The following is a 144,179-nucleotide window of genomic DNA, read 5'->3' as shown; positions in this document are numbered from 1 at the left end:
GCACAGGCGCCGGCGGGAGCCTTCTTGGCTCCGGGACTCCGCGGAGGGCAGGCTGCACGGGTGACCGTGTGGAATACAGAGTGCCAGCCGTTTCTGGGACGGGCGAGAGAGTCGCAGAGATTCTGGGGCGGCGCCATCTTCAGCTCCAGACAACCAGCCACCTTCCCGGCAAGAGCCACAGAGCTTCTGAGGCAGCGCCAACCTCAGCTCCAGACGGCTGGCCTCCTTCCAGACAAGAGCCACAGAGCTTCTGAGGCGGCGACATCTTCGACTCCAGACAACTGGCCACCTTCCTGGCCAAAGCAACACAGCTTCTGGGAAAGATCCTGTTTTGGGCCTTCACCTTCAGCCAGGAGGAGGTCCAAACACCAGATAACTGTACACCTTCCCTGAGAGAGGAGAGCTTGCCTACAGAGACTGCTCTGACCACTGAAACTCAGAGAAGAGAGCTTGTCTCCCACGCCTGCTGATAGAGGGTAACAAAATCAACAGAGGAACAATCTCTTAACAAAGACAACTATAACAACTAACTCCAGAGATTGCCAGATGGCGAAAGGTAAACGTAAGAATCCTACTAACAGAAGCCAGGACCACTCACCATCATCAGAACCCAGAACGCCCACTTCGCCCAATCCAGGACACCCTAACACACCTGAAAAGGTAGACCTGGATTTAAAAGCATATCTCATGATGATGGTAGAGGACATAAAGAAGGAATTCAATAACTCACTTAAAGAAATACAGGAGAACACTGCTAAAGAGTTACAAGTCCTTAAAGAAAAACAGGAAAACACTGCTAAAGAGTTACAAGTCCTTAAAGAAAAACAGGAAAACACAACCAAACAGGTAGAAGTCCTTATAGAAAAACAGGAAAACACATCCAAACAGGTGATGGAAATGAACAAAACCATACTAGACCTAAAAAGGGAAGTAGACACAATAAAGAAAACCCAAAGTGAGGCGACGCTGGAGATAGAAACCCTAGGAAAGAAATCTGGAACCATAGATGCCAGGATCAGCAAAAGAATACAAGAGATGGAAGAGAGAATCTCAGGTGCAGAAGACTCCATAGAGAACATCGGCACAACAATCAAAGAAAATGGAAAATGCAAAAAGATCCTAACTCAAAACATCCAGGAAATCCAGGACACAATGAGAAGACCAAACCTACGGATAATAGGAGTGGATGAGAATGAAGATTTTCAACTCAAAGGACCAGCAAACATCTTCAACAAAATTATTGAAGAAAACTTCCCAAATCTAAAGAAAGAGATGCCCATGAACATACAAGAAGCCTACAGAACTCCAAATAGACTGGACCAGAAAAGAAATTCCTCCCGACACATAATAATCAGAACACCAAATGCACTAAATAAAGATAGAATACTAAAAGCAGTAAGGGAAAAAGGTCAAGTAACATATAAAGGCAAGCCTATCAGAATTACACCAGATTTTTCACCAGAGACTATGAAAGCCAGAAGAGCCTGGACAGATGTTATACAGACACTAAGAGAACACAAATGCCAGCCCAGGCTACTATACCCAGCCAAACTCTCAATTACCATAGATGGAGAAACCAAAGTATTCCACGACAAAACTAAATTCACCCATTATCTCTCCACGAATCCAGCCCTTCAAAGGATAATAACAGAAAAAAACCAATACAAGGACGGGAACCACGCCCTAGAAAAAACAAGAAGATAATCCCTCAACAAACCTAAAAGAAGACAACCACAAAGGACGGGAACCACGCCCTAGAAAAAACAAGAAGATAATCCCTCAACAAACCTAAAAGAAGACAACCACAAGAACAGAATGCCAGCTTTAACAAAAAAAATAACAGGAAGCAACAATTACCTTTCCTTAATATCTCTTAATATCAATGGACTCATTTCCCCAATAAAAAGACATAGACTAACAGACTGGCTACACAAACAGGACCCAACATTCTGCTGCTTACAGGAAACCCATCTCAGGGAAAAAGACAGACACTACCTCAGAGTGAAAGGCTGGAAAACAATTTTCCAAGCAAATGGTCTGAAGAAACAGGCTGGAGTAGCCATTCTAATATCGGATAAAATCGACTTCCAACCCAAAGTTATCAAAAAAGACAAGGAGGGACACTTCATACTCATCAAAGGTAAAATCCTCCAAGAGGAACTCTCAATTCTGAATATCTACGCTCCAAATGCAAGGGCAGCCACATTCATTAAAGACACTTTAGTAAAGCTCAAAGCACACATTGCACCTCACACAATAATAGTGGGAGACCTCAACACACCACTTTCATCAATGGACAGATCGTGGAAACAGAAACTAAACAGGGACACAATGAAACTAACAGAAGTTATGAAACAAATGGACCTGACAGATATCTACAGAATATTTAATCCTAAAACAAAAGGATATACCTTCTTCTCAGCACCTCATGGGACCTTCTCCAAAATTGACCATATAATTGGTCACAAAATAAGCCTCAACAGATACAAAAATATTGAAATTGTCCCATGTATCCTATCAGACCACCATGGCCTAAGACTGATCTTCAATAACAACATTAAGAATGGAAAGCCAACATTCACGTGGAAACTGAACAACACTCTTCTCAATGATACCTTGGTCAAGGAAGGAATAAAGAAAGAAATTAAAGACTTTTTAGAGTTTAATGAAAATGAAGCCACAACGTACCCAAACCTTTGGGACACAATGAAAGCATTTCTAAGAGGGAAACTCATAGCTCTGAGTACCTCCAAGAAGAAACGGGAGAGAGCACATACTAGCCGCTTGACAACACATCTAAAAGCTCTAGAAAAAAAGGAAGCAAATTCACCCAAGAGGAGTAGAAGGCAGGAAATAATCAAACTCAGGGGTGAAATTAACCAAGTGGAAACAAGAAGAACTATTCAAAGAATTAACCAAACGAGGAGTTGGTTCTTTGAGAAAATCAACAAGATAGATAAACCCTTAGCTAGACTCACTAGAGGGCAAAGGGACAAAATCCTAATCAACAAAATCAGAAATGAAAAGGGAGACATAACAACAGATCCTGAAGAAATCCAAAACACCATCAGATCCTTCTACAAAAGCTTATACTCAACAAAACTGGAAAACCTGGACGAAATGGACAAATTTCTGGACAGATACCAGGTACCAAAGTTGAATCAGGATCAAGTTGACCTTCTAAACAGTCCCATATCCCCTAAAGAAATAGAAGCAGTTATTAATAGTCTCCCAGCCAAAAAAAGCCCAGGACCAGATGGGTTTAGTGCAGAGTTCTATCAGACCTTCAAAGAAGATCTAATTCCAGTTCTGCACAAACTATTTCACAAGATAGAAGTAGAAGGTACTCTACCCAACTCATTTTATGAAGCCACTATTACTCTGATACCTAAACCACAGAAAGATCCAACAAAGATAGAGAACTTCAGACCAATTTCTCTTATGAATATCGATGCAAAAATCCTTAATAAAATTCTCGCTAACCGAATCCAAGAACACATTAAAGAAATCATCCATCCTGACCAAGTAGGTTTTATTCCAGGGATGCAGGGATGGTTTAATATACGAAAATCCATCAATGTAATCCATTATATAAACAAACTCAAAGACAAAAACCACATGATCATCTCGTTAGATGCAGAAAAAGCATTTGACAAGATCCAACACCCATTCATGATAAAAGTTTTGGAAAGATCAGTGATTCAAGGCCCATACCTAAACATAATAAAAGCAATCTACAGCAAACCAGTAGCCAACATCAAAGTAAATGGAGAGAAGCTGGAAGCAATCCCACTAAAATCAGGGACTAGACAAGGCTGCCCACTTTCTCCCTACCTTTTCAACATAGTACTTGAAGTATTAGCCAGAGCAATTCGACAACAAAAGGAGATCAAGGGGATACAAATTGGAAAAGAGGAAGTCAAAATATCACTTTTTGCAGATGATATGATAGTATATATAAGTGACCCTAAAAATTCCACCAGAGAACTCCTAAACCTGATAAACAGCTTTGGTGAAGTAGCTGGATATAAAATTAACTCAAACAAGTCAATAGCCTTTCTCTATACAAAGAATAAACAGGCTGAGAAAGAAATTAGGGAAACAACACCCTTCTCAATAGTCACAAATAATATAAAATATCTCGGCGTGACTCTAACTAAGGAAGTAAAAGATCTGTATGATAAAAACTTCAAGTCTCTGAAGAAAGAAATTAAAGAAGATCTCAGAAGATGGAAAGATCTCCCATGCTCATGGATTGGCAGGATCAACATTGTAAAAATGGCTATCTTGCCAAAAGCAATCTACAGATTCAATGCAATCCCCATCAAAATTCCAACTCAATTCTTCAACGAATTAGAAGGAGCAATTTGCAAATTCATCTGGAATAACAAAAAACCTAGGATAGCAAAAACTCTTCTCAAGGATAAAAGAACTTCTGGTGGAATCACCATGCCTGACCTAAAGCTTTACTACAGGGCAATTGTGATAAAAACTGCATGGTACTGGTATAGAGACAGACAAGTAGACCAATGGAATAGAATTGAAGACCCAGAAATGAACCCACACACCTATGGTCACTTGATCTTCGACAAGGGAGCTAAAACCATCCAGTGGAAGAAAGACAGCATTTTCAACAATTGGTGCTGGCACAACTGGTTGTTATCATGTAGAAGAATGCGAATCGATCCATACTTATCTCCTTGTACTAAGGTCAAATCTAAGTGGATCAAGGAACTTCACATAAAACCAGAGACACTGAAACTTATAGAGGAGAAAGTGGGGAAAAGCCTTGAAGATATGGGTACAGGGGAAAAATTCCTTAACAGAACAGCAATGGCTTGCTCTGTAAGATCGAGAATTGACAAATGGGACCTAATGAAACTCCAAAGTTTCTGCAAGGCAAAAGACACCGTCAATAAGACAAAAAGACCACCAACAGATTGGGAAAGGATCTTTACCTATCCTAAATCAGATAGGGGACTAATATCCAACATATATAAAGAACTCAAGAAGGTGGACTTCAGAAAATCAAATAACCCCATTAAAAAATGGGGCTCAGAACTGAACAAAGAATTCTCACCTGAGGAATACCGAATGGCAGAGAAGCACCTGAAAAAATGCTCAACATCCTTAATCATCAGGGAAATGCAAATCAAAACAACCCTGAGATTCCACCTCACACCAGTCAGAATGGCTAAGATCAAAAATTCAGGTGACAGCAGATGCTGGCGTGGATGTGGAGAAAGAGGAACACTCCTCCATTGTTGGTGGGATTGCAGGCTTGTACAACCACTCTGGAAATCAGTCTGGCGGTTCCTCAGAAAACTGGATATAGTACTACCGGAGGATCCAGCAATACCTCTCCTGGGCATATATCCAGAAGATGCCCCAACTGGTAAGAAGGACACATGCTCCACTATGTTCATAGCAGCCTTATTTATAATAGCCAGAAGCTGGAAGGAACACAGATGCCCCTCAACAGAGGAATGGATACAGAAAATGTGGTACATCTACACAATGGAGTACTACTCAGCTATTAAAAAGAATGAATTTATGAAATTCCTAGCCAAATGGATGGACCTGGAGGGCATCATCCTGAGTGAGGTAACACATTCACAAAGGAACTCACACAATATGTACTCACTGATAAGTGGATATTAGCCCAAAACCTAAGATACCCAAGATATAAGATACAATTTCCTAAACACATGAAACTCAAGAAAAATGAAGACTGAAGTGTGAACACTATGCCCCTCCTTAGAAGTGGGAACAAAACACCCTTGGAAGGAGTTACAGAGACAAAGTTTGGAGCTGAGATAAAAGGATGGACCATGTAGACACTACCATATCCGGGGATCCATCCCATAATCAGCTTCCAAATGCTGACACCATTGCATACACTAGCAAGATTATGCTGAAAGGACCCTGATATAGCTGTCTCTTGTCAGAGTATGCCTGGGCCTAGCAAACATAGAAGTGGATGCTCACAGTCGGCTATTGGATGGATCACATGGCCCCCAATGAAGGAGCTAGAGAAAGTACCAAAGAAGCTAAAGGGATCTGCAACCCTATAGGTGGAACAACATTATGAACTAACCAGTACCCCGGAGCTCTTGACTCTAGCTGCATATGCATCAAAAGATGGCCTAGTCGGCCATCACTGGAAAGAGAGGCCCATTGGACACGCAAACTTTATATGCCCCAGTACAGGGGAACGCCAGGGCCATAAAAGGGGAGTGGGTGGGTAGGGGAGAGGGGGTGGGTGGCTATGGGGGACTTTTGGTATAGCATTGCAAATGTAAATGAGCGAAATACCTAATAAAAAATGGAAAAAAAAAAAAAGGAATAGACTTTCCCAGGGTTTTTCAGGTGAGTTCTGAAATTGAAAAAATTCAAGAACATGGATGATTGGGGAGGCTCTTGTCAAGCAATAAAAGGATGATATGAGGTTTTGAGGTTGGTGTGGAAAGGTTGAGAGAACTTGCCTTTGGTTCCCAGAAGGGGGTTTGGATGGTCAAGAAGACAAGCAGTCAGTAGTGGAAGCTGGGCACTGGCATTTTGGGGTATTGGTAGCAAGAAGGACCTTGACTAATGGAGGGCTTTGAAGAAAGATGTAAAGAAAACAGTGGAGGGGGGGCATTGAAGGCGAGATCGAAGCTTTGGCAGAGAGAGAGAGAGAGAGAGAGAGAGAGAGAATGGAGTATGTTCATTCGAGTGGTTTTTGGAGAGGATATGGATGGCTGGATGGCTTGGGGTTAGTTATATCTTGTACTTGAGAGTGTTGGATTTGCTTAGAATGTTTGATGTCTGAGCACGTCTAGACAGTTAATAAATTTAGGGGGTCAGTTGGTGGTGGATGTTTGGCAGTCATTTAGACAGAAGGAGTGTGAGGAGAGAAGTTAAATTTATTTTAATTGAGAATGGTTGGCAGTGGGGAATAGGTCATCTTGAGAGAACAAGAGGAATGTGAGGATGAAGACACCAAACAGGAGTTATGAGAATACCCTGTGTTGAAGGAGAGTTAAGCATGCCATTATTGGGGCTATGTAATAAGGTAGCCAGGAGAGTGGGATGAACCTCTCCCCCCAAGCACTTAGCCCTTTACAGTCCACGGTCATTTTCCAGGAGCCGGTCTGCCTTGTTTCCCTGGGCTACTGCAGCTTCCATAGGGCAAACATGCATCAGATTCATCCCCCAATAGTGTTGACTATTCATAGTTCATTTTGCACAATTTATTTCAGGATCAAGGTAGAGCAGGGCTGCATTCTTGCCTGTCATGCCTGCTACTAGAGCTGGCTCACCCAGAATTCTAATGTGATGCTATAAAAGTAGCTCCATTTCAAACCAAGTTTCAACTTGAGTTACTAAGTTACTGTGTCTTTTAAAAAGACAACCTCCAGGTTCAGCAGGACTTGACTCTTATCCTAAGGATTGCTAACCACAGGATGTCTAGACCATGACCCTAAGGTCAGCCCCTTCAACACGTGAGTCTTGAGAGGAGACATCTTAGAGTGGCTCATTTCCCAAAACTTGTTCCATCTTTCCCCTATTATGTAATCATTCTCCTAAAATATTAAGCAAGTGCTCATTCTGTCTCTGTAATCTTATTTACAGGCTGCTTGCTAAGAAAACAAAAACAAAAACATGACGATTGTTCTCTCAGTAGAAAAATCATCAGAGTTGAGACAATTGTTATTTGTGCCTCTAAAATCCCTGCCTTCCACTTTTGCAGTATAGCTCTCAGATTGGAAAAGGAGGAGGTTTGCCACAATGTTGCTATAAATAAAATAGCTTTGTTTCTTACCTTTTAAATTAAGAAAAGTTCCGGATTTTCCCTGAAGGTCTTGAATTCCGAGGCACAAACAGTCTCTGGGCCAGTACCACATCCTTTGCTGGGCAATATACCCCGATCCTGAACAAATAATCTTTTGTTTGTTTGTTTGTTTGTTTGTGTAAACAAATAATCTTTACCCCAAGCGAACCTTCTTGAAGGGAAACAACGTATATCATATGCTCCGAGGTCATCTGCATTATTTGCTTATTCATGTCTTCTCTGAACCGTTGGATAGGCTTTAACACTTTTCAGAACCTCATGATAGAGTATGACCTGAGAGTTGTAAGACGAGGTAAACCCTTTCCTCCCTCCCCAAGTCGTTTTCTATTGTCTATCAGGAAAATAGCAGCTAACTAAAAAAAGCCCTTGTCTACATGATAAATCACAGATTTTCCTTCCATTTTTGTAAAAACCAGACCTAAGGGTTATCTTCTATTCTCCCTTACCCCCTATTGTTCAGTTCTTCTCACAGATTGCAAGTTTTTAAGCTAGAAAGGACTAATTTGTCATAGATCTAATTTATATTCCCTTTCCATTGCATAAAAGGATCCTGTAGTGGGTTGGCCTGATGCTGTTTGTATTCTGATGTTAACACTACTTCCTCAAGAGGGGTTGCCCCAGACAAGCAGCCTGTCAAGTACTCAGGTGATGCCCTGTGAACCTTCTCCCCATCTTGACTAGTCAATAAAAGTCGAGAGCCTGTTTTTCAGCAGTGGAGGGAGGGAGTGGGATTGGAGGTAGAGAGGGAAGAGGAGGACAGCAGAGGGAGAGAGGGGATTGAAGAAGAGGAGGAGAAGCCACTATAGACTGGAGCCCTGTGGTCAGGAGAAACCTCAAGTAGCAAGGGGTCTTATAGCTAGGGAATAAGTGTAGTGCTAGATCTGCCCAGTCTAGACATAGAGCTTATAATTAGATATGGATTGTGTGTTTTTTATATGGGCTAACTAAAGTTGGAAATTCCAGCAACATGACCCAGCTACAAAACATCCATTTAAATTTCTCCTTTTCCCTTCATTGTTCCTGTCAAGTCAGAGTCTAATACAATGGATGGCATCCACGTGTCTTTACCCTGTTCCTTCACTATATATACAAACTCACTCTGAAAAGGCATCTGGGGCTGAGTAGCAATTCTTATCATTTACAACAAAGGCCACACAACTGGCATCACAGCCTTCCTATTATATCATACCAACCTTGGTACTTTAAGATTGCAATATATTCTGTATTCTATCAACAGTTTGGGGGCATTTTTGTACTTGCATCGCAGACACTGTTTATCAAAAGGGCATGTCACTCCATACCATATAGAGAAAGACAGATGTCTTAGGATTTTATTGCTGTGAAGAGATACCATGACCACGACAACTCTTAGAAAGGAAAACGTTTTATTGAAGCTGGCATACAGTTTAGAGATTTAGGCCACTTTTGTCATAGCAATGTGACCTCCCCAGCCTGTACAGGCCAAACAGACCTTGAGCATTTGTCAGGCAGGCTGAACAGACCTTGGCTAAGCAGACCTTGAATGTCTGAACTGTAGGCTTTATCTGCCTGAACAGAGACACCTGCCTTGGCTGCAGCTTTGAGCTTTGATGTACTGGAATTAATGAGTTGGCAAGAAATGGAAACCTATCAGCTTGACTGCTGTGCTGTTGATACCCATCATTACTGTTTTGGGCATGGGTTTTATGGTTTTTCCCTTTATATACGCTGTGCTGAATATTAAACTTTGAGCCTTGATCAGAACCTTGTCTTGAGTTCATCTTCTCTCATCCCTGTGCCCCTCATTTCCAGCCCTCCTTTCAGGTAAACCCTGCTCAACTGTAAGCCACTGGATGGCTTTATGGCAGGAGTCATAGTGTGCAGGTAGACATGGTGCTGGAGGAGCTGAGAGTTCTACATTTTGATCCACAGGCAGCAGGAAAAGACTGTCACACTGGGTGTGGCTTGAACGTCTGAGACCTCAAAGCCCACTTCCAGTTACCACTTACTCCATCAAGGCCACACTTAACTCCAACAAGGCCACACCTCCCAATAGTGCCACTCCCCATGGGCACCATAATGGATACCTTGAGATTTCCTCAAGGGTGCTTCATTCTCAGATGACTTGGCTTTGGTTGCATGTTCTACTCATTGCAGGAAGCATTCAGCTGCCACCATAGGGAAGAGAGACATCATCTGTCTTAGTTAAGTTTTCTATTGTTGTGATGAAATATCATGACCAAAGGAAACTTGGGAAAAAATGGTTTATTTTGCTCAGTTTCATATAACAACCCATCATCAAAAACAGTGAGGATAAGAACTCACACAGGAAAGGAACTGGAGTCAGGAGCTGATGCAGAGGACATAGGGCTTTGCTGCTTAGTGACTTGCACCTCATGGCTTGGTCAGCCTGCTTTCTTATAGAACCCAGGACCACAAGCTCAGGGATGACATCACCTACAATGAGCTAGGCCCTCCCTCATCAACCACTAATCACTAATCCCGGAAAAATGCCCTACAGGAATAATAAAAAGGCTCAGTGATTAAGAGCACTGTCTGCTCTTCTAGAAGTCCTCAGTTCAAATTTCAAGAAGCACATGGTGGCTCACAACCATCGATAAGGGTATCTGATGCCCTCTTCTGGAATGCGGGTATGCCTGCAGACAGAACACTCCTACATTAAATAAACAAACAAACAAACAAATAAGTAAACAAATAGTTTCTTTTAAAAACAGGAAAGGAAGGAAAAGAACAAGAAAATGTGCTACAGTCTTGCCTACAGCCTGATCTTGTGGAAGCATTTTCTCAATTGAACATCCTTGCTCCCTGATGACTTTAGCTTGTGTCAAGTTGACATAAAACTAGGCAGTACAGCTTCCTATACTACATAAGGAAAGGAAATCACAGATGTTATATCCTCACATGAATGTCTCAGAATACACTATAGGGGCCATGCAATCATTCTTCTTAACTCATCTTTGGTTCAATTAGGCCCCGTTTGGGTACTAGTTTTACTGTCTTAACTTTACCTGAAGAAATGTAAACATCTAGTCAACTCAAGGCATTGATGTAAGTCCAATGAAATGATGATACCAAGTATGGCTTAAGGAAACAGTGAGTTTATCATAGTTACTTACAAGAGCTTAAGTGAGGTGTTCTTAATAGAAGCATGGGTGATTCAAGGACAGCTGTCAATAGACCACTGAAAAGCCCAGCATGGAGCACAACTCATCCATGGCTTCATCCATGAGTTCCTTGCCTATTTTACAGGCGGCTTTCCAGCCAGAGGCTGCTTTGCCTAGTAACTGTAATTTACTGAGTTATCACCCTGTCTACAAGGAGTTTGAAAATCTTGTAACTTTGAGGGGCTTCCTGGACCTTGTAAGTTTCATGGCCTTTCTGAGGCTTTTATGTTTTGTTTACTTCCTCAGACTTATGAACCTTCTTCATCTTCTTGGGTGTCGGGCAACATTTCATTTTCAGGTAAGAGCTATATAACATTTACCTTAGGAAGAATCAAAGAAAGGCCCACTCCCAAGTCACATTTTACAAACAAAGCTCTAGGAATATTGGCATAGCTTTCAAGCCGACCTTTTTTTCCAGCTTCAGGAAAGATTTTCATCTGATAACTAGTTAGGATCCCTTTCTTTGAAGCTATATTTCCTCAAATCTCTTAGAATATCAACAGGATGATAAAAAGGTTCATGGTTTAAACTCGGCCATAGTGCTTATTGGTAGTTTGAATTTGGATTGATGGTCAATTTGAATCTCAATTTCGTCATCCACAAAGTATGACGTAAGGCTCTCAATTGTAGAATTGTTTTAATGAAAATCACATTTGTAAAATATTTGTCATCGTATATATTACAAAGTAAGAGTTCTGTAAATGTAACTTTTTTTGTTTACTTTAGAGAGAATAGGAAGTCTCTGGGATTATAAATTTGTAGACGCTAGATGTAGTAACCTTTTCAAAAATAGGGATTGGAAGGAGTTAAAAGGAGCTTTCTTAGCTTCTGGAAAATGTTCAGTGATTAACCAATTACAGTGGCTGGTAGCATAGGGGTATACAGACATAAAATGCATTAAATTGTACAGACATTAATTAGGTGTACAGACATTGTACACCTAAGATTTGTATATTTGTATGTATGTCACTCACATGTATGTACAGATAATACTTAAATAAAAAAAAGGTATCCAACTTGACCTGGAGATAGAGTTTTTCCTATATCATTTTTATTTATTAAAGAATCATCTCTAGCTTTGGATCTGGCATGCATGCCAATAGCTCACCACCTTGAGAAGTGCAGTTGTCTGTCTCTTGGATGTGGCCCTATTTCAGAGCCAGCCTGGAGCTGACAAGCATATTGTGAGGGTCATGCTTCATCACCATTGACAGCTGGAGATGCCACCGCATGCCTTTGGCAGAGAGGCTCAGGGAAAACCAGGCAGTGGACTGTGTGTGCTGCCTACCCTTAGGCTGCGAAGGCACAGCCCTGGAAACAGGAGGATTAAAAAGCCTCTCAATTTAAAGAGACAAGGGGGAGGGGAGTGTGGGCTGCACAGTTTATAAATAGACAGTGCTCCAGGCTGCCTGATGATGAAGTGGTTGTTTGGTAAATTTTTCTTTTTTAAGGATGCCATTATCAGAAACCGTTTCAAATACCAGTTTCATTTAGTGTTCTTGGTGGGCTTCCTCAAATCTTGGGTTGTATTTCTTGAGTTTTAAGGGCAGGCCTTTAATATTTAGAATCCCATTTCCATGGAGCACAGAGATGATGATGATGATAACGATGATGTGTCCTTTGCCAAGTGGATGAGCAGCTTTTGGGGTCACAGCTGGAGAGACAAAGATGAGCGAGGACTCCGGGACCACCAACAACTACAAGAAGCAAGCTACAGGAAGGCTTCGCTACCCTGCCCAGTGAGTTACCATTAAGTCAAGGGAAGCTGGAGTGGCAGGGACAAGGGGGTCTCTTAGAGAATATTTGAGGGGTTCTTTGGCTTAAATTAATATTTCCAAACCTTTATTCATTCTTATTTTTAAAAAAACTTACCTATTTGAGTTGCCCTTTAAGACTTATTGTTTTTAATGTTTTAAGTAAGGGCTACTTCATTTTCAGTAACCTAAGAGATCTTGAACTATGTAGTTCACAGTCCCCGATGAGTCAGAAAGCATCCCACTGAGTAATGGCGTTTTGGTCAAAGGAGAGGAATTTGTAGTTTTTCTGTGGAGGTGTTATGGGTCAATATGTGATGTCCAGTTGTCTCTTCGAAATAGTGAAATTAGCTCATGTATATGATGGCCTTTAAGGAGCTGGTGATTCCACATAGCAAAACACTGCCTTTGCTAAGTATGATACACCTTTGGTTGCCATTGTTTTTAATGATTAGAGAGGGAAGAGTCCTCAGTCCTTTCCAATTGCAGAGAGGCAGGGAGCACAATGCTGGAGGGACGCACCCAGGAAGGGGTGGGCAGCCTGGGCCAGGTAAGGACTCTTCTGTACATGGCCAACACAGTCCTGTGTTCAGCTGCAGTGCTGGAAGTCTCCACACATGTTATCCCCATGTATAGAGAAATACACATGTTATCACCATGTATAGAGAAATAATGATGACAGTTCTTTTTCAATGGCCACTTGGAGTCCTAAGCTAGTAGAGTCTAGCTTACCCAAACCCCTTCTTTGCAAACCCCAGAACCAATTAAGCTTGAGAGTAAACCTATTTAAGGCCAGTTCCAGGGTCTCAGAATCACAGTGATGGTAGGGTGTGTGAGGAGATTGCTTTGACTGTCATCGACCAATACCTTGTGTCTGAGACACAAACGCTTCGAAATAGGCTAGCTCCTTAGCACATGAGTGGACACTTTCTCACTTCCATTGCCTTAGGTGAAGAATGAAGTTGGAGGGGATGCTCTCAGTGAGACCCAGCTCCATCTTTCCATTTTTCCTCTTGTTAAAGAAATAAGCCTAATATGAACTAACCAGTACCCGGGAGCTCTTGTCTTTAGCTGCATATGTATCAAAAGATGGCCTAGTCGGCCATCACTGCAAAGAGAGGTCCATTGGACTTGCAAACTTTATATGCCCCAGTACAGGGGAACGCCAGGGCCAAAAAGGGGGAGTGGGTGGGTAGGGGATTGGGGGGGGTGGGTATGGGGGACCTTTGGGATAGCATTGAAAATGTAAACGAGGAAAATACCTAATTTAAAAAAATGTTGAAAAAAAAAAAAGAAATAAGCCTGCACAGTGAGCTCTCATTTATTTTCAACACAATGAAATGTTCCAGATCTAATGAGATTTTCAGAATCTGTGAATCGGGAATACAATTAGTTTGAAGCTTGCAAATATGGGAGCCAAGCAAAGATAATAAGAGAGAATTTGAGATTTACTGGTCATTGCAATGGCTTCCTAGTGTCACAGGGAATGTGACAATAAAGAAAGCAACCTGCATTACAAAATATAGTTTCCTGAATAAACTACAGTTTATTTATGCTTTTAAACACATACATAATCTACTCTGTTTAGAAAATTCATGTTGAGCTTGCAATATTTTTCTTCCCTTGAACTGTTGGAGAACTGCAGATCTATTGTAAATAGTGTTTCTCAATGATAGATATATAGTATATTTTCTGCTCATCTCTAATTTAACCATTTTCTTAGCTGAACATGGCTAGAGTCTCCAAGTAAACCATTTCATAATTAAAATATTACCATGCTTATATTTACTTTAAGAGACAAAATGTGGAATAAAATTTAAAATGTGAGTGATAGGAAAGAGGATTCAGAACAGAACACAAATCATAGAACACAGCTGACACAGCCATGGTCCTAGAGGACATAGTTGACAAGGTCATGGTCCTAGAGGACACAGTTGACAAGGCCATGGTCCTAGAGGACACAGTTGACAAGGCCATGGTCCTAGAGGACACAGTTGACATGGCCATGGTTCTAGAGGACACAGTTGACACAGCCATGGTTCTAGAAGACACAGTTAACATGGCCATGATTCTAGAGGACACAGTTGACACAGCCATGGTTCTAGAGGACACAGTTGACATGGCCATGGTCTAGAGGACACAAGGTCATGGTCATAGAAAACAAGTATTCTGATTCTCCCATTTAAGTAAATAATGTGTATGTTTGGGAGTCAAATCTATGTTTTATTATCAAAATGGGCTAAGAGTTTTCCTATTTTTGATCAATGTTGTTTTCTGTTTTATTTTAAAATTAGTTCTTGGAGAACTTCACACAGTGTGGTTTTTTATCATATTTTGCTTTTCTTCCCATTCCTCCTTCCAGATCTGTCCAAATTTCCTTTTCTATTCAACTTTGTGTCTCTTCATTCTCTCACCCTCCCATCAAGACCAAGATGTAGTTTAAGCTGCTTAGATATTCTGGATGTGTGACCTTGCACTGTAGCTTGGTCAGCCTGTCAGAGGGTATACTTTCAGATAAAATAACCTTTCCTTCTCTAGCAGCTAAGAATTGCCAATAGCTACTTGAGTAGGGGTGGAAAGTTATGCCTAATTCCTTATTTTATATTCTTTTGACACATTTTCAAATTCAAGTAGTAAATTCTCAAAATTTTAACCTTTGTTCATGATGATCCTAGGGTGGTTATGTGCTCACTCCTGTAGAGGTTCTCCTGTCATTGTTCACTAGAAGGGGAGATTGGAACTGGAGCTCAAAGGTTTATCTCAAAAAGCTAGAGAGAAAACTTACTGCTCTATTTCCATGATTGGCAGTGAATGGCTTCTCATACTTTACATTATATTCATATTCAGTTTTAATAGGTAAGCACTCTGTAATTCAAGGGGGTGAAGGGCTATAGTGAAGCTTTTACCATAATGCTTTTACTCTCCTTTCTGGGATGCTACGATGGGGGAGCTTCTATGCAGGGAAGAAGGTGATGGGTTTGGAAGGTGCTCTTCGTGGTGCCTTCTGCTTCCACTGGCAGTATGGCTCTGAACAAGGGCTTTAATATCTTTGTTTAAATTACCATAAATGGGACTGGTGGTAATGTATGTCCCTCATAAAGGTACATACATGTTACAACGACTGGTGGACATAACTACTCAATACGGCACCAGGTACCAAATAAATACTTAACTATTATTAGAGATAGTCAAACCTTGCTGAACAATGAAAGGAGAAGGAAGAAAATGCCCCACAGCACAGAGCAAACCTTAGATGCTTTAGTTTGCATTGCTATTGCCCACCTGCACCATGGCCCTGCTAGAAGTCCATTACATATCTGCACTCCTGTTTTTCTTTCCTCCTTAGACCAATTACTCTAGCCCAGCAGCAATCTCTCTTTTGTAGCAGTGTTCCTACCGAAGTGTGGGGCTTATCCTCAGGTACAGAGCAGTCTGTGTTCCGCATGGAGCCTCTTTCAGGAAAATCAGTCATCACACATTAACAGAAGTCTCCCTTATTCCCCCATCCAGGTCCCCAGCACTATGCAAATATAAATAGTTGACCTTATTGTTGCTTTGTGTAGTTATATTTATATCTTGTTCTTTCCCCTGCATTTTCAGTCCTGAGAATGCAGCTGAGAACAATCATAACATGACATCCAAGACAAATCACTGAGGCTTTTTTTTTCAATTTTTTGTTTTGGTAATTTGATCATGAGATTGTGAGCATGAACTTTGAAGATGATGTTATATTGCAATGTCAAAATTTATATAGCATTCAGCCAGAATACAGTGCTATGCCATGTTTGTACAATGCCTGTCTCTTAAGCGAATCCTGATAGAAGAGAAGAGTGCTGAGCCTATCTGATCTCTTCCTTTTCCACGTCACCAAGTACTGTGTCTGAACCACAGCAAACAGATTAACAAAGTTACCTCAGGGATTTAATCAACTTTAAAACTGATGTTTTCCCCTAAATGAATGTCTTATTTAATTTCCATTGATGTGAAAAGACACTATGACCACAGCAACTCTTATAAAAGAAAACATTTAATTGGGGCTGGCTTACAGTTTCAGAGGTTTAGTCCATTATAATCACTGTGGGATGCATGCAGAATGAAGGTAGGTGTGGTATTGGAGAAAGAGCTGAGAATTCTATGTACAAAGAATTTCATCACCTGTCAATAAAAAAGCTATGGCCAATGAGCTGAGGCAGACAATAGGAGGTAGGACATCCATAGAGAGAATTCTGGGAATTAGTCAGAGGCAGACAAGATTCTCTCTGGAATGCTGGGGAGGCAGATATAAACTAGCAGGTACCTGAACCCAGGTTAGAATAAAAGGAAAATAAGTTAAGAGCAAGTCAGAAAAGAAGCTGAAGTGTATGGCTTAGACATTTCTTAATAAACAGTCATTATTTCTGGTGACTAAGTGGCTGGGAAAAATCTTGACTTATTTTTTTACAGGCCTACATCTTGATCCTTAGGCAGCAAAAAGAGACTGTGTGGCAAGGGTGTAGTTTGAGCATGGGAGACCTCAAAACCAGGCCCCACAATGACACACTTCCTCTAATAAGACCATATCTATTTCAACAAGGCCACGCCTCCTAAGAGTGCCACTTTTTATGGATGAGGGTAAAGAGGGATTTGTAGCAGTGTTCCTACCCGAGTGTGGGGCTTATCCTCAGGTACAGAGCAGTCTGTGTTCCGCATGGAACCTCTTTCAGGAAAATCAGTCAGAGGGATTTGAGGGTAAAGAGGGTAAATATGGATTTGTGTAAGAGGTGTGAAAAGTCATCCTTTCTACACAGGACTTTCTGTTCTGTTCTGTTTTCTTGTCTTGTCTTGTCTTGTCTTGTCTTGTCTTGTTTTGTTTTGTTTTATGTTTGGTTGAGGAGCACTTTGAGATAGTTGATCAGGCAGGTAGAGTATGAACACATCTCTCTCACTTGCTGAATTTTATCTCAGCTTGGCATGATAGAGGGCATCTTCATGTCAGTAATTCTCTTCTTTTATTTTATTATTTTCGAGTTAGGCTCTCACTAGGGAACCCTGGCTGGCTTAGAATTCCCAAAGAGCCACAAGCCTGTGCCCAGTAAGTGTTGGGCTTAAAGGTGTGAGCCATCACACTCTGCCTTTCTCAGTGATTTTCACAGCCCTTAGGGAAGTGAAGAGGGATGGTGGTGGATGAGGCCACTGTAGGGAGGACTGACTCCCTCCATAGTATGGCCCTGGGCAGGAGAGGAGAGCTGGAACTCTCTTTAAGGAACACACAGGTCACTCAGCTGAGATGGTGCAAAATGAGAAGATGACGGACCTGAGTTCATTGTTGTTCTAACTATCCTGTTTGCTTTCAGAAAAGGAAAGTGAAGGAAGTGCAAGCAGACACAGGTGTGCACCCCCAGGAGTGTGCATTGGGGAACAGCACTAGGCACAAATGAAGGATTACACTGATGACGTGGACTAAAGAAGTGGTTGGTCTTGAGAGACACTTGAGAAGGGGAATCTGCTGAATGCACATCTGGGTATTGAGGCAACTGCTCAGTGTCATGGAACCAAGTGAATGTCCTGCCGTCCACTGAATGTGGGGACATTGAAAGACACTGGGAATGAATTATGACAGACCTGTTTAAGAGCAATAAGGTGACATAAGAAGGTGAAGATTTTGACTTCATTTCCAGTTCTAGATTTCAGCAGCAATTCAATTCAGAAAACAAAAACCATTAGTTAGATATAGTGAATTACTATGAAAGATAGCAACTGCCATTATTGTAAAGAAACAGATATAGAAATATATTCTAATGCAAGACTTCTGCATATTCACTGTTTCCCCAGAGCTTCACCTGTGAGGCCCCCTTCCACATCTGTATGCTGTCTCCCTATTAGCAGATTGGTATGCGTATTAGCGCATTGGTGTAATTATTAGTATGTTGGTGAACTCATCAGCTTATTGGGTTGCTTACTACTTTACTTTCTTTGTCCCTTAGTCTTCCTACGGAACACACTCATGAGTTTCACACCATGTTTAGTGTAGTAGAGCACTGGCCTGAATTGTGAATGTTACCAGTAAGTTTTATGCCATCTAGTCCTTTTTTTCTTGCCCATTAGTGTCTGTTTTCCTCTGTTTAAGGAACCTACCCATGTTTTATACATATAGGAAGATCTCTATCTCTCCGTCACTTCTAAAGATCTGCTGTGCTAGGCCTAATGTTTTTGGTTGGCAGGTTTGATTTTTCCTTAGTACCATAAAAATCCCCGTCCACTCTTTCCAGACATGTAACATTTCTGTTAAGAAATACGGTATGAGGCACACACGTTGCATGTTATTTGTTTCTTTACTTGTTCTGACTTTGTAGTCTTCTGTTTTATCCTCAACCTTTGAGAAAATTCACTTTTAACTCCTGTAGTGTGCTTGGGGGAACTGACTATAAGTTACAGCCCACGTGTTTGAGTTGAGTCTGACTGTGACTTCTGATCTAGTTATCTGATTTGGGGGATATGTTTGAGGAGTTTTCTTTTATAACCCTGATAAGCTTTCCCTCTGATACTCACAGGTTCCAGCACCAAGCCCCAGCAAGCTGAATATCTTCTTTTTTCATGGTACCCAGCAGATCCCACACTCTCCTTGTTACTTCTTCTTAACTTCTCTGCATTTTCAAGTTGCCTGTTTTCATTTATCCTTTCTTTCCTTGGCTCTATTCTGCTCTTGGCTCCTGTCATCAAATTTTAAGTTTTGCTTAGTGTATCAGCCACCTCAAAGATTTTAGTTTGATTTTAAAAAAAATATTTATTTATTTATTTTATATGAGTACACTGTAGCTGTCTTCGGACACACCAGAAGAGGGCATTAGACCCCATTACAGATGGTTGTGAGCCACCATGTGGTTGCTGGGAATTGAACTCAGGATCTCTGGAAGAGCAGTCAGTGCTCTTAACCACGGAGCCATCTCTCCAGCCCTTTAGCTTGATTTTTAAATATTGCCCTCATGTTTCTGTGAAATTTCTTTGTTAGATTATTCATTTCTCTGTGTTTCCTCAAAGTTGTTCCAAGGGTTTCCTGAAACAGCTGCTCTGAGGTTTCCACTAAGAGTTACGATGTAGTCTAATGTCATCGATTTCTGGCGCCATATTTTGAACGTTAGGTAAGACCATGGATCTCTGGCAGTGCCTGTTGATGCTCAATGCTGTCTGCACATTGAAGGGTTAAGTATTTGTGCTTGCTTAATTTTCCTACCTAGAGTGCCTTCTGCAATTTTATCATTAGATGGCACTGGTGAATTGTTTAAAACCCCTCAGTTGGTGTTTTATTATATTTCAACACTAGAGGGAGATCCAGGCTCAGTTTGTTCCAAACCCTAAATTGGAATGCTGCTTAACTGGAATGAAGCAGGACTTTAAAAAGGTGCTATGCGCGTATGTAGCAGATGTACAGCTTGGTCTCGAGCAGAATCTTACCTTGACTCCGTTGCTTGCCTGTGGGTCGGTCCTATTCCCCTAACTGGGCTGTCTTGTCTGGCCTCAGTGGGAAAGAATGTACCTAGTCCTCCAGTGACTTGAGCCTACAGTGGCTTGAGGTACCAGAGTGGGTTGGTACTCAGAGCAGACTTACCTTTTCTCAGGAGAGAAGGGGAGTGGGCATAGGGGAAGAAGCTGTGCGTGATGGTGGGGCAGGGACTAGGAAGGTGGGGTGCTGCAATTTGGATATAAAGTGAATAATCAAATAATTTGATGGGGAAAAGGGTGCTCTGTTCCCACGACCGCACCCTCGCCTTAGGTAGATCCAGAGAGTTTGTCCATAATCCTTGTGGGAATCTGCCCAGTTCCTGACTGTGGAAGAACCAACTTCAGGCTCTCATTCTACAGTTTGGCACATGCGTCCCTTTATATTCCTTTAGTGGAAAGTCTTCTCTCTGTGTTATGCTGTTTGGATTTTGGGAAGAACTGGGACAAGCAGTTGTGTGATGACCGAAAGTAATATGTTGGCTAACACCCTCAGCACGAGCTCAAAGCCTATTGAGACCGAGTAGCACCCATGCAAGATAAAGGGCCACACTTCTATATATTGCCAGGTGCTGAGCTAGGCACATGGATCCAGACTGTTGTAACTAGCTACAGATAGTAATGGCTGGGTGACATGTCTTTCTCCGGCACTGGGACTGTTGCAGAGTCTCAAATTGTTTAGGTCACTAGTCTGACACTGAGTTCTAGGGCCGTCCTGTCTTCGTGGCACTCATGCTCCTGGCAAATACACTCTTGTTCCCTGTTGTGCTGTCTAAAGTTGTGGGTGGTTTTGTTGATAGGGTCCCTTGGCTTTCCAGGCAAATGCTAAGCTGGTTAGCTTAGGGTCCTACGGCCACGAAGATCTGAAGTCTGTGTGCAGACACATAGATCTGTTCTGTGTGTGTACAGATCTCCATCAGATGCTGTGGGATACGTAGAGGCTTACTATATAAGGTTGGGTTTGGTGTGGGCATCACTGTGGCAAGCCCTGGTCTTGAACTACAAAGTCTTGAGGTTAACTTTTATGTCCTGTTCCACAATGTTCAATCTTCTTCCTCTGCTGCTCAACGTTAAGGGAGTGGTGGTGCTGTCTTGGCTGCCTGCCTAACGTGGTTTCAGAGGTTTAATCTGTGGGCACTGTCTAGGGCACAGAGGCTATGGATCTGTGACACTGGCTTTCACTGTAGTGGCCCTGATACCTGGCTTTGAGTCTAAGGCCTTGATTTAGTTCCTCCTTCTCCTACCTACAGGCTTCACACTGCTTAGAGCTGAGAGAGGACAGCTAGAGACACGTCTTGTCTTCTTCATTGTGCCCTTCCCGCTTACATTCTGACCCTAGGCACTAATGTACTCTTTCCTGGCTCCGTTAGATCCTGCAGTCTGGTGCATGATTTTACTCAGATTGATGCATCTATAGGGAAGAGATTAATAGTGGGTCCATCATTGTGCTCCATGTCTGCATTCTACATAATGTAACGTGTCTTCTGATGGGCTGGCATTGGTTTTAAAGACACAGAGAGGATGAAAAACAGCAGAAACAAAGGAAAGCGAATCAGATGAGTCCTTCCCAAGTTACTTTTCTTAAAAGGTGGGGTAAGGTGACAAAATGGTAGGACAATGATTTGTTGATTAATGAGAAGATACTTTAGGTCTTGAGAGTCTGTGGAATGCTATAGGAATTGAGTAGGCTCCTCAGAGGAGAGGTCAGGGTTAATGATATCAATCAGGATTATAGCTATAAATTGATATTTGGACATGCCTAGGGAGATAGTATAGAATATAAAGGGAAAGAAAAGGCAGGGTCTAACCTAGAACCTTGTGACCTCCCACACTCATGAGCCGAAGGGTTAGTGAGCAAAAATGTCCATGTTGCTGTGGCAGAAAGATCAAAGAATGCTAAAGATGTGCAGTGATGAAAGGGAGAAGAAGGAATGTTTCCCGAAGGCCCCATAGGAAGCTAACTTGGATAAGACCCAGTGACAGAGATAGACTAAAGAGTGTGCAGAATTTAGCAACACGTAGATAAATGTCCTTAGCACAAAGCCTACATTGAAATGTACTGGAGTGTGAGAGTGACGGAAAGAGCATCATGGTTTTTCCAGGAAGTCTGGCTTCTCTGACCTCTGACCTTTGTTTTTTACCAACTGTGACTCCAGCATTGATGTTATATTATGTGACCTCCATGTCTGGAAGCCCTCATGATAAAATTGTATATGTTCTCATTATTAGTTAGGCATTGAGAATATGCTAGTTTTTTAAAAAGTTTTTGTCTATGTTTACATTTCTTTTGATGTTAGTGATATATAAATACATATATACATATATATATAATTTAATTGTTCTTCATAATTCCTCCATTATTTTTCTTTACAATTCCGTAAATGTTCATCTTTACATTATTTCTGAAACATTTGTAGTCTCACTAAAATTTTAAAGGTTTTAGAAACTTATTCTGGCAATTTTGGTCAGGGCTTGGAGACCTTCACTGTCCTGTTGGTAGAACAGCGAGCAACGATGGTCGTCTGGAGATACTCTGCATGATATTCTAACAATTGATTCTGCTGCCACTTGGCAAGAGGAAGCTCTCTGACAAAGAAGATAACATTTTCCTAAAACAAATTATTCCTTTAGTTATTAGTTTATGTGTGTCCTGTCTCTGTGTTAGTCCACATTTCCTTTATGAGGTAAATTTTTAAAAAATCTGTATTCTTAGTTTCCTGCATTTCCCAGCATTACGTCATCTGACTGCCACCCTAGAAGACATTCTCATGAGGACCAGGGATCCCGAAGCCATCTTCCCACGCGGCATCACAGAAAATGCTCAGTGGATGGATCACTCCGGGAGCCAACAGAATCACAAAGAAGAGCCCATTCCAAAATGCAGGAATTTTCAGAGTCCTTTGAAAGACACCTGTGCCTTCAAACCAAGCCCTCTCATTCTGTGGTACGTGATAGACAGAACTGTTATTATTTACGCCATAACCTGAAGTCTTCTTTGGGTTTGAGGAGGGAAGTCTAACTTCTGCATTCATAGCACAAGTGACTGGAACATACCATTCAGCATTTTTATGATAACTTAATATTAAATGTCTATTTCCATATTAGCTCTAAATAGAGTAAACTGAAAAGTGTCAGTAAAAAATAAGAATTTTTAGAATACATATTCTTTTAAAGATCTTTCTGTTTCATAATCCACATAGTAGTTTTAAGATAATTACATTAAAGAGTGGCATTTGCCAATAATATGTAAAGCATATATATCAAACACTGGAATACAAACATGGAAACATGGAATTCCATGTAATCTATCTCAAGATTTCTTTTCATGCCTAACGCAATGTACAAGCTTATAAGCCAAGTTGTTACAATGTATTGTAACAACTATTTTTTCCTGAAAGATTTCCCTGAATATTTTTGGTAACTCATTGGTTGAATTCACAGATGTGGAGCTCAGGTCTAGGAAAGGCCTTCTGGTATCTTCTGCTTAAAGACAGAATTGTGATAACATGTGGACTCAATATTTTTATAAATCTGAGCAGGAAAAGAGCCAAAACCTGCATTTGTGGCCTATTCTTCACCAATGATGTTAGATTATATTTGATTCCTTTCTTCTCTCCTTTTTCTCACCCTCCCTTCCCTCTCCTCCTCTCTCCTCCTCCTCATCTTTCTGCTCCTCCTCCTTCTGTTTGTCCTACCATCTTCTCCTTTCTGTTTTGAGATAGGGTCTTACTGTGAAGGTCCAGCTATCCTGGAGCCTGTTGCTTAGCCCAGACTGGACTCAAACACTTGATTCTCCTCCCTCAGCCTCCAGAGTGTTGGAATTTCAGGCATATGCCAACATGCCTGGTTAAATTCTTCTATTTTGATTTTAAAACTCAATTGGGCTATTTTAATTGAGATATCACGCACACACCCTAAAATCCATTCAAGTAAAGGATATACTCAATGGTTATGACCTATCCATAAAGCTATGTTGTCATCAGCTGTTATTAGTCTCATTACACATTTATTTTGAAAGCATTTTTATTGTTTGAGAATTTCATACATGGATAGAATGTGATTTGATCAAATCTACCCCCCTATTTTCTCACTTCCAACTCCTTTTTTAGCCCCAACCACTTTTTGCTCTCAGTTTTCTGTGCTTTCTCTCCATCTTTTATGTTAAACCCACTGAGTCTACTTAGAGCTTCCTATGGTGTATGTGTGTGTGTGTGTGTCTCCATGTGGGGTGTTTGTGTGTGTGTATATCTCTGTATGGAGTATGTGTACATGTTCATGTGGAGGGGGGTGTATGTACATGTGTGTGTGTGTATGTGTGTGTGTGTGTGTGTGTGTGTGTGTGTGTGTGTATCTCTGTGTGGAGTGTATGTATGTGAGTGTCTCCATGTGAGGTGTGTGTATATACATGTGTGTGTATGTCTCTGCGTGGGGTGTGTATGTTTCTGTGTGGGGTGTGTATGTGTGTGTCTCCATGTGGGGTGTATGTGTGTACATGTGTGCGTATATCTCTGTAGGGGGTATGTATGTGTGTGTGTCTCTATGTGGGGGGTGCATGTGTACATGTGTGTGTGTGAGTGTGTATGTAGGACCATTTCCTGCTGGAACATTAACAACAGTCCCTTTTGCAACCACACCCCTGAAGAAAACTAATTCTTCCATCTCCAGCAACCATCACTCAACAATTGCTCCTCCCCGAGGGCTGGAGCTTTATGAATCCCTCCTTCATCCATTGGCTGGCTAGAAGTGAGGTCTTCACTGATGAGTGTTTTTCAGATAATCTCAGTAGGAGGAAAGCTAATCTGGGGAGGATCATCACTGTCATTTTTCTTTTTATTTGGATCTGACAAGTGTTAGAGACATTGGTGACTCCTAAATATGCATTTTGATTATGTGGATATAAGTCCTGGATCTAATGAAAAATATTCCTCAGAACATTTCTGGTTTGATTTTTAATTTTCTCTTAATTTTTATCTCAGCTTCATTATTTATCTTTCTTTCTGACCTTAATGAAGGAGCCAAGATGACAACCAGTTGAACCAGACACCTCCATAACTTTGCCCCAGTAGGGCTGAGGGAGTCATGTGACTGCCACTCAAAGCATGTGAGGCATGAGTCCCATAGACAATGATTTTTCATTTTCTACTTCAGATAAGGGGAAGAGGGATTCTTCTGTTTTTTACATAAATGCATAAATATACATAGATATGGCAGTTATCAATGTCATTGTTTTGCTCCAAAAGTTCCTCTAAAAGGCAGGCACCATTTGCGTGTCAAAATTAAAGAACTCTCCCCAACAGTCCCCTGCCATTTAGTTTTATTGGAGTTGTCAGTGCACCGCCAGCCAGTTTCCTCATTTCCCTTTAGGCTTATACACTGGTGCTTTGTCTCACTCCATATAGCTGGAGTGTCCAGAACGTAGAATCTATTTACTGCTGTATATTCTGATCCTAGAACAACAGTGTGTGTTCAATACATCAGTGAAGTACTGTAAACGGCCCCACCGCTCTCAGACCAGCCAATCTATTAGAGAATGATGATTTGGTTGGATGTCCTTCCAAAACACCAAATTGCTCATGTAGCTCTTACTTTACACTATAGCAAATGCTCCTTTTTATGTTTGAGACCTTTACTGAGATGTTAAATTGGGGTGATGTCAATTTATGTGCTAGAAAGTAAGACGTGGATGTATGCTACAAATTCAGAGCTTTCTTCCTTTCCAGTTGTTGGGACAAATGTGAGACCTGGTCAACATCTTGTGCATTTTACCCTTTTCTGATATTCTTCCAGGGACCCAAGGGGAAGAAGGAGAGAGATGAAAGACATTGCCTAGAGACTACCATGAGATCCTATAAGAGGGTGGAGGACAGGAGGAGCTCAGTGAAGGATGGAGACGGACCCATGGATCCTCTGATTGAAAGGGGGCCTGAGTAACACTTCATTTCAACATTGCCAATGACAGACGTCACTGGTTGTTCAGAGACCTAGAACTTCCTGCAGAATGACATCTGGAAAGGGTATTAGCAGATGTTGAGACAAAAGTGAGCAGTTAGAATGGCTGCTTTTCAACATGATTTGTGTTTTGCTCCAACTGCCCCTGGCATCTTGAGTGTACAATGTTTATGTCTTTCTGTGGTAAGAAGAAAAAGTATTTGAATAAAATAAAGGAATTCCTGATATTATAAAATTTGGTTTCTAATGAGTCACTTATATGTCATCACCTTTTCCTTATTAACCTCCCACATCATCCTAAACAAAAGTCCTTGTCTCTAACCTTACTTCCTTATTCCAGGTAATTAAGCTGTATAATAGCCATCACTTAATGAAAACTACCAATTAACATGACAAGTATTACCCTGAATGATTTAACACATTATCTAAAGCAATCCTTAACACACTGAAGGGAGGCCTTGTATTGGCTCTCTGAAACTCAGACCTAAAAGGACATAGCATTTATTAGCTCTCTTGCTGGTGTGGCAGAATTCCTGGCATAAGCAACTTCAGTTTTATAGTTTAGTAGGTGCCATTACTTCTTGGCAGACAGGGTATGATGGAACGGAGGAGTCCACACCATGGTGGCCAGGAAGCAGAATAAGACAGGAATAGAAAAAGCAGAATATGCCCTTCAAACATATTCTTTATTTTTTCTTTTAATTTATTTATTTATTCCCTTTACAACCCTATATCAGCCCTTCCTCTCTTCATTGTACCCCCACATGCAAGTCCTATCCCATTTCCCCCTCCCCTTCTATTTTGAGAAGGAGAAGCTCCGCTTTAAGTGTCATCACTCTCCCACACACCCACCCGTACATCAGTCTCTGTGAGACTAGACACATCCTTTCCCACTGGGGTCAGACAAGGTGCCCATATAGGAGTGCAGGATCCACACACAGGCAAGCAGGCAGGCAGACAGGCAGGCAGGCAGGCAGGCAGGCAGGCAGGCAGGCATGCAACAGGCTCAGGGACAGCCCCTGCTCCAGTTGTTTGGGGAACCCACATGATGACCATGCTGCTCATCTGCTACATATGTGCAGGAGGCCTAGGTTTAGCTTGTGATCACTTGTTGGTTGGTGATTCAGTCTCTAGGAACTCCCAAGGGTCGAGGTTAGTTGACTCTGTTGATCTTTCTGTGGAGTCCATGTCATGTTCGAGTCCCTCAATCTCTCTCCCAACCCTTCTGTAAGACTCCTCAAGCTCCATATAATGTTTGGATGTGAGTCTCTTCATCTCTCTCTACTGGCTGCTGGGTGGAACCTCTCAGAGGATAGTTATACTAGGTTCCTCTCTGCAAGAATAACTAAGTATCACTACTCGTTGATTGGTTCTTACTCATGAGATGGGTCTCAATTTGGGACAGTCATTGGTTGGTCATCCCCTCAGTCTCTGCTCTATCTCTGTCCCTGTAAGCAGGACACATTTTGGGTCAAAGACTTTGTGGGTGGGTTGCTGTCCTTGTCCTTCTACTAGGAGTCCTGGCTGGCTAGAGGAATTGGCCACTTCAGGATCCATATCACCCACTGCTAGGAATCTCAGTTAGAGTCACACCCTTAGACCCTTTGGTGGCTCTCCCAATCCTAGGTCTCTGGAACCTCCTAGAGATTGTCACCACCACCACCACCACCACCACCACCACCACCACCACCACCGCAGCTAATCTCCCTTTTCTCTCCCTAAGATTCTACCTTACAGCCATTAGAATACCTAAGATCAAAAACTCAAAGTACAGCACATGCTGGCAAGGTTGTAGAGCAAGAGAAACACTCTTCCACTGCTGGTGGGAGTAAAAACTTATACAACAACTCTGGAAATCAAGTTGGTGGTTTTTCAGAAGATTGGGAAAAGTTCTACTTCAAGATCCAGCTCTACCACTCCTGAGCATATACTCAAATGATGCTCCACCATCCAACAAGGACCGTTGCTCAACTATGTTCATATCAGCTTTATTTGTAATAGCCAAAAACTGGAAACAACCTAGATGTCTCTCAACTGAAAATTGGATAAAGAAAGTGTGGTATATCTACACAATGGAATACTACTCAGCCATTGAAAACAAGGACATCGAGAGTGTTGCAGGCAAATGGACAGAACTAGAAAATATCATCCTGAGTGAGGTAACTCAGACCCAAAAGGACAGGCATGGTGTGCATTTACTTATGGATATTAGCCATAAAGTACATAATAACCATGCTATAATCAACAGACCCAAAGAAGCCAAATAACAAGGAGGGCATAGAAGAGGATGTTTGAATCTTTTTCAGAAGGGGAAACAAAATAGATATCAGAGATGGATGGGAGGAGGGAACAAACGGGTTGGAGGCAGGGATGGGGAAGGGGTGGGGGCATCAAAGACATTCTTAATAACTTTTGTCACCTCTAAAAACATCAGCACCAGCTAGGGACAAAGCATCCAACATGAGATTGTGGGAGAGACTGCATCTTCAAATTCCAAGTCCACAATGCAAAAGAGTAGATTTACTAGGGGAATTGGCACGCATAGTTATGGAGGCACGAAAGTCTCATGATGGGCTGTCAGTATGCTAAAGAAGCTTTCAGCATGTCCAGGGTAAGCTCAAAACTCTTAGGACCAGGGATGCTCCTGATAAGTTCTCTCTGGGTCTGAAGGGCCTGACCTTGCCTAGAAGATACTTGACTTGTAATTGGGGAAGGGGCCACTCAAATACCTCATAGCCATACTAGACAACTGTCCTAGCATCCAGGAGTGTTTCAGGGGCTTTTATTTTGGTGGCAGAAATTTCACCCATGAGTGTCAGATGGTTCTGATCCACAGCTTTATTAAAGCACTTAAAGAACCTCAGACAGCTCCAATTACATCCAAGAGGAGCATGCTACTCACCCTGAGACACTGCACATGCACAAGTCCCCCCTTCCTTCCTTCCTTCCTTCCTTCCTTCCTTCCTTCCTTCCTTCCTTCCTTCTCTCTCTCTCTCCCTCTCTCTCTCTAAGTAAGAATCTTTCGACTTCAATTTTTCCCAAAAGAGAAATGAATATAATAGAAATGCAATTCAACTACCAGCAGTGTTTGTAACCAGAAAGGAATCTAAAAAAAACTCTATGTGATAATATAGAATTATATATATTCTCTTTTGTTACAAAATACAATTTCTGGGGCTGGAGAGATGGCTCAGCGGTTAAGAGCACTGGCTGCCCTTCCAGAGGCTCTGAGTTCAATTACCAGCAACCACATGGTGGCTCACAATCATCTGTGATGGGATCCAATGCCCTCTTCTGGTGTGTCTGAAGAGAGCGACGATGTACTCACATACAAAAAACAAATGAACAAACTTTTTTTAAAAAGCAATTTCCTTCTTTGCTCTCCTATATAGTTCTGAAGTCTGTATTTAAATCAGCAATTTTAACTCTTCATGCAAAGGTTTGGTCCAGCTTGTGCCCTGTTCTATATTATGAGTCAACTAACAACTGTACAAGGCTTGGAAATGATTTGCCGCAGGGCTGTACCAAGGTTGTAAGATACACTAGTCACTGATTTAAAACTTCCCATTAGTGAACTGAGGCCTGTTTGCCATTTTATCCTGCTCATGACCTTAGGAAATATATACAAAGTAATGTTTGCAAACTATAAGCTCAATGTAAAAAACATCAATCTGTTTTGACTAGGAAAAGGCAGCTGTCTGGGACAGAGGTGGGGATATACCTGTGATATCCACATTTACACTGGGGGGCATGATTCCCAAGGCTGGAGTGTGGACTCAGCATCTCAGAGGCTGGCTGCTGTGTAGTGACATGTGGTTGCTTTTCTCAACTAAGAAGCAGAGGAATGGCTCTCCAGCTCAGAGATTGACACCACACATTAGTCTTCCCCAGCAGGAGGACAAGTAACAGCTCCTTCTCCACCTCCAAGAACCTCCCCTGCTAAATGATCCCCTATCAACCTCCAACTCTGCCTTCATGTCCTGTGCTTCCAAGAGCCTCTTCTTACTGCAGCAAAGAAGGATAACGATTTCACTTATCATGACTTCTCCCCTGCTTTCATGTGCATGAAATCACACACACACACACACACACACACACACACACACACACACATTAGCTCAAATATTCTCTTGGGGAAAGGGTGTGTATAAAAAGGTCTAAAGGGAAGTGTAAATGTATCAAAGAGCCAAAGGGAGGAGGGATCAGGCCAGCAGCTACTCCAGCATAGCACTGGGCTATTCCTGCATCCATCTATTTATAGAGAATGTTCAACATGGGAGGAGAGTGATGGAAGGAGCACTGGGCTCCCTAGCAACACTCTGCTGCAAATCCTTCAGGAACCCATCTCTATCTTCTGTTCAATCACTATATCACTGCATTTGTTCCGGAACCCGGTCAGGATCTCTTTCCTAAACCTCTTCTGCTGCTTGGCCAGGAGAGACTGGTAGTACTCAGCATCAGTGCATGTTGCAATGCTTTGCAGCCAGGATGGGGGACACCTCTTTGAAGAGAGTATCTTTGCATTGACACTGTTTGAAAGCATCATCAATATAATCTGAAGCCCAATTTGCAAGCTTAAGTTATGATGACATCTTTCACACTATTTCTTGTGACGTTTAAGAAAAATACTTCTGGAGCTTGGGCCAGCATAACACTGAGGTCCCCAAGAGCATATGGAGACAGGTCCACAATAGGCTCTCGACTTAAGGCAGACAAAAGCATGACTTTGATATGTAAAAAGGCACCACCAGCAAACTGCTACTGTTTAGCAGCAGTTTTCAAACCTTTATCATTATCCAGGTTTTGCTCTGTAGCAATCTGACTATGCTAAGGCAGCACAATTGAACTACACACAGCTTGGTTCATATCCTAAGCTTGCCAGAGGCAATTTTACAGATCCTCCAAAAAGGGAACCTTCAAAAGCATCCTTCCATGTAAATGTCAAGCAGATCTGATTTTCAGAATATGGAAGCTTGGGTTCAATAGAACAAATCCAATCAAAATACTTGAGCAGTATCTCCAGTGTGCCCTGTGCTTCTTCGTTTGGAGGCCAAGCACAAGTTTAGATAAAGTATTCTTTTGATGTTTATGTTTCGGCCGTCCTTGATTTTAATCTCAGACAAAACAGGCTGAGCTGGTAACACTACTTCCAGATGGACAGCAGCCAGAGCTGGTAACACCACGGGAGCAACACTTTCATGACTTTTATCCAAATTGATCAAAAGCATCCTCAGCTAAATGGCAACGCAGGGATGGAAAGCAGCTCTACCCTCTCTCTGAAAGGGAATTGACCTTCCATTTCTTTCTTTCTTTTTTTTTTTTTTTTTTTTGTTCTGCCTTGACCCTCAGCCAAGTGGGCAGCACTACATATAGAGAGCAGATTCTTAGTTTTTGGCCTAATGGCTCAAATACCAATCTCTTCCAGAAACAGGCTCACACCAAATCAATGCTTATCGAGCTGTCTTCCTCTGCCATAATCACAAAACAATGCTTCCCTTTACTCTATTGTTGAGGAAACAGAAGTCTAGAAAGTTATGTGGTTTGTTGGCGTGGAGGTAGAGTTACGGCCAGAGCCCATTCACAATATGGGAGAGGGGGAGGGGGAGGGGGAGGGGGAGCTGGAGCGACTGGGAGTGGGGGAGGGGCAGGGGAAGAAGAAGAAGAAGAAGAAGAAGAAGAAGAAGAAGAAGAAGAAGAAGAAGAAGAAGAAGAAGAAGAAGAAGAAGAAGAAGAAGAAGAAGACTAATTTACTTCTATTTTCCTCCCTGGGGTGTGTGTATCTAGGGGATTCCTCAACTTTCTAATAATTTCTCATTTATTTCTTGTCTTTGACATAAATCTTCAGATTTAGGGGCAGCTTGACTCTCTATTTTGTAAAGGAAATTTCTCAACTCATTACTGATACTGTGGTTGATGACTTATACAACTTAGTGACATTATATAGAAAACTCACAGGAGAAGGCAAAACAGGACAGAAAAAAGTGTTTTAAAAGCAAAGTATTAATCATACTGATTGGCACCTTTTAATTTTTTATACAGCTATACTTTCATCCTTTCAGTATCTTCATAACGTCTGCTAAACATGCTATTGTACATTTTGGTGTGTGCATGTGCACACACAAATATCTGCAAAATGAGAGATAATATCAAGCTATCATATGGTGAGTGTTACCACTAAGGGACATGATGGGGCATCACTTATCAGCTTTGAATTGTAGTCACAGGAAAAACCACTGTTTTCTGCTCTGGCTTTAGCCACTTTTCAGTCATGCCAATCAAGTATCAGGTTCATCTGTTTTGGTCCCTAGAGAAAGATCTGGGGAAGAATGGTCTTCCACTGAGAAACAGAGGCCTCCATGAACTACCTTGGCTCAATAGGTAGTCAGTTGTCACCTCCTACTCTAGCCAAGATATCTGGGAAGTTTGCCTATTTCTAGGTTCGAGGGTGATGGCACAAGGGAAGTGGTTAGGGATTTTCTATGTGTCATTAAATTGGAAGAAAAGTATTTACAACCTGTTTTCAAACTCATGTTATATATGTATGTATAGGTGAGAGAGTTCCTGAAAGTGGAATCTCCAGGAAGTTTTGTTTTGTTGGCTGTAGTTGAATAATGTCTTGCAACAAAAAGAAAACACAGGCTAAGAAAGAATAAGGACTTCAGGTATGATGGAGAAGTAGAAGCCACGTCAGAATGGGTAGATGATTACAGTTTGGTAGTTAAAAGAAAGAGGAATATTTTCTATAACTCCAGTCCCAGAATCATGGGAATTCCCATGGGACTATTTCTACCATGGAACACATGAACTTTCTCTACTATAGCAGTGGACTTGCTGCTGTGATTGCAAGCTGCAAATTGGGCTAAAAGATTCCTACTAGGAAGTTGACAAGATAGGCACTGGTAAGGATTTGGTAGAGGGGAGTGCCAGCCAGTGTTACCCAATCCATCATCAGTGTTCACTCAGAAGAGGTGAAGTTGTAGAAACTAAACACAAACTCTGAACAGTGCTTTGGGCACAGCCCAGCCACCAGTAGTCCCTAACCCTGCAAAAATGCAGCAAACAGATGCTTGGAATTTGCTTCAGTCCTCTATATACTTAGAAAAACAATTTTTAAAAGCCTTTACATGATGGGGGTTGGGAGTGGCCATCGTATGAGAAAAACTGATTATTTAAAACCAACATGAAATATGGTCCAGACCAGGACCAAGGGGCAAAGTGGCAGATCAGCCAAGGAATGGAAATCAATACTCAGGCCCTTAATCTCATTTCTTATATTCCCACCAAGCTCTCCTACTTGCCTACTGCTATTATCTGTCAGAAATCCATTATCTTCTATGTACTCCCAGCTCTCAACCCTGCTGCCCACAGATATTTTTTGTCTATATAGTTCAGGCCATTGTATCCCTGCCTCTCCTTTTTCTTTTTACTTTTTCTTCCTTTCTTTTCTTTCCCCCATATTCATTCTTTTTACTGTTACAGCTCTCAAAACCCAGAGACTGGTCTGGTTTATGATATCAGGCTATATATCCTTACCTCTCCATTTTAGTCCACTACTCACCAAAACTTCCACATATCTACCCATTTTCCCCTTTGCCTTGATTATTTCCAGACCAGCTTGTCTTGTTTCTCCTGGCTACTTGGTACCTAACATACTAATACTTATTAATAGTCTCATTCTGCTTATCTATTTTCTTTTCCTTTAGACTCACACTAAGATAATAGTAAACACAATAGCATAGGTATCCTTTCACTCCCTAATAAGTAACAAAGGTCTGTTTTGTAACCACTTGTTATTTTTATTATTAGAGTGAATTATCTACTTTATAGTGATTATTACTGCAGATAGTACTCAACACACAATAGTAAATTAGAGATATATCTCAGAGGTTGAAACACTTGTTCTTCTAGTTAGCCTCAGCAGTCAACTTGCCACAGCCCAGAGTTATATGAGAAAGTCTCAGTTGGGAGATTGCCTAGATCAGATTGGCTTATGGGTTTGTTTGTGGGATTTTCTTGGTTGTTAAGCAAAGGTCCCTACGTTGTACAAAAACCTAGTTAAACAGAAGCTTGGAAGTAAACCATGCAAGCATCACTAACAGAATATATGAGGTGGAAGAGAGAATCAAAAAAGATTTCCAAGCAAAAGGACCCAAAAACAAGCTCAAGTAGCCATTCTAATATCTAGTAAAATAGACTTTCAACCAAAATTAATCAAAAGAAACAAGGAAGAACACTTCAAACTCATCAGAAGGAAAAAAAAACTACCAATATGATATCTTAATTCTGAACATCTATGCCCTAAACACAAGGGTACACACATTTGTAAAAGAAACACTGCTAAAACTTAAATCACACATTGAACCCCACAATTAACAGTAGGAGACTTCAATACCCCACTGTCACCAATTGACAGGTCACCCAGACAAAAACTAAACAAAGAGATAACAAAACTAAAAAACACAATAAATCAAATGTACCCAATAGATGTCTACAGAATATTTTATGCAAACATAAAAGAATATACCTCCTTTCAGCACCTCATGAACTCTTCTCCAAAACTGATCATTTAGTAGGTCACAAAACAAGCCTCAACAGACAGAAGAAAGCTGAAACAATGTCTTGTATCTTATCATAGCTCCGTGGATTAAAGCTGGACTACAACAAGAACAGAAACACTGGAAAGCCTACCAACTCATGGAAATTGAACAACTCACTCTACTAAATGATCTCTGGGCCAGGGAAGAAATAAAGAAAGATATTAAAGACTTTGTAGAATTCAATGAAAATAAAGGCACAACATACCCAAATTTATAGAACACAATGAAAGCAGTCTTAAGAGGTAAGTTCATAGGACTAAGTAACTCCATACAGAAACCAGAAAGTTCTCATACCAGCAATTTAATGTACTCCTGAAAGCAAATAAAAAGAAGGGAGGAATAGGAGGAGAAGCAGGGGGAGGGGGAGGAGGAGGAGAAGAACGAGGAGGAGGAGGAGGAGGAGGAGAAGAAGGAGGAGGAGGAGGAAGAGGAGGAGAAGAAAGCACTCCAAAGATGGGAAGAAGAGGCAGGAAATAATCAAAATCAGGGCTGAAATCAATCAACTAGAAACAAATAAAACAATACAAAAAAAAAATCAACAAAACTAAGATCTGGTTCATTGGAAAATCAACAATATAGACAATTCCTTAGCCAAACTAAGCAAAAGGCAGAGAGAAAGTACCCAAATAAACAAAATCAGAAACTAAATGGAAGATATAACAACAGACACTGAAGAAATTCGAAGAATCATTAGATCTTATTTCAGAAATCTGTACTCCACACAATTGGGAATCTTTACAAAATTTTTAATCAGATACCGCTTTCCAAAGTTAAATTAAGATCAGAAAAACTACTTAGAAAGCCCTATAACTCCTAAAGAAATAGAAGCAGTCCTTGAAAGTCTTCCAACCAAAAAAAGCTCAGGGCCAGATGGGTTAAGTGCAGAATTCTACCAGACTTTCAAAGAAGAGCTAATACCAATACCACTCAAACGATTCCACAAAATAGAAACAGAGGGAACAATGACAAACTCATTCTATGAGGCCATAGTCAGCCTGAAACCTAAACCACACAAAGACTTAACAAACAAAGAGAACTTCAGACTGATTTATCTTATGCACATTAATGCAAAAATACTCAATAAACCACTCACAAACCAAACACATCCAGGAACACATCAAAAAAACATCATGATCAGGTAGGCTTCATTTCAGAGACACAGGGATGGTTCAATATACAAAAATTCATCCACATAATCCACCATGTAAACAAACTGAAAAAATAATCACAGGATTAGATGCTGAAAAAAACCATTGACAAAATTCAAGACCCCTTTATGTTAAAAGTCTTAGAGAGATGAGGGATAGACGGCACATACCTGAACATAATCAAAGCAATTCACAGCAAGCCCTGAGCCAACATCAAGATGAATGGAGAGAAACTTAAAGCAATTCTGCTAAAATCAAGGACAAGACAAGGCTTTCCACTCTCTGCCTATCTATTCAATATAGTATTTTACGTTCTAGCCAGAGCAATAAGGCAACTAAAGAAGATCAAAGGGATACAAATTGAAAAAGATGTCAAAGAGTCACAATTTGCAGATAATATGATAAGCAACCCCTAAAATTCTACCAGAGAACTCCTGTAGCTGAAAAACAGCTTCAGCAAAGTGACTGGATACAAAAATTACTCAAAGAAATTAGTAGTCCTCCTTTATACAAATGATAAACTGGCCAAGAAAGAAATTAGGGGAACAAAACCCTTTACAATAACCATGAATAATACAAAATTTCTTGGCATAACTCTAACCAAGGATGTGAAAGACCTGTATGACAAGAACTCAAGTCCTTGTAGAAAGAAATTAAAGAAGATATCAGAAGATGGAAAAATTTCTCATTCTCATGGATAGGTAGGATTAACATAGTAAAAATGGCCATCTTACCAAAAGCAATCTACAGATTCAATGCAATCCCAAACTTCCAACACAATTTTTTATAGACCTAGAAAGAGCAATTCTCAACTTCATATGGAAGAACAAAAAAACCCAGGATAGTCGAAATATTTCTGAACCAGAAAAGAACTTCAGGCAGAATCACCATCCCTGACCTCAAGTTGTACTACAAAGCAATAATGATAAAAGCTGCATGGTACTGGTACGGAAACAGACATATTGATCAATGGAATCAAAGACCCAGAAATAAACTCACAGACCTATGGACACTTGATTTCTGATTTAAAAAAAAAAAAAGAGGGGCTGGAGAGATGGCTCAGCGGTTAAGAGCACTGACTGCTCTTCTGAAGGTCCTGAGTTCAAATCCCAGCAACCACATGATGGCTCACAACCATCCGTAATGAGATCTGGCATTTCTGGAGTGTCTGAAGACAGCTACAGTGTACTTACATATAATAAATAAATAAATCTTAAAAAAAAAAAAAAAGAGTCAAAAACCATACAGTGGAAAAAAAGAAAGTATCTTCAGGAAATGGTCCTGGTCAAACTGGATGTCTACATGTAGAAAAATAAAAATGGATCCATATTATCACCCTGCAGAAAACTCAAATCCAAGTGGTTGAAGGACCTCAACATAAAACCAGATACACTAAGTCTCATAGAAGAGGAAGTAGGAAATACATGTGAACATAGTGGTACAGGAGACAAATTCTTGAACAGAACACCAATGGCTTAGGCTCTAAGATCTACAATTGAAAATTGGGACCTCATAAAACTGCAAAGCTTCTGTAAGGCAAAGGATACTGTCAATAAGACAAAATGGCAGCCTGCAAATTGGGAAAGAATCTTCACCAACCCTACATCTGACAGAGGGCTAATATCTAAAATGTATAGAGAACTCAAGAAGGTAAGCACCAACAACCAAATAACCCAATTAAAAAATGGGACACAGAGCTAAACAGAGAATTCTCAACAAAGGAATCTCCAATAGCCTAGAAGCACTTAAAGAAATGTTGAAATTCTTTAGTCATTGCTGCAGACCCTCTGGGTTCCTTTGTCTTCATGGAACGGGTCTCTGGGGCAGATGGCAAGGCATGGTGAGTGACAGACAGACCAACATGCGAGATTATGTAGAATCTGAATGTATTTTGTCAGGTCGAGCATCAAACTTTTTATACCGAAGAAATAACAAGAAACCAGGCAAAATACAATCCACCAAGTTACAGTGACGCAATACAAAAGGAATGTATACATCAAAAGAAGGTGGGGACCAGGCTGCTGCCGCAAAGAAGGGAGCCAGGTGTAAACTCGTCTATTGTTAAACCCACCACCAGGGGTTCTGCACTAGCAGACCTTTTCATGAATACTGCAATACCCCAACCCCCATATTTCCTGGGTCTACAGAAGAATTTACCAACATGCTTCTAATGTGAAGCTTGCTATACCTAGCTGTAGAGAAGATCTCTGTCTCAGTGGAATTTCCTAGCTCTATTATGGTATTCCCTTGTTTGAGTGAGATTTGCTACTGTCCTTGGTAAATATTTTGCCGACCAGCTCTGAACTACTGGCTCCATCTTTTGTAATGCTTAATTAGTTACTGAATAGGTAACTTCCTTTCTGCATTCCTGCTGGATTTCAAGCTTGTAGGCTTCTGGGACCTTGGAACACTGGGGAGACTTAACTATAACAGAATTTAATCTTAAAAGGCATTTATAATAAAATATTAAAAGAGTTCTCGTAGTTCCATACACCAGACTAACACGGGAATAGGGTATGTGTATATGGGTAAATGAGAACGCCAAAGCTCCAGGAGGTGAGTTTCCATGAAACTCTTTTCCTCATAAGTGCTTACAGACTTTTCAGCCTGTCAAGCAGACTTGACCGGAGGGCATGGCAACTCATCAGGGAAATGCAAATCAAAACAATTCTGAGAGTCTATCTTACACCCATTAGAATGGTAAGGATCAAAAATTCAAGTGATAGCATATGCTGGCAAGGATGTAGAACAGGGGAACACCCCTCCATTGCTGGTGGAAGTGCAAACTTGTGCAATCACTTTGGGAATCAATTTGGCAATTTCTTAGAAAACTAGGAATAGTTCTACCTCAAGGCCTAGCTATACCACCCATGCTCAATTGACCCAAGAGATGCTCTATCATCCCACAAGGACCTTTGCTCAACTATGTACATAGTAGTTTTATTTAACTTAAAACTTATCCAGAAACTGGAAACAACTCAGATGTCCCTCAACTGAAGAATGGATAAAGAAAATTTGGTACATCTGCACAATGGAATACTACTCTGCTGGAAAAACAAAGACATTATGAATTTTTCAGGGTGGAATTTGAGAATATCATCCCGAGTTAGGTCATCCAGTCCCAAAAGGACATGCACAGTATTCACGTATAAATGGATACTTACCATAAAATGCAGGATGCCCATGCTACACTCCACAGACCCAAGGAGGATGGACAGGAAGAAGGGAATAAGCAATGATGCTTGAGTCTCACCTGGAAGGGGGAATGGAATGACCATTGAAGACAGATGGAGGAATGGAGCTGAATAGGAGAAGGGATTGGGAGGGTAGTAGGGAGTTTGGGGTTGGCTATGAGGAGGGGGAGGGGCATGGCCTAATGGCCATGAGAATGAATGGAAATCTGCAACTAAGGGAGAGTGGTAGGTGGCATCTCCAGGAAGGGGAACTTAATAAAGTGTTTTCTTTTTACAGTAAAGAACAAAACCCCAAATTCACTTAAAAGCTAAGAATTTTGATGGATTACATTGATAGTAAGTAAAGACATAGTTAGAAGAAGAAAGCTACCAGGGAGAGCCGCTATGGTTTGATAATGGTATTTGCCCCACTGATGCTCAGACATTGCAAGCCAGGGCCCTGAGCATAGTGCTGTAGTACTAGAACAAAAGTGGAGGCCCTGACAGGAGGTCTGAGTCCTGAGGGAAGCCATCCTCATATTGAGGGAATGATGTATCCTCCTTGGGATTTCTGAGCTTGGGAAAGAGTGGGTTGCTTTAAGAGTTATACCAACTCCTGAATTGATCTCTGGATTTCGGTTTGGTTTTATCCCTATAGCCATGGGTAGAATGTACGTTGTTTCTTCATCTTGGCTGTTAGGAATAACGCATCATGGGAGCTCACTTATTTATCCATTGGGAATATGTGGGTGGGTTTGTTGGACCCAACACTAGCTTTACTCTTAAATTCTTGAGTTTAAATTCCCAAATCCCGAACTGTTCTGCATAAGGCTGGAACAAATTATGATAATTTCAATTAAGACTTTAATTGAAAACTTTGTGTTTCTCATTTACTTTTGTATTTCTAGTGTTTGGAAATCCAGCAGCAAGTGAACAAATTTTAGTTATTGAGGCAATGAATAGACAGAAGAATTTGGCGACTTCTTGTTCTTAAACTTTCTTTTCAGGGTCTTTTTTTTGTATTAAGTGTGTATTAAAACCTTTTAAAAATTCCTTTGAGGGGCTGAAGAGATGGCTTAAAGAGCATGAGTACATTCTGCTCTTGCTAAGGTTTCAAATTTGGCTCCAAGTAACCACTCAGGGTGCTCACAACTGACTGTAACCCTAGCTCCAGAGGACCCAACATTCTCTTCTGGTCTGTACAAGTATATAAATACAAGTGCACATACCCAAACATACACACTCTTTCACAAAAATAAAAATAAATCAAACCTTAAAAAAATTCATATGGATTTTATCCCCAAGGAAATATCTGCTAAATATAATGTCTTCATTTTGTTTAATGTAACATTAAATGAGAAAAGAGGTGATATTGGACAAATTTCAGTTGCCTACCCTAAAAATGTGAAATGAGTTAAGCTTGAAATTTCAAATCATTCTAACAATTGCATCCATACATACCACAAAGTTGATATTGTTATCTATCTCAAATATTTCAGTAACCTTTAGTGATTTTTCTTTTCACTAGTTTTATTTGTTTTCTACTGTTCTAGTTTCATTCTATTGGGATAATAAACTCTGCCGGCCCCTCTGAAAGTAACCTAGAGGAGGAAATGGTTTATTTCAAATTTATAAGGTTATAGGTCTTTACAGAGTAGTCAGGGAAGAAACTCAAAGATAAACTTGAAACCGAAACTGTTGGTATCAGGAAATAGCTTTATGGTTGCAGGTCATCTCTGAATCCAGCTATGATGGTGACTGAGAGCCATATGATGGCAACAATATGAAACAGCTGGCAGGCATGAAACGAAATGGCCACAGCTATGCCAGGGGAGCAGGCTTCAACAGCACTAGGGGCTGAACTGTGGTAGCAGGGATTTTGTGTATGACAAGCAGGTACTCCATCATGAACTATATTTCTAACATAATCATTAGCCTTTTCTCATTGTGTGATCCTCCACCGCCATCTTCACTAAGTTAATTGATGCAAAAAAGCAAAATGGAAGACCATCTCTCGTTCAGGTTTGAAAACTGTGGTGTTGCAGGATATTTGATCACACTGTGAGCCTCAAGACTGTAAACTAGAAAGACCTTGTTATGTTGTGCCTCAGCCCTAGCACACACCTTTTAATCAAGAGCTTTCTGTTTACTGCAAACAATTACTTGTGTGGGTCAATCCTAGCACATACCTTTAATCCAAGAGCTAAATATAGTCAACCCTAGGTCAAGAGCCCAAGCAAGAAACTAACTGACAGAGAGTGAACATAAGTAAACATAAAGGGGTGGGGGTGGGGTGTCTTTGAGTTGAAGGGATTTAAGACAGCATTTAGAAGGTGTAGGACTTTTTTCCTTCTGGGATGGTAGTAGAGTAGGGAGGTCAGCTGGGTGCTTTCTCTGTCTCTCTGAGCTAGGATGCTTTTTCACTACAGGGTCTGGCTCTTGAGTCTTCATTCAGTAAAATCGAATAGCTTGAATTTTTGTCTTTAAAACAACCCGGTGGTAGATTCTATATAAATTATAGAATTAAATAAAAGCACTCCCTATAGCTTCAAATCCTCAGTTTTACTGGCTACCAAACCTTAATAAAGATGGCAACTTTTTTCAAACTCTTTACTTCCTTCTCAGGCTACTTCTCTTTGAATGCAAAGTCTATTTCCCATCACAGGACATACTCATTGCTGTGGTATAAACTGACTCCAAGTGTTTTGGTGGAGGAATAGATATAAGCAAGTGAAATCTAAATGGTTATTGTGTCTGTTTGCTTAAGGCTTTCCAGTTGGGATGGACACTGACTAACCCATAATTAAAACGGTAATAAAGATCTTGAGCTGATCATGAATCCTTTTAATATGTTAAAAGAGCCAAATGTTGCTCCAGGAATCTCTCGTCATCTCTGAAATGTCTCTATTAACTATGGTCACCTATTGGGTATTCATTGCTCACTCTGTTCTTATGAACAGTGGCTTTTCTTTGTATCCTTTGATTTGTAACTAGAAAAAGAAGTCACGGTTTCCAGAGAAGTACAGAAGCAAATGGAAAAGATGTAAAGGAGAGAATATGAGTAAAATATCATTAAGCCCAATAGATTTGATATTAACTATTTGAGGCAGAAACTCCTTCTACTGGACTATTAGAATACCAGAGATATCCCAGCTTGGTAGAATTTTAATAATTGACATTGGCACTATTCTGCCTCCTGTCACTGCCCATCCTCCAAATAAAACAAAGACTTTTCCTAGTTCTGACTTGTCATTCACTATTTTCACCCCACTCAGGTTTTTAGGAGAAAAGTTCTGTTCCCACTCCTGCTACATCCACTCCAGTAGTGACATGCATTACAGGTTTAGAAACCTGGAAGCAGTCCCGAGGCAGAGTTTCAAGGAAACTTAGCCTCCTGGAACCTTGGCATTCCTATAGCCCATATACTCAAAACCTGTCCCCATGTTAGTCTGGTATATGGATCCGTGTGCTCTCTTTCAGTATTGTTTTATTATAAGTGCCTTTAAGGATTGATTTTGACATATAGCTAAGCCTTTGCCAATGTTCCAATGGTTCCTATAAAGTCCTAGAAGCCAACCCTGAGCTTGGAATTCAGTAAGAATGTTACCTATTCAGTAACATTCAAATTCACTTCTAGTAGAGACAGTGAAACTAATTAGGCATTACAGTTTATTTGTATAGCGCTAGAAAAGCTTGGGGCTAGTCTACATAGTAATTACTTAGGATAATAGCCGAGTCACACCCAAACACAGGAATACACAATGGCCTAGGAAATAGGTGGATTGTAGTATGAAAGAGTTAGTAGAAGGGAATTCCCCTGGAGCAGGTTTTTTCACTAGGCCCAGAGGAATAGTATAATCAAGTATTTACCCTGGTGGCAGGTTTAACAATAGACTAGCATTGTATCAGAGCATTCACCTGGCTCCTGTGTTTAGCTGATTTTAATTAAGGGTTTTTCCTATTCTCAGCGGTAAACATGGCCTTGCTCCCGCCATCTTTTTATGTATGCATCTTCTTTTTTTGTGTCGATGTAACTTGGCGGATGTGTTCACCTGGCTTTCTTGGTTTTTTCTTCTGTATTAAAAGCCTGGTGTTTGCTTAGAAAAAATTACATTCGGATTCAGCACTCCCTTGTGTCTGTGTGGGTTTGTCACCCTTTTCTCGCCAACTCTTTGCCCATCTGTCTGAAACTCTGATTTCCCATGGATTGAGAGAGGCCAACTGAGCCCAGTGCATGGCACACTCCTGAATGATGTCATTGTAGTTACTTGAGATATGGTGTATTCCTAGCTAAGATGACTGTTCCAACCTCCCCTTATCCTAAGTAACTTCCTATGAAACTTTCATCAATTTCTCTTTAAAGCGTTAGCCATGAGGGATAAGTCTACTATAGTCATAGATCAGTGCCTAGCCCAGTCATCATCAGAAAGGCTTCCTCTGGTAGTTGATGGGAACAGATCCAGAGACCTACAGCCAAACACTAGGCAGAGAGAGATCAAATTGGAAACTTCCAACATGTCCCTCCTGTTGGAGCTTATAGAACCCCAAGGAAGAGGTAGAGGAAGAATCATAGTATCTAGAGGAACACCAGGAAAACACAGCCCACAGAACCAACTTGGCAGAGCTCATAGGAGCTCAGCGGGGAGAATGAAGTGGCAGCCATGGAGCCTGCATGGGTCTGGGCTAGGTCCTTTACTTCTATGTTATGGTTGTGATCTTGGTGTTTTTGTGGAACTCCTGACAGTGGGAATTCCACAGGTGTTTTTCCTCTTTTGCCTGCTCTTGGAACCCTTTTCTTTCTACTGGGTTGCCTTGCTGTGCCCTGATATGAGGATTTGTACCTAGTAGTATTGTTTCTTCTTATACTGTGTTTTGTTTATATCCCTAAGAGGCCTGCTTTTTCTCTGAGGGGAAACCGAGGAGGAGTGGATCAAAGGGACAGGGGATGTGGGGGTCAGGGGAGTGGAAAGAAGGGAAACCGTGGTAAAGATGTATTGTGTGAGAGAACAAATAAAAAACTGTTAGCCATTGTTTAAAAAATAAGTATGAGGTCATTTGTAACAAAATAAGGAAAGAAGAGGTTATTTGAAACAAAGTTTTAAATTTTAATAAAAATGATTCTTGGAGCTTAATGTAGAAAAATGATACACTAAAATAACCAAATACTCTAATCTTCCTTGGAAATAAATTTTGTAACAAGAGCAATATAAAGGTTATTATTCTTTGATTCGGTAAATTTCCTTCCAAGAATCCAAAATTAAGTAATAATTGCAGGGCTGAGGATGTGGTTCAATGATAGAGTGCTTGACTAGTGAGAGCGAGAGCCTTAGATTTGAGCCCTTAACACTGCCACAAAAAAGAAAAAAAAAAGATGAGGGCGAGGGAAAGAGAGAGGGAAAGAGATGGGGAAATGAGACCAGGGGGAGGTGTGTGGCAGTGGACATGGGGGAATAAAGGGAGTGGGAGAAAACTCACGTCCTGTCAGAGTTCCAGTGCTCTGGGTGGACAGACTTGGGAGGACTGCCTCATGCTTTCCAAGCGGCCTCGGGTGGGTGTCTGGCTGTGGGAAGCTACAGACCCAGCCCATGGTGGGTGGACAAGGGGCAGTCTGAGGTCTCTGGGCCTCATGGAAGCCAGAGATAACAGGTTCTTAGTCTTGGGCATCCCAGACGCCACTGGACACCACAGAAGAGCTGAGAACAAAATGAGGTCCCCGGGGGCAGCTTAGTCATCCTCAGGGCCAAAAGGAGGAGAGGGCACAGAGAGAGGGGGATCTGGGTGGTTCCCACACTGGTGAAAGTCCTTGGTCCAGACCTTGGCTGGAGCGCAGGGAGGCCTTCTGGCGGGAGGTTAGATGTGGCTCTTTAGGGGAAAACCTATCCCATCGTTTAAGCACGGAAGGCCTCGATGAGCAGAGATTGTCTGTGGTTTTAGAACTTTATTGTAGAAAGGCAGGGAGAAAGAGAGAAGGTAGAAAGAAAGAGAGAGGCTGGCCATGGCCGTGTGGAAAGAGGGGGAAGGGAGAGTGAGAAGGAGGGCTAGAGATGAAAGTAAGAAAGGTGAGAACATAAAGAAAGAGAGGAGGTCCCAAGCAGCCCCTTTTAGAGTGGGCTGGGCTATCTTGTAGTTGCAGGGTAGCTGTGGGGATGAGCCTACCTGGCTATTGTCAGGTAACTGTGGGGGTGGAGTCTAGCCAGAATGCCAGGAGCTTGGGACATTGTCTGCGTGACTAATAGTCACAGAATTATGGAGTTGGGGGCTCTGTGGTGTCAGGCACCTGTCTCTGGGACATGGTTCCCTAGTCCATCCCTTGTAGTTTCCTACTGTGTCTCCGGAACAAGCCTCATTCAACCAAAACAGCCTGCCTCTCACAGCCCCACAGGGAGGGAGAGAAGGAAGGGAGGAGGGGGAGGAAGGGTCTCATAAATAGATTTATCATCTTCAAGTAGGGTTACTTTATTTTCTTCTCTTCCTATTTGTATCCATTTATTTTTCTTGTCTTATTATTCTAGGTAAGAAGAAATCAAGTACTATGTTGGATAGGAGTATAAGGAGTAGGCATCCTTGATTTATTTCTAACCTTAATGAGGATACTTCAAGTTTTTCTCCAGTAAGTATTAAGTTGACTATAAGCTTGTCATTTGTAGCCTTTATTATGTTGAAGTATGCTCCCTCCATCCCTAGTCTGCCATGACTATGATCATGAAGTGATACTGAATTTTGCTAAAGGTCTAGGTCCTTTTTTGTGGTTTTTAGGAAGCAGTTTTGAGTACCTCAAGAAATTATATTGTAGTAACCTGTGACATTTCTGTCTTTTTATCCCTTCATACCTACTTCTCTCTCTTCTCTCCCTCTCTATCTCTCCTTCTTTTTCTCCTCTTTTTCTCCTTTTCCTTCAGTTCCTTCCTTATCCAATGCTGAATTAACAATCTGGTCTAAAAATCATTAGTTAACACTCCCTTTCTGTTCCTCTCTCCTCTTTCCTCTTCTTTCTCTTGCATTCTTTTTCCTTCTTAAAGGCTAAAAATAAGAGTAATAAGATTAAGGATAGCTTATATATAGTGACATCAGTAGCTCAAGCATCAGTATTTGTGATCATTTCCAGGATCCCAAACCCTCCAGGATATGCAATGAGTATCAGGGGGTGAATGGACATTTATTTAGTGGCTTCCTAACTCTAGAAAGCCCTAGTCTAGAAAGAAAATCTTTCCTGTTTTTCACTGGAATGAGACATTATCTTTGTTATTAACTGAAAGGTTGTTTTCACCAAGAGACATTTTTCTAGGTTGCACAAACGTTCTTGAGAATATGTTGGAAAAAGAGTTGTCAGTGCCACTGTTATTGGGACATCTATGGAGAAAATTGTCTCCTAACAACATCCATCCCTTGCTTCTACACCATCTTTACTAAGAACACATTTTCATGAATGTCTTCTGTCACCACCAGCCAATCTGATTAATACAATCAATGGAGGCAGGGATAAAAATCTACCTCACTTGTTTGATACAAGTACACATATGGAGATGGGTCTTGGATTTTCTATGTCAACAGCACTGTAAGTATCTGCATCCCTGTCATACAGATCCAAGACTCTCTTCCTGCAGAGGCCCCTGTATCAAATCAGGTGGATACTTGTAATAAGCCATTAGACTCTACCTTGTAAAGCCAGTGGTGCTGCCTTCTTCTCTCTCTTCCCTCCCCCCCCCTTTTTTCACAATTTCTCTTGGTACCCAACATTTATGCAGATTCCACAAGGTGGGTTAGTGATTATACAGACTACTGTGCATGCTAATGCCTGCAAGCTAAAGTTAACCTGAATGACTTGAAGCTGACATCACTAATGACTTAATTTAAAGCATGTGATAAAACGTAAACCATTTTTTCTAATTGAGTAATTACTGTTGTCATTAAAACTGCCAACAGGATGCACACAAGTAAGGTACCACTCAATTCTCTGTTAAGTTCCTCCAAGGAACTAAGGGAAGCTCCCTACTCTAAATTTTGATTTTTCTGTTTATTTAGTGCATGTGTTTACACATGCCAAGCTGTGTGTATGAAGGTCAGGGGACAACTTATGGGAGTCAGTTCCCTTGTTTCGCCTTGTGAGTTCTGGAGATCAAGCTCATGTCATCAGGCTTGGCAGCAAGAGCCTGGTCCTCAGGCTGTCTCTCCAGCCCTTAACTTCTTTTCTAGAGAGATCACCTCAGCAGTCAAAATGACTTGGTTATGTTTGTTAAAACATGTATAGACCTCTTATAACCCCCTTTAAGATGGAGATCACTATGTTTTAGGATGAGAAAGAAACTAGTGCCTGGCTTCATTCAAGATATGCAGCCTTGGGGATATGCAGGGTGTTACTAAAAATTCCATTTCATTGCTGGGGTCCTTGGAGGATCTTGTCTCAGTGGAGAATGAGTCAGGGCACATTTCCTAGTGTTTTCCATTGTGGCCTGTTGGCTCACTAATTGGTAAGTGTTAGGGCTCCAGTTAATTTACAATGACTGTGGCCAATTTTTTTTTTAATGAAGAATGATTTTTAGTGTAGCTGATCCACATTGCCCTACTTGTCCATGTAACTAGCTGAACATCATAATTTATACCAAAGTGTGATAGGCAAGGTAAAGAAGACATCCAAAGGCATTAAGATATGCTTTGTATGAGGAGTATATGCCATCCCCTGCTGCTTGTTGTTTTAAATACACTTGGCTAAATTTCAGTGGATACCGATGAGATGACAGATCATATGATACGTACGTACAGCAATTTGAGAGAGCAGTATCAAGATGTTTCCCTTGGAAGCTTCAGGACAATTCTGAGAGAAAAAACGTTTTCATTGATGTCCCTTCTTCTGTATGTCTCACAGTCTAAGGTATGGCTCATGCTCATGACATTTTCTGGTTTACCTTGACCACTGCCAAGCCAATGTGTCCATGGCCTCATCCCTTTTCCTTTTATTCCTTATTCACATCAAGCTTCTTTGTCAAGACGGTCAAGTACAAGAAGGATGTGTACCTTGTAATAAAGCCTATAGATAGCCCAAAGTACGCATCCTCCTGTGGTCAGACTCAGTGAGCTGAGCACCCAGCCAAGTGTTCCCTGTCCTTATTATCTAGGTCCACGTCAGTTTAGCAAGTCCGACTAGATACTATAGGGGGAACCATCCAGTTAGCCTGGTGCTCTCATGAAAGGAATAACGAACATCATGCTCCGTGATGGTCAGGGAAGAGTTCCAAACTTCCGATTTTTGTTTGCTTTTGTTTGTTGGTTGGTTGGTTGGTTTTAAAGAATCCTCAACTTCTTTCTTCTAGGAGGTCATCTAGGAGCAGTAAAAAGATGATTTCATTTTGGAGAGGGCTTCATCAAGGGACCAAACTGGTGTACAGAGAAATGTGGCCTAGGAGGAGATGAGGTGCAGACTCAGAAACTTTTTTTTTTTAATAAGTTAGCTGTTTTCACAGGTAGTTGGTAGAAACAAAAGAGATATCGTGGATCCAACTCCAGTTTCCTCCAGCTGCACTATGCTGAGCCTTGCTGCAGTCTAGCACAGCCAAGTGACACAATGCTTCCATTACCATAAACATCCCTTAGGATGCCTTTTTATAGCTACGCCCACTTCTTTTCCAGCCTTCACCTTCCTTAAACCTGAACAACCACTCACTTGCTCTCTGTTTCACAAGTTTGTCATTGGAATGCATTACTTAAGCACAATCATGAAGCAAGTGCAAAATGATCTTGACCTTCGCATTAAGTTTGGAGAGCTTTTTTGTACATGCCGATCAAAGTTTAAAAGTTCTCCCTTATTCCCGTTTCTCTGGAATATTTATGGTGCTGAGTTTTGCTAAGACCTGTCTCCACACATTTGATATTTTATGACTTTATTTTTCTCCTATTGATAACATGGACTATACTGATTGATTTTTTTTTTTTTTGAGTGCTGAACAAGACTTACATTTTGGGAAAACTCTGTGTGTGTGTGTGTGTGTGTGTGTGTGTGTGTGTGTAATTCCTTTTATAAATTGCTGCATTGCATTTGCTATCCTTTTGTTAAAGAGTTTTGACCTCCTTATCTTGTCAGGGACTGATAATGGAGATCCAATGGAAGGATTCTCATGGAGCTTTCTTGATAGGAATGTGAATGTGAGTGGGCTACAGTTTTTACTGGTGTTTGGTTTCAGCAAAGTGGTTATAAATGAAGTCTTAAAGCATTCTTTTTTAAATCTAGACTTCCCTTCCCCTTATCCTTGGCTATTGAAGGAACAAACTGTAAGTTTACTATAGTTCCCTCCACTCGTATGTTTCTTTTTCTTTTTCCTTTTTCCCCTGAGTGTTCTACTCTGTACTAGTAACAACAAGAGTGTATTTTTTTAGTGTTCACATGTATTTATTATTAGACATATTAGACTACTATATAACTGTCTTTTCATGAAGAAAACAATACAGTTAAGCCCAATAGATGTGAATTTCTAAATGCGACAATAAAGACCTTATTCAAATGTTATTTCCTCTTGTGGGCCTCACTGTATGTCATTACTTTGACATATATTCATATGCACATTTTAAGTAACACTGTACAATTTGTTATAGCTGGAAGAAAACTGTGCTTGTGTGTGTCTGTAATTCCTTTTATAAATTGCTGCATTGCATTTATAAATGCACAGAAGAAAATTGTTTTAACACAGATGCTACAGAAAAGAGAGTTAATCCTGAATGACTGAGTGTTCTACTGGGTGCTAGTAACAACAGGAGTGGTTTTTTTTTTTTGTTTGTTTTTTTGTTTTTTTTTTTTTTTTGTTTTTTTTTAGTGTTCATGTGCATTTATTTATTAGACATATTAGACTACATTATAATTGTCTTTTTACACAGAAAACAAGACAATTTCACTCCATAGATGAGAACTTCTTTCTTTCTTCCTTCTTCTTCTTCTTCTTCTTCTTCTTCTTCTTCTTCTTCTTCTTCTTCTTCTTCTTCTTCTTCTTCTTCTTCTTCCTTCTTCTTCTTCTTCTTCTTTTTTTTTTTTTTTTTTTTTTTTTTTTTTTTTTATTTTCGAAACAGGGTTTCTCTGTGTAGCTTTGGTTGTCCTGGAACTCACTCTATAGACCAGGCTGGTCTCGAACTCTTTTTTTTTTTTTTAAATCCCGTATATCCTCCCCACATCCTGCTCCCCAAGCCTTCTACTCCCACTTCCTAGCCCTGACATTACCCTGTACTGGGGCATATAATCTTCGCAAGACCAAGGGCCTCTCCTCCCATTGATGGCCAACTAGGTCATCCTTTGCTACATATGCAACTAGAGACACAAGGTCTTGGGGGTACTGGTTAGTTCATGTTGTTGTTCCTCCTATAGGGTTGCAGAGCCCTTTAGCTCCTTGGGTACTTTCTCTAGCTCCTCCATTAGGGGTCCTGTGTTCCATTCAATAGATGACTGTGAGCATCCACTTCTGTATTTGCCAGGCACTGGCATAGCCTCACAAGACATAGCTATATCAGGGTCCTGTCAGCAAAATCTTTCTGGCATATGCAATAGTGTCTGGATTTGGTGGTTGTATATGGGATGGATCCCAGGGTGGGGCAGTCTCTGGATGGTCCTTCCTTCTGTCTCAGCTTCAAACTTTGTCTCTGTAACTCCTTCCATGGGTATTTTGTTCCCCATTCTAAGAAGAAACAACGTATTCATACTTTGGTCTTCCTTCTTCTTAAGTTTCAAGTGTTTTGCAAATTGTATGTTGGGTATTCTGAGTTTCTGGGCTAATGACCAACTATATGGTCTATTTTGGAAAGGGTACAATGAGGTGCTGAGAAGAAGGTATATCCTTTTGTTTTAGGATAAAATGTTCTGTAGATATCTGTTAAATCCATTTGTTTCATAACTTCTGGTAGTTTCAATGTGTCTCTGTTTAGTTTCTGTTTCCAGGATCTGTCCATTGATGAGAGTGGGGTGTTAAAGTCTCCTACAATTATTGTGTGAGGTACAATGTGTGCATTGAGCTTTACTATAATTTCTTTAATGAATGTGGCTGCCCTTGCATTTGGAGCATAGATATTCAGAATTGAGAGTTCATCTTGGAAGATTTTACCTTTGATGAGTATGAAATGCCCCTCCTTGTCTTTTTTGGTAACTTTGGGTTGGAAGTTGATTTTATTCAACATTAGAATGGCTATTCCATCTTGTCTTTTGGGACCATTTGCTTGGAAAATTGTTTTCCAGACTTTTACTCTGAGGTAGATCTAGAAATGGAAGTAGAAACAATAAAGAAAAACCAAAGTGAGACAACTCTGGAGATAGAAACCCTAGGAAAGAAATCAGGAACCATAGATGAGAGCATCAGCAACAGAATACAAGAGATGGAAAAGGGAATCTCAGGTGAAGAAGATTCCATAGAAAACATGGACACCACAATCAAAGAAAATGCAAAATGCAAAAAGATCCTAACTCAAAACATCCAGGAAATCCAGGACACAATGAGCAGACCAAACCTAAGGATAATAGGTATAGATGAGAATGAAGACATTCAACTTAACGAACCAGTAAATACCTTCAACAAAATTATAGATGAAAACTTCCCTAACCTAAAGAAAGAGATACCTATGAACATACAGGAAGCCTACAGAACTCCAAGTAGACTGGAACAGAAAAGAAATTCCTCCTGACACGTAATAATCAGAACAAAAAAATGCTCTAAATAAAGATAGAATATTAAAAGCAGTAAGGGAAAAAGATCAAGTAACATATAAAGGCAGGCCTATTAGAATTATACCCAACCAGAGACTATGAAAGCCAGAAGATACTCGACAGATGTTATACAGACCCTAAGAGAACACAAATGCCAGTCCAGGCTACTATACCCAGCAAAACTCTCAATTACCATAGATGGAGAAACCGAAGTGTTCCCCAACAAAACCAAATTTACACAATATTTATCCACGAATCCAGCCCTTCAAAGGATAATAAAGGGAAAACTCCAACACAAGGAGGGAAATTATGCCCTAGAAAAAGCAAGAAAGTAATCCTTCAACAAACCTAAAAGAAGATGGCTGCAAGAACAGAATCCTAACAACAAAATCCTAACAACAAAAATAACAGGAAGCAACAATTACTTTTCCTTAATATTTCTTACAATCAATGGACTCAATTCCCCAATAAAAGACATAGACTAACAGACTGGATACATAAACAGGACCCAATATTTTGCTGCATACAGGAAACCCACCTCAGGGACAAAGACAGACACTTGTATGTTTCTATACCTGTTTGCATTTTAGTTACTTACTCTGCAGTCAGCTTTTCCTTTACCATGACAAAATAAACAACTTAAAGTAGGAAAAGTTTTTTTGGCTTAAAGTTCCAGAGCTTTCAGCCTTAGTCACTTTTGGGCCTATGATGAGGCAGACTATCATGGCTGAAACACATGGTAGAGGAAGTCTGCTCGTGGCTAGTCAGCAAAGAGAAACAGGAAAAGGCTGGGGCCAAATACATCCTTTAAGACCATGCTCTGCCACAGTCAAACATTGGATGGAGCTTGGAGACTCTTATGGAAGAATAGGAGGAAAGATTGTGGCCCCTAGGGGAATAGAAACTCCACAGGAAGACCAACAGAGTCAACTAACCTGAACCCTTGGGGGCTCTAGAGTCTGAACAATCAACCAAAGAACATACATGGGCTGGACCTAGGCTTTCCTGTTCATATGTAATAGATGTGCAGCTTGTTATTCATCTGGGTCCCAAACAACTGGAATGGGAGCTATACCAAAAGCTGTTGCCTGTATGTGGAATATGTTGTAGCTGGGCTGCCTTGTCTGGCCTCAGAGGGAGAGGAAGCACCTAGGCTTGCAGAGACTTGAAATGCTAGGGTTGGGGGACACTGTATGTGTGTGTGTGTGGGGGGGGGGTTCCACCTGCTCAGAGTAGAAGGGGAGCAAGGATGGGGGAAGGATTGTGAGAGGAGATGACTGGGAGTGGGGGGCAGTAAGCCGGATGTAAAGTGAATAAGTTAAAATATTTTTAAAAAGAAAAAAAAAAGAAAGAAAGAAAGATAACGCTTCACAGTGGTCTAACTTCTTCCTATCATGTCTTGACGTTAATGGTTCCACTTTCTCAGGCTTTAATACATGTCCTCTGTGGACATTCTAGGTGCAGACTGACATCTTCAGCGTCAGTGGATTAGAAGCCAAGCCTATGGCCTCACCATAATGTGGTTCCCTGAATGCTGGGATTTCTAGTGGGTCTACCTTCTGTCAGCCTTCCAGAGTCTCTTCCTTCTGGCTTCTGTAGATGTCCAAGGGGGCCAATTATGTATAGCCATGAGAAACTTGAATCTACATTCCTGCAAACGGAAGCAATCTTTTTTTCTTTTGTGAGGAGCCTGTCCTAGTAGTCAACAAACATGATGTCTGTTGACGGTAATGTATGAAAAGCTAGCTAATCCTTCCTTGATGACCAGCCCATTGTGAAGCAGCTTCCCATGACAGAATGTGCACCACTGAGCACAGATGATTCTGAAAGCTCACCACAGGACACGAATGACTTCATACACAATCAAACATGTTTGGTGCAATTCTACAGTCCTCAGACATCAAAATGAGAGTTCGCGATGTCTTCCCAACCATTACTCCTTTCAGCTGTAAAAGATCCTCAAGCATTTCCTCCCCACCGCCCTTTTCTTTTAAGCTTTTTTTTTTTTTTTTTTTTTTTTTTGCACTCACCCAGGGCTTCTTCACAGAAACGACCACATTTCTGAATAGCTCACGTCTTACTAAAAGGTTCATTATTCCTGAACCTTTATCCCAAAATAGCGCTCTCGGACACCCACTTTTCTTTTGCCAGAGAAGGTGTGGATAGAAAATCTTTGAGGCGGGACTGGACCGCCCATTTGAAGGCGTGGGTACGGTACTTCTCCAACCCCTTCTATTTGGAAATGCCTGCCCCCTTAAGCTACTCATCCTGATTCTTGTCCCAAACGATAACGACCCCCCTGCTTAAACAAACTAGTCCCTTAGAAGGCCTGCCCTCACGGACCAAGGGCAGGGGCAAGCTCTGAGTTCTAGCGACCCTTCCAACTACCCCACCCCAGACCCCACTGCCACGCAGTGCCACATCAGCGACTGCACAGCGCGCCCAGCTAAGTTCCTTTCTAGGATGCGAGTGGCCCAGTGGGTGGAGGCAGATTGAGCCCGCAGGAGTGGCGGGCTGCTCCACCAATCGGCAATCAGAGAGGAGGCTTTGCCTCCAACTGCAACCCCAGTCAGTGCCCCGCCGGGGAAACCAGATGAAGCACATCTGGACAGCTGTGCTGAGAAAGTTTGTGGGCCTCTTCCAGGCCTGCCACCCGCAAGGCACGTCCCCCACGTAGCCTCCTGCTAGCCACTTACTACTTAATTTTTTTTTCCCCAAGAAGCAATAAGCAACCCACGCTTGAATCTTTTTCTCTCCCTCCCCCCCACCCCCCATGTGAGGCGAGGCCACATCACATTCAACACAGTTTAGTTTTCATGGGGCTTTGAGATCAAAAGAACAGAAACAGCAACCAAAGCTCAGCTGCCTTCTGATCCTAACTGACAAAGTGGGGAGAGTAAGGTGTGCGCAAACAGGACAAGTTGGGTAAGTTGTGGAGACTTGGGGACATCTTCCTCCTTGTCCTGCTGAGCTCTCTAGCCTGTGCCTTTGCTCTTCTTGCCAGACTTCTGTTTGTTAAGGGGAGAAAAACATCTCATGCTGGGAAAGACTGTAAGGATATCGGGCTTCTTTCTTTTCTGTTTTTGGGGAAATGTTTGGTTTGCATTTTAAAATTGATGAGGGTTGGAGAGTTGGTGCTCATATAAGATTTCTTGGGAACAAAATTTTGACTGGTGTTTTGTTGTAAACCTTTCTTCATCCTAAAGTTATTCTTCTCGACTTCTTCTCCTTTCTTTTCCTCCCTTCTCCTTCTCCTTCTTCCTCCTCCTTCTCTTCTTCCTCTTCTTCTCCTTCTCTTCCTTCTTCTAACTCTTCTTCATTCTCTTGCTCTTCTTCTTCCTCCTCCCCCTCCTGTCCTCCACTATTTTGATGGATGACTGAGAAAACTCTCTGGTGTATTTAGAATTAACACAACGTTTGACAAATTATTTAAAACTTGAATCTTATAAAGGACTTACTGGATCCTTCACTTAAGTTTGTAGTTGAAAGTGCCAATATCATATCTCAAAGAGGGAGATCTAAATTCCTCTTAGGTTACTAACAAAATAATTAAATAAGTGATAGACCTCTCTGTGTGTCTGCAATCCTATAATTACATACTTAACCTGTTGTTCCATCAAAAATAATATCCACGGTGTTTATTATACGTGCGCGCTTACAGATAGTTCTACTTTATACGTCATGATTTAGCAATGAGGTGGTGGAAAATGCTGACCTGCTGGTGGCTCAAGGCCCATTCCTTCTGAAACATCTATGGTTCCCTCTGCCTGAGTAATGTTCCGAAGTTCAGAGTTCTGTTGCATGCTGGTTACTGTTTGGGGAAGATTTGACTCAAGTAGATCTTTAGCTTCTGGCTCTTAAAGCACCATTTGGGAATTTAGAGCAGAAATGATTACTTTTAGAGCATGTTTTTGTCCACAAAGGTAGAACAGTTTCAGAGGATTTAGAAATGCTGGGTTAGAAGGGTATTATTGCAAAGAGGCAATGAGAGTTAGCTCGTCTTGACCCATTCACAGTTTCACAGTAGATCTTGGGTAAAGCGCTGTTCCCCAATTTTCTCCTTTATAATGTGTTAATAATAAGCAATCATACATACTGATGAGGTCTAGAGTGTTGAGTTAAAGCATGCCAGTTATTAGGCTAGCCTGGCATTCATTCCTTATTGCCTTCCTCCCCGGCTTCTGTGCATTTCTTCAATAGCATTCCGACTTCCCTCCTAGAAACCAGGATTTATTCAGTTCCGCAAACTTGCTAGCCAAGGCATGATGCAAGGTTGTCAAAGAAAAGGCTTCATGAATGGATAGCAAAGAAGAACTGGTTGGGGCCTTAGATGTAGAAGGTTCTGGAGTGTATACGATAGAAAAGGCCATCTGAATGTAGGCTGGTTTCATGGAAACAGTGCCATTTCTTTCTTTTCTTTTTTTTTTTTTCAGTTTATGTACTCTGTTTTATTAGATATTTTCTTTATTTACATTTCAAATGCTATCCTGAAACTTCCTTATACCCTCCCCCACACCACCTTGCTCCCCTACCCACCCACTCCCATTTCTTGGCCCTGGCGTTCCCCTGTACTGGGAGGGAGGGTTGCTAGTTTGTTTTAGGGGTGGTGGTGGGAAGGGGTCGTAGGGCTGAGACAGCATCTAGGAGCAAGGCAAAATATGGCAAAGGTTCAAGTGCTGGAAAGTGTGGAGCTATCCTTGGAGCATTGAGAACATCTATGAGAAGTGTGTGTGTGTGTGTGTGTGTGTGTGTGTGTGTGTGTGTGTGTGATGGAGGTAAGCTTTCTGCTGAAAGTGCAAGCACCCTGAGAGGGGTGGGGTTGCCAGTGAAGGAGAGATTGTGAAGCAGATTGATATGGGCATGGTAAGTTGACCTGACACCAGTGCCAAGTAGTGGCTTTGGGAAATGATTCATTTCTGGGGTCTCCACAGCTTGTCCAACACGCTCTCCTCCTGCAGCCCGGGTGGGCTAGGCTAGATGCTCAGCAGGACCTGGCAATGTGAACATCTGCAGTGATGTCTTCTAGCTCTGATCTAGTGGCCTGGTACCCTGGGCCATTATTTTTCATTAACAAAGGCCACTTTGAAATCTTTTACAGGGGTGTGATTGTTTAGAACCTTGTCTTGTTCTCGTAATAGACCTGACATATGCAGGAAGACCTTTAACACTCTGTTAGTAAAAATCATCTATCCCTATGACATATATGTAAGTAAAGGGTCACATTTGAGTTCTTGTGCATTCTCTCAATGACATTGTGGCAGAGAGCTGGGTACTGGTGTGGCAGCTGACCACCTGCCTGACCTCAGGCAAGATGCTGAGCCATTATGACCCTGTGTTAAAAATTTGTGGAATGATTTTCAGGGTCTTTTACCCTTAGATGGTCATATATTCATTCATCTCCTACTAGTTTGGGAACAGTCTGTTATCCACAGATGGCTATTTTACACATCTAGCTATTATTTTTGATAATTTAACAGTTAGCAAGTGTTCTGAGTATTCAACTCGTGGCATCTTCTCAGAAGGAAACCTTCTGAGAATTTCTACCCCACAGAGCCTTGCTTTTATTATCGAGGAGACAGAGCCACAGGTAGATTAAAATGCTTGCCCGCAATTCATAGTGAACAAGTGGTAGGCATAGACTTGGTCTAACATCAGATCCTCAAGCTTTAACCATTAGGCTACACAGTCTTATGAGAAACTGGCTCTTCTTCCTCCTTCCCCTTCCTCTCCTCCTTCCTCCCCACTTTGTTCGCTTTCTTATTCTCTGTTTCCTCTTCCTTTCTTAGTAGGGTTTTGCTGTGCAACTTATGCTAGCTTCATATGTGTAGCCCTCTTGTCTTACCTTCCTGAGTCCTCAAATCCAATGCCCACCATGCCAAGCTTCATTGTTCTAGTGTGTGGTGGTAAGAAAGAACTAGCCCATGGAAAGAGGATCACTGGAGCCAGGGCTGCATTGGTAAAATTTGTCTGAAGAGGACAGGATAGAAACAGGAATCATCATATTTGCCTATGACATAAGTCTCATTGTAGGCAAACATCTGTCTTTTTATCTTGTTTGAACATAACTCACTGTAGTATCTGGATTTAAAATACACACTCAAAAAATGTCACTTGGTGTCAATTGGTTGACTATCTGATTTGAAAAAGGACCTAGGAGACCACTGGTGTGTTACTGAATTTTTGGTGTGGAAGCACAATCCTCTTTTTTTTATCCTCTAGTGTACTTGGTTCTAGATCACCCCCAAACCTTCACAAGAGCAATTTGGAAGTAGCATGCCCCATCTGGGGAACAACATAAACTATTCATTTGTCAGAATCCCCCTGCCATGTCTATTTGTCAATTGGTGAGTTCGCAAATGGAGTGAGAGAAATACTGAGTTTGAATAAATATTAAAAGGCCTTTGAATCAGGTTATTGAGGCCATGGCCTCCTTTCTCCCTCTCTTCTGCTCCCAGATTTGCAACAAATATGTGCTTTCCCCTAAATGCTGTTGCCTCGAAGTACTGCATTATCAATTATCATTTGATGGCACAAATCAACAGAGCTAATCATTCATCAACTGAAACCCATTGTCCCCACTTCCCGAGCTCTGCTTTTACAGGTGTCCACAACCACACCCAGCAGGGCAGTAGCAGAGAGCCGAGCAGCCAACACACAGCCTCCTTTTCATAGTTGGGTCTTATTCTCTCAGACTTTCTCTACAAGTCTCTTTTTAGCTTAATTAAAGGTTATAAATGGTACTTCATCATACTATACTGACTTTTGCTTCAACAATGATCTCAACACTATATAATATACACACTTCGAACCTGAGAGTTGAGGCACACACATCTTCATGAGGATTATTAGCTTGTTGCAGATAAAAGACGGAGACACTCAGGTGACGACTGTTTTTCTAAGGTCACATTGGCATCCAGAGAAGCTTGTCTAATGGGGTTTGTTTTTATGGTTTCCTCTCACACACTTGGTCTGTGTAAAGTCTGCCCTTGGCTTTAGCAAGCCAGCTATGGACTTTGACACTTAGCCTGTCTCTGGAAAACCGTGGAAGACAATGAGTCCTTTCTCCCAAACCACCCATTACCACTTTGGATTAGCCTGTTTCCCTGAGGTGCCTTAGATGATCCTAATATGGAAAAAGGTTCAAAGGCAAATGACTTGTTCTTGCTGTCCTGAGCAGAGATGACCGTCCTCTATGCATTTTTTTTCCCAAGAGAAAACAATGTAAAGGTCACGAGTTAGAACAAGGTGGTCATTTCCATGACAAGAACAAGGTGACTTTATCTGCACCTTTCCCGATGACATCTGAAATTCCACAGGCTCTAGAAAATATTTACAATATTTCACACGATTCTCTCTAATAGAGAGAAAATGGGATTTTAGAAAAATGCCACATCTATGAAAAACGATCTCCCAAAAGGAAATTGTGCTACTTGATTAGGAAGAAAAATTAAAGGATTTGGATTTTAGTCTCTTTTGGTTGGCTACCATTGCCACCTCCAAAAGATCACAGAGTTCCTTGGACTGTTCTACAGAGTATTATGGTATTAATACAGCTTTCCTGATGAGTTCCCAACTGGGGCTCTTCCAAGTGGGCTGGTACCCTTTCTCTCAGCACTTAGAAGTAGGCCAATAGGCCCTGTTGGAGGAAAGTTCCACCCAAGCTCCTAGCTAAATAAATAAATGAACAAAATTAAATCAGACCTCTTCTGGGATGCTTACAGAGGGTGCTTTTTAGCCTGCCGCTTCCTTCCTGTGACCACTCACTGTTCCAGCCCTGATTTATGCTGTGCTCCTGTTAACTCCCTGCTGCAAAGCCAATGTTTCCTGAATGCTGTACTTACCTCTTGGGAGTAGTAACCCGTGTAAGTTCCTTGAGGACACAGTGAAAGCAGTGATAGGAGGAAAACTCACAGCTCTGAGTGCCTCCAAAAAGAAACTGAAGAGAGCTTACACTAGCAGCTTGACAGCACACCTGAAAGTTCTAGAACAAAGAGAAGCAAATAAATCCAAGAGAAGCAGACAACAGGAAAGAATCAAACCAAATAGAAACAAAAAGAACTATACAAAGAATCAACAAATCCAGGAGCTGGTTCTTTGAGAAAATCAGCAAGATAGATAAACCCTTAGCCAGACTAACCAGAGGGCACAGAGACAGTATCCAAATTAATAAAATCAGAAATGAAAAGGGAGACATAACAACAAAGTATATCTTAAAATAACTATTCTGCTTGTTGAATATCAACAGTTGAAAATATTAAAATCATGTTCTACAGAAAAAGAAGTTACCTTATTCATTCTTTTTGTTTTGTTTTGTTTTTTGTTTTGTTGTTTTTTGTTTTTGAGACAGGGTTTCTCTGTGCTGTCCTGGCTGTCCTGGAACTCACTCTGTAGACCAGGCTGGTCTTGAACTCAGAAATCCACCTGCCTCTGCCTCCCAAGTGCTGGGATTACAGGCGTGCACCACCACTGCCCGGCCACCCTTATTCATTCTTGATGACCTGAAAGTATAATGACTCCACTTCTGATTTGAATCAACAATCAGTTGCCAAACTAACACTGTTCTTTTGGCATAAGGACTGTCTATCTTTGATCCAAAGTATATCATAAAATATATTTTCTGTAATGAGCATCTGTAGAGGATTTTTAATCTATCAACACGGCTATTCTGATCTCATCTGAAGACCTTCTAGGTCTCTGTGATCTGGACGGAATGCAGACACGCCCTTAGTACACACCTTTAATCCTTCTGGCTGGCTGGAACCCTTTTGTGCACACCTTTAATCCCAAACATGAAGTCTAATTGAGGGATAGACAAAATGAGAGTTAGAGAGGGATTGGGTGGAATGAGTCAGAGACAGGATACACCCAACTCTCAGGAGGAAAGCTGTTTAAGAGCAATGCAAGGAAAGTAAATTTGATTAAATTCAGTAGAAATATCAAAATCCAAAGTTCATGATATGAAAGATTTTACAATTTCAGATAAACATTTTTTTACAAAAGATATTAGTACCTTAAATATCCCTGAAACAATAAACTAAAATATCATAATAATGAGATTATGGGCAGAACATTTTCTAATTTGTAAATCCAAAATCTGAAACGTCTTTCTCTGAATCAGAATATCACTATATAGCCTAGGTTGGTCTCTAACTTATGGTCTTCCCAGCCTCGGTCTCTTACCTCCTGGGATTATAGATATGTGCCACGATGCCTGGCTGAAAATAGGAAAATTTTGAAGTATTTATATGATGAACAAAAAATTTCAGATGCATTTTGGATTTCTGGTTTTCTGATTAAGGATGCCATAAAATCTATACAAGTGTTGCTAAATCTGACAACCTGGAAAGTAGAAAGCCTTCGGCTTCCAGACGTTTAGACAAGAGATCCCCAACTCTTCCGTACTTCAAAAGACATTTCTCATACACAGTAGATCTTACATCTTCATTTTTAGCAAAAACAGACTAAAATGTTGCATGCCACTTTGATCTTGTGTGTGTGTGTGTGTGTGTGTATTCCCTTATTCCATTCTCATTCCTTTTTCTTAATGTGTCATTTTAAGTTAAAGACTCATCTTTCTTCAGCACTATAAGTTTTTTCTCTCATTTTTGATTTTTTTCTCTATTCACAAACTAGGCATAACACCAATGATTGTAGAAACATTAAAAGCAGATAAGAAGCTAAAAATAGAGATGTTATAGTACCTAGTACACTCAGGCTTTTTTTTTTCTGTGTACTTTAATATAATAAACAATAAAGATTTAAATGTTGAAAGCAGTAATGGAGAGGGGGGAAAAAAGGGAACATTGAAAATGATCACACCCAGACTGGAAAGATGGCTCAGTGGTTAAGGGCACTGACTGCTCTTCTAGAGGTCCTGACCTCAATTCCCAGCAACCACATGGTAGCTCACAACCATCTGTAATGGGATCGGATGCCCTCTTCTGGTGTGTCTGAAGACAGCTACCATGTACTCATATACATAAAACTTAATCTTTAAAAAACAAAAAAAGAAAAGAAAGAAAGAAAGAGAGAGAGAGAGAGAGAGAGAGAGAGAGAGAGAGAGAGAAAGAAAGAAAGAAAGAAAGAAAGAAAGAAAGAAAGAAAGAAAGAAAGAATGAAAAATGATCAGATCCACATCTATAGTAGCTGAGCCTTGGAGATATGGCCCAGAGGAAGTCAGGGTGATGGAAAGGAAGATGCTGAGGAAGGATGAAGGAATTAGGGTTAGAGGCATGGAGGTATCATCCCTTTAAGCGGGTACCATGGAAGATAGACTCCCCCAGTCTCTTCATCCTGGTGTTTAGTTCTGGACTCACTTTTGGTATTCTCTGCATATGGCGTAGACTGCTCAAAAAGCAGGGTGATGGTTTCCTCTTTCTGCTTCCATGAATTGAATCGATACCAAACTCGCCTGCAGCGCGTGAGGGGTGCTTCCTACATGTGTAATGTTTTTTGTTGGGCTGGTTGGTCCCTATTTCTACCAGTCACTATGAGAAAAACAATGAAGTGGTGTACCGTGCTGGGGTTTGTCTACGCTGTTTGCTTCAGAACTGGACAGTTGTGGGACCATGCATGCTATGACGTGTTTACTTCACAGAAAGACACATGTGCTATGACTGTGTTTGTCAACCTTAGATGGTAGAGGCTGTGTCTTCACTTTGAAAATGACATAGCCTACACATAGAGAATAAGGTTTCTAACTTCATACAGTGGTTAATTCAGAATTTAAATCCAAGATTTCTTCTTTCCAATCTCGGAACTCAACAGAATGCCATGTATACTATTATTCTTAAAAAGTAAATACACTTATTTTTTTGTCAGTTTCCAGGGTGTAGTAACTTCAGATCTAGTGTGGGCAACTGGAGACAGGAATCCATGGGTAAATCTATCTCCTTATTATCACTGCCCAGATCTCTCTCAGCATTCTTTATGATCCCAGGGCAGTAACACAATTGTCTCTTGGGACCTTTTGGTTAAACACCCATCACCCTTTGCCTGAAGCACTACAGTGGATCTCAAAGTATTTGTAAAAGACCTTTTAACATTTGTTCTTCAGATACTTACAGCCTATTCTTATTTGATTAAAGACATTTACATAGATTTTTTTCCTTCAATTTCAAATTATCAAAATATATTTAATTTATTTCTATATGTTTCCTTTTAGTTTCATTATTCCATGAAGATGGAAACCTACTCTTTCTAGACTAGACTGGTCTACAGAACAGTTTTTTTTTTTTTTTTTTAGACTTCCTGGAATTTTTTTTCTCTATAGACTTAAACATTATACTTTTAAAATTATTATTACTAGGTATTTATTTCATTTACATTTCCAATGCTATTCCAAAAGTCCCCCACATCCTCTCACACCCACTCCCCCAACCACCCACTCTCACCTCTTGGCCCTGGCGTTCTCCTGTACTGAGGCATATAAGGTCTGCACAACCAATGGGCCTCTCTTTCCACTGATGGCTGGCCAGGCCATCTTCTGATACATATGCAGCTAGAGACACGAGCTGGGGGGGGGGGGTACTGGGTAGTTCCTATTGTTGTTCCACCTATAGGGTTGCAGATCCCCCCCCAGCTCCCTGGGGACTTCCTCCAGCTACTCCATTGGGGGCCCTGTGACCCATCCAATAGCTGACTGTGAGCATCCACTTCTGTGTTTGCTAGGCCCCAGCATAGTCTCACAAGACACAGCTATATCAGGGTCCTTTCAGCAAAATCTTGCTAGTGTATGCAATGGTGTCAGCGTTTGGAGGCTGATTATGGGATGGATCTCCGGGTACGCAGTCTCTAGATGGTCCATCCTTTTGTCTCAGCTCCAAACTCTGTCTCTGTAGCTCCTTCCATGGGTGCCTTGCTCCCAATTACAAGAAGGGGCAAAGTATCCACACATTGGTCTTTGTTCTTCCGGAGCTTCATGTGTTTCGCAAATTGTATCTTATATCTTGGGTATTCTAAGTATCTGGGCTAATATCCACTTATCAGTGAGTACATATCATGTGAGTTCTTTTGTGATTGAGTTACCTCACTCAGGATGATGCCCTCCAGGTCCAACCATTTGGCTAGGAATTTCATAAATTCATTCTTTTTAATAGCTGAGTAGTATTCCATTGTGTAAATATACCACATTTTCTGTATCTTTTCCTCTGTTGAGGGGCATCTGGGTTCTTTCCAGCTTCTGGCTATTATAAATAAGGCTGCTATGAACATAGTGGAGCATGTGTCCTTTTTACCAGTTGGGGCATCTTCTGGATATATGCCCAGGAGAGGTATTGCTGGATCCTCCGGTAGGACTATGTCCAATTTTTTGAGGGACCACCAGACTGATTTCCAGAGAGGTTGTACAAGCTTGCAATCCCACCAACAATGGAGGAGTGTTCATCTTTCTCCACATCCTCGTCAACATCTGCTGTCACCTAAATTTTTTATCTTAGCCATTCTGACTGGTGTGAGGTGGAATCTCAGGGTTGTTTTGATTTGCATTTCCCTGATGATTAAGGATGCTGAACATTTTTTCAGGTGCTTCTCAGCCATTCAGTATTCCTCAGGTGAGAATTCTTTGTTTAGCTCTGAGCCCCATATTTTAATGGGGTTATTTGATCTTCTGGAGTCCACCTTCTTGAGTTCTTTATATATATCGGATATTAGTCCCCTATCAGATTTAGGAAAGGTAAAGATCCTTTCCCAATCTGTTGGTGGCCTTTTTGTCTTATTGACCATGTCTTTTGTCTTACAGAAGCTTTGCAATTTTATGAGGTCCCATTTTTCGATTCTCAATCTTACAGCACAAGCCATTGCTGTTCTATTCAGTTATTTTTTCCCCTGTGCCCATATCTTCAAGGCTTTTCCCCACTTTCTCCTCTATAAGTTTCAGTGTCTCTGGTTTTATGTGGAGTTCCTTAACCCACTTAGATTTGACCTTAGTACAAGGAGATAGGAATGGATCAATTTGCATTCTTCTACATGATAACCGCCAGTTGTGCCAGCACCATTTGTTGAAAATGCTGTCTTTTTTCCACTGGATGGTTTTAGCTCCCTTGTCAAAGATCAAGTGACCATAGGTGTGTGGGTTCATTTCTGGGTCTTCAATTCTATTCCATTGGTCTACTTGTCTGTCGCTATACCAGTACCATGCAGTTTTTATCACAATTGCTCAGTGGACAGCTTTAGGTCAGGCATAGTGATTCCACCAGAGGTTCTTTTATCCTTGAGAAGAGTTTTTGCTATCCTAGGTTTTTTGTTATTCCACATGAATTTGCAGATTACCTTGTCTAATTTGTTGAAGAATTGAGTTGGAATTTTGATGTGGATTGCATTGAATCTGTAGATTGCTTTTGGCAAGATAGCCAGTTTTACTATATTGATCCTGCCTATCCATGAGCATGGGAGATCTTTTCATCTTCTGAGATCTTCTTTAATTTCTTTCTTCAAAGACTTGAAGTTCTTATCATACAGATCTTTCACTTCCTTAGTTAGAGTCATGCCAAGGTATTTTATATTATTTGTGGCTATTGAAAAGGGTGTTGTTTCCCTAATTTCTTTCTTAGCCTGTTTATCCTTTGTGTAGAGAAAGGCCATTGACTTGTTTGAGTTAATTTTATAGACAGCAAAGCCCTCTACAGAACAGTTTAAAAGACATTTTCACTACTGGCTTCTTTAAAAGACTGCAAGGCATCCAGACAGTTTGTGCAAACAAATAAGTAGTGCAAACAAAAAAAAAAGTCACTCATTCTTCCTTTTAGCCAACCCTACCCCTAAAGGCTTTTTTTCATTTCATTTCAAATAAAGCCAGATCCTTACCCTTTATTAGGAAGCCTTAAGCCACTTCATATAGCTTTGCTTTTATACCTACCATCTTTCTTTTTTTTTTGAAATTATAATTGTTAGCATTCTATCTGAACTCTACCCTGCAGTTACCTGGCAACAGCCAGGTATGCTCCTCCCCACAGTTACCTAGCAACAGCCAGGCAGGCCTTACCCACTATTAAAGGGGCTGCTTGCCCCCTCCTCCCTCTCTTACTCTTGCTTCCCTCTTGCTTCTCTCTTGCCCTCTTGGGCTCTTCCCTTCCCCCTTCCCTTCCCTCTTCCACATCCCAATAAGACATAGCTCCTATCTCTTTATCTTTTCCTAAACATATCAATGATGTAAATACACCATTTCCCCTTCCCTACAAATCCACACAAATCCCCACCCACCTCAGTACTCTTTCAAATTCATGGTGTTTATTTGCTTTAACTGTTGTTACCTGTGTGTTTCTAAAAACATAAATACAACCTGTTCGTTCTGTATAATGTTTCCTGTATGAATATAATTCCAGAGCAGACAATTAGGTTTGGACAATCAATTGGTGGGCTCTCCTGTGGGGAAAACTCAATCTCCCACTCTCAGCATTACTTACTTTCCTGTTTCCATGCAGTCTGAGGCCTCCCCTGTCTTTCTCCCAGTCCACATTAGCATGACTATGGTGCCATCCTAGTTAAGCTAATGTTTAGTCAGTCATACTGTAGAAACTTTATGGGTGTAGTTTTTTGACAATTCTAGAAGACACAATCTGACTGCAAACCCCCTTGTGCCTCTGGCTCTTATTTATCTTCGGGTACCTTCTTTTACAATGATACCTGTGCCTGAGGTGTCCGAGTTGTGTTGTAGATGTATCCATTGGGACTGGGCTCCACAACACTGCAGTTTGATTGGCTGAGGTTTTCTTCAGTGGTCTCCTTTTGTTGTCAACAGCCATTTTCTTGATGAGAGGCGAGGGAGTAAGACTAACATGTGTCTGTGGGTATAAGGCCAAATGTTTAGAATGTAGTTTGAGATTGTGCAGGTTTAATAAAGTAGTTGTTGTAGGTTCTCCTTCAAGGTCCATGGCTTCACTAGCCCTGGGTACTTAACTAGGTTATCAGTAACATTTCTAGCATGATTTCACTCTCATTGAGCAAGTCTTAAGTCCAATTAGAGAACTGTTGGCTACCACTAAGTTGTGCATACCAGTACTGTACCCTTAGGGTTATTGGACCTGGTGGATGTTGTGATTCATAGGCATAACTGGGTAGGGCTGCCTTGCTTGCTTCTCTCGTTTGAAAGCCTGCATGGTGCCTTCTGGCAGCATGAAGGCAAGTCCCCAGAGAGAAGGGTTTCAAGTCAGTTCCTGCTCAGGGGCGTTAATCCCTGTGTCTAAAGAATGTGGTTTCCACCCTCTTCCATGCCAACCTCTGCTCACTAGGTGTCCCCACTGCTAATAAAGAGTGTTCAGGCTTTGGGGAAAAGTGAGTCACAGTGACTGAGAATGTGATAAACACTTCCATTTGTTCTTTCATCTGTTTGATCAGTGGTTCTCAGTCACTGAGACAGCGATCCTCCTCCTTCTTAATGCTGAGACCCTTTAATAGAGTTCCTCATCTTGTGGTCACCCCCCAACCATAAAATTCCTTTATATTAGATCAAGCATGGGCAAACACTTTCATCGCTGCCTCTTGGGCAGTGAGGACCTTTCACTGACCTTTCAGAATGAGCAACATGTGAGGCTTAAAACCAAGTCCCAGAAAAGATCTGGGCAACTTAACTTTAGTAGCATTACCTGATGCTCCCCTGGCCACCTTAGTGTGAAGACGCTTCATGCCTCATAAGTGCTTTTGGGTTGTTTGTTTCCTTCTGAAAGAACAATACTTTGGAGAGCTCATTCCAAATGCCTCTGAGATTGGGGAACAAAATGAAGATAGTCCATTGTGGTTACCTTGCTCCCATTGGGGAAGATTATCCATTAGGAAGCTTGATTGCCATTGTCCAGTGCTTAGGTAAAGAACTGAGGTAAAGTCTTTACTCTCGCCAAACAGTTTCCTGTCTGGTGTGGCTTTGACCTTTGATGATTGCTGTCCAGAGAATATTCTGTATGGGAGCAGCTAGGACTCTCGCCTCATCTCACCACTGCACATGCCTGTGGCAACAATGCCAAGGTAGCAGCTACAGGCAGAATGATTCATTGAGCTATAGAGAGCCATGGCTTCTAGAAAACTGACCTGCCAGTAGTTTTGGTTTTGGCTTGTTTGTCTGTTGTCTACTCTGATGATTTCTGGACTCTTGGAAGATGATTCTTTTGTCTTTTGTTAATTAATTGTCACCCCAGTGACAAACCTTCTTATGCTTTAATTTTGAGAAATGTATATTTAATATTAACATTAAGTATATAAATATTAATCTATATTAATATTAATATTAAGTAGAATATATCAAGTTATTTTTGTCAAATTTTGGATGACTCTGAGGTAGGTGGTTCAAGGACCTTTTTTAAAGTTGGCTAAAGGAACATCTCTGCTCTGTGATATTTATAATTGTTGAAAAGTGGGCAGAATTTTAAAGCATTTTCCTTCTACAACAGATGAGTACCATAGCTAGATTTATCTTTGGTTTGATATCACTAGAAATATGTTAGTGCTTCCTATGATCCTGGTTATGAAGCACCGAAGAAAACTCATAGACCAGAAGTAAACGAGATGTGAATCCTCCCTGCTCCAGGACTTCACCAGAAGAGACTGTCTAAGGGAGAAGAGTCTCAGAGCAGGTAGAGTTCAGATTTCTTGAGCTGAACATTGGTGAGAGGACCTTAAGGGAGAATGAAGGTGACTAGATTTCAGAGTGTTTGAAGAGAGAGAGTTTTAGAGAGAAGGGGAGGCGCCTTAGATTCCTTAGGGGATCCCTGGGAAGGATCAGCATCACAGGTGAGCAGAGGCTTTTGCTGGAACTAATGATAGGCTAGGATTTAGGGTTGTTATGGTGTAGGTATAAACATATCTGGTACAAAGTCAAATTGTGGAAACTTAATTCCCAGGTTTGTATGCTAATGTGGTGGTGGGTCCTTTAAGGAAGTAATTGGGATTAGGTGAAGTCATGAGGGCAGGGCCTCTTAATGGCATTAATGGCTTCATAAGGAGAGGAAGAGATTGTACCATAAGGCATTGTTCTCTGGTCATTATGAGGAAGCATGATGTCTCTTACTTTCTTTCCTTGTGCTCCTGGCTTGTGAGGAATACATTGTTTTTCATTACATACTAGTTAGCCTTAATCATTTAGTGATAACAAAATCAAAGGGAAATGAAAAGAGAACTTGGCACTCATAGACCAGAGATGTTGCCTAACCCGGTCATACTAGAAAGCCCACAATCTATGAGTCCATGGGGTTGAGTCATTTGGAAAGTCTTCCTGGGTAGTGGGAAATTACTGGTACCAGTCTCAGTGCTGCTACTGTGTAGGCCATCAAATCATAATGTAACAACTTCCCAGGAATCCAACTGTTTCCAGTCACCCTTATCTCAGAGCTGAAAAATATTTATAAGAATTAAAAAAATCAATCTACTTCCAATTCAGATAATATCTGGCACCCACAATATCTGGCACCTCAAAAACAGTAGATCAGTTGTGTTTAAAACAAAAGGCCACTTTGCCTAGCTACCCTGGAGGAATATTTCCACAACTGCTTAAGTCCAACAATTGACTTCAGTGTCACATTTTGAATATAACAAGCCAGACACTGCCAGACAGTTGTCTGTATGGATATTTGCTTTGGCTCCTGAGCAGCAGTTCGTCTTTGATATCTATTATTGCTTAAGCAAAAATATTTAGCCTTATTTGATACCCCCCCCCATTGGATTACAGCAAGCGAAACTCAGTTATTATCCAACTACATGCTATTTACTGTGTAACAGACAGTGAAGGTTAGTAGGAGAGGTGGCACTGATCTTCTAAGGCAGATGAATAAGACTCAAAAGTCATAGGCGGGAGTACGGGCTGCAGTGGGAAGCACAATCTCAGTGGGGTTAAGGTTCAGAGTCTTTGAATCCCAGTGTGGTTGTTGGCAAGAGTGAAGAGGGCCACATCCCATTAGCACAGTGGCAGAGGAGGATGATCAAGGACGTTGTCAGTATCAGAGGTTAGGGTCTTGCCTGAACAGTGGCTCTTCAGTCCATAACAGAGCTCTGCAGGTTGAGCCTGGATATCTCTTCTCCCTTTGTAATTTTGACAGCTTTTGCCTTGAGTCCCATGGCTGTGTGTCTGATTCACTCCTTCCCAACCCCAAGGGTCAGCCTGACATTTTCTGCATATCTTTGTTAGACATTTCCCTGCCAGGACAAGTTTGACGTGAACTGGGCCCAGACGTTCTTTTCCACTCTGCCTGTACAGAAATGGGAATTTTTTCTTATAATTATTAGATTCTTGAGGACTAGAAAAATCTTCAACTTGAATATCAGAGTGGGGTGTCATTATCATTATGCAATCAACATTTGACTCTTGGAGAAATTCAGACTGGAAGAAAGGGTCAGTCAACCTTTGTGAAAATTGATGTCCCACCAATGTTCTTGGAACACTTGGGACGCTGCCAGTGGCAACTGCTATGGATAGTGTGATTGGATGGAGCTGAAGGAATGTGGGGAGAATGGAACTTAGTATTATCATCACAGGGTCAGAACAATTCACTTGATTCACTTACAGGATGTAATAATTCCTGCAGTATCCACAACCCTAGACATGGTGTGCTTAGAATTTTATTTTCTTCCAGTAATTATGCACTGGAGGAGGTTCTAGCTTGGCTTTATTGTTGTTTTGTTTGTTTGCTTTTGTTTTGTTTTTCTTTCCAAGAGAAAGGGACAGCAAGAGGACATTAAGAAGCTTGCAATTCTGTCTCAGGAGTTCCAGATTGTTCTCTGTATTTCTGGACATGTCTAAGAAGGTGGAGCCAAGGACGAGTCAGACTGTGGAAAATTTCACTGAAACTTGATATAATCTATGTGATGCTAATTATGAAAAGTGTGGCTGACCTTGCCTTTTATAATTATGCTTTGCAGGGGTTGACATGCAAAATAGGGTGTGGTGAGTGGATGAGACTGTTTTAGATAAACAGCTCCGTGCTAACTGGTTCTCAGAAGGGAGATGGTGTTGCTTGAGGAGTTAGCCTGACTGTGGTAAAAGAGTCAAGAGCATTTTACTTGACCACAGCCCCTGTTTGCTCCCTCCCTCCCTTCCTCCCTCTGTCCCTCTCTCCGTCCCTTCCTCCATCCATCCCTCCCTCTCTCCTTTCCTCGTTGTTCCCTTCCTTCCTTTCTTTTTCAATGTGCACATGAAGTTTTAATTATTTTCTTTCTTACTATATATATATATATTTAATATATATATTAAAGTCTAGGCATAATAAGGAGAAAAAGATTAAGACAATATTTATTAGGTTTGAGACTGAAATTCTAATAGAAGGTTGACAAGACAAATCCAATTAAGCCAAACTGTTCTTGCAATGTGATGACTCCTAATTATTATTTTTGGCCTTTACCTAGATGCCATCCACTTACCACATCCCACCTCACTTAGCCTTCCTTAGCCTACTTTCTGTGGGCTGTTTTCTACTTAATGGAATTTAGGTTCTTTCTTTCTCTGTCTTTTTAAAATAAAATATATAAGTAAAAGTCCAATAAAGTACAAAATGATCAAGCAGAGCATTATAGACAAAAAAATTCCAAAAAAACTCAAAAAACCAAAAAAAAAAAAACCCAACCAACCAACCAAACATCCAAAACAAAATAAAACAAAACAAATGAACCCTCAAAAAAGTGCCATTGAGTTTCTTTTGTGCCGACCATCTACTGCTGAGCATGTAACCTGCCCAAGTATAGCTTATATATCCTCTGATAATCCGCTGAAGAAAATTAAATTTTCCTTTGTGAGCTGCTGTCAATTGGAGATAACTTCTGGGTTAGGGATGGTGTCTCATGTCCACTTCCCCTCTCAGCACTGGAACTCCCTTGCAGGCCCTGTTTATGCTGCCACAGTCTCTGTGAGTTCGTATGTGCACCAATGTTTTGTCTGAACAGCATTGTTTTCTTGGTGTCTCCCATCCCTACAGAGTTTCTTAACCACCATATTCCCAGTCTTATGTTGTTAATCCATTGGTTTCTCTTTCCTATATTCTCATGCCATTTCCCAAACCTGCAACCGTCTGACAGTGACTTCCTGCAGTCCTATTCACATAGAAATTCCACGAAATGATGAAGAGTCTCTGCCTGATGGCCTTCCTCATTCATATGAATTGTGTATTGGATGTAAAGGAAAATGTGCACACCACTCTAAAGAGCCTTCCTTAGTTTCCTGAAATTAAGAGGACCCACCCACGCCTGCTAAACTTCTTTAGTGATGCAGATCTTGAAAAAGGGTGGAAGGAGGTCAAGTAAGGGGCAGTTTGATTTCGAGATGTCCTTGATTCATACATGGAATTTAGTCATTAAGGAGGCTGCCCATTGTAAGCCCACTGTAAACATGGAAATGCCGGCTCTTAGGCCAGAGTTCTTTATGACTATGTTTCAGTTCCTCAGTTTAATCATGAGACCTATTGATAGACTTGGCTAAGGAAGATAATTCATAAAGAATGTGGTAAGGCCTGGAAGGGTACATTTGCAAGGTATATCACTGGCTAAAAGTGATATGTATGTATACCACTAATCTTGTTTTATTGGCAGATCCCAATGCTAAAATGATCATCATCGCTGACTATGAGGAGTAGTTCCGGGATTTCTTAATCTTCATACATGCAGTTCAGGCAGAGGGTGCGGTCTGAGGTACTTATCCTCTTCCTTGGGTTGAATGAATCTGAGGCGGTTGGCTTGGTAGGCTGGTCCAGGTGAGAGAAGCAAACTGGGGGTGGGCAGCATCCTCACGGGAGCCTCATACTTTCATGTTGACCTGCTCAGCATCTAAGTGGGCTGGCTCAACAGTGTCCCAGAGTGGGAAGACAAACTTGGTGAGAGTGACAACAAATGGGCATAGTTACTATTCAGTTACAAGAGAGGCAGCCATTAACTGATGACTTTCTGATTGGACAAACACTCTGTCTTCTGGCAAACTGGAAGCTTCACAAACAGACTGACAACCAGATTTGTGTGCCGGATGACACTAATTACAGAGTGCTGTGGGCCAGGTTTCTGTCAGATGAGTCCTGGTGGAAACTGCTGACAATAAGTCAAACGTGCACAGAGAAGCTGTGAGTGGGAGGAGGAATGGGAATTAGAAGGGTTGCTGCAAGACGGATGCTATTGAAACAGACGTTTTTGGGGTGGTAAGTAGCATCTTCTAGGCTGTACCTACTGTACAGCACATCTTCAACACCCACAACCCTTGGGGACTTGAGCAAAAGTAAAAGTTACTAATTTTAAAGTTTTTTATTAGTTGCTTTTGCTATACACAAAAATGTGTATAAATGAATGTGTGTGTGAACATGTTTGTGGATGTGTGTGCATATGAATTATGTGCATAGAAGAATATGTATGTATTTATGAGTGGGGGAGGTATGTGTTTATGAGTGTGTGCATGTTTGACTATGACTATAAGCCGAGAAGCCCTATCTTCTTATCTTCTTCTTTTTTTAAGTCCAGAAACTTCTTAGCACTAACTTCAAAACAAAACCTTGATTTTAACTGTCCAATTCTTATCAGTCTTGCATCTGTCTGAGATGCTTGGCGCACTGAAACCAAGCCAGATAAGTATCTTAGAAGGTGGATGTGGACTGTTGCCGGCCCAGGTTTGTTTCTACACTTGGGGGTATCCAGGCACTGTTGTGTATAGGCCAGACTGGAAGGAATGAACTTAGCTGAGCGGGTGGGTTACATGTGCAAGGGTGTGGGAGAAACAGCCTTCTCCTATGACAGTTTTCTGTGAAACAGCTCTCCTTTATTGGGGGCTACAAAAGCTATATAAAACTTGGGGAGTGGGTAGGGGTCTTTGGAGTGAGTGCACATCATTGGCTGATGCTGAGAAGCTGGGAATGCTTCATTTGCATGAAGAGGAATTCTAGGTGCTTGCTGAACATGTCCTTATAGGAAGGGAAGAAGTTTAACCTGTAATCTGGCCACCAGCCACATGACTGCTACCTCAAGGGTGGCAGATGTGGAGGTCATAAGGCTACATGTGTTGGGACACGCAGCCCAGAGCAAGGAGGAAACAGCCCTACTCTTGCCAGTCTCAGGATGAAATTTTCAGAATTTGGACATAGCTCGACCTCACTCTTGCTCTGGACTGGCTCCCCTAGTCACACGGCTTTCCATCCCCACATTTCTCCCTTTTTGCTTTATAAAGGGGAGGTACAATTATAGTTATCAGCCTCTATGTTAGGGTCACTTTGGTATTGAACCAGATCTGATTGACAGTGATGTTTGCAATGCTTCTTATCTGTTCTTTTGGAAATTGGATGAGGCAGGGAATCCAGGAGGAGTAGGGCTCCAATTGCCAGTATGAGGTCAAGGAGGAGAAGAAGCCAGCTATCAAAGAGTTTGAGTACCATGGAGTATGAGTGTTTTGGCACATAGCATGAACCTTTGAGCCTTTGTATATTTTGTTCTACTAGTCAAGATTCATTGACATAGAAGCAACAGACTGACAGCCAACAGACTGACAGCCAACAGCTGGCTTACTATATCTCAAATATCCTTTCATTTGACAATGTACAGACTAAGAATGTTGATTGATATAAACATAGTCTGAAGTCTGAATGCAGATTTACTATGCATTTGAGACCTTGTGCAATAACTTAACCTCTGAACTTCAGTTCCTTTATGCGTAAAGTGGTGTGATATCAGATTCTCAGGGTGATAGATATCTTTGCAGGTAAAGTAAGCAAAGAGCCTGCTGTGCTGTCTGTCATGTGGTAGCGTCACAGTGAAATCAAGCTCCCTTGACTCTGCTAACATCCTTTCCTGCTCCATTCTCTAGCCTTAAGGCCATGGACTGTCAAATTTGACTCTTAAAATCACAAGCATTTCCCTAGTTGGCTTCTTATGTATTATAGAAGAATGAAGCAAAGCTTAAACTACCCAGTTCTAATGAACTTGTAGAAAGACCATATATCTTATGCTAGATGTTACCATTGCTATTAGTCAGTCAGAGAAGAGATTAAAGCTCTTTAATGTTGAATTTTATTTCATTTGATTTCTGTGATATTTAACCCTCTGGGACTGTAATGGAATTTAAAATTGAACTAAAAAGCCTTCCATCCACTGAAGTTTTCTATTCACATTTTCAATCCAATTATCATTTCATCCATCCATCTATCATCCATCCATCCATCCATCCATCCATCCATCCATCTTCATTATCCTTCACCCACCTATGTACCAAGGGTTTCCTATGGAAGTATTTAGTCCATCTAATTCTGAGAACTAGGAATCTGGAAGTGAAGAAGAATACAGATGAAATTCTTTATTCATAAATCAGGTTTTATAGGGCATTGCTTCTTATTAGGAAAAGGATGTGGAGTATAATAACATAATAACAGTAAATTATGCAGTATATTAAAAGACAATTACTGTAGAGAAAATAAAGTAAAAAATAGAGATGAAGTATTGAAGCAATTTTTAAAATATGCTGATGTGAAACGATTGCATTTGAACATATCTTTTGAGGGAAGAGCTTTTCAAGCAGGAGGGGTCCCATGTGCCAATGCCCTAAGGAGGCAATCCTGGCATACTTTAGGACAAGCAGGAAGGCAGTGTGGTTGGTGGGGAAGAGACTCAACTGTGGGGTGTTGAAGAAGTGGTGATCTGGCTTGCATGGGTCATGGGGTCAAGGGTGTCCTTGTGTGGACTTGGGCTTGACCTGCATGTCTACAGAACTGCACTCATGTTGAGAATAGTCTAACAATGGCAGAGGCAAAGTGGACACCAGCTGGGAGATTGTCTTAGTTGCTGTTCCACTGCTGGGAAGAGGCATAATGACCAGGGCCACTTATAAAAGGAAGCATTTAATGGAGGACTTGCTTCCAATTTCAGAAGGTGAGTCTGTGATCAAGATGGTGAGGAGAAAGGGGTCAGGGGTCAGGCGTCAGGCAGCAGGCAGCAGGCATGGTGCTGGAACACTGGCTGAGGTCTGACCCACAATCACATGGCAGAGAATGAGAAAGACTGGGTCTGTCAAGGGCTTTTTAAACCTTAAAGCCCACTCTGTAGAACACCTCCTTCAGTAAGGCCACCCACCATACCTTCTAATCCTTTCCAAAATTGTTCTACCAACTAGGGGCCTCGTAACAAAATATATGAGCCTCCTAGGGCCATTATCAATTGAAGTCACCTCAGAGGCAATTGTAATGATGCTTTCTGCACGAGAGTGGTAGCAGTGGAGATGATGAGGGCTGGACAGATCTGGGCATATTTGGAGATGGAGTGATTTTCCAGTGGATTGGATGTGGGAAGTGAGAGCCAATTCAGAGTCAAGGATGGCTACAAGTTTTGCTGTGAGCAGGCCCTCCCTAGTCAGGTGTGTTAGGAGTTATGTTCCGACCTCTCTTTTAGACAGTTCTTGGTTTAAGAGGCATGGTAGGCACTTGGGTGGAGAAACCAGGTGGGACGGAAGCTGAACATTCAGGGAGAAGACTGGCCCAAAGTTAGGCACTTGGGAGAAGTGAATACATGGCACAGTGTTTCAAGCAGGATGAGACCTCTCCCTCAGAACTGAGCAAAAATGGAAAAGAGCCTAAAATGATCCCTGGGACATTCCAGGTTCGAGAAGTTAGATGTTTATGAGACACAGAAAAGAAGATTCCAGATAGAGAAAAACAGATGAGATGTTGTCTTTCAGGGATGGGGTGGTGCTTGTCTCTGCCAAGTTCTACTAGAGACTCAAGTGAGGTGAGAAGGGATGTTCCATAGAATATGGACATAACGGGTTCTGTTGACCTTCTGAGAGAGCTAGCGTGATAGAGGAATGGCAAATGATACCAGAACGAAGTGGGGCAGGCTGAAGGCAGAGGCCATCAAACTGCTGGCAAACTTCCCCCTTCCCCCAATCCAGCAGGTCCTAATCTCTCAGAGTCCTCTCAATCACTTTTATTTTTATTAACCTTGTTTCTCTTTGTTAGCCCCCTTGGAATGAGCTGAGGTGGGATTCCCTTCTAGATGAGTTTGTCTCTAGCCTCTGCTGAGACCAGGGATTGCAACGACTTCTTTCTCTGTCCAATGAGAGAAAGATTGTCATAGGTCAGGTCCTACTGAACACAGCAGGGCACATCACCCTAGAATGCAAGGCAGAGATTCTGCTAGGAGCTAAGTTCCTTCTGCCATGTGCTCAGGCCCCTTAGTCAATGAGGATAAATGGGACCCACCTCCAAATATGCCTGGATCTGGACAGTCTAAGGTGGGATGTGGGGAGCTTTCAGCTTTTTTTCCAGCCTCACTTTGGCAAAGGTTTACATTCCTCTCAGTTGTGACCTCTTCTTGGCTGGACCTAGGATGGCGCAAATCAGCAGGGTGAATTCCCATACATGCCCTGCTGCCATCATATTGTGTCATCTGGCTGCCCACACAGGCTATAGGAAGAGAACAATGCCCGTCAGAGTAGCTCATCTGGGCGACCTGGCTCCTGCGTGGGGTCATCTGCTGCTACTTGACACCTCCAGGTTATGATTGCAAAGTTGTTTTTGTTTGTTTTTTGTTTTTTAAACTAGCACATATAAATAGAAGAGGTGTTAGTTTCTAAATTCTGGGGTTTTGTCTGTGTTTGATTGCGGAGTGTTGTCATAGCTCTCCCCTAAGCCTCTTCTGAGGTTGCTAATGTTCTACGGTGATCTGCTGGTGTCTTATTTTGGAGTCATTCTTATGGTTAAGATACAGAGTAACAGGATTGAAAAGTGAACCTTGATGACTGTGAGCCCAATGCCCCAGAGGATGTCAACCCTTCATTGACCCCTCCCTACTCTGCTCCCTCCCACCAGCATTCCTTGTCACCTCTTCTTTTGGAGGCCACTCCTCCTGGGCCTTTTGGCAGCTAAGAAAGGGAACTGGGAACCCATCAGGCAATTGTATTTGTAGTCCGTCAAGATGTTCGCATTGCAGAACTTTGTTTTTCTTGATTCCTTTGACTTTACCCTTCTGTGCCTTGCTGTTTTTAACGTGAGGCTATATTGCTCCACCTTCCATCTGAATTCTAGTGACCTGCCTGACATCCCTGAGCCCTTAATCTTGCCAGGCTCCTAGGCTTGCCACTGCCTGATGTCTTTTTTTTTATTAGGTATTTTCCTCATTTACATTTTCAATGCTATCCCAAAGGTCCCCCATACCCACCCCCCACAGTCCCCTACCCACCCACTTCCCCTTTTTGGCCCTGGCGTTCCCCTGTACTGGGGCATATAAAGTTTGCAAGTCCAATGGGCCTCTCTTTGCAGTGATGGCCAACTAGGCCATCTTTTGATACATATGCAGCTAAAGACAAGAGCTCCCGGGTACTGGTTAGTTCATATTGTTGTTCCACCTATAGGGTTGCAGTTCCCTTTAGCTCCTTGGGTAATTTCTCTAGCTCCTCCATTAGGGGCCATGTGACCCATCCAATAGCTGACTGTGATCATCCACTTCTGTGTTTGCTAGGCCCCAGCATAGTCTCACAAGAGAGAGCTATAACTAGGTCCTTTCAGCGAAATCTTGCTAGTGTATGCAATGGTGTCAGCATTTGGAAGCTGATTATGGGATGGATCCCTGCATATGGCAGTCACTAGATGGTCCATCCTTTCATCACAGCTCCAAATTTTGTCTCTGTAACTCCTTCTATGGGTGTTTTGTTCCCATTTCTAAGAAAGGGTAAAGTGTCCAAACTTTGGTCTTCGTTCTTCTTGAATTTCATGCGTTTGGCAAGTTGTATCTTATATCTTGGGTATCCTAAGTTTCTGGGCTATTATCCACTTATCAGTGAGTACATATTGTGCGAGTTCCTTTGTGATTGGGTTACTTCACTCAGGATGATACCCTCCAGGTCCATCCATTTGCCTAGGAATTTCATAAATTCATTTTTTTAATAGCTGAGTAGTATTCCATTGTGTAAATGTACCACATTTTCTGTATCCATTCCTCTGTTGAGGGGCATCTGGGTTCTTTCCAGCTTCTGGCTATTATAAACAAGGCTGCTATAAACATAGTGGAGCATGTGTTCTTTTTACCGGTTGGGACATCTTCTGGATATATGCCCAGGAGAGGTATTGCGGGATCCTCTGGTAGTACTATGTCCAATTTTCTGAGGAACTGCCAGACTGATTTCCAGAGTGGTTGTACAAGCTTGCAATCCCACCAACAATGGAGGAGTGTTCCCCTTTCTCCACATCCTTGCCAGCATCTGCTGTCACCTGAGTTTTTGATCTTAGCCATTCTGACTGATGTGAGGTGGAATCTCAGGGTTGTTTTGACTTGCATTTCCCTGATGATTAAGGATGTTGAACATTTTTTCAGGTGCTTCTCTGCCATTCGGTATTCCTCAGGTGAGAATTCTTTGTTCAGCTCTGAGCCCCATATTTTAATGGGGTTATTTGATTTTCTGGAGTCCACCTTCTTGAGTTCTTTATATATATTGGATATTAATCCCCTATCCGATTTGGGATAGGTAAAGATCCTTTCCCAATCTGTTGGTGGCCTTTTTGTCTTATTGACGGTGTCTTTTGCTTTGCAGAAGCTTTGCAATTTTATGAGGTCCCATTTATCGATTCTTGATCTTACAGCACAAGCCATTGCTGTTCTATTCAGGAATTTTTCCCCTGTACCCATATCTTCGAGGCTTTTCCCTACTTTCTCCTCTATAAGTTTCAGTGTCTCTGGTTTTGTGTGGAGTTCCTTAATCCACTTAGATTTGACCTTAGTACAAGGAGATAGAAATGGATCAATTCGCATTCTTCTACATGATAACAACCAGTTGTGCCAGCACCATTTGTTAAAAATGCTGATTTTTTTTCCACTGAATGTTTTTAGCTCCCTTGTCAAAGATCAAGTGACCATAGGTGTGTGGGTTCATCTCTGGGTCTTCAATTCTGTTCCATTGGTCTACTTGTCTGTCACTATACCAGTACCATGCAGTTTTTATAACAATTGCTCTGTAGTAAAGCTTTAGGCCAGGCATGGTGATTCCATCAGAGGTTCTTTTATCCTTGAGTAGAGTTTTTGCTATCCTAGGTTTTTTGTTATTCCAGATGAATTTGCAGATTGCTCTTTCTAATTCGTTGAAGAATTGAGTTGGAATTTTGATGGGGATTGCATTGAATCTGTAGATTGCTTTTGGCAAGATAGCCATTTGTACAATGTTGATCCTGCCAATCCATGAGCATGGGAGATCTTTCCATCTTCTGAGATCTTCTTTAATTTCTTTCTTTAGAGACTTGAAGTTCTTATCATATAGATCTTTCACTTCCTTAGTTAGAGTCACGCCACAAGGCTGTCCACTCTCGCCCTACCTATTCAACATTGTACTTGAAGTCCTAGCCAGAGCAATTAGACAACAAAAGGAGATCAAGGGGATACAAATTGGAAAGGAAGAAGTCCAAATATCACTTTTTGCAGATGATATGATAGTATATATAAGTGACCCTAAAAATTCCACCAGAGAACTCCTAAGCCTGATAAACAGCTTCAATGAAGTAGCTGGATATAAAATTAACTCAAACAAGTTAATGGCCTTTCTGTATACAAAGGATAAACAGGCTGAGAAAGAAATTAGGGAAACAACACCCTTCTCAATAGTCACAAATAATATAAAATACCTTGGCGTGACTGCCTGATGTCTTAACCATTGTATTCCATCAACTTGGTCCTTTAAAAATGAAATCCTTTGATTTACTTGCTCTAATTATTAACATATTGATTACAACCATTGTCTTAGGGTTTTACTGCTGTGGACAGACACCATGACCAAGGCAACTCTCATAAGGACAACATTTATTTGGGTCTGGTTTACAGGCTCAGAGGTTCAGTCCAGTATCATCAAAGTGGGAACATGGCAGCCTCCAGGCAGGCACAGTGCAGGAGGAGCTGAGAGTTCTACATCTTCAACCGTAGGCTGTGAGGCGAAAACTGTCTTCTAGGCACTAGAATGAGTGTCTTTGTTTCTTTGTTTTTGTTTTTGTTTTTGCTTTTGTTTTTGTTTTTGTTTTGTTCTGTTTTGTTTTGTTTTTGAGCTGCTTGCCCCCTCCTCGCTCTCTTGCTCTCTTGTTCTTCTTCTTTTTTTTTTTTAAAAGATATTTATTTATTTATTTATTATGAGTAAGTACACTGTAGCTGTCTTCAGACACACCAAAAGAGGGCATCAGATTCCATTATGGGTGGTTGTGAGCCACCATGTAGTTGTTGGGATTTGAAATCAGGACCTTCAGAAGAGCAGTCAGTGCTCTTACCCGCTGCTCACGCCCACAGTAACACACCTACTCCAATGAGGCCACACCTCCAAATAGTACTATTCTCTGGGCCAAGCATATTCAAACCATCACAAACATTAATTGCTTCCCTGATCTTCTGTGCATGTACATTTTGCACTGATCATGTCCATCGACCTTCCCACTCTTTCCTCTCTTCTCTTTGCCTCTTTCCTTGACACCTATGTCACCTTTTCTTTTTCTGACGTACTTCACTTAAGGAGGTGCTCTCCTTCATTTCCTGCAAATGGCCAGATTTCTTCCTCATACATATTGCATCTACGGTATTTTTATATATCTACTGAAAAACCCCAGAAGCAGATTCTGTGTCTTATCTGCTCTTCCCGGTGCTTGGCAAGCATGGGCACGCGTGTACCTCTTTTATATGCCAACTTTACTTCCTTCAATAAATGCATTCAGCAGGGGTAGAGATGGGTGATATAGAGTCAGCACAGATTTACACACCCAGCCACAGTTTATAAGGGTTCTCTTTATGTGCCCCAGAAGGCCTTTGTTATTTTCTTATTAGTTGGTTGATTGTAAGTAGTCATTGATTTTTTAAAAAAATAATTTCATGCTGAAACGTATTTTATATTGAAGATATTCTCTCCATACGTCCCACTTTCCCCTCCCCCCCACCCTGTCCCTTCTCATTAGTACTTCTTGTTGATAATGGTTGGCATGAGGTGGCATTTCATTATGGTTCTGATTTTCATTTCCGTGATGGCAAAAGATATTTAGCAGTTCTTCAATATGTTTGTTGGCCATTTGTACAGTTTTTGAAAGGAGTCTATTCAATCACTTGCCCATTTTTAATTGCATTATTTCTTGTTAAGTTTTTGAAGTAATCTGTATGTGCTGAGTGTTAATGTTCTTTCTGGTTAAGTTAGTAAAGTGCCGTCCCTCTGCAGGCTGCTCCTTCACCCTGGTGATGGAGTTCTTGCTTGTGCAGAGGTCTCTAAGTCTGGGGCAAACCCAATTGTCTGGCCTTTATTCCTTTGTCTTTGAAATCCCTGAAATAAAATCACTGCCTTTGCTGGCTATAAAGTGGGTTTCTTCTGTTTTCCATGAGTATCTTCTGCATATTAAGGTTTTTGGTTTGTTTGGAGTTAGTTTTTGTACAGGGTGAGAGGGATAGTATTCAGTGTTCTCTATGTGAATATACAGTTTTCCCAGCAGAATTTGCTGTAGCTATCATCTGACACTCATTTTTGTCAATTTCATTAAAAATTGGTTGGCTGAGTATACTTATTCTGGGTCCTTTATCCCATTCCATCCCTCTATATGTCTGCCAGGGTGTTTCTACTTTGTTTTTCTTGCTTGTGCTTTCTTGTTAAGAGAGTGACAATATAGCTTGGCATATTGGTTTGTTACATAAGGTTGACAGTATTTCCAGCTTGACACTGTAATGTAGTCTACACTCTTGGTGGCTTTGTCAGTAGCAATTAAGTACCAACCCTACAAGAGTTGACATGACTCACTTCCCTGTAGGACTTATAAGAGTTGAACACCCTAGTAATTTATGCAGCTGTGGTCTAGAGTGTATGGGTGTATCCTTTCTGGCTACTTACACAATGGGAATGGTAGCCTATAAATCAATGGGAGTTCCATAGACACTGTTGTTACTGGTCAAAGTGATTCTGGACTGTGCTGAAGGACTTGAAGCTCTTATCCTCTGATTAGACATGGTTGCAGATCCATAAACTTCATATAAAGATGTAAATGCTGGAATCATAGCTCTTCTACTGTGCCAGTCACATACAGCCCCGTAAGCAGGGCTCATCTGATAAGGCTTGTGTTTGACATGTATAATAGACCCACACAGATGGAGCGTCAGCAAAGCTTGTGCAATTCTCCTCTCCTGTTAAAGTGGGTGTGTCTTTTCAGGAGTGAGACTTTGCTGTGCCTACCTGAGAAAAGGTTGGTGGCTGGGAGGTCTTGCTGCCCCACCCCCTTTCTTTAGGTTGGAGTGTCTTTTGGGGTTTGAATAAGATGTTTAAAGCTGAATATAGTTAATCTTAAGTGCAATGAGAAGGAAGCTCAGGTGGCAAGGTGTGCAAGGTGCTGGGTTTGAACTCCATTGCAACAAAAGTAAAATAAAACAAAATAATAAAATAAAAAAGCAACAGCAACAGAAAAGAAGAAAAAGTAAAATAATGATGATGATAATATATTTACAATAGTAATAGTAATAATAATAGTAATGGAACATTAAAAAAGAAGGGGAAAATTATCTTGACTGAGATGTTGGGACTAGTGAAGAGTGAGAGAGACAGGCTGTTACCTTTGCTGAGCTCAGCTTCTCTTGGGGTCATCTTAGGCTGGGTGCTCTGCACTTAGCCGGAGCTTGCACTTTTGTACACACATACATTGGTCCACACACACATACATCCTGCATTCTTTTCAGCAAAGTACCTACCAAGTGTTAAGCAGGAGTAATTTGCAGATGAAACAAACTTGAAATTCCTCTTAACTGAGTTTCAGGGTAGAAGTTAGCACTGAATGTGAGCTATTACCTGAACTAGATTGTACAGCATCTTGCGTGTGTGTGTGTGTGTGTGTGTGTGTGTATGTATGTATGTTCTTATTATGTTTCATGGTGTGGAAGTATATCAGAGCTATTCCCTGGCCACTCTGAAGCTAAGGGCAAAAGATCCACAAAGTTCTATGTTGACAAGGTAGGGGCAGTGACTGGTGAGGCCGCTGTCTTCCATCCCAGAGGAGGTTTCTACTTGTAAGTAGTCATGCCCCAGGGCTGAGGGGCAGATTCCTTGACTTGCCAATCCTAGAGGACGGTATCACTCCCTCCCACAGCGTTAAGACCCACACCCCTATGTTATAGACCGCTAAGAGTCACTCCCTAGAACCAAGGCGTTGCTTAGAAGCTCCCACGTCCTGCGATGAAAGGTGATATCCATGAGATCCTAAAGGGACTACTGCCCTGTCTTCCTGCAACCCAAACAGGGTCCAGCTACAGGACCCTTTTCAAAATAGTTCGAAGCTTCAGCACCCTGACAGTTCACAAGAAGATGCAGTAAACTTCTTTAACATTAGCCTGCTCTGTAGACCACAGGTCTTTCTATCTATAGTGGCAATAAGCCAGTAAGATGCCAACCTTTTTGGTATGGAGCTGACTAACAGCTTTCTCTCTTACTGGGAGTCTCTCTTTAACCCATACCCCCTCCCCCCAATGGATTTTACTGGCTCAGTAACCGTGGTGTGTGGTAGATGCTGGAACACACTGTTTCTTGTACAAGGATATCCAACGCTGGTTCTGTCTGACATGTAATTCTAGCTCTCTCCCACGCCTACACATTTCTACAGGCAGATATGCTCTTGATTTCAGTTCTATGTTGCAGAGGAAGAAGCTAGTTCTTGGTGCCTCTCTCATATACCATCATGCCCCACTCTGGATGGAGATCTATTTTAAAAGTCTTAAGTCCATGGTGTTGTCCATTCATCTCTTATAGTCTTAACTTAGTGCTTCCAGATTCTAACTCCTTTAAAAATATTATATATAGCCAGGCGGTGGTGGCACACGCCTTTAATCCCAGCACTTGGGAGGTAGAGGCAGGTGGATTTCTGAGTTCGAGGCCAGACTGGTCTACAAAGTGAGTTCCAGGATAGTCAGGGCTATACAGAGAAACCCTGTCTCCAAAAACCAATATATATATATATACCTGAATATGTATTCTATTTATGTGCAGGTATTATTCAGAGAGGCCAAAAGAAGCTGTCAGATTCTTTGGAGCTGAAATTAAAAGTAGTTGTAAGATGCCATGTAGGTGCTGGGAATTGAACCTGGGTCCTCTGAAAGAACAGCAAGTGCTCTTAACCACCGAGCCATCTCTCCACCCCACTTCCAGCTCTCTGTGTGATAGAATAAAAGGACATGGTATTATTTATTAAAAGGAGTGACTTCAGTTTTTAATATGATAATCATTGAGTCTGTGGACTAGACCCCTTGGTTCTCTATTACCCTTACCAAGTTGTTGCTGAGTCTTAAGAAGGGGGATTTAGACTGGACTTTGGTACAGCTCTCCCCACTGAGAGCAAGCCAAGGTTCTGAAGCAAAGGTTATACATAGTTGTAACACAAACAGTTTAAGGCACTACTGTGAGTTCCACTCACAAACATCCTTCCTACTAACTCCAGGGAGTGGATAGTTCTGTCTAGGATGTTGGGAATAAAGAGGAATTAAGTTCCATTTGTGATCTCTAATACTTAGAGATGCCTAACAATGCCCATCCTGTGGTGGAGGGGAGGAGCAGAGGCTACAACACTACATATCCTGTATTCCTCTAAGTCACACCTCAGCTCTCTGACCACACTGTAATTAGCATTGCTTCCTCCTCCCTTACCACACTATGATCATGCTTCACTTGACTTTCACATATTCCTAGGCTCTTAGCTTTTCAATGCTCTTAGTAACTTGGGATGTATTTCTCCTGGAGTGCTTTAAGGTGCCGTGGGTTGCTCTGTTGATACACTCTGTTCATAGTGAGTGCACATCTGAATGTCAGCTGAATAGGATGCAGATATTCCTGTTTTCTCTTAGTTCTTTGGACACCTCAGTACAATGGGGTGACTGTTCACAGGGCTGTCATGCACATCTGGATGAGGTTTCTGAGTAGAATGCAGATATTCCTGTCTTCTCTTAGTCCTTTGGACCCTGCGGTACAATAGCTCCCATTCAATGGATACAATGATCAGGGACATAGCTGCTCCTTTGTAGAAGTTTATTGTCCAGTTAAAAGGATCCTCACATAAGTGGTGGTGCCTTGAGAATAAAGAAAAGGGAGATTCGCCTTTGAGAGAGGATCCGAGAACGTTCTGCAGTGACACGATTCTTGGACAAAGGAAAGTGTTTGTACCCACTCTCTTCCCCTTGTCCCCTCTTCCTTTTCCTTCCCATTCTCTTCCTCTTCTTCCTTTGCCTTGTGGGGCTGAGTTGAATAGGGCACATGTTACTTGGGTGAAGGTGAGAAGGGATGCTAGCTGGATTCAGGAAGGGATGTCGAAGCTTGTTTGGGGAGCCACAGGTGGAGCCTTTGTTTTGTTCTTAGTAAGTTGAGTGCAGAAATGGAGGGCCACTCAAGAAGTGGAGGACATGTCCACTGAAGGGAGGAGTCATCTGTGGCATTCAAAGCAGTATTTGCAGGAGATCTGGGATGTGTCACCTGGTTGTCATACGTAGCTTCACCGTTGTTTTCAGTAAACTTGTGAATGGCTGCTGCGAATGCAGGTGATGCTGAAGAGAATATTGCAGTGTACATTCTGCTCCTTTCATTCCAATGACATGTGAAGTTGCACGGCATCTTCGAACAAGTGTCTTTATAGATAAAGGTAGGTCTCACAACTCAGTGTCTCAGTGTCGAGACTGATGGGAAGCTGAGAATAGAACTAAGGATGCTACCAGCATCTCCTTTTCTTCCTCCCTTTCCTTCCTTTTCTCTATCCCACTTATTTATTTGTCGTAGACATTTGGTATCCGGAATTGTTCAGTGGCCATTAGCCACATGCAGCTACTGAACACATGAACTGTGAGATGCTTAATTGGATGCCGAGTGTGAATTTCCCTCTACTTTGCTCATGACTCATGTTTCCGGGACATTGCTCCCCTAGGAGAGGTGGCACCGATTTTTTTTTTTTTTGAGTTTTGAAAAGTCTTCCTAAAGAAAGCCAGATGTGGTTGGTTCCTGAGGAGACACTCAGCTGCCCTCCTTCCCTCCTACACTGATGTTCTCATAGAAGACCAAGTCTTACTTTTAAATTTATTTCCACTTTGCAATCTTATTTTCTCCAGAATTGTGGAAACGGTCTCTCTAGAGGAAAACAGAATGCCAGCTGCTTTATTAGCAGTTACTTTCTGTCGGTCACATATTTAAATGGTACAATCAGGATGTATCCAGGTGGAATGGGTGTTTTATTTAGTAAGCTTAAGTTCACTTGGCTACTGAGAATTTAAGAGGACTACATGACTTACACTCCCCTCTGTAGGTTATGAACATGGCACTGAGAATTTAATTTTATTAATTTATTTATTGTGTCATTCATCCAACATCTGCTTGTCCTCAGCAGTGGGAAAACTCACGGTGCTGGCGCTGATAGGTCCACACAAGGCTCCCTGACTACTTGGAACTTGTGCTGTGGTGAGAAGAAAGGCGGGATGTAAGGATTGGGGGCTGGGATGTGAACTGGCTATTTTCCCCTTTCTTCTCATGCAGAGCTACCACAGAGCACAGCCTCAATGGTGTAAATTCCTCAGACCAGTGTGTTCTTCTTTCAAAGTGGTCAGTACCTAGCACGCACATTAGTCCCTTCATGCCTTCTTCTTACCACGCTAGTCTGACTCAGAAATGAGTATCTGCAATAAATACTTGATAGCTTTCCTCATCTGCAGCTTCTTTCTCCCTTCATACATTTCGGGTGTGACTGTCATTTCAGCCTTGCTGAAATACCATTGAAACACATACTTGGCTCTCTCCAAAGCTGTTTCTAGCACTTCTTGGCATGGGATCAGGGTGCTAGGAGGAGTCGTATTTCCTGCACTTTCACGCTCACCCTTCTTTTCAGGGAGTTAGAGAAGAATGGCCTGCAGCTAGTTTCCTTAGCCGAGGCTCAGCAGACAAGAAAGCTTAACTTCTAGACGGGATGGTCCCTGTCCCATGTTAACTCCTGGATCAGACATATTGGCATCTATCTTCCCTGTCCTCAAGAGCTGAGGACACGTCCTTCTCTTGGCTGGCTGAATGATGTTTGCTCAGGTTCCAGAATCACCAGACAGATTCAAATCCCAGCTGCACCACTAAACAGGCCATGGGAACTTTTCTGCTAAGTTATTTATTTTTTCCAACCTTTAATTTCTCTGTCTTTTAATACTGCATCGACTTTGTAGCTAACAACCATCTATATAGTTCCAGTTTCAGGGAATATGATGTCCTTTTCTGGTTTCCATGGGCACTGAATGCACGTGGTACATAGACATACATGCTAACAAAATACCCATACACATTAAATACAAATTTTAAAAAATTATGTCTTGCCTAAATATTTAATAATGCAGGACACTGAATAGCTTCACTGTTTTTCAAAGTTAATATTTTGGTTTCATAGTTCTCAAATGCTAAGTATGCCACTCCGTCTAAATATGTAGTATAAAATGGCAGAAGTGTGTTTGGGACTGTCTTAGCCAGGGTTTCTATTCCTGCACAAACATCATGACCAAGAAGCAGTTGGGGAGGAAAAGGTTTATTCAGCTTACATTTCCACATTGCTGTTCATCACTGAAAAAAGTCAGGACTGGAACTCAAGCAGGTCAGAAAGCAGGAGCTGATGCAGAGGCCATGGAGGGATGTTCTTTACTGGCTTGCTTCCCCTGGCTTGCTCAGCCTGCTCTCTTATGGAACCCAAGACTACCAGCCCAGAGATGTCACCACCCACAAGGGGTCTTTCCCCCTTGATCAATAATTGAGAAAATGCCTTACAGTTGTATCTCATGGAGGCGTTTCCTCAACTGAAGCTCCTTTCTCTGTGATAACTCCAGCTGTGTCAAGTTGACACAAAACTAGCTAGTACAGGGACCATTCCATTAATTGTTGGAGACCCTGCCTAATCCCAAATTAAATTTAATTTAATAGTTATTTTTTTAAAATGACAAGTCAGCAACTCAAACAGAAATTTTAAAAATCAAAGATTCTAACACAGCAGCAAGTCAAAAATATACAAACTTATTTGATCCTTGCATAGTGGGGAATGACAGTAAGAAAACATTAAAGGTCTTTGTTTACTGTGCTTAACTATCGTGTTTCTATAAGAGAAAAACTTGGCACACACAGTGAAAAGACCCATTATAATTCACAGCAAATCAGCAGTGCTGAATCTGAGCTGAAGTGTGGCAATGTCCATCGGCGTTGAGTCACATGACAGCAGGTTCTATGTTACGTGCACTTGTGACCAGTTCAGAATAAAGGGTGTAGTGGAGTCCTATGATGCAACATAGACAGAAGCTTCCAGAAACGTCTTAGTCTAATTCTATGTGCTACTTTTAATTAATTTTTGGTCATTGGGCATTCAAAAACCCTTTGACTCTGAATGAGTTTGGCACAAACTTTGTGTGCCATTCCATGACTTCCATGGCAGTGTTGCACAGTTTAAGAAGCTGGACCTTATTATACTTGTTTTGATCCAGGATACAACAATGGTTTAATGGCTTTGGTGCCAGAGTACTAATAATTCTGAAGATTTTAGAAGCATGGAGAATCATTATTAACCAACAATATCAGCCTTAATATATGTTATATGGAGGTTTTATCATCAGATCTTTTGGATCCTATCTAATCCCATCCTGCAACTTAGGGATATACTTTTAGTATTTAATAGTTGATGAAAAAGACATATTCCCAATTTATGTGGCCTTTGGCAACGAAACCCTGGCCTAATAATATCCATTTTATCTGATGGTACCAACAACATTTCAGTCATTGTATACTGGACAATCTCATTGTACAAGTGAGGCAAAGAAAGGGTTAGCTAGTGATAAGAAATAGCCTGGGTATGATTCATAACAAATGGGGTCATTCAAATTGACATGTTGAAATATCCAGTAGTCAAGTCAACTTAGGATAATGAGTAAGAGATGCTGGTTATTGCTTGAGAAGTCATACTGAGCTATTACAATATAGAAATCCCAGAGAAATACACAGCCTGCTTCGTGAAATTGGAATATTGAATCACACATGAAATATGTTGGACATACTTAAGCTAAAATTACATGAAATATTTCTATACTTCACTGAGTAACCTGTGGCTATTCTTTGGTACTGGGGACCAAATCCAGGGGCTTGGTAGACAAGCATTCTACCACCTAGCTAAATCCCCAACCTCTGCTTTCCTTGCTGTTGCTATTGTTAAACACCACTGCTCTGCCTTTAGGTATCCACAGTGGTAACAAGTGCTAACCACCGGGAGTGACTTCCTGTACAGCTGTCTACACAGAGCGCTTACTCACTCTCTTAGGACATTTCAGATCAGTGTCAAAGGCAGCTAGCTCTAAGGGAGGATTGCCTCAGGAGTTTGCCCTTGTTCCTGACCCCGAACTCCTAAAGCAATCACTAATTGTTCCTTGTTCCTTTAGTTCATTCTCGAGGCCCTCAAGATATTTTACTGAACCTGCATACCTACGGTGTGAGATCATGATAATCAAAAATGAAGAGTGGTGGTAGTGGTGGGGTGCAAATTCTGTCTTTAAATGTGGGCTAATAGGACAGGGAGGATGTAGGACAGAAGACAGCATGCGTCCATCAGAATCCTCAGTTTGAAGTGGAGGCAAAGCATTCTCTGTGGCAGGCTGTGAAATTCTTTATCTTTTCTTGTTTGAACTTGAGTTTTAAGGAGATTAGAGCTTATGAGTCTGCCTCTATCTTACTCTCTCTCTCTCTCATTCAGAAGTAAAACTACTTTTCTCAACTATTTAATCTGTAAATGGAATACCCTTACATATTAAAAATTTCAGGTGATGAGATCAATGATATTTTCCAGAAATCATGTAGAACACGACAAGGAAATAGCCAATGTGAACAAATATGTTAGAGCTATGCACCGCAGAGCATACCTACCCACAGAAACGATTTCCAAGGGTTTCTAAGGGTCAAAAACTCCTTCTTAGGAGTTTGGAATGGAAACACTAAACACAAAGCTCCTGTTTGTTGAATGGAGTTTCCTCTCCCCTGTGACATATGCTCTGTTATGGTGTCCAACCTGGACTCAGCGTGCAGAGGTTAAAAGGGAGTTTTGCTTAAGCCTCTCACAATAGAGAGGAAATGAGAGCAGGGAGGACGGAACACGCGAGTCTGAGAAACGTGCTGGTGCTTTTGCAAGGCTGTTAGCTAACATAACTGGCATTGTTTGACTGGTAAGACATTTTGAGTGAAGACGGCTTAGTTATATAGATGAACAAGGAGCTCTGGGCGAGTGAGAAGAGATGGAGGATCCAAGAGGTCATGTCAACATGCTGTGACTGAGAAACACGGTAATGAAGAACCGTGCAGGTGCTGTGGAGGCGGAAGGATACAGAGTAGGTCGAGGTAGAAGGTAAAAAACAAAGGAAACGTGGTGGTGTACACCTTTAATCCCAGCACTTGGGAGGAGGAGGCAGGTGGATTTCTGAGTTCGAGGCCAGCCTGGTCTACAGAGTGAGCTACACAGAGAAAACCAACAACCAAAAAACAAAAACAAACAAACAAACAAAATAACGGAAAAGTCCACTTCGAGCTCAGGCCGCTCAGGCCCAGCAGTTCCTATGCTCAAAATCCAGATCTCTGTGTCCTGTTCTTCCAACCCTTATATCCTTCCCAGTTTTAAAGAAAAGCATAAGCAGATATAAAAGGAATTGAGCAACACACTAGAAGATGGAAATATTTTCCATACTTGTGGATTGGAAGAATTAGTATTTTGCAAAATGGCCATTCTACCAAAAGCAATCTACAGATTCAATGTAATCCTTATCGAAATCCTAATGTCAGTCTGGGGGGGGGAGTAATCTTATTCATGTACAAGTTCAAAATATTCCAGATAACCAAATCAACCGTGAACAAAAAGAACAAGACAGGATATATCATTGTGTAGATCAATAAAGTATAATATACAACCCAGATATGAAGCTATAGGGCTATAACAACCCAAGTTTTGGCAAAGATACCAAGTTTGTGTATATTGAAGGAAGTATGGCCTTTTAAACACATTTTGCTGAAAGAACTAATTATACCTGAACTCCCTGTAAAAGAAAACTAGATCTCTGTCTCTCACCGTGCACAACGATCAACTCCAAATAGATTAAAGCACATTAATGTGAAGCCAGTAATTCTGTAACCATCTGAGAAAATACTTAAAAATATAGGTATAGGGAAGACAACTAGAGTCGATTAGGAAGTAATGCCAAGAGTGAGTGAAATGGGAACCCCTGAATACAAAATAAAACTCCGTAGAACCAAAGAAAAATTAATTTTGCGCAGAGACAGCTTACAAAGCGAGAGAGAAATCTTTGTTAATTCAATATCCGATACAGGACTAGCATCTAGAGTACACAAAGAACTCAGAACACTAAGTGATAGTAAATCAATAATCTAATCAATAAATGGGTCAATGAAACAAACACAGTTCTCCAGTGATGAAGTACAAATGGTTAATGAATGTATGAGAAAAGTTTCAAAATCGGCCCTCTCAGAGACTGGTCAATCAAAACTAAGATGAGAATTCAACTGCTCCAGCTCTGAATGACAGTCCAAAAAAAAAAAAAAAAAAAAATCAACAGATCAGAGAAGCGAGTCCTAGACAACTTTATTGCAGCATTGTTCACAGTGGTTAAATTAGGGAGCCACCCTAAGTCTGAGTCAACAGAGGAATGAATAAACAAGAGGGGGTTTGTATAAGTACTTTTTCAGCCTTCAAGAAGAGCAAAGTCATTTCCAGGAAAAAATACATTTAACTGGAGGTTATTATATTAAGGGAATCAAATCATTATTAATTTTTTATTTGTGTATGTTAGATTTTACATAGATACATAAAAAGCAAGTATGTGCATGTGTGTCATGAAAGTAGAAGCAAGACTGTCTAAGATAACAAAAGAGACTGATCAGAGAGGGAAAGAGTGAGGAAGGGGAAGAGAGAACTATGCCAGCGTACATTACATATTTGCATTAAAATCTCTTTATGAAACCCAGTACCATGTGCAATGAATGTGCATCAATGAAAATACAGTTTACAAACTAGGCATATGCTATTATAATCTTCATGAAATTAATAACCATATTTTGTGTAAATTGGGATCCAAATAAAGGCCATACATTAAATTCACATTTATAATTTGGAATAGATTTGTGGTTCATGGTTTCTGTCTTTACTTAAATAGCAACAAGTTACCCATCATTAAAATACCAGTTTGGTCAATAAGACAAAAAGGCCACCAACAGATTGGGAAAGGATCTTTACCAATCTTAAATATGAAAGGGGACTAATATCCAGTATATACAAAGAACTCAAGAAGCTGGACTCCAGAAAAATCAAATAAGCCCATTTAAAAATGGGGTACAGAGCTAAACAAAGAATTCTCAACTGAGGAATACCAAATGGCTGAGAAGCACCTGAAAAAATGTCCAATATCCTTAATCATCAGGGAAATGCAAATCAAAACAACCCTGAGATTCCACCTCACACCAGTCACAATGGCTAAGATCAAAAATTCAGGTGGCAGCAGATGCTGGTGAGGATGTGGAGAAAGAGGAACAATCCTCCATTGTTGGTGGGACTGCAAGCAGGTACAACCACTCTGGAAATCAGCCTGCTGGTTCCTCGGAAAATTGGACATAGTACTATAGGAAGATACAGTAATACCTCTCCTGGGCATATAGCCAGAAGATGTTCCAACTTGTAATAAGGACACATACTCCACTATGTTCATAGCAGCCTTATTTATAATAGCCAGAAGCTGGAAAGAACCCAGATGTCCCTCAACAGAAGAATGGATACAGAAAATGTGGTACATTTACACAATGGAGTACTACTCAGCTATTAAAAACAATGAATTCATGAAATTCTTAGGCAAATGGATGGACCTGGAGGATATCATCCTGAGTGAGGTAACCCAATCACAATACAACACACATGATATTCACGCGCTGATAAGTGGCTATTAGCCCCCAAAATTAGAATACCCAAGATACAATTTGTAAAACACATGAAACTCAAGAAGAAGGAAGACAAAAATGTGGATACTTCGTCCCTCCTTAGAATTGGGGACAAAATACCCATGGAAGGAGTTACAGAGACAAAGTTTGGAGCAGAGCCTGAAGGAACAACCATCCAGAGACTTCCCAGCTTGGGGATCCACCCCATAAACAACTACCAAACCCAGTCACTAGGCAGATGCCAACAAGAGCCTGCTGGCAGGAGCCTGATATAACTGTCTCCTTCGAGACTCTGCCAGTGCCTGGCAAATACAGAAGTGGATGCTCACAGTCATCCATTGTACGGAGCACAGGGTCCCCAATGAAGGAGCCAGAGACATACCCAGGGAGCTGAAGGGGACTGAAGCCCCATAGGAGGAACAGCAATATGAACTAACCAGTACCCCCAGAGCTCCTTGGAACTATACCACCAATTAAAGAAAACACATGGTGGAACTTGTTATTTATGTAGCAGAGGATGGCCTAGTAGGTCATGAGAGGAGAGGCCCTTGGTCCTATGAAGTTTCTATGCCCCAGTATAGGGGAATGCTAGGACCAGGAATGGGAGTGGGTGGGTTGGGGAGCAGGGGGAGCGGGGAGGATATAGGGGATTTTGGAGGGGAAACTATGAATGGGGATAACATTTCAAATGTAAATAAAGAAAATATATAATAAAAAGAAAAATAAATAAATAAAATACCAGTTTGATTGTAGCATATTGCATCATCTAGATTTCGATGACTGCATTTTCATGATATTCTTGAACATACTCCTTTGACCTTGGATTTCCTGTAGATTGGTTATCACATACATAATCCAGTCACACTCAGATTTGTTTTTGACAGGAATATTCTAGGTGATTCTTGTTGGACTGTTCCTCATCAGTATGTTTGCTTTCATTGAGATTGACCAAATATATTAATTTCATTTGGGATTTATAGAATTTAAGTTCTATTGTTTTTCTCATTTGTTAATTGATATATATCCCATAAGGAGTATTTTGCCCTTATTCACTATGTAGGCACAATTCTGGAGTTTGTGGCTATGTTTATGTATTTGTTTTGTGTTGTATGTCTGCCACTTTTTAAACATAATACCGTACTTCTGCATTTCCATCTCTAAAATGCCTAGGTATGTCAGTACATATATGTATATATCTTTATATTTATCTATATCTTTACATCTAATCTGTATATCTATATATGGCTTGCAGATGACATTCCTTTGCTCTTGGAGTTCAGTTGGAATTCCAGTTTATATTTAGGATCATGATGGTGGCAAACAACTTGTTTTAATTCACAAGGCTAAGGGAGAAAGGAGATGGCACATGCCAAATAAACTTTCAGAAGGTTTTAGTTTGGATAGAGAAAACTGGTTGTCTCAGTTAGATCTATTGCTGTGAAGAGACACCTTGACCAAGGCAACTCTTAAAGAGGCAAACATTTAATTAGGGCTGGCTTACAGGTTCAGAGGTTTGGTCCATTATCATCAAGGCAGGAGAATGGCAGCATAACAGAATTCAGGAGTCCACAGACAGCAGAAGGGAACTGTCTCCTGTGGGCAGACAGGTGGAGACTATCTTCCGCACTTGCCAGAGCCTGAGCATAGGAGGCCTCCAAACACAGGGACACACTTCCTCCAACAAGGTCACACCTCTATTAGTGCCACTCCCTATGTCCAAGCATTCAAAAACATGAATTTATGGAGGTCAAACCTATTCAAACCACCATACTAGGTAAAATTGTTCGACATAGTGTGTGTGTATGTGTGTGTGGTGGGGTGTGTGGGTGTGCTGGACCAAAAGAAATATCCAGTGTAGTAATGATTATTTACTCTGGGTTGAATACTCCCTCACCAATATGTATTGCCCTGGTAAGAGAGGCAGAAACTTTAAGAGATAGTTAGGTTATGTCCTCATGATCAAATTAATGGCAGTGCTGTGGGTGAGGTTAGTTATGATTAGCTTGCCATACGCTTGCCCTGTGCTCACTGCCTTGCAGATGATGGCTTGCCTTTCTTTTGTATTGTAACATAGCATGATGGCATGGACAGATATTGCTCCTGGCCTCTGAAAATCCTGATCCCAAGTCACCAAACCCAAGTAAACTCTTTTTAATTATAATTTATGCACTCTCGGGTACTCTACTATAATAGCATGGAATAAATGATGATGGGGTAAATTCTTATTAATTATAACTTATGCACTCTCAGGTATTCTACTATAATAGCATGGAATGAGCAATGACAGTGTCATGCGCATGCTTGTGAGGTGGTTTGTTTCAGCAGGCACTCTTCCTGTTACATTTGAACAGTTTACATGATTTGTGTTGACTTTGGAGTTACGGTTACTTTTAGTCAGTAAATGTTTTTTTTTTATTTTCCTAGGCCCCCAAATATTTCTATTACTTAAGAAAGTTCACATCCATATGTAGAATGAAAGTTTTTTTTAAAGAAAAAAAAAGATGCATAATATTAGTTTAAGCCAGCATGCCAACTCTGATTTGGATCCCTTTGCAAGAAGTCTGCATGCGACACATTTGAAAAATGTTGTTTTCCCACGCAGGCTTCTACATGTTCTACACGCTGGCCACTGCCTTGTTAATTGGTGGTTTGATGTTGTATCTGGAATCCTATGGTGAGTGCTAGAGCGAAACTCAGAATAAAGAGCTGCACTAGTGGAGGAGCCCTTGGCCTTCCTTCTTGCCCTGACACCATCTCAAATTGTGACACAGAAGGGGCTCTCCTACTGTACATTTCACTGGTGTTTTATGAGAGTGGGTGAACAGAGAATCTTAGGCCAGACCTGTATGTTACCAAACATGCACACCCAGGGTGGGTTGGGTGAGGGGAGGGGGGAAGGGGAGGGAGAGAGAGATAGAGATAGAGATAGAGATAGAGATAGAGAGAGAGAGAGAGAGAGAGAGAGAGAGAGCACGCAACAATGAGTAGCATACATACACAAATATGCTCAAATGTGAAACAGCTGTCTCCAACTTTAAAATGGTGTTTCAGAGCTAGCAAGATGGTTCAGCAGTTAAGAACACCAACTGCTCTTCCAGAGGTCCTGAGTTCAATTCCCAGCAATCACATGTTGGATCACAACCATCTGTCATGGGATCCGATACCCTCTTCTCGTGTGTGTCTGAAGACAGCTGCAGTGTGCTCATATAAATAAAAAAATAAATAAATCCTTAAAAAATAAAATAAACTGGTGTTTCAATTGGTAAGAAAAACAAGTGCTTAGATACCAGTGATCATAAGGGGACCTGGCTGGTTTTAATTTCGATGAGTATTGGAGATTTCAAAACAGAAAAATCATAAGGAAAGGATGGGTGGGAGGGCAGAAATTGAAAGTAAAAGGGAAAGAAGGAAGGAAGGATGAAAGGAAGGAAAGAAGGAAGGAGAGGAGAAAGAAGAAAAGAAGAGAAATAAAAGGTTTATTTTTGGGGTTTATCCCAGATCTAGATTTACTTGGTTCACAGCAGGGACTAGACACTCAGGATCGATAGGCTTTCTTGATGCTTTGCACACGCAGCGAGGCTCAGAATCACCGCCCTTGCTGCCAAGCCTTGATCACTATCAGAGCAACCACACATCCCACAGACTCTTCTACTTGCAGCTACAGGCCTGTGTTTTCTTCTTCCTTCTAATATCATTTACATTTCAGGATGAGGGAAACTCCCCAGCCCTGCGCCCAAATCTACACCCCCCCCCCTCACATAGGGGTGAGTACTTCTGAAAGCAGACAGGTACAACAGTACTAGTCTTTTTCTTAGTAGCCAAAGCAATCTCCTGGTTCCCCATCTGAGGAAGGTTAGATGTCTCTCTGGAGAGATTTGAGGAGTTTGAAGTTAAAACAGGTTATTACAGCAGGCGTCACCTGCTGTGAGCTAAGAACTTTACTTCCTCTGTCTTTTTCTTTGGATTTATGAAGTCATTTGGCTCATATCATCACTTAGGAGGAAACAAGGCAAAGTTAAATAATGTTCACCAAGCCATATGGAAATGCTGGAACTCGCTTTTCTAAGTGAATGGTCTTGATTCTAGAATTTGGGCTTCAGCGTGTCCCCTTTGGAAAACCTTGAAAATGTGCATCCTGAGCCTACCGAGCCTAACTGAAAAGAATTTGTGGAGATTGGGACCCTGACCTTGTAATTTCACTTCAATCTTGAGTATTTTGTATGAACTATAGTTATGTATCATTGTAGCTTTTAATGAAGTTTTCAAGGGTCCCTAACGGGCACCCTGTGTTGAGAACCGGATGACAATCTTCTGTTCCCTCCTCAAATAATTTGAAACCTGGTAATCCTGTAGAAACTTCTATTTCTCTTCTTTCCTCCTCTAGCTTGTGTCAGTTTTGAAGTAGCTTGTTTTTACGAATGTCACATATCCTTGTGACAGGTCTTAAAGGCATAAGAGTAAGATGAACGATGGCCTTCAAAAGACGAGGCATCCTAATTTGTGGAAACCAGGCATAGGTTACTCTGCTTGGGAGGCAGGATTTTTGTAGGTGTAATTAAAGCTTAGAGAGATCACCTGATACCCAGCAGGTCTAATGTGATCACAAGATCCTCATAAGACAGAAGCAAGAGGATGAGATCTGTGAAGAATAGAGGTCAGGATTGAGGGACGGGAGGAGGGGAGGGGCGGTGCGGAGGTTTGAAGATGCTATTCTGCAGGCTAGCAGTGCAGGCATTCAGGAAGATATGAAAAGGCAAGGAAAGTGATTCTCCCCTAGGGCCTTCAGAGGGAGCCTCGCCCGGCCCATTCAGTCCTGTAACTCTGCCTTTGAGGCCCATCCAGACTTCTGACTCTCAGAAGGACAAGACAGTAAACATGAGCTGTAATCGGTTAAACCAGCTATGGAAAGCTATACTGTTTTAGTAGAAAGCATCCAGGAGCCTTGGGTTCCTTGTCTTCTATTAGGATTAGCTCTGGGTTGTTAAGATAAAGTATCACACATCTGTCAACTCAGCTGGCGCTTTGGAGAAAGATGTATGAATTATAGCGCCAGGGGCCAGGTCTGGATGGCTGACCTCTTCCCATTTGTAAGTATAACCCCCACCACAAGCTCCATCCTTCCACACAGCTGAGTTCAGGTCATATCTTCAAAGGAGAGCCAAAGTCTCAGTTCTTTAAGCTCAGCTTGTGCTGTTTTGCTGCCTGCATTATGTTAGCCCTAATGCGAATGATCTTCTCTGGTACCTTATCATAGACATTTGTCAAAATCAGAAGTGACTACACCCTAGCATGGGTATAATTGTAAAAGCCTTTGTGGGAAAATAGAAAGGAAACAAGTTTCCTGGTGCAGAGACTCAGAGATCCACTGTTTACTCGAATCCCCAAGCTGCCTCTGCGCCAGCCAGAACTGAACATTGCCCATGACACCCACGGGCTTCAGACTTTGCTTATCAGCTCTATTAATTCCCTTTCATGACTCCATGACTGGCTTTTGCTGCTTGAGGTTAGACCTACATCAAGATGCCCAATAGCACATTGCTTTAAGGAACCGTTATATGATAGTAGCTAATGCAAATATAATTGCCAGAGATGACAGCCATTCATGAGGCACTGATATAATGTATGTTATATTTAGTTCCAATAGCTCACCCTTATTCTAAGTTGTAACATTAAGCCACAAAGATTTCTGGGTGAAATATTTTTCACTGGAATTGAACAAACATTCTTCCAAATGTGTTAGTTTGTTTACTGCTTTCTGATAATAGGAACACCCATCCTTGATTGAACTTCCTTTAATACAGTAATTGACAGTCCAATTTGTGGCTTTTTCCCCCTGAGAAAATACTTTAATGTTAAGAGGATTTGAGCAAGAATCTTCTAGACCAGACTTTTTTTTCAATTTTTTATTAGATATTTTCTTTATTTACATTTCAAATGCTATCCCGAAAGTTCCCTATACCCTCCCCCCCGAACCCTGCTCCTCTACCCACCCACTCCCACTTCTTGGCCCTGGTGTTCCCCTGTACTGGGGCATATAAAGTTTGCAAAACCAAGGGGCCTCTCTTCCAAATGATGATTGACTAGGCCATCTTCTGCTATATATGCAGCTAGAGACACAAGCTCTGGGGGTACTGGTTAGTTCATATTGTTGTTCCAACTATACGGTTGCAGACCCCTTCAGCTCCTTGGGTACTTTCTCTAGCTCCTCCATTGGGGGCCCTGTGTTCTATCCTATAGATGACTGTGAGCATCCACTTCTGTGTTTGCCAGGCACTGGCCTAGCCTCATAAGAGACAGCTATACCAGGGTCCCTTCAGCAAAATCTTGCTGTCATATGCAATAGTGTCTGTGTTTGGTGGCTGATTATGGGATGGATTCCCGGGTGGGGTAGTCTCTGGATGGTCCATCCTTTCATCTTAGCTCCAATCTTTGTCTCTGTAACTCCTTTCATGGGTATTTTGCTCCCTATTCTAAGGAGGAATGAAGTATCCACACTTTGGTCTTCTTTCTTCTTGATTTTCTTGTGTTTTGCAGATTGTATCTTGGGTATTCCGTGTTTCTGGGCTAACATCCACTTATCAGTGAGTGCATATCAAGTGACTTCTTTTGTGATTGGGTTACCTCACTCAGGATGATATCCTCCAGATACATCCATTTGCCCAAGAATTTCATGAATTCATTGTCTTTAATAGCTGAGTAGTACTCCATTGTGTAAATGTACCACATTTTCTGTATCCATTCCTCTGTTGAGGGACATCTGGGTTCTTTCCAGCTTCTGGCTATTATAAATAAGGCTGCTATGAACATAGTGGAGTATGTGTCCTTATTACAAGTTGGAACATCTTCTGGGTATATGCCCACGAGAGGAATTGCTGGATCTTCTGGTAGTACTATGTCCAATTTTCTGAGGAACCAGCAGACTGATTTCCAGAGTGGTTGTACCATCTTGCAATCCCAGCAGCAATGGAGGAGTTAGACCAGACTTTCTTAGTTGGGAAATAAAGCATGATTTTTCTCTCCAGGGGACATTATCAATATGTGAAGGTATTTTTTGGTTGTCACAACTTAGGAAGTATGCTGGTCACATCTAGTATGTACAGACCAGGAATATCTCTCAACATATAATAATTCATTAGGGAGGAGAGCACCCCTCTGCCACAACAAAGAACGAGCCAGTCTGAAACATCAAGAATGTTGCTGGTGAGAAATTCTGTCCTATACTAATGTTTTGCAATCTTTAGTGTGCATGAGAGTCACCCAGGGATCTGGTTCAAATGAGGACAAGGAATGTTAGGGCTAGGGAGGGACACAAGAGACTACTCCTCTGACAACACTCTATGTGGTGCAGGCCCTGTTAAAGTAAGGACTTCACTGTAAGTACTAGTGTTTTATGATTCTTACTCTATAAGATTGTGGCTTGTCTGTCTCACGTCATGACTAGAACTAGTACGGGCAGAGTAAAGTTTTGTAGTGAATATTTTTGACAGCTTGGCTAGGTGGACAAAGGAAGGAGGGTGTAAGTGGGTATGCAGACAGACAAAAGCCCCAGTTTCCCTACAGCCACCCCTCAAAGAACCTCAGAGGCACTTTTCTAAAGAAAATGAAAAAAAATTTTTTTCTCCCAGGAAACTCAGGAATATGTCAAAACCCATCCCTGGAGGATGGCAGCCATAAATGGGCTTCCAACAAAAATCCACTGGAGGATGAGAGCTTGCTTGTATGGCTTTGTTTCTGAGGCTGTCACTCTGAGAATTGGGTGCAGAAGGCTGAACAGAGATGATGTGAGAACACAGGATGCCATGCAGGCGGGTAAAGAGTCCTCATGAATGGCAAGCCTATGGGGAAAAGATTTCAAGATGCTCTCTTTAGATGTGCCATGAATGGCAAGCCTATGGGGAAAAGATTTCAAGATGCTCTCTTTAGATGTGCCAAGGACATCAGAAAGCTCCTGTAGGGCTTCCAAAGTTCTCTGAAGTGTCAATTCCTCCATCAGCAGTGCTGCTCTACAAACAAATGCTCACCACACTGGTGGTTCGGGTGTGGTAGTGGTAGTTCGTTGCTCTTGTTTGTTTGTTTGTTTGTTTTAAAGTAAATTAGTTTTGGGGTTACTAGATGTCTGTGACTCTGCCATAAACCAGAAAGGGTTGCTTTCTTTTCTGTGTTCACAGTGAGTAGAGTAGCATAATCATACTTGGGAAGCCACACTGCCAGGGTAACATTTCCAAGGCTGATGAAGGTTCCATAACTTTACTGGGACCTGCAAGGGATTCAGAGCTGCTCTAAGGCAAGGTTAACTGAAAGTGAGATTTATGTTGTCTCTAGAATATGTTACAGAAGCCCTTGAGGGGAAACCCTCTTCTTGGATGTTTTCAATAGAAACTTGGCTTTTTAATTATGGGGTGATTTAAGGATCCTTCTTAACTGAATTACCTACCTTACAGTTCCTACCATGCTGTTCAATGTGTTCTGGCATCTATTACCTGACTTTAAATGACCTTTGTAGATTTTTTTAAATTTAATTTTATTTTTTTCCTCTTTTTTTTTATTAGATGTTTTCTTTATTTACATTTCAAATGCTATCCCGAAAGTTCCCTATACCCTCCCCCCGAACCCTGCTCCCCTAACCACCCACTCCCACTTCTTGGCCCTGGTGTTCCCCTGTACTGGGGCGTATAAAGTTTGCAAAACCAAGGGGCCTCTCTTCCCAATGATAATTGACTAGGCCATCTTCTGCTATATATGCAGCTAGAGACACAAGCTCTGGGGGTACTGGTTAGTTCATATTGTTGTTCCACCTATAGGGTTGCAGACCCCTTCATCTCCTTGGGTACTTTCTCTAGCTCCTCCACTGGGGGCCCTGTGTTCCATCCTATAGATGACTGTGAGCATCCACTTCTGTGTTTGCTAGGCCCCGGCCTAGTCTCACAAGGGACAGCTATACCAGGGTCCCTTCAGCAAAATCTTGCTGTCATATGCAATAGTGTCTGGGTTTGGTGGCTGATTATGGGATGGATTCCCAGGTGGAGTAGTCTCTGGATGGTCTTAGCTCCAAATTTTGTCTCTGTAACTCCTTCCATGGGTGTTTTGTTCCCTATTCTAAGGAGGAATGAAGTATCCACACTTTGGTCTTCCTTCTTCTTGATTTTTTTTTTTTTGTGTTTTGCAAATTGTATCTTGGATATTCTAAGTTTCTGGGCTAATATCCACTTATCACTGAGTGCATATCAAGTGACTTCTTTTGTGATTGGGTTACCTCACTCAGGATGATATTTTCTTGTTCCACTATTTGCCCAAGAATTTCATGAATTCATTGTTTTTAATAGCTGAGTAGTACTCCATTGTGTAAATGTATCACATTTTCTGTATCCATTCCTCTGTTGAGGGACATCTGGGTTCTTTCCAGCTTCTGGCTATTATAAATAAGGCTGCTATGAACATAGTGGAGCATGTGTCCTTATTACAAGTTGGAACTTCTTCTGGGTATATGCCCAGGAGAGGTATTGCTGGATCTTCCAGTAGTATTAGTGCAGTTTTTGTTTTTTAAGTTCTTTAACCTTTGACAGATGTGTAATGTTATGTAACCACAATTACAGTATATCATAATGATATTTAGCAAATGTAAAACATACATCTATTTATTTATCCCTTTTTTCTTCTGATGTCATGGCAACCACTGGCCTCTTTATTATACTCATAGGCTTACCTTTTCCAAATAATTCTATTGGTAGACTAACAGAGTCTATAGTTTTTCACACTGGCTGCTTTCAATTAATCAGATGCATTTATGTCCATGTCTTCTTTTTTATCTCTCTCTCTTTTCAAAAATTAAAATTTTAAATGCCACACTAAGAAGGTAAGTTAATAACTCATAAAAATAGTTATACCAAAATAATGCAAATAAAATCACTTAAAATTACAAATTGTTGACTTGTGGGACTTTGTCTATAACCTTTTTTAGAATATGGCTGACTGCACATATCTTACACCAGAGAAAATATAACCTTGAATTGGGAAGACTGCCATCAAAGGTTAGGCTTTTAAGACTGTGTAGCAGATGCCAAACTTGTGGGAATCCAGCTGACATAGATTTGGACAGCTAGACCAATAAAATTATTCATTTAAAATTAATGACTGCTTTTTATTTGTTACTTGTTGGTTGGTTGGTTGGTTTGTAACGGGGTCTTTCTGTGTAGTCCTGGCTGTTCTGGAGCCTTGCTATGTGAACCATGCTTACCTTGAATTCACAGATATGCACCTGCCTCTGCCTCCTGAGTGCTGAGATTAAAGGAGTGCATCACCACTGCCCCTATGACAATGTTTTAAAAACTGAAATATCTGGGACCATTCCACAGGCCTTCTTTTTTGTTGTTGTTGATGTTTTTTCGAGAAGCAGGATCTTGGCTCGGAAGATGACTCCATGTATAAAGAGCTGGCCAGGCAAATATGAGAAGTTTGAATCCCCCGAACTCACATAAAGAAGGGTGTTGTAGCAGGCATGTATAATCTCAGTATTCCCACAGAGACATAGGAGGCAGAGAGACAGAACAAGTTCCAAACACAAGCCATCTCCCTCCCTAGAGTCCCTAGTCCCCATACTCTTGCCTTCATCTTCTCCACCTGTAATCACAGAACAAGTCCCAGCTGTGAAAGGGAGGGAGGAATTACAAAGGAAAAGACTTCATGGAGGAAGTGGTAGAGACAGAGGGAAGGACCTTCTAGTAGGAGACAATGATAGAAATATACTCATTATTCTGTTTAAGTCTCTTCTTTGTGTCATGCATTCTTTAAGTTCAGAGGAACTGCAACTTTGTACTTTATCTCACAAAGGGTCATATACCAAGGACTGGCAACCAAAGCTATCCTCTGACACTGGAAGGCTTAGTTCCTCTTATCACGGAATGATCTGGCATTGTCAGCACATACTTCATTTCTTATGCAAAATGAAAGACACCAAGGTGGTTCCCAAGTGTTGGCAGCTTTGAACAAATCAGGTAATAGACATTCATGTGCAGGTATCCAAGTGGATAAAAGTTCCCAATGTATTTGAGTAAATGTCTGGGAGTATCATACAGGGAGAAGCTGCCACTCTGCCTTCCGAAGCAGCTGCCTGGCAATGAGAGATTCGTGTTGCTTCACAGATTGTATTTTGCACTGTTAGCATTTTGGATTGACGTATTTTAAATAAGTGCTAGCATAACATTGTTGTTCTCATTTGTAAACCCCCATTGAGCGCCCCCCCCCCTTTTTAAACATGTTTATTTGTGATCTGTACTTTCTATGATAAAATGAATGGTCAGATATTACTCAGTTTTTAGTTCAGTTTCTTTTCTTTTATTGAATCCAAAATTCCTTTAAATATTTTAGAGACAAAAATCTTTGTCGGATTTTTTTTGCAAGTGTTTTTCCCCTGCATCATACGGTCCATTCTTTTAGTAGTTTTTATGTCCTGTTAATGACATCTAACCCACACACCTCTTTCTTCCGTGGATTGTTCTCTTGGTATTTGTATTCTTGGGACTGTTTAAAGGAGACACATATAGTTTATAATTAAAGGGGGAATACATTAACACCAGATTAGTGATTGAGAGCTCAGTAGTTCAAATGATAATCCACATGCTTCAGCGACAAAGCAGCAGGGTCTGTTCAGTCTAGGAAGGTGTGACCTTCAGAGTGAGAAGGTCGTCTGGGGAGGCTCTGGGCAAGTTTGTACTGAAAGAATGGAGATGCTGGAGTTGAACACCACAGGTGACAGCTACAGCAATGACACAACTGCTCGGGAAGAACAAAGCTTGTGCTTGCTAGCAAGCTTCCTTTTTTTCACTCCAACCTAGAAATAGATCCATACACTGTACATGGGCTGTTTATGAATGTTAACTAGGTGCAAAATGTTCTGAGAAGTACAGTCTTTGCTTGCCATGGTTGAATCTGAAGTGAGAGTTACATCCTGAGACACAAGTGACCAAGACAAGAGTAACTTCTGTCCTTGTCTCTACTAGATCACAAATCTGCTTAGTTTTGCTTGTTTCTTTGTATGTCCTTTAGTTTGTTACTATGCTGTGTATGGAATCTAGGATCTCAACTGCAGATAAACAAGGACTCTATGACTGTGTTTGTTCATATTTTGAGATAGGATCTCACTAAGTTTGGCAAGCTAGTCGCTAATTCACTCTGTAGCCAAACTCAGCTTTGAAGGGCTTTTCTCTTTGTTTTTGTGCTGGCTAGTTATTTTGTCAACTTGACACAAGCATAGACATATCGGGAAGGGGAAATCTCAGTTGATGAATTACCTCATCAGATTGGCTTGTATGTATGAGGCATTTTTTTTTTAATTTTTAATTTTTTAAAATTTTTTTATTATTATTTTTTTTTAGTTAACGATTGATGTTGTAGGGCCCGGCCCACTGTGATAGGTACCACCGGTGGGCAGGTGGTCCTGAGTTGTATAAAAAAGCAGGCTGAGCAAGACATAGAAAGCAAAGCAGTAAGTTTCTCCCTGATGCCTGCCTCTGTTCTCCTTGGGTCCATTGCCCTGCCTCAAGGAGTCAATAATCAACTGTTACTGAGATATATAAGCTAAGTAATACATTCCTTCCCAAGTGGCTTTGGGCCCTGCAGTTTATTATAGTAATAGAAAACAAACCAGCATAATTTGGGCTCTTTGGTTTTCATTATTACTGTTGGTTGTTTTTTGTGGGGTGGGGCTGAGGTTGAATTTATAGCCTTATGTATGCTAAGATGTGCTCTACCACTGACCTATACCCTCTGGTCCTACCTGCCTTGTTTGTTTGTTTTATATTCTGTTCTGAGAAAGGATCTTGCTGCTAAGTTGCATTAGACTGCCCTTGAATTGACAACTCTTCCTGCTTCAGCCTCCTACATAGCTGAGATTGTAAGCCTGAGCTAAAAAGCTAAGGCAAGTTGATTTACCGGATATGTCTGTACGTAACAATGCATTTGCTATCCACTACGTGTTGAATTTGCCTGAAAACAGAAGTAAGTGGGGAAAAGTTGTGTAAGTATTGTGTGTGTGGGTAAGACTTGGTAGCCATGGAAATTATATTCAGAACACCGAGACCTGAACATTTAAGGTGTTGGATAGAGCTGTTTGTACTTCCACTGAACTTTTCTAAAGGCTAAGCATCCTACAATGTGACAAGCATCTTTAACTTACTTTATCACTATTGACCCAGGCAGAGAAGAGTGTATTGTCTTTATTTTTCCTAAGAATTGGCACAATTGAGTAATCTAAACATAATTATTTATTCGGTATTTGGAAACATTGGTATTTGATCCTAAGATCAGATTAGGTAGCTGTTGGAACTTGTTGTGTAATTCTCTGTTACTCTCCAAATATTTTACTGTGTTCCTTTGTGTGTGTGGGTGTCTGTGTGGGGGTGTGACACTGTGCATGTGTGAGCTGAAGGACAACCTGCAGGAGTCATTTCTTTTCATTCACCTTGTGGGTACCAGGAATAAACTCAGGTCATCAACCTAGGCCATGAGGCCATTCACTTGCTGAATCTTCTCTCCAGCCCCTTCTTCCCCTTCCAGTAGATAATGAAAAGGCATTCTTCTTAACTTGAAGTAACCTTGTACCCACAGACAAGTCTTTATCCCAATTTATCTCTCTTTTCTTCCTTCTATAAAGCCTTTAGTAGATTCTATGCTGCTCGCAACTGCTATGGGTCATCTTCGGCATAGTCCACAAATAAGTGAAATCATACTATGTTTTTCTTTTTGTGTCTATCCTGCTTCTTGAATCCTGAAATCTTATGTGTTCACTCATGTTGTTGTAAATGATATTTTTTTTTCTAGCTGAGTAGTATTCGAGGTGTATAGATACATACACATGTTTCATTTGTTATTTTATTTTTCTATTTGGATATGTATGCACTACAGTATGTTTAGATAAATACAAAATGCTCATAGAGGCCCAGGAGAGTCAGATGCCCTGGAACTGGAATGATAGGTGGCTATGAGCTGCCTGATGTGGCTTTTGAGACCTGAACTGTGGTCCTCTGTGAGAGCAGCAAGCATGATGAGCTGCTGAGCCATCTCTTCTGCCCCATTTTTATCCATTCATGTGCTGCAGGTTACTTAGGTTGGTTTCATGTCTGAGCTACTGTGAACAGAGCAGCAGTCCACATGAGTGAACATGTTTCTTTGACATATTTATTTTTATTTTATCTTATTATTTATACTTACTTTATTTCACTTCCTTTGAATGTTCACATAGCATGGGGTTACTGGATCATATAGCCACATGGCTTTCTATGATGTCCACACTAATTTACATTCCTGTCAATAGTACATAAGGGTTCACCTTAGGTCACTCTGTCAGGATGCTGCCCTTGCCCTGGGTCATCATTCACTTCATTGCTTTACAATGACATCTTTGACTACATACCCTTCTAGGATAGAGCCTTGTCCAAATTTTAAGTGGGCCAGCATCATAATTCTCAAATAACCTGTGACCTACCTGTTAGTACAAAATACATAGTTCTTCAGCGTTGCTGTTTTCATCTCTCTGGGATCAGTATGAATTGTGTCTATTACCTAGTAGGTATCCTGAGCACCTGAGATGCTATTGTGCAACACAGGCAGTGGTTAGGCTAGTGTTCCATATTCTTTGAGCCATAGGTGCTGACCTACAGTAGTTTTTGTTTCTCTGTTCTTATAGCTTCAGTACATCTATGACTCAATCCTGACACCTGTGGCAATCTCTTTCTTGAGGCACTGCACATTAGGAACTTTGAGGCATCAGGAAATGCACATTACCTCTTTGGAACTTCCAGTGCACAATTAAATATCACCATTATCTTTTTTTTTAATGTCTTCTAACTTGTTTGTATGTTCTGAAAGAGAGCTCGTGTGACCCACAGAGCAGGTAGCACACAGCTCAGGCTCGGAACCTGGTAGGTGGGAGGCAAGAAACACAAGGGTGTGTTTCTTGGCTTTAACTGCACGGTGACACAATGTGAAACTCAACTGCTTGACTTCATGCTGGAATGACAAGCACACAAGCTTAGTGTCAAAGCAACAGGAGGAGGCAGCGTTAGATATAGAGGCATTCGGCAGCTGCTTTTCCCTTTCGACTCTGGAACCATTCATTGCACGTCCTGTAGAGAAGACAGTTGGGTTGCACTTGACTTTGAGCACAGGGTTAAGGTAAGGATAATTTATGAAAAATTCTTCAAAGCAGTTTACATTGCGGAGGTAAAGTGTTGATATGGGATGATGGATGATCTAGAAATTTCAAAGCTACATACGCCTGCATCACATTCTTGAATGAGGCCAATAGCAAAGAGAACTTCAAGAAGTAACTGAGCTTGTGTGTATGTGTGTGAATTAGAAGTTACAAATGTGTCCTGAAATATGAATCACTAAGACACAAATACTTTTTTGGTTATGGCTCAAGAAAAACTTATAGTTTATCTTCTGCCTTATAATAATATTTTTTTATATTGAAATCAGCTGTTTGTGATTCTACGAAGAAAACTGTTAAATCCCTTACTCTTGGCTGAGTTTCTTCTCCTCTTTCTATTCACAGGGTAAGCCTGTGGTTTGTGTGGCTGTAACACATGTGTTTTACAATAGAGCATTGTCTCTTCAGTACTAGAGTTTAAAAACATATCTCTTTTTGATGCTAAGTAAATGTGAGTGACAGTGTGTGTGTGTGTGTGTGTGTGTGTGTGTGTGTGTGTGTGCAGGTGTGTGTGTGTTGCCAACAAAAGTGACCTAATGGGATATAAGTAGGGTGGAGGTTTTTTGTTATTTGTTTGTTTGGTTGGTTAGTTGGTTATTTTGTTTGTTTATTTTCCTCCTTCTCAGCCAAATGAATAATATTTGCTGTTACTATTAATGATAGTTCTCTTTGTGTAGGAGAAGAATCTGGATTTTAGAATGAACCATATCTGGAGGTCAGTGATTGAACTTGCAGATAGAAGTGAAGATCAAGAGGAAGGTTCTTTTTATTTTCTGCCCCTTTGATTACCACTGGCTGCTTGCTAAGTTCAATGCTATGAGTGAGGAAGGAAACCCAGTGTTTCTTAAAGAAGGTGCTTGCTTTGGGGGGTTTAGAGCTCATCAGACTCTGCTATTGGGCTGGAAACAAGTTACATTGGCAGGTATCTCTACACCAGGAAACAGAAGACAGATGTTTTTTATAACAAAAAGCCAAGAGATGTATGTGAGGATAAAGGCATTTTTCCTCTCCAACATGAAAGTGAAGTGAAATTATTGCTATTTTAATCACTGGGAGTGACTGTGTGTGTTGGGTCCTTTTGCCAGACAAATATGATTGACATATCTTTATTTTGCCAAGTCTTTTTAAAAATAGCAGCATCTGAATTGTCAAGTTGTTCTAGAAAAAAGGGACAGTGGCACTATAACTGAATTAGGAAGGACTAATTTCTTTCCCCTCTGTGATCATCTGATACCCATTTAAAAAATTTTGTGGCTCCTTATTTATTACAGGACAGCCCAGTAACACGGGTGAATGCAAAGGCCCACTTGCTCTTGTCATGGGGGCAAGTCAGGAAGACTGTATAACCTAGAATTATACATTCAGGAAGGCTTGGGTTTTAAAATTTCATGTGAATTATTACTCATTTACTTGTATGTTAAGTATATTCATCAATTCCAAAGCTTGACTGCAACTATAATATATTCTTTATGTTCCTCTTTGGGCATATATATATATATATATATATATATATATATATATATATATATATTACATTTCCTAGTATGCTGGAGCCTCAAGATAATAGCACTGATTTAGGCTCTTTATTTCTGAAAGTTCCTTGAGTCTGCTTAGGTAGGGAGACTTTCACAGCAGGGTGATGTAGTCATGCAGATTAAAGAGAAGATCATAACTTCTAATCAGAGAAAGAAGTCATTAAAGGGCTAATGCTTTATGAAAGTGAGACGGGGACCCATCTCTGCTTGGATGATTGGCAAGATTTATCAGGCAGATGGTATTGAAGTGGCTAAGGAGAGTCACCTAAGTTTGAGACAGTGGAGAGTTGATATTAATCATCCCAAGTGATACTTTTCAATAAGTAATTCATTTCTTAGGGAAGTAGTCAAAGTCCAAGATAATTTTCATATTTTTTTGATTTGTGAAGGTGGGTGAATAGGAAGAAATGTTGTTAACTAACAGAGTAATGAATTAAGTTACTCTCTCACCTCAGGCAGATAGATAGAGCTGATTTGTTCTGCTTGAGGTGTGTTGAATATGAGATGGCCTTTGAGACATCAGAGATGTTTTGTAATTAAATGATCTTGTTTGTGAGAAGAACTGAGCACATCCTGTCAATTTAGAGGCTTATAGTACTTAGATACTATCTGGGGTTAGAAGGAAATGGCAGCATGCATTCATGATCTCTATTTTTTGAGGAGTTTATTTAAATACCATGGAATATCCCAGGAACTCTCCCTGACAGTAGCAGAAGAAACGTTAGGAGCTATACATCTAGGCTTACCAAAAATAATTCTGTAGAATGCTTTTTTTGTTTTCTGTAGTCAGGATTCAGGTAGAGATAGATATTCATGTTATCTTTTAACTTTTATTGACTTAACTTTTGTATTTTGAGATTATTCTATAATTGTAGCGTTTCTCCTTTCCATTCGCCATCTCCAAGCCCTTCCATATACCCTTCGCCACTCTCCTTCCAGCTTGAGGCCTCTCTGGTTTTCACTAATTATTGTTACATGTGTGTGTGTGTGTGTGTGTGTGTGTGTGTGTGTGTGTGTGTGTGTGTAGACATATATATTCTTAAAAATAACTTGCTCAGTCCATGTAATGTTTCTTGTGCGTATGTTTTCAGGGTTAACCATTTGGCACTGAACAGCCAATTCTTGTGCTCTCCCCTGGGAGCATCACCTCCCCTGCTCCCAGAGCTGCTCAGTTGCCTCTGTTTTCTGAGTAGGGCTGAAGCTCTGAGGACGTTTCTCTTTCACTTTTGCATGTCCATTGGTGTTGTCTTTGGTCAGTGCACATACAAACAGTACTTCATCCTTTCTTGCCTGTCATTTCTCTTTACATTTTTTGGTTTTTTTATTTACTTATTTTTTTGTATCACTTTCTTCTTTTAAAAATATTTTAAAATGCTGTAACTTCTGATGTTCTTGGGTTCATGTTACTTTTAATCTAATACAGGGGTTCTCCACCTTCCTAACACTGTGGCTCTTCAATATGGTTCTTTATGTTGTTGTGACCCACCCCCCAACCATGAAGTAATTTTTTTTGCTACTTCATAACTGTAATTTTACTGCTGTTATAAATTTTAATGTAAATATCTGACATTTCTGATGGTCTTAGGTGACCCCTGTGAATAGATCATTTGACCCGCAAGTGGAGCGTGACCCACAGGTTGAGAACCACTGCTCTCCTCATTTTGCAGTAAAAGATTGCATAAGCTGTTTGATAGTAACATGGGGTAATTGTTTAGAAGTGGGTACTGTTATTGGTCCTATTTTACAAAGGTGGAAACTCAGACACTCAAAGGTTAAGTAACCTACCAAAAGCCACAGAGGTAACAAGTGATAAAGAGTTTTCAGACCTACATTAATTTTTAACATTTTAGTATCAGTTTTGGGCTGGAGAGATGACTCAGCAGTTAAGAGCACTGACTGCTCTTCTGAAGGTCCTGGGTTCAAATCCCAGCAACCACATGGTAGCTCATAATCATTGGTAATGAGAGCTGATGCTCTCTTCTCATGCTGTCTGAAGACAGCTACTGTGTACTTAGATGTAATAATAAAGAAATCTTTAGGCCAGGGACCAGAACAAGTGGGGTCGACCAGAGCGAACAGAGGTCCTGAATTCAAAATGCCCAGAAACCACATGATGGCTCACAACCATCAGTATAGCTACAGTGTACCCATATACATTAAATCAATCAATCAATCAATCAATTAATCAATCAATCAATCTTTTAAAAAATTAGTATCAGTTTTAGTTGTTATTAGGGAAGTCTGCTGTGTGGAGGGTGTGGCATGATGCATATGTGGGTTGTAGAATCACAAGGGTTCTAGGATCCAACTTATGTTGTCAGGCTTGGGTGGCATTTGCTTTCGCCCCTCATCCATATAGTCCTGCTCTCTCTCACTCCATTTTCACCCCATTATTTTCACTAAATATATTACTGGTTATTTGAAAACTGTACTTTTAGTGTCTGCATAATTTCTTGAAGCATTCTCTTAATCCTTTGACTTAGGTCTTGTTTTTATTTGATCTTAAATTTCAAAACTTTTTTTTAAATTTTAAAACTTTTAATTTTAATCCAGAGTCTTAAGATTCTAGACACTCTTACAAACACGTTTATTATATTAAGAAGGAACAAAATGTATCAAGATCATTAAATCATACAAAATTCCTTTCCCAAAAAGAAGAGGGGGGGGGCAGAGGATATATAGGCTGGGTGGGTTTCTGAATTCTTCGTAGCAGTATTTCTCAATCTCTTATGGTTGTCTGAACCAGACAAGCAGGCAGAATCAACAGCTCATGGGGGTTAGGTTGCTAAATGGGAGCTCATCAGAGCAGAAATTTCATGTATCATTAAGGTCTACATACTTTTTTTAGTAGCAAAGAACTGCAGTTAGATGTCCAACACATGTTAAGTAACGTATATGGTCCAAACTATAGCACAGAGTGAGAGTTAGGGCCAGAACCTGTACTTAAAGATGTGTGATGTAGTCTGACTCTTGGGAGGTTTGGATGACTCCAGGGTGCAGGAAATGAGTGTTCCCAGGATACAGTATGTGGGTCAGCGTCATGGTTTCTTTCAGATCAACCCTTTAAGTCAGAGGGGAGTAATCCAAACTGAGAGCCTCAGTACTCACGCAAAAAAATAAGGATTCCCGTCTCCTAGACTAGGAACACTGTGAAGTCCTTCTCGTGAGTTTGCTTGGCTCCAACTCTTAGACGTTCAGGATGATTTTTGGACTCTACTTTCACTGTTCTGTTAATAGTACAATAAATATGCTTGAAAGAAGGACTTCCCAAGTAATTCAAAACTCATGTTATTCAAGACTGCTTTATATCCTCGACTGAATCCAGATTGTAGTTCTGTTTCTTAGTTAGAATGTAGCAAGAATGTGAGCAAAATTTACGATGTGATTTGGGTTGGTGTTCATCAGGCTATGTTGTTCTAGAAGTAAACCTCAGTGTTTCCGTGGTCTACATTAATAAAGGGACACACACACACACACACACACACACACACTCATGCACACATGTGCATGCATGCAGGCACATATACGCAATATATGTGAGTCAGCCTGGCTGTCCATCTTTGTGCAATAGAGATGTCACACAAAAGTAGCTGAAGCTAGACAACTAAGTTATTCACGTAGACTTAAGTGACTCAGCTTGAAAGTGACATGTACCAAATCCTTGCTTTTCAACTAGCCAGGATTACAAACATGGTTCAAATCCAGATGGGTGAGAAGTCTGGAAGATTCGCAGAAGAGGGACATATAAATATTTCATGAATCCAGCCACTCTTTAAAAATTCTTGATCCTTGATCCTTTAAAATTATTTACTTAAAAATCTATAGGCAGTATCACATCTTTTTAAAGTTTTAAACTTATTCAAATTTTAAACTTCTAACACTTTTCTAAACTTCCATGTTGTTTTCCTTTATGCTCAAAGGGCAAGTATATGATATAGTATGTATTGTGTTTTAAAGAAGTCAAAACATTCTGGTTACCAAATTTAAGATCTCTATAAGTCATTTAACTTCTCATCTGAAAATTGGATAGTGATTTCTAATCTGTGGGTATATTTCAAAAATTAGGGTGAGGATGACATTTAAAACACTTGTCCCAGTGCCTGATATATGATAAATGTCAAACAAATGCAAATTTTTGTTTTATTTTTATTTGAATTGCCAATCTTATAGTAGGAGCTACAATATACTCATAATCCACACAGCAGTAGATTTGGTGGGGACAAGAGATATTTTTGCTGTGTTTAAGTGAAATATCTATTTCTTGTACCTGTAGGTCATGGGGAGTTTCAAAGGACATGCTCTCCCTGGGAGTTTCTTCTTCGCCATGGGCTTTTGGTGGACTATGAAGAACATCCTGAAATCTGTCTACAAAAGGCAAACTCGAACCTGCTACCTTAACTCTAAAACATTATTACGTCGGACAGAGATTTGGGAAGGAGTTGTTGTGCTTTTAATGTCTCTCACTGGTAAGGAGACCATTCATGGATGTATTCTGTTTTCTCCTTTTGAGTATTTCATGAGCAAAAAAATCCATTCAATACAATATTGAAATGTACAAAATGAATTTTGTATTACTATGTTGCTTAGTACTTAACCCAATTACAGTTTACAACTGTCATAATCTTAGGAAAGTGACATTTCATAATTATTCAAAAGCCTAATCCTTTTTTTTTGGTTTTTAAAGATTTATTTTTTTATTTATTCATTTAATGTTTCTATGAGTACATTTTAGCTGTACTGATGGTTGTGAGCTATCATGTGGTTGCTGGGAATTTGAATTCAGGACCTCTGTTTGCTCCAGTCAGCCCTGCTCACTACAGTCTAAGGATGTATTTGATTATATCTAAGTACACAGTAGCTGTCTTCAGACACACCAGAAGAGAGCGTCAGATCTCATTACTGATGGTTGTGAGCCACCATGTGGTTGCTGGGAATTGAACTCAGGACCTTCAGAAGAGGAAGAGCAGTCAGTGCTCTTAACTGCTGAGCAGTCCCCAAAGCCTAATCCTTAATGAGTTAGTATTTAATTTGTATATGCAGTCAAGTGAATTTCCTTTATATCAGTGACAACCTATGAAGTAGTTTGATACAGATTGTGATTCCTCAAGAGTAAACTCTAAGAAACCATTGTGTAAATTCTCCTAAAATAATAAAACAGTTATGGGAAATCTCCAATAAATCATTGTGTAGAGATGATAGAGAGAATCAGGCCTGAGGGACATCTTGCTTCGAGTATATTCACCTTATTTCTTGAGTTGGACAGAGTCCAGGAAACTTTTAACTTCAAAGCTTTCCATTGTTTTTTTTTTCCCATTTTTTATTAGGTATTTAGCTCCTTTACATTTCCAATGCTATACCAAAAGTCCCCCATACCCACCCACCCCCACTCCCCTACCCACCCACTCCCCCTTTTTGGCCCTGGCGTTCCCCTGTACTGGGGCATATAAAGTTTGCGTGTCCAATGGGCCTCTCTTTCCAGTGATGGCCTAATAGGCCATCTTTTGATACATATGCAGCTAGAGTCAAGAGCTCCGGGGTACTGGTTAGTTCATAATGTTGTTCCACCTATAGGGTTGCAGATCCCTTTAGCTCCTTGGGTACTTTCTCTAGCTCCTCCATTGGGAGCCCTGTGATCCATCCATTAGATGACTGTGAGCATCCACTTCTGTGTTTGCTAGGCCCTGGCATAGTCTCACAAGAGACAGCTACATCTGGGTCCTTTTGATAAAATCTTGCTAGTATATGCAATGGTGTCAGCGTTTGGATGCTGATTATGGGAAAGCTTTCCATTGTTATTGAGCATTCTATAAAAAGGATCTGTGATTTTTACAGGATTGCTTTAGCTGCTCTTTTGTAAAAGGTAACAATTCTAACTTTCCCACTGCTTCTTTTTATTCATCAATCAATCAATCAATAGGATTTTGTTATGATCATCAAATTGCAAAGTAACCATTTCCAAAGAGAGGACTTTTCTTGCCCATTCTAGAAGATAACAAAACAGCATCTCTAAGGGGGGGGGGACACTTGTCTACATAAATAATTAACCATGTGTAGAGTCTGCATCAACCATCACTATTCTTCTTATTATTCTTAGTTGGAGCAAAAGCTAATTCTTTATCAATTTTGTTTGTCAGGATTCAGGGAAAATACTCTTTTTTTTTTTTTTTTTGAAACAGCTGCCTAAGCATGCAATATCTAGAAAGAAAGGAATCGTCCTTTATCAGACACATATTGGAAATCCAAATCCTCAAGTAGTCATTAAATTAGAACCAATGGTTGAACTGAAATTAGCAGTATTAAGGATATGAAACAGTTGCTTGGCTCATTTGTCTATGCATAGACAAAACTGACTATCCAAACAAGCATTTAAACTTCTGCATCAAGTCTAAATCCTATGGCTAGGCATTTGACAGAAAGCTCAGAAGGAGAAATCAGTATCATAAGGTTAGAATAATCAATGAACATATGTCCTGTGTCTTCTCACATACCAGGTAGCATTGAGGAGGGGGTTCTAAAATGTGCTATGTTCCTCCACAGGTATAGCTGGTGAACAGTTTATCTCAGGAGGACCTGCCTTGATCTTGCATAAAGATGGCCAGTGGAACCAGATCCTGGGCTGGCATCACACAACCATGTACTTATTCTTTGGGCTACAGGGTATAACCCAAATCATATGTTTCACTACTAATGTACTTCCACTTTCCTCAAGCAAGTTAATGTTATCAATTGCCATCTTTGTGGAGAGTAAGTATGAAGAAAATACATTTTCTTTACTCTTTCTATCTATCAGTGTGCATTGATGTAGTGTTTTATAATAATACATCTTTCATTTCTTTTTTGTCACCTTGATTGGCAGGGCTATCTGTCTAGGCCATAGTTGAATATGTGTATCTCAGACAAGATATCTATAGTCTTTCTTCCTTACATCTTTACAGACTAATTTAGATCTGGGCAGACACAGCCACTCAAAAAACTTTAGTTGCATTTCCTGTCTTGCTTTAAAAGTCATCTACAACGGGCACTTACCATCAGTAGTTGTGGAGCCTATTATTCTTTTCACTGCTAACAGTGAAAGCTGAACTCAGAGTGGTAATGCATGAACTACTTGAAACAGAGCATCAACTCACAATAGAATATGTCTACCAACCTCTAATGAGCTTTTCAAAGGTCAGAAACAGACACCCTGTGAAATTGTGGTGCGTAGTATCTAAAAGATGACTTCCTAATTCCAAGAGGTTAATGAGAATGACAGAGTATTTCTTTCAGTATATTTTACAGATTATCCTAAGGGTAATGGATGAAACAAGTGTTTAAAAATTTGTGATAATTTAAGTCAGTCTTTGCTGAATTCCTAAAAGTGAGACTTTGACTTCACCTCACTCATCCATACATCCACATTAATTATAGCTCCTCACTGTGGTCATGTTAGTTATACATTATCCTGCACAGAAATACTTTGGACGAGACTTGAAATTTTTTTATGGTTTATTAGAACACAAGACAAAGGTTGGAAGAACGGAACAGTGGAGATAGAATTCAAGGATTCTCTTCCTAAGAGACAGTATTTACTCTCCTCCAAAGCAAAAGTACATTGTTCTGGGGGATCAGTGGGGATTTGCTCTTTGGGACAAGCTTATGTTTGTATAAAATTCTGTGGAGAGAGAGTGGTACAGTAGGAAGCCTTTGACTTTATCAGAAAATATGTTTTGCCCCCTCTATTAGCATTTATGTTCTACAACCACACACACGGTCGGGAAATGATTGACATTTTTGTACACCAACTTCTGGTCTTCGTTGGCACATTTTCGGGTCTGGTTGCCTTCTTGGAGTTCCTCGTAAAGAACAACGCACTTCTGGAGCTCCTGCGGTGCAGTCTCCTCATGTTTCAAGGAACCTGGTTCTGGCAGGTGAGTTGAGACTTCTAGCTGACAGACCCAGTGTCATTTCTATCTGTCATTTCTAATTGATGAGGCATTTGTTTTTTAATACTCCCCTTGCGCGAGCATCAAAGAGGTGATGTTCTTGGAGTAGCCTGGCAGGTCTAGTGAAGATTACTGTCAGAGTAGCTGTGGAGGAAGTAGGTGCTGTGTTCCTTCATGGTGGATCCACTGATCATGTATGTCAAACTTTGGAATGGATGATTCTGGTTGTAGGTGATTCCTGTAGCTAGAGCAGCTTATAGTCTGATGGATCAAAGCTCAAAAGCCATATGAAAGTCAAAAGACAGAATACTTACTGAGAGACAACTCTATGATGGGAAGGGGGACAAGAAGTCATGTGGTGTGTATGAAACAAACATACTATGAAGCTTAGGATTTTATGAACATTGTGGGGCTAACAAGATGGCTCAGTGATGAGCAGTACTTGTTGATTTGGGGGAAGATAAAGTTTTTGTTTTTAGCATAACTTCCACTCCAGGGGTCCAGCATCTCTGGCCTTGAATGGTACCTTGCTCAGGGCTAGAGCCCCTGCCTAGAATAACTCAGTGAGAGGCTGGAAGTGTGGATCAGAGGCAGAGCCTATCTCACTTTATTATATTCCCTATTCACAATGGTCCAGGGGTTAGGTTATTACCACTTCTAATTCATCTCTAGGTGTCTCCAACAAGATCAAGCTATTTTCTCATGCTCAAACAATAATACAGCTAGGGTCCAAATCTAGTTGTCTCTAATCCCAGATCCCTACACTTCCCATGTTACAGCATCATCAACTCCCTAAACTTGCCATGCCATTGAGAGCAGCAAATCAAATACTAACTGTGCATTTTAGAGAGACTATTGAGTTTCCATCACGTTCATATAGACATATAAACTAAGTCTAGAATGAGGTGAGAATGTGGTTTGATTGGGCAAGACTTTAAAGAGGAGATCTTTCAGTCACCAGAGAGCCTGGATTTGGGGGTGATGTGGCTATCTCAGGGGACTTAAATTCCCCATGATAGTTGATAAAGAATTGACAGGTGAAAGGGGAAGAAGTATGGAGGAGGAGGTAGAGCTTGTAGTACAGGGACCTATGGTAAGACGAGACTAAGCTCATACATTAACTTGAAAGTGCTTTATAGAAAATTATGAGACTGAAGGAATGACCATCCAGAGACTGCCCCATCTGGGGATCCATCCCATAAACAACCAGCAAAACCAGATGGATTTTGTGGATGTCAACAAGTGTTTGCTGACAGGAGCCTGATATAGCTGTCTCCTGAGAGGCTCTGCCAATGCCTGACAAATACAGAAGTGGATGCTTACAGTCATCCATTGGACAGAGCACAGGGTCCCCAATGAAGGAGTTAGAGAAAGAACCCAAGGAGCTGAAGGGGTTTGCAGCCCCATAGAAAGAACAACAATATGAACTAACCAGTACCTCCAGAGCTCCCTGGGACTAAACCACCAACCAAAGAAAACATATGGTGGGACTCATAGCTCTAGCTGAATATGTAGCAGAGGATCTCCTAGCCGGTCATCAAAGGGAGGAGAGCCCTTTGTCCTATGAAGGTTCTATGTCCCAGTATAGCAAAATGCCAGGGCCAGGAAGTTCGAGTGGGTGTGGTGGTGAGCAAGGGGAGTGGAAGGGGATAGGGGGTTTTCAGAGGGGAAACCAGGAAAGGGAATAACATTTGAAATGTAAATAAAGAAAATATCTAATAAATTATATTAAAAAGAAAAATATATCTATCAGATGATTGCTGTCTATACCAGTTGAGGTAGGGTCTTAACAGAAAACCTAACTGGAGTAAAGAGGATAGCACAGAAAGAACTAGTGTACAGTGACTCACAATGCTTTCCCATGTGCATATGTTTAATAGGCAAAAGAAAAGCTATTCTGGTCAAGTTGATGCAGTGAGCTTAGGCTTCCCTGACTATTGTCAGCCCTGAGCACATGGAAAAGACAGATAAGATAGAAAACAGCCACCGATATTTGAAAAAGGAACATGGAAAAATAGAAGAGAATGTTTTGAAGAAAATTGAAAAAAAAAAAAAAGAAAAAAGAAAACATCTAACTATACTCAAGTAAAACAGACAAAGGCAGGGTATAAAGTCTTGTGGCCAAAAGTGAAACACAAGGGCGTGGCAGGAGCAGAGCTGAGCTGGAGGCCTGCTAATGCTTGTCCAGGACAATGGTTGGGGTAAAGGCAGGCCCTTGCACCTCGTCTGGCTGCTGTATGTGTTTTGTCTCTATGATCGTCTTGTTGTTGTTGTTGTTGTTGTTGTTGTTGTTGTTGTTTATGAGTATGAATTCTGTGTGCTTAAAAGGCAGGTATCAGTTCATTACTCGCTTCAGGATTGTATGTGTTGTCTGTCTTTCCGTTACTGCAACAGATGACTAAGTGATCAATTACAGAGAGAGAATGAATATCTTCCCACGTGCTCTCCAAGGTCCCAGTCCGTGCTTTGTTAGGCCCTTTGGCTTTTAGGCTATTGTGTGTGAGCACATCACAGTGGGGAATATGTGTAGAGAACACTCGCCTCATGATTAGAAAGTAAAAGAGAGAAGTAATGGCCAGGGCTCCACAATCTCCTCCTTCTGACCTAAGGGCTCCTTTAGGCCTCCAACCCAAAGGTTAGATGACTTATCAATAGTGAAACAAGTGGAGAGCAAGCAGTTACCATATGGGCCTTGAGGAGCCTTGCATTTTTCCAATTGTAGTATACATACACATATATACATACATACATACATACATACATAATTTTATTAATGAGCTTGATATTTTTATAAGGACAGTAAGAGCAAGAAATGAAACCTGAGGAGAGTTGATGAAAGAAATTATAACATAGGATTATAATTAATAAAGTCACCTAATATTTAGTTAATACTTAGTTATTAGTTCTTCTTAGACATAAAAAGAGAAGGACAAAAGAGCTTATTGCTGTCATTTTGGGCACAAAAATAATATTTTCACACTTCTTGAAATGTTTAAAAAAACCCTCAAAACTATGAGATTACCATCTATAGGGATAAACTTGTGATTATTTAGAAGTTTTTTTCAACCTATCAATATGTCTAGATTAGTTTCTTGTATTGTCAGGTGTCTAGCCTGAATATTGTCTCTGACCCTTAAAGAAAATGAACGTTTTTACGAGTGTAAATATATATTAACAAGAAATGACTAGTAAGCTACATCTTCATCCTTTGATTCCTCTGAAAGAAAAATGTCTAGCAATTTAGGGGAATGTCTTGTGCTTCCATTATTGGTATGAGCAGTATGTGAACATGCGTGTTCAAATCTCTCTCCTAAACGAATGACATTGTATTGTGATTGGCTTTTCACCACTTTCATCTCCTGCCATGTGCCCACAAATGGCCAACAGTAGTACACAAATTATCAAAGATTAGAGAAAGAGCCATTTGGACTCTTGGACGATTGGAACTGTGTGTATGGACATGTGAGCTGAATGAGGCAAATGTACAGACTGGTTATTTTTTATAGCTTATACTGAAATGGTTCTGTGCAGACAGAAGAGAATTTCTCCTCTTAGCCTATAAAAGTCATTTCTTTCTTAAATCACGTGGCATTTACAATGTGTGTATTCAGTGACTAAGCCACTTCATGTAATTTAAAATGAGTGTGCCCTTAATTCCGTGACAAGTTTTTCTCCCTGTGGGAGAGCAACTTAGAGGTTCACTTTGTACTTTCTTCTTCCTTTGCTTCTCCTCCTCTTCCTCAGAGATGGTTGTGCAGTGGGAAAGATTTTCCTGTTGCCATGGCTTCTTGTCACTTTGGATGGCTGTCTTTGTGTACATCCTAGCTCTGTTTTTCCCCATGTCCCAAAGATTCCTCACAGGACAGTTGTCCAGATTCTGAGTTCAAACTGTAGCTCATCCTCATCTGAATATTATAAAAAACAAAATGACTAAGCAGTTAGGAGCACATAGTACTCTGGCAGAGGACCCAGGTTTGGTTTCCATCACCCAGATGGTGGCTCTCAACCTTCTGTGACTACTATTATAGATACCGAGCGTGCAAGTGGTATTCAGCATACATGCAGGTAAACACTCAAAGTAAATACACACAAAATAAAATAAATGTCTATTTAAAACAAAAGTCCATTCTAAAATGGCAAAATGGTTCGCAATTGTGCCCCAAGGCCTGACATTGTAGATAAAACCCTTGTTTGGATTTTCAATGTTGACTTCAATGAGATTAACATAATATGGGGCAGTATAATTCATACTGTAAGCTATAGATAATGGACCTCTGGGTTATTCCTTATTAGAATAAAAAAGTTAGCTACAGTGTTTCTAATAGCAGTGAAGATTAAACTAATCAAAACGTGGGTTTTTTTTTTTTTGGTGGTGGTGGGGTACCATACAAAACATAGTAAAAAGAATTCCTTCATAGGTCTTTTCTCTTGTAATTTTTCTGGTAGAAAACTAATTAGGACCACTTATAAAAATATATTGTTCATTTTGCAAGATGTCTTGGGTTTGTTAGTTTCTGGCCCTGAGTTACAATGTTATTAATTCACTTAAGTTTAGCTTAAAGGTCTAGAATATCCCTTGCCTTCCATAGTAGTTATCTTCATGGTCCCTGTTCTTGGGTCACATCTTGGCCTTTAGTTATATATGTAGCTTTCAAACACTAGGAGGTAAGGGTCTAGTAAGAAACACTCAACTTTTCTGTCACTCTGACATAAAATAATAATAAAAATAGAAAAAAAAGAGAGTAAAGTCCTGTTGTAAAATAGTAGTTTTTAATTTATCATTGTCATTATTATTTTTAATGATGGCTACTAAAGGTTTCTTGAGACAGTCTATTTTGGAGATTTCTAAAGGCAACTATGGAGTCTGCGTAAAATGGTACATTAGAACCCAATTCTGAAATATTCAGAAAAAGAGGGGAACAAGGTTTAAAACATATATGGGGAACCTGTCTCTAGTTGAAAGAGATGAAGAAGGAAAGAAAGATGCCTGCGTGAGATTTTAGTAAAGACACAGCTACAAAAATCCATCGGCGAGTCACCAACATCAACACACTGCTTGCACTTTTTGGTAGCTGAAAGGCGCTTTTTAATGGACTCTGTGCTAACGGGTCACTGAGCAGGAGAGATTCTTGCCAGGTTACAAACATACACAAGGACTGGAGGTACTGTTAATGGAGGAGACATTGAGACCCTTAGACCATGGAGATGAAGACACAACTGTGACAGGTTCTTTAAGGCAGAGATTCTCCATGGGGACACTAAAATAAACAACCCAACTGCCAGGGTTACTGACTTCATGGGAAACTGAGAATTGAGGGGTTAAACTGGTCCAGGAGTCTTGCATAGGTCTGTGGCCAGAAAGACACAGTCTAGTGACAAAGGCAGGTATAGGACAGATGTTCTACACTTTCTCCGTGCCTTAAACACAGAAAACCTCACATAGAGAAAGGCAATGCTCAAACACTATGTAAAGAAGTGTTAACGGGAAGATAAGGAGATATCAGTCTGGGAAAGTCTAACAGAAGGTGGAGTCCTACATCAAAACCTGTATTACCAGGTGGATGTACCAACCTGCTTTGTGTGAGTGAATTAATGAGACTGGCAGCCCTACTCTCACCTGCAGAGATGGATATCAAAGCAAAAAGGTGGAAGAGACCACAACCAACTCCACCAAGAAGTGACCCTGGGTTATAACACCTTCACTTCATTTCATATTTTATTCATTTATTATTTTTACCTTTATCTTTTAGAATTTGCAGGGCTCTACTTCTGTTGTTGAGTTGTTCTGAGATAGCTTGTATTTCCACAGGAGAGTCTTTTACCACCATCCTTCCTCTGTAATATAATGGTTGCTGTCTTGGTTTTCTATTCTTCCTCCCTTCAGCAAAACCATAGGAAATAGCATACTCAATAATGATGTCAGGGGGAAATGCTCTTAACTTCCTAGTGAAAAGATGCAAACTGCCTCATTGAACCAAAACCCAGATTCTGGGAATCTGGGTCTGGGAAAAGACACTAAGGCTAGGGTTGTTTATTGTTCTTGCAGAGGAGCTGGATTCAATGGCTGGTTCCCACATCAAACAGGCCATAACTGCCTGTAATACCAGCTCCAGCATATCTGAGGCATCTGGCCTCTTCAGGCACATCTGTTTATACCCACATACAGACATAATATATACACACATTTTTTAAAAATAAGATAAATCTTAAAAAGAGAAACAAGATCAAAGTATGTATGTTTCCAGGAAATATGCTTCACTTGTAAAAAAGAAAAAAAATTCAAAAACTGAGAGTCAAAAGTTTGGAAATCAATCAACTAAAAACATTGAAGCCAGAAGGAGAGAAAAAAAAAATTTGGCAGAGCTCTTCTGATACCTGATAAGAGCTGATAAGTAGACTCCAAACTAAAAGTAGTCAGAAGGGATACTGAAGGCCACTGCATACTGCAGGGAACAATTCAAGAAGTGTTGGTAATTTTAAATATTTATTCATGGAATGTCGGGCTCCCAGTTTCACAAAACAAACACTAAAATGCAGAGGAGGTCGGATAGGTATTAATATAATGATAGTAGGAGACTTTAATTCCTTGTCCATATCCTGAAGTAGGCCTTCGCATCTAAGAATTCCTAAAGAAACTTCAGAGATAGACTATTTAATAGAGCATGTGGATTAACAGAGGTCAACAGATAATTCATCGAAAAGACAAGATTACATTCACAGTCTTCTTGGCACCTCTCAAAACGATCTCTAAAATCGATGAGATTACAGGCCACAAAGTAAGCCTTGAGAATACAAAAGAATCGGGCTGGAGAGATGGCTTAGTGGTTAAGACCACTTGCTGCCCTTCTGGAAGACCTACCTGGGTTTAGTTTCCAGCACCACATCAGCCACATGACCATCTGTAACTGCAGTTCCAGGAGTTCTAATCCTTGTGAACACTCGCTTGCAGGTGCTGCACATACAGAGCAGGAGGCAAACACACATACACATACATTTTTTTTAAAAAGAGAGACTATTACAAAAAATTTCAAAAATCCCTGTATCATGCAGATTGTAGAAGAATAAAGCTAAAAATCAATTGGAAGAGAAACCAAAGAAACTATACAAATCTTTGGAGAATAAAAACTATAGCACACTCAGCCTCTATCTTGAACCAGCTCGGTTTGTGTATGCAGCCTTCTTTGGTAAACTGAGAAAATCCTAATTCTGATATCTCTCAGATGCTAAGGTCTCCATTTCATCCTAGGCTTCAATGCCACAGATTCACATATGGCCTCTCATGGATTGTAAGCCAGCCACAATTGCCTGACCATGAACGTTCTAAGCCAGGCAAGGTAATTCATGGAAAGCAAGTCTCAAAATCCCAAAAGAATAAAAAAGTAAACAAAAAACAACAAAGCATTATGAACAATGCACATTATAGCCTGACATCTTAGCTGTCAATACTGTAAATCCAGAAAACACACTAAAGTGTTTATGTTCTCAGTTTCTCCTCCTCCTCCTCCTCCTCCTCCTCCTCCTCCTCCTCCTCCTCCTCCTCCCCCTCCTCCTCCTCCTCCTCCTCCTCCATTCTTCTTCTTCTATTCCAAAGTGGCAAAGGGGACCAGCAACCTGTTTTCTGTTTCCATCTTGGTCCTATGCCCTTTGTTTACCCGCCAGTTTAGTGTCATGATTTTTCTCCAAAGTTACCTAGTAAGATACTTTCTAAGTCTAACGCAGGATCAGCCAGAAGCACACAGGCCACAGAAAAGGCAGAGCAGCTGGGACAGGGTCCTTCCTGCATCTGTCTGCACCCAGGAGGTGGGGCTGTTCTGCAGCCCTCTGTGCAGCATTCCTACCAGGAGAGAGCTTGTCTCCAGGGAATGCCCTGACCCCCCCGGGACTCAGGGGAGATCTACATTTTCTCTCCTGTGACTATCTAAGGCTGGACCAGTCAGGAGAACACAGGCCACAGAAGCAACAGATCAGTTGGGTCAGGGTCCTTCCTGCCTCCATCTGCACCCAAGAGGGGGGACTTGTCTGTAGCCCTCTGTGCATCATTCCTGCCAGAGGAGAGTTTGTCTCCCAGGAGTGCTGACACAGGCTTACAGACCCACAGGAGGAACAAACTCCAGCCAGAGACAGCAACAACATCTAACACCATTTTACTAGATGGTAAAAGGCAAACCCAAGAATCTTATCAACAGAAACCAAGACTACTTGGCATCATCAGAACCCAGTACTCCCACTATAGCAAGTGAGGTATCAACACACCGGAGAAGCAAGATTCAGACTTAAAATCATGTCTCATGATGCTGATAGAGGATTTAACAAGGACATAAATAATTTCCTTAAAGAAATACAGGAGAACACAGGTAAATAGGTAGAAGCCCTTAAAGAGAAAACACAAAAATCCCTTAAAGAATTATAGGAAAACACAACCAAACAGGTGAAGGAAAGGAACAAAACCATCCAGAATCTAAAAATGGAAGTAGAAACAATAAAGAAATCACAAAGGGAGACAACTCTGGAGTTAGAAAACCTAGGGGAAAAAATCAGGACTCATAGAAGCAAGCATCACCAACAGAATACAAGAGATAGAAGAGAGGATATCAGGGCCAGAAGATACCATAGAAAACGTTGACACTACAATCAAGAAAATGCAAAATGCAAAAAGATCCTAACCCAAAACATCCAGGAAATCTAGGGCACAATGAGAAGACCAAACCTAAGGATAATAGGTATAGAAGAGAGTCAAGATTTCCAACTTAAATGGCCAGTAAATATCTTAAACAAAGTTGTAGAAGAAAACTTTCTTAACCTAAAGAAAGAAATGCCCATAAACATACAAGAAGCCTACAGAATTCCAAATAGACTGGACCAGAAAAGAAATTCCTCCTGACACATAATAATCAGAACAACAAATGCACTAAATAAAGATAGAATATTAAAAGCAGTAAGGGAAAAAGGTCAAGTAACATATAAAGGCAGGCCTATTAGAATTACACCAGACTTCTCACTAGTGACTATGAAAGCCAGGAGTTCCTGGGCAAATGTCATACAGACTCTAAGAGAACACAAATGCCAGCCCAGGCTACTATACCCAGTAAAACTCTCAATTACCATAGATGGAGAAACCAAGGTATTCCATGATAAAACCAAATTTACACAATATCTTTCCACAAATCTAGCCCTTCAAAGGATAATAAAGGAAAAACTCCAACACAATTTTATCAATGCAGCAGTTATGATTACTATGGGTAAGCAATGCATTTTAAAATAGAAAGGTGTGAGTCCTATAACTTTGATGATCTCTTTCCATGATTTTAAGAATGTAATAATGGATACAATGCAACTCCACACAAATTCTATGATCAAAAAAGGTTTGTAACAAAATCCTATTAAGATTTCAACAGCCATTATTTTGATTTGGCAGGTTGCCCTGGGTGTTTTGCCATCTCAATAATATTGAGACATGTAGTCCATAATTTGAGATGGTTTTTCATTTCCTTGGGCTCTTGATTCCTTTTACCAGTGTTATGCAGAGCCTGACATATATTTCAAAGCTTCTCAGTCTGTGTGAATTCATGTGTATTTACATGAGCATGTTTGGGTGGCACCTGGAATCAACATCAGTGCCTTGCTGGTACCAGTTAAATGTTCCCCCATGGAGTTATAGTTCCAGTTGTTCTCAGGTACTTCTCTTTGCTCAGTGTTAGTTTAAGTACATTAAAGAAACTTTTGTTGTGGGATATATATGTGATGATTATGTATTGATTTTCAATTTACAAATCTGTAAATCTCCTTCATTACATTTGATAATTTGGTTGTGGGTTTTTATGATTTTCTGTTTCTGATCATATTATGTATCAACACAGAAAATGTTTACTCTTTCTTTTCCAAGTGAATGTCTTTGTTTTTTTTTATTAATTTTCCTGACAAGAATTTTCAATAAAGTGTTTAATGGAGGTGATAATAGAAAATATCTTTACATTGTCCCTGATCCTGATGAGAAAGTCCTAGCCTTTTACCAGTTAATATAACATTGTCTGTGGGTTTCTATCTATTTAAAAAGCATTTTACAGTCTAATTTTGAAACAGCAGAGATGAGACTATGCAGTGTTGGCATTATGCATCAATCTTTATCATCATTAGAGTAAAATATGCTTTGGCAACTGGTAAGTTAGTGATTGTTTTTAATACATGATCCATTCCTTGGCATATGACCATCAAGACTTGATAGTGTTGAACTTCTAATTCAAAAGGAAGATTTTATTCTTACCTTCTTATAAGACAGACTGGGGATTTCTGAAAGTGCATCCAAGGCCAGAGATGACCACTATAAACATTTTGAAATTAGATAATTAAATATGATTAATATTATCCTTCAAAAATATGGCTTGGGAGAGAGTGGACAATACTGGAACATACAGAAAACCTGACGTTGTGTTTGTGATGTCTCAAATTATGGGAGTCATATTTGTTAGCAAACATTTAAAAATGTGCCTTCTTTGAGAATATGGTTGGTTATTTTGATGTGCACTTGTTTTGAATTGCAGATGGCGTTTGTGCTGTACCCCCCTAGTGGAAGTGCTACATGGAACCTGTCAGATATTCAAAATAAAATGTTTCTCTCAATGTGCTTTTGCTGGCATTATGCATCAATCCTTATCCTCATTGGAGTAAAATATGCTTTGGCCAACTGGTAAGTTAGTGATTTTTTTTAATGGATGATCCATTCCTTGGTACATGACCATCAAGACTTGATAATGTTGAACTTCTAATTCAAAAGGAAGATTTTATTCTTAACTTTTTTATAAGACAGACCAGGGTATTGGGAAATTATCTCTACACAAAGAAGTAGCCAGCAAAAAAGGTCCATGTGGACTTAAAGTTGTAACACATGGCTGCTGTGCCTCTGACCCATGCCTTACCCTGCACATTCTCTCTGGTTCCTCTGTCCTTTCACATATACTGTTGTCTATTCTGAATGACCAGATCCCCTTTGTGCAGTGAGATCTCCACTTACTCATGAGCACACACTTTAATTGTCCCATTTCATAACCTTGGGACTTTTTTGACAAATGTATATTAACGAAATTAAATAAGACAATAACCCTAATATTTCTAAAAGTTGAATGATGTATTCTTATACACAAGAATCCTGATCTAACTTTCTGGGCAGGGGAGGAGCAACATAGAAGATTGCTGAGAACACATTTTCCTAGTTCTATTGCCTTTTGGCTATGACTTCAGACTCATTATTGAGACACAAAAAGTATGAATCTTACTGTTACTAAATAAGAGAACCTAAATGGGACCATGAAGATGTAAAACCTCAACAAATGGTCATCCAGTCCACGTTGTCTTCCTCCTTATTTGGTATAAAAATAAGAGGTGGAGACTCTCCCAGGGGGAACATTCTTGTCCTGTAGCCAGGGCGAATTAGAGAGGCAGACAATTGAAATACAGTCCAGTGAGCGTTAGCAGTCTAGAGGACAAGGAAGGCTTCTCACAACTGAAAGGTAATGTTAGCTCAGAAAATGAGTAGGACAGAAAGAGGATGATCATGGCTCCCACGGTAGTTAGTACCAAAGCACAGTGGGATTGGCTGATCTTAATTACTGGGCACATACGCAGCCTCTAACACTCAATCCTCCAGACTCTACACTGAGTATAATACTCTACCCCTATAGCAAAGTGTACCTAGTGTTCAGCACAGTGGACGATAGCTCCCCAGAATGTATAGAGACACAATCCATAGTACAATTACTATATAGCTAGTGCTGTACACCTTGCAGGTTCTCCAGATCCCTAGAAGGTAGCAGCTATTCCTAGGCTCCACGGTTTGTCGACTTCTACTGTAACCAGCTCTGGTCCTCTAGGCAAGGGTTCTGGGTCGTCCCTCCTCCTCTGAGTTTTCCACTACAGTAGCTGCGACACTGGGACTCTGAAAAAGAAACTCAAACCATTGCCTTCTCCAGCTCCCAGACGCCCCACTTGGTCTTTGGATGGGTGTACTTCACTCTGTAGATCCTTTCTTCCTCTTCCAGATTGTTTCTGTTAGTTCTGTTCCCTTCCCCCCCAAAGCGTGTGCTTCAGCTCATTGTTATGGCTGGCTGGGCTACTGAGTCTTGCTTTCTTCCCCTGTTGTTCTAGGCTGACATCTGAGCCTCATCCTCTTAGGGGCTGGGCAGTCTTCAGGAACAGTACCAGGATGCAAGGAAAAACTCTCCTTCGTGTCAGCTCCCCTCCAGAGCCAACAGAAGACTACTGTCTCTTCCTGTTTCAAAAGCCTTCAGATGCCTAATAAATGGCTTGCCCATTTACAGGTCCCTAGAAACAAGAAACTCAAGTTTTATTTTTTGTAACCGCTTACAATTCCCTGCCCCTTCCCCAAGTGTTGTTCTAATCTCTGAGTGGACAGTTCCCTTTGCCTGGCATATTTATACTAAATGCTCATCTCTTCTTTGAAACCTTCTATAATTCCTTTGATTCGTATTGATCTGTGTTTCCTGAGCTCCAGTCTGAGCTTTGTTTGCACAGACACTTTAAGTATTGTGGTCTATCAATTGTCATATGCTTGGTTGTAGTCCCTGTTAATCCTCTCTACCAGCTACATTGTATCCTCATGTGAAAACCATTTTTATATCCCTGTACCTACTGGCACATTGGCAGACAAATAAGAAGTGCTCAGTTGACATCTACTAGATGTGTACTGGATCTGCATTTCAGAGGTATTTAAATACAATCTTCTTTTGTTCAGAAATCCTATTTTATATGTTTTTCAATTTCCCTTTAATATTGAAATTGAAAAGACATGATCAAGAGTTCAACTTTCCCTGAACTATTTTGATATATATTTAAGGAACAGTTTTAAAATATCACAAAGACTCAGTATTGTCTTTTAGTGAGATCATGCAGATATAACTCAGTTCTAGCTTTGAGAATAAAGAGCTTTGAAACTCCTTTAGTCAGGGTTTGACTGTGAACTGATTGCTTATCTACAAGTCATTAAGTGTTAGACATTATATCCATGTTGTTTGACATAGCACCATGACAACCACACAAGCACATCTAAGTTACAGAAGTCTCCTCCCCAAATGCTTGAAAGATTAATTATCCCAATTTTGCAAAATAATGGCTCAGGATTGACTCATTCTATCCCCTGCCTGTAGTCTTGATTACATAAACTCATTGAAAGCTATGTATTGGGAAATCTTGTTGCATATTTAATATGTCCCACAAATATACCTCTGTTGCAAATAACTATTTCAATAGTCCTTGCCTATGAGTAAAGAAGCCTATATCCAAATATATGTTTCACACAGTGAGTCATGTGAGCTATTGTAAAGAACAAAGTGAGGGTTGTTCACACACCAGACACTCTCTGCTCTCTTGGATATTAATTGATGAGAACATGAAGCAAAAGCAGAGACATATGTTGATCTTGGTTTCTTCAGTTTTCTCCATTCTAGTAACTAGAAATGTGTCTGAGTATCTGCCTATCTCTATCATCTATCTGTCTAACCACCCATATGTACCTCTCTCTCTCTCTCTCTCTCTCTCTCTCTCTCTCTCTCTCTCTCTCTCTCTCTCTCTCTCTCTCCTCTCTCTCCCTCCCTCCCTCCCTCCTTATTTACCTAGTTGGGGTGTGTTGTTTCGAATGACTTTTGTTTTGTTTTGAAGACAGGGTCTTCCTATTTAGTCCCAAGTTGCTTAGAACTTTCTGTGTAGAACAGGCTGGCAACAGACTGCCTCTCTGCCTCTGCCTCTGCCTCTGCCTCTGCCTCTGCCTCTGCCTCTGCCTCTGCCTCTGCCTCTGCCTCTGCCTCTGCCTCTGCCTCTGCCTCTGCCTCTGCCTCTGCCTCTGCCTCTGCCTCTGCCTCTGCCTCTGCCTCTGCCTCTGCTGCCTCTGCTGCCTCTGCTGCCTCTGCCTCTGCCTCTGCCTCTGCCTCTGCCTCTGCCTCTGCCTCTGCCTCTGCCTCTGCTGCCTCTGCCTCTGCCTCTGCCTCTGCCTCTGCCTCTGCCTCTGCTGCCTCTGCTGCCTCTGCCTCTGCCTCTGCCTCTGCCTCTGCCTCTGCCTCTGCCTCTGCCTCTGCCTCTGCCTCTGCCTCTGCCTCTGCCTCTGCCTCTGCCTCTGCCTCTGCCTCTGCCTCCTCCATGGTGGGGTGAAAGGCAGGTGCCACCATGCCAGGCTGCAGTTCCTTTTAATCACCCCACCTTTCACAGTGCCTCACAGGACCATTGTTGCACATGAGCCACAGATGCCTAGAACCCAATAAAGGTCTAAATGTGTCTGCACTTGCTTATGGCAAGAGCAGGTATAACCCAGAGAGAAAGAACAGGAAGTAGTGGGAGTTACTGGATCTTTATTAACATTTCATTCCCAGTAAGCAGCCTTCAGAAATGAACACAATTGATTAATCTCTTTCATCTTACGTGGATTGGTGTTGTTCTATGTGGAAAGAATATATGGGCTTTTAAAAGATGACATAAATGCTCTCCAGCCTTTAACCTGTTACAGACCATCAGCCCCTCACAAGGGTAGTGGCTTGAACTATTCAGGACATATGAACAAAGTTAGTAGTAAAAAAATCAAGGCAAATAACTGAGCAGTTTTTTTTAGCTGTTGAGTTGACAGACATTATTGAATCTGTTCAGTTGTTTTTTATTGGGGGTGCTAGGGTTAGTTGGTGGCTAAAGAATAGGTAGCCTCTATTCACAGATGAGTGATGTGACCTCCTGTCATATTGCTCCAAATGACAGTGATGTGTCAAAAGAGCCAATGTTCTAGGTTAGAGTCACTCCTGACTCTGGTTAGGGTTAGGCCAGAAAATGAGATGAAGTCGATGGATGAAGCTCTTATGAAGCTTTTGTGTGGGGTCCAGAGCACAGGGAATGACAGCATGTATAGACAGAATAAGCCAGAACTTTATCAGACAAAGAAAGAGAGAAAGTAAAAGTCAGAATGTAAAGAGGCCGAAGGAAGCTAACATAAAAAGAAATACAGGCCAGACTTGACATGCATATTCAGTTGGGCTGTCATCCTTAGAACAGGTCATGTATTTCCTTACAGCAAATAACTCCTCTTTGCAATCCACAGGTAGTTTGATGTAGATGTTCTGCTAAAGTCAGATTCATTTACATTTGTCACAGTCAATAGCGTCTCCTGCTTGTTTTTACAAATGATCAGTTGTCTTCTGGTGCATAACTAAGCAATCTCATAACACATTTTATAGACACATCTTTCCTCTTTCCTTAGTCCTTGGTGGAGTCCATACTCATTTCCAGGTATCTCAAAGCCACGTGGAAATCATTTCCCTTTGTTGGATTGCCTCTGTTCATGGTCATTGTGGCAATAATCTATAGTTTATTACAGTTTAGATTCTTATTTCTCTAAAGTTTTGACTTTTGATAGCTTGTAACCAGACATGATCTTCTTCTCTCCTAGGTTAGTCAAGTCTAGGCTGAGGAAGGGCTGCACCTCAGAAGTTGGACTCCTGAAGCATGCTGACCGTGAGCAAGAATCAGAAGAAGAAGTATGATCTTGAAGTCTTTCTTGATAAGCCTTCTCCCTTTGCGTTGCCTTTGTTCATGGCTTTGTTTCTTGACCTCTGGTCTCAAGAACACTTGTCTGAGGCTGACTCCATGCTGTTTGTACTTCCAGTTTTGTTAAAGTGTTGGACTTTAAGTATCTTACTTTCAGCTCTGAAAGAACCATGAGTGATAAATTCACTTTTTACACTGTGCATGCCATGTAATTCAAGACCAATCATAATTGTTTTCCAAAGTTTAGTTTCGTGTCCATTTATTAAAAATATTTTTTTTATTTTCCGGGTAGATACCTTCAAGATTTGTGGACTTGCCATCACTGTAATACATGACGTGTTGACTTGTATTTGTCTATCTTGTTGCCACAATGGAAAATAAATGAATGCATGCACCTTGGTGCAGAAACCAAAAATCCTCATTTTTTTTTTCTTAGTAAAGTATACCGCACCCTCACATGATACAGAAAAAAATCTGCATGTACAAAATTCCATTTCTTTGAGACTTTTCTCTATGGAGAGCTTGATGCAAAAGGTAGAGCAGAAGTCTTCTTCTGCATTTTCAAAAAGTAATGATGTTGAGACATATAGTTTCAAAGATGACAGAGACTAGGAGAGAGGAATTGTGGTATTCACATAACCTAGCGTTGGTCACTGTGCCATTTGCTCTGTTAATGAGGTAAAGGATTAAATAACAAGCCTTTCTACAATCCTAGGTAAAAAGTCTTTTTGCCCTGTGGGCCAAGAAACTCCCAGATGTGTGTAAAAAAAAAATTATGCATATTACTCTGGCCCTACTGTTAACCACTCTCCATGTTTCTCATAATTAGCTCATCTTTCTTCTTGTACTTGATCTTAGTTAAAAGGCCAAAAGGTGGTTCTTCACTCTAAATTAAAGGGGTTAAAATGACTTAATAGGCATATGGACCCTTTCTTACTATCACATCCTATGAATCTCAAATGGAAACAAGAAGAGAACTAAATTAATACAATGTTACACATCATGGTGGACCTGAAGAATGAGATGAATATAATCTTCTTGCCCAAAAACTGGGAGCAGTCATCTTGCTACATAAGATTTTAAAAAGACAGATGTGAGTACCCAAAAATATCTCTTGAGCTGTAAGTGAGTGTACTCCAGGATACAAGGTACCGATATGTCATGGTCCTCTGACGATCATGTGTTCTGCTCATGTCTGTCTTAGATTTAAGGACTCTATTTTAGACCAACAACATTCTGTGACTGCCACATTTGAGCTTCAAAGGAACCAGGAATCAGCCTCAGCTAGTTGAGACAAGTCACTGATATTGATGACAGATAAGGTTACACCCGGAAGTTTGAAAGCCAATGAATCCAGATTTTCTGCTGTTTTTATGAGAATACAGAGATCACTACTTCTCCAGGTTCAAACCCAGAGAATACAAGTAAACTTCAACCCAGGGAGTTCTCAGAACATCTGAGTCTGAGACCAGTTCAGGAATGCTTCCCTACAGTGTCTGAAATAAAAACCTTTCTTGCAATTGTGTGGTTGTGCTATTGACGTTGTGTTTTGTGAATACTGTTTTGGGAACAGCATGGACAAACTGGTAAACCGTGACCTCAAGCCTGAAATAGGAACTTCTTTTATTTCTTTCCTTTACCCTGAACCTGGGTAATGGCAGTCCATTTTGGGGAATGTGTAAAGATTTTGGTTTATCAAAAAAATATAGTTGAGCAAGTTGTCCAAAATAATGACAAATATAACAAAAGTATAAACGGTTTTCTCTACTCTAGAGCACTGGATGAGGAAGGACAGCTCAGCTCTGCTTATGAGCCAGTGAGGTGGGTAGAAACGAGGTCACTTGTCGAGCAGATGTTCCATTTCCAGATGCTAGGAAGTATTCAGTAAGCTAGGAGTAGAGTGAAGGTCAAACCAAAGCTGTATGTCTCCATCAGACATACATTCCTGGCGGGAGAGGGAGTGGGGACAGGCAATGGCAAAGTAAAATATAAGAATATAAGAAGGGAGACAATGAGCAACGTGAAGGAAAAGAGTCTGGGAAGGATTCAATCTTTATTGAATTGTAAGAAGCATCAGGGATGCTTTGCCAAGGGTTCTTCCCCAGAGGTCTGTCTATGAAGAAAAGTGGCACCCCTGCTCAACCGTTCTGGGAAACTGTGAAATTGTGGTGTTTGTATTTCCAGAGGGTTAGGGTGTGCCAGGACAGAGCTTGCCTTCATCAAGGGCAGACCAGAGATGGGGATCCCCCTCCCCGCTTTGTCATGCTTTGTCTCAGCTGTCACAAACCAGAAGTCCAAGTCCCTGACATTCTGCTGTATTCCCTTCATGAGTCTCTCATGGAAAATTACTTTATGTGTAGTATTGCCTCATCCGTATAGGAGCTCATCAAGGCGCTGATTCCACCTTGAATGTGGATTGATGAGGTGAGGCAGCAGTCAGCATAATACAGGAAAAACCAGAAATAAAATGAAGTAAGGAACTTTCCCAAACACAAGCCGATGATTGATAGAATTAATATATATGGAAAATAGACTCCCGCAGTTTGTATTTTGTCAAATCCAGATAAAGAAAAGTAAAAGGATAGAGGACAGGCAGACAACAATCTGAACTTCCCCCAAATAAATGTGAATGAAAAGATAGCATTGCTTTAAGCTTAGAGGGATATGTGCTTTCATGAGCTGTGTAGTGGGTAGAATAATTAGGCTTCTAGACTCACCCACTTAAAAATATCTCAAGACTGAGTCCTTTTAAATTAGATTTGAAAACATCTATTTTTATTTTATTATTGTGTGTGGGGGGGATGCCTTTCATGTACAAGATAAGGACAGCAGTGGCTCTCCCAAGCTCTGTTGTTAGAATTTTAAGCACAGAAAATTTTAACCTCTGAGTTTTAAGGTTTTGCTTTGAGACTTAAATGATTAGATTTCTTTTTACACTTTCAAATTCCTTTGTAGCAGTGAACTAAATATTTTACATATCTTTAAGTATCTTGACTAACAGGCAATTTTTCCTAAGCCTTTATTGTTCTTACAAATCTAATTTGATAAACTTCTAAGTAAAGCTGGAGAAATTTAAGTCTTTGGAATATCCCAATAGTGTTATTGACCTGGTGAGACCTTGTAGAACTACAATCCCAAATGTATTAAACAACTGTACACTTGCAAACTGGTTATAAATCAGAACAAGCAGAATATTTTAAAGCTATATATATATATCTACAATGCTACACATCTTAGACAATCGTTTAACCTAGACCGTCAGTAGGATGGTTGTGATTCCTGTACTCGATTCTAAGGCTTTCTGGGCTAAAAATGAGCTTGTTGTGAAGAAATGAGTTTGTTAATGCCAGGCAGTGTTTATGAGCTGTTAAAGCCAAGGATAATGAACAGAGCCGGATTTTTCACAGTGACTTTCATAGCACATAACATAATGTGAATACTATTTGTGTCATATCCTCCACACAGGTTGTGTCCCAACATTCTGTGTATAGGAAGCATACATCTGGGTGGGGTCATGCAGGCTCTTGGGTCACTTGAGATGTCATTATTGTTGAGCCCCTTAATTTTAGTCCTTTGTAAAGGTGACAACCTACTATGGAAGACAGATTTATGTAGAAGATCTTTCTCCTTCTTCCCTGCCCAGAAGATAAGAGGAGCCATGAGAAGGAGCACCTGGCTCCCAGCCTCAGCTCCTGCCCTACAGATGTCAAGTGTTCAGGGGGTTATGGGATGCAGAATGGTACCCTTGCATGTTGACTGAGCCAGGGTCCTCTGTCAGCCCATAGAAGGATATTTATGGAGGGAATTCATGTTCCCTCAGAAGACAGCAGTACACAAAGCACCCTGAGTTAGGATGAGTGGGCACCCATCCCAATGAAAACATGTATGTACAATGAGATTTAGATATATCATCTTTGAGGTATAAAGATTTGTGAACTTGATGTAACCCTACCTTTTTGACACATACGTGTCCTATTTGACAGTACATGCTCATACTCATTAAGGTGACATATCCTAATGACTTTTGTACACTTTACTAAATGTGACCAACAGCTCATAGGCTAGCTAGCAACAGTTTTAACACTAAATGGCTTGAAGCAGGATCTATGTACACTTGTTAAGGCTGTATGTGACTTACGGAAAGAAGTGTATAACTAAGCAAACATTAAAATGAAAGTGAGAACTTGCTCCTTGTCTGGCTTTCCCCTCCCCCCCCCCTCAAATTGAGTCTCCTAGGCTGTTTTCAAATGTCCTAAAAGGGTATGGGGTATAAGATCTGACAAATGTCTATAATTGGAGCTGAATCCTTTCCCTATTTGCTCATTGCATCTGAAGGCAATATAACTTCGATTCCAAAGCATACAGGAATCGGGTCATGAAGCAAACAGAAGGCTTTAGCAATTTAGCACAGAGCAACCTCTTCCCTGCTTAGAAATAGACCCATGTTCCCTTTGTCTCTCAGAATGAGTCTAAATTCATTAGTACTATACTCAGAGCTTTGAGTCCAAACATTAACTAACATTAAATTACTGGAGCTTCATTTGTAAATCAGTGTACAGCTCTGCCTCATGTTGTACCATCAACCTATAAATGGAAACTTTATGTCTATATCTACATTTTATTAGCTGTCCTTCCTACTATCTACCTCTCAGTGGGTCCTTTAAGACTGTAGTTAACGCATTTTTCCCCTTGCTACTTCATACTGCCTACTTCTGCCCTTATCTCTAAAGCCCAGAGCCTAAGCCAATGCTGGGTCGAATGCTTTGCAGACCCCTATCACTAGAAATAAAATCCTCTCTACTCTGTAGGGCTCACACTCCTCTGTCTCTGCTGTTAAAACTGTTAATCTCTGGAGCTTATCAGAAATTAACAGAAATTGTCTGCCCACTGCTACAGTGGAAAAGGAGATGTGGGCATAGAAAGGGAGGTGTCCCCTAAAATGTTATGCTTTGGAGGGCAGAAAATTATAAACAACAACCATATTTCCAGTTTTGAAAGTGTGTGCTCAGTAAGCATATGGCAAGCATAAATGTAAAATAATAAACATTGCCGTATAGACATGGGCAGCAGAAATGTTGCAATCCATCAAGCCAGGTGACAACGCAGGACAGCGACAGCTGCAGTGGGCTGATTGAGAGCAGACAAAGGTGGAGTTTACAACAGTCCACAGAAATGCCCTAGGCAAGTCTCATTGAAATGGTCAGCTGAAATTCCCAACAGAACTTCTGCTTGCTCATCCCACCATAGATTTTATACCATGGAACTGAGCAGCCCAAACCAACCTCTATTGGAAACGGGTTCTCTCTTCTGCCATTCTCTGAGAGCACAATGTCTTAATATCCTTAGCACTTTGCTGTTTTCTTTTCTTCCACAGAGTTAAAAGTTCATTTTGCCATAGGACAGGGAGATTAGGAGAATATGTAAACACACTGAGACCTAAGACAAGGGAGCCACCCTTGCCCCAGAGTCTGCTTTCAGCAAGTGTAAGAGGATCATGTGGCAATTCGCCAACATCCACTAGGAGAGAACCCCCAAGTCAGTGTTCATGATGGTTCCAGATCGCTCAGTGGCGCAGTCTCACAGGACTCGGGAGATCCTTACACTTCCAAGGTTACTAGTGCGCATCGTGATGGCTCAGCGGCTTCTGAGGTGAACTTGTTTATCTCATATAGTATCCTGTTCAGAAAGAAAGCCACCAGAGAGTTTTGGCTTCTCTGCCATTTCATCCAGAGGTTCGGGAGAGGGATGGTAAGGATGGATGCTTAGGAAACACGGATCTTTCCACTACATGCTACATCTTCCATTTCCCACCCTTTAAGAAACGTGTTTGTTGTTGTAGAGTTGGTAATCAAAGCCAGGGACTTACAAAAGAATCATAACATCAAGTTACACCCCAGTGCAAGAAATTTATTACATGGCTGGTGTTCTGATGTGTTTACATGATGGACAAAGGGATGACACCTGAAGATACTATAGAATAGTTCAGCCAGAGGAAAAGAAGATAAGTAATAATGCCCCCTAGTGGTAGAGTATAGAAAGACATCTCATTAAGCTAACGTTGCTTCCTAAATCCAATTAAGTCAGTTCACTGAAACAACACAGGTTATTGACACAGGTTACTTTTGGTTGCCCACAGGTCTGTTGCTGAAGATACTTTTGTTACAGAACATGGAAGTTTCAATATGGTACTGAGCTGGAAGTTTCCTCCATGCTGGCTCGCTTTATGGTGCCCTTAGCTGAGGAGGGAAAGAAATTCTTAAGAGTCTTCACCAGCTCTGCACCTTTTAAGCTACAATGACAGCCAGTCTGACAGAATAGGTCATTGGTTGTGATAGCAGCATTAATGTGATGGGGTTAATAGCTTTTTGCCTGGACTATGGGCTCACTCCAAACAGGACACAATTCATGTCTCAGACTCTAAACTGGGCCAAGAACCTGTCGCTGGAGGCAGGGTCATACATCCCAAGGGTGGGCCTAGCGTCATTATTTTGCTCAATGCCCGTGGATTAGGGAAGCTCTCAGCCTTCATCAGAAAACCTTTTTGCAGGGAGGGGCAGTTAACACAAAGTCTCACTAGTGGCTAAAGTGTGGAGAACAAGTGGACCTCAGAGTACTTGATCCTGGGTGGACATCTCAAGGAATCTATGACCTAAAGATCAGCTGTCTTTGTTTTCTTTTGCTGTGATAAACACCATGACCAAACCAAACCAATAAATAAATAAATAAATAAATAAATAAATAAATAAATAAATAAATAAAGGAGAAATGAGCTTTAATTTGGCTTATGGTTTCAGAGGGAGAGATGAGAGTCTATCACAGTGGGGCAGAAGCATGGCAGCAAGCCACAGGCGTAGAAGCAGAAGCAGTTACAGGAAGCTGAGAGATCACATCTTCCAATGCAAGCACAAAGCAGAGACAGTGAACAAAACGTGTCTACCGTCTGCCCCCAGTGATGTGCTTCCTCCAACAAGACTCTCCCAGAGGCTTCACAGCTTCTCCCAAAGAAGACCACCTTGAATGTCCTTGATTTGTAAACTCTTACTAAGTTTTCTGGGCATTATGAGTCTGTTGTCTTTCAAAATGCCTGACACTTATTGCAAAAAGATTCCTGGCATTCTCCAGAGAGCCACAGACAATAGGCTAGTGTTCTATAGCTCTTTCATTTGAACTTTACCTCCTGAAGGGAGGAGAGAGAAGCTTCCTTACAAGATACAGGTTAGCAAAACGTTCACAACCTGGAAAGCTCAGAAGTTGTGGTTGGTGTCCTTGTTGATATGCTTGCCTGCTTGACCTATCACCCTGTGTGCAAACAGTCTTGCTCTTCTCTGCCACCCACATCCACATGTTTGTGTCCTTCATCCCTACGTGTGCCATGCTGCAGGTGTCTTCTTCGGTTCACCCAGTGGGGTACCTGGGAGGAGATTCTTGGTCTCTGAAGGATGCCTTATTCTTTCTTTGCTGCCTCTGCCTTCCCATACGGGTGATTCTTGCCCCTACGTGACAATGATCTCTCATCCTGGCTCACTTGGCCTCATTCCAGGACTGCGTCTTTGCCCTGCTTTGGGTGTGGCATTTTAAGTTGATCTTTGATAGACGCTCTCATTATTCTGCTCAGTCCGGGACACCCAATCTGAATCATAACGTGTCTGCCCACATATGATAAACACTTTTCCTGATCTTAATCAGATGAAGTCTTTATGACTAACCAGCACAGGGACCAGAGGTCCCATGGGGCTACTTAAAATGTGAAGACCTGGGTTTTGTGTGACGTGTTTGGGTCCATGAAACAAATTAGTGACCACATAAACAAAAAACACTACCAGGTCTCCATGAGTGTCTGCTGTGTGACAGCAGGGACCTTGTCCTTCTGGCTCATTGTGTTATCCACATGTTCATCACAATACACAATATATTGGGTAGAATGAATTAATAAACAAATTATTTACTACTTATCTTTCCTCTCCTTTGACTTCTCAAGTACGTGTATGTAAAAATAGTGCTTGTGCTACTGACTTTCGAGCCTGTGTGAGGATATCTTGACTCATGCAAATTAAAGGAGGAAAGATAAGGTTTGGTTCGTAGTTTCTGAAGAAGTCTATGGGGTTTTTTTGTTTGTTTGTTTGTTTGTTTGTTTTGTTTTTCTCTTTGGTTTTGTTTTGTTTTGTTTTCTTTTGTCCCATGTGCTTTGGGAGAACATCATGGTAGCAAGAATTCATAATCAAAGAGTCCTTTTATCTCATGAAAGACAGAAGAGAAGTAAAAAGCAACAAGACAGGGCTCCTCAATACATGTTTATGTGACCTGTTTCTTCCAGCAGGGCCCTTTCTCCTAATGTTTTAATGCTTTCAGAACCTACCAAAATAGTGCCACCATCTGTAGACCAACCTTGTGATAAACGAATATCTAGACCATAAGAATACAGTTTATACAATTTTAAAATGATAGCAATTCATATCTTTCTATAAATGTAAACATCTGAATTATGCCTAGGGTTTTTTCCTTCCCACAAATTTCTGTTGTTCTTAGACAATAAGGAAAACCTTATGAATTCAGTGATGAGGCCAAAATCACAAAGTTATATGTATTACAAAGCTATGAGCATCACAGCATCCCAGAGTTCCGGCACATCTATTGACTTGGGGAAGAAAATGTCTAAGTACCACCAAAATCAGTTTTCAGCCATTGGTAGAAAAAAATAAAACCAAAAAAAAAAAAAAACCTGTCATCCTGATAGGGTCACCATACATAGCCCTCTTCAGCAATTTTCTCCCTCTCCCCCACAAAGCAGGATTTCCCTGGTGTCTTCTGAAGAATGACATCTCTGGGAGAGTCTTCCTGGGAAGGGAGATCTGTAGTTAAGAAACATTGGGAGATTGGCAATGTGCAGTGTATATGAACACTCTGGAGGCTCCCATACAACTAGTATTGCTTAAAATTCCTTAATTCATCTTGAAGTCATCTCTAACCTCATCCTTGTTTCTGCACTGGGAAAGGCATTGTGTTATGAAATAAATGAGGCAAAGATATGAAATGTATAAAGCACTGTGCTGGTTTTCTGCTTAATTCATCTTCCTAGTTTATGGAACATTGCTATTTTTAATATTGAAAAACATAATATGTACAATAAGTTATACTAATTGAAAAATACTTACCACAGAAAAGGTATAATGGTTTTTAAATTCCTTGTACCTAAATCCTTTGGACTTCCACGAATAATTTTTTATGTACCCTACTCTTGCCGTTTTGGGTAGATAATAAAGACACATAAGAATAAATATCACATATTCACAACAGACAATGAACATAGATTTATTTGTTTTTTTTCTTCTGTAGCAGTCTTTAAACTCTTTCATTTTGTGACATATTAATGTGTTTTTCTGAAGCTCTAGGATAAGGTAAAATTAGAACTTTATGTTAATATCCCCCCTGAGTTGTACTTTAGGAAGTATTATTGAGAATTGGGGAATAACACATCATTTTGAGGGGTAAACAGATGATCAGTTTAGATGTAAAATTTATTTTATAAATCTATGTCTAATACTCCCAGAAGAGTACTCTGTAGCACCTTGTTTTGTTATCATTAACAAATCTGATCTGTCTTATCACGAGTTACACCCTGGTTTTTCACCCTGGGGCAGCGGGAGTGCTTGAGAGCTTGTTCCTGCCTGTGAGGGTCCTGACACAATTGAAGGCACTTTATCATCCTGGGTCTTAGATGAGCAGAGGAACCTTCCACTGATTCATCCACCCGAACCTGCACTTCAACCACATGGGTGCTCATTAGCACCTTCATTCGAGACTAGGGAGGGGCAGGGAAGAGTAAGGCGGGATCCCCAGGGTCACAGCTGCAACTTCAGAGAAACAGCAGTTTGTGATTAGATTGCTGTGAAAAAGTACTACAAACTTTGTGGCTTAAAGAACAGGAATGTATATGGTGTGGTGACCTCCAACTATAAAAGTTTTTCATTGCTACTTCATAACTGTAGTTTTACTACTGTTATGAATTGTACTGTAAAAAGCTGATATGCAGGATATCTGATATGCAATCCCTGTGAAAGGGTCAGTTGACACCCCACCCACCCCACCCCCCACAAAGGGGTCAGGACCCACAAGTTGAGAATTACTGTTTTAAACCAAGATGTCATTGTAGTTGGTTCCTAGGACTCTGGAGGAAGACTATAATCTAAGCTTTTTGCTGTAGTTCTTTGCCATTTGGTTGTATTGTCCCTTTATTTCCTTAGACATTGCTCCTCTGTGCACATTGGTGCCCAGATTATCTCTTATAAAGACACCAACTGGACTGGAGAAACGGCTCAGTGGTTAAGAGCACTGACTGCTCTTCCAGAGGTCCTGAG

The 144,179-nt window shown here is 40.8% G+C and overlaps 2 protein-coding genes and 1 pseudogene across 8 annotated transcripts; 2 read left to right on the top strand and 1 right to left on the bottom strand.

The window, feature by feature from the left end:
* The first annotated feature begins 12,314 nt into the window (after positions 1–12,314).
* Positions 12,315–26,403, top strand: Lnp1 (leukemia NUP98 fusion partner 1). Of its 2 annotated transcripts, XM_030248899.1 has the most exons (4): positions 12,315–12,429; positions 12,564–12,737; positions 22,942–23,172; positions 26,016–26,403. In XM_030248899.1, exons 2-4 carry the CDS (start codon positions 12,576–12,578, stop codon positions 26,157–26,159), a joined length of 537 nt encoding a protein of 178 aa, XP_030104759.1. In that variant the 5' UTR covers positions 12,315–12,429; positions 12,564–12,575; the 3' UTR covers positions 26,160–26,403. The 2 variants fall into 2 exon arrangements, with proteins under 2 accessions (XP_030104759.1, NP_001333971.1); NM_001347042.1 differs by lacking the exon at positions 12,315–12,429.
* Positions 30,577–31,208, bottom strand: Gm8932 (predicted gene 8932; annotated as a pseudogene).
* Positions 54,070–135,342, top strand: Tmem45a (transmembrane protein 45a). 6 transcript variants are annotated; one of them, XM_006522395.4, is made up of 7 exons: positions 54,070–54,690; positions 114,645–114,837; positions 116,909–117,115; positions 118,094–118,278; positions 128,832–128,977; positions 130,432–130,604; positions 133,727–134,241. In XM_006522395.4, the coding sequence occupies exons 2-6, from the start codon at positions 114,648–114,650 to the stop codon at positions 130,580–130,582; spliced, it is 879 nt and encodes a 292-aa protein (XP_006522458.1). In that variant the 5' UTR covers positions 54,070–54,690; positions 114,645–114,647; the 3' UTR covers positions 130,583–130,604; positions 133,727–134,241. The 6 variants fall into 6 exon arrangements, with proteins under 6 accessions (XP_006522458.1, NP_062605.2, XP_030105057.1 ...); XM_006522396.3 differs by lacking the exon at positions 54,070–54,690 and adding an exon at positions 72,759–72,860; XM_017317086.1 differs by lacking the exon at positions 54,070–54,690 and adding an exon at positions 108,623–108,799.
* The last annotated feature ends 8,837 nt before the right edge of the window (positions 135,343–144,179 follow it).

The sequence above is a fragment of the Mus musculus genome, chromosome 16 (assembly GCF_000001635.26).
Source record: "Mus musculus strain C57BL/6J chromosome 16, GRCm38.p6 C57BL/6J".
In the NCBI taxonomy this organism is placed as follows: Eukaryota; Metazoa; Chordata; class Mammalia; order Rodentia; family Muridae; genus Mus; species Mus musculus.
This window is presented reverse-complemented; position numbering and strand designations above follow the sequence as displayed.

Excerpts from the sequence above, each read along its gene's own strand:
- Tmem45a (XM_006522395.4), top strand. The coding sequence starts at position 114,648 with ATGGGGAGTTTCAAAGGACATGCTCTCCCTGGGAGTTTCTTCTTCGCC. Across the intron at positions 114,838-116,908 it reads GCTTTTAATGTCTCTCACTG|GTATAGCTGGTGAACAGTTT; the intron begins GTAAGGAGACCA and ends GTTCCTCCACAG. Across the intron at positions 117,116-118,093 it reads AATTGCCATCTTTGTGGAGA|CATTTATGTTCTACAACCAC; the intron begins GTAAGTATGAAG and ends CCCCTCTATTAG.
- Lnp1 (XM_030248899.1), top strand. The coding sequence starts at position 12,576 with ATGGAGCACAGAGATGATGATGATGATAACGATGATGTGTCCTTTGCC. Across the intron at positions 12,738-22,941 it reads AGGCTTCGCTACCCTGCCCA|TTTCCTGCATTTCCCAGCAT; the intron begins GTGAGTTACCAT and ends CTGTATTCTTAG. Across the intron at positions 23,173-26,015 it reads CCAAGCCCTCTCATTCTGTG|GGACCCAAGGGGAAGAAGGA; the intron begins GTACGTGATAGA and ends ATATTCTTCCAG.